Source organism: Hoplias malabaricus, chromosome 18 (genome assembly GCF_029633855.1).
Source record: "Hoplias malabaricus isolate fHopMal1 chromosome 18, fHopMal1.hap1, whole genome shotgun sequence".
Taxonomy (NCBI): Eukaryota; Metazoa; Chordata; class Actinopteri; order Characiformes; family Erythrinidae; genus Hoplias; species Hoplias malabaricus.
The window spans coordinates 16,917,487-17,020,360 of record NC_089817.1 but is presented as its reverse complement, the minus strand read 5'-3'; the positions used below and the strand labels follow the sequence as shown (position 1 = coordinate 17,020,360).

At 38.5% G+C, this 102,874-nt stretch overlaps 4 protein-coding genes across 13 annotated transcripts in view; 3 read left to right on the top strand and 1 right to left on the bottom strand.

Moving 5' to 3' along the window:
- Positions 1-17,116, top strand: part of arfip2b (ADP-ribosylation factor interacting protein 2b) — a 22,176-nt gene extending 5,060 nt beyond the window's left edge. The window contains exons 2-10 of one of the 6 annotated variants that reach the window (XM_066650859.1): positions 834-944; positions 2,732-2,764; positions 5,129-5,237; positions 8,535-8,597; positions 9,873-9,985; positions 13,210-13,431; positions 13,747-13,904; positions 14,335-14,509; positions 15,290-17,116. In XM_066650859.1, coding sequence (XP_066506956.1) covers positions 846-944; positions 2,732-2,764; positions 5,129-5,237; positions 8,535-8,597; positions 9,873-9,985; positions 13,210-13,431; positions 13,747-13,904; positions 14,335-14,509; positions 15,290-15,445 — 1,128 coding nt within the window. In that variant the 5' untranslated portion in view covers positions 834-845 and the 3' untranslated portion in view covers positions 15,446-17,116. Of the gene's footprint in view, positions 1-833; positions 945-2,731; positions 2,789-5,128; positions 5,238-8,534; positions 8,598-9,872; positions 9,986-13,209; positions 13,432-13,746; positions 13,905-14,334; positions 14,510-15,289 lie in introns of all 6 variants that reach the window. The other 5 variants (XM_066650858.1, XM_066650861.1, XM_066650863.1 and 2 more) reach the window with 5 other exon arrangements.
- Positions 17,117-23,360: 6,244 nt separating this feature from the next.
- Positions 23,361-37,662, top strand: fhdc3 (FH2 domain containing 3). The gene is made up of 12 exons (XM_066651136.1): positions 23,361-23,478; positions 25,212-25,753; positions 27,156-27,217; positions 32,109-32,208; positions 32,570-32,655; positions 32,946-33,046; positions 33,804-33,874; positions 34,012-34,119; positions 34,220-34,290; positions 34,383-34,500; positions 35,139-35,303; positions 35,672-37,662. The coding sequence occupies exons 2-12, from the start codon at positions 25,286-25,288 to the stop codon at positions 37,448-37,450; spliced, it is 3,129 nt and encodes a 1,042-aa protein (XP_066507233.1). The 5' UTR covers positions 23,361-23,478; positions 25,212-25,285; the 3' UTR covers positions 37,451-37,662.
- A 5,073-nt stretch (positions 37,663-42,735) lies between these two features.
- On the top strand, positions 42,736-95,233 carry trim3b (tripartite motif containing 3b). 4 transcript variants are annotated; one of them, XM_066650357.1, is made up of 13 exons: positions 42,736-42,808; positions 75,791-75,972; positions 77,515-77,755; positions 80,443-80,594; positions 82,504-82,684; positions 84,718-85,450; positions 87,087-87,190; positions 88,382-88,549; positions 88,851-89,019; positions 91,023-91,082; positions 91,916-91,986; positions 92,173-92,313; positions 93,100-95,233. In XM_066650357.1, exons 2-13 carry the CDS (start codon positions 75,827-75,829, stop codon positions 93,250-93,252), a joined length of 2,319 nt encoding a protein of 772 aa, XP_066506454.1. In that variant the 5' UTR covers positions 42,736-42,808; positions 75,791-75,826; the 3' UTR covers positions 93,253-95,233. The 4 variants fall into 4 exon arrangements, with proteins under 4 accessions (XP_066506454.1, XP_066506453.1, XP_066506451.1 ...); XM_066650356.1 differs by lacking the exon at positions 42,736-42,808 and adding an exon at positions 50,854-51,046; XM_066650354.1 differs by lacking the exon at positions 42,736-42,808 and adding an exon at positions 68,480-68,739.
- A 919-nt stretch (positions 95,234-96,152) lies between these two features.
- Positions 96,153-102,597, bottom strand: trim47 (tripartite motif containing 47). 2 transcript variants are annotated; one of them, XM_066650359.1, is made up of 8 exons: positions 102,376-102,597; positions 101,134-101,351; positions 99,191-99,236; positions 98,826-98,930; positions 98,482-98,706; positions 98,369-98,391; positions 98,149-98,264; positions 96,153-98,056 (listed from the first exon to the last, which is right to left on the bottom strand). In XM_066650359.1, the coding sequence occupies exons 1-8, from the start codon at positions 102,559-102,561 to the stop codon at positions 97,527-97,529; spliced, it is 1,449 nt and encodes a 482-aa protein (XP_066506456.1). In that variant the 5' UTR covers positions 102,562-102,597; the 3' UTR covers positions 96,153-97,526. The 2 variants fall into 2 exon arrangements, with proteins under 2 accessions (XP_066506456.1, XP_066506457.1); XM_066650360.1 differs by having other exon boundaries at positions 98,835-98,930.
- Between the last annotated feature and the right edge of the window lie 277 nt (positions 102,598-102,874).

Here is a 102,874-nt window from a genome sequence, read left to right as displayed (position 1 = left end):
AAATACTAAAAATATAGTATACTTTCTAGTATATTTCTAGAGAATATACTATAGAGCAGTGTTTCTTTGCACTGGTTCTGCAGGCCCATTTTATTGTTTTTCAGCTTTAAGACACCAACTGCAACTGAGTTATGGGAAGTGATATAGTTTATATGTATGCATCTATGTATTTAAGACAAAAAAAAAACAGCTCTAATCCACTGTGACCTTTCTATTTAAAAATGAAACCCTTAGAATTTGGGCTAAAAATCAAATGGAGGGAAAGTAGCTGTAGAAGGTTTTCTGAGTCTGCTGTAGACTAAAGATTACATTTTTGTATTTGAACTTGGTGTCCACCACCCCTTTGATAGATTATGCCTGGGTTGGGCTCCTTTCTGGTCTAAAATTTTTTATATATACACTGACAGGCAGCAAACATTGTGTGTGTCTTTTATGAGGGGGGTGTGGGGGACGACGACATATTGGAGCTTTAAAAATAACAGTGATCTACTGTATTTATGCTTTATTGTGCCCTGAAGGGGACTTTCAAGGCCAGGCTTTTAGCCATGCAGAGAGGTAATCTCTCTTAAATTGCTTGGTTTCTAAAAATGTAGGTTATAGCTTTCTGTACTCCATGAAAAGTCTCTAAACTAGAATAGAAGACTGGCTATGAGACAAACAAAAAGCAAATATTCAAGTGCTATTGGCAGACCTGTGCTAGAACGAAGACATTTAGTATTTTATTTTATTTTATTTTTTGAAAGCGGTACCTTCAGCAGGCCCTGTATAAATCTGTTATCTTCCTCTGTGTGCTTTTGCTCTCTTTCTCTCTCACACTCCTTCCCTGCCTTCAGTGACACTCCAGCATGACGGACAGTATCATGAGTAAAGCAGCCACAATGGAGATCCCCATCAACAGTAATGGGGACACCAGGACTCTTGGGGAAGATGATGGCCTGGAGCAGGTGAGGAAAGCTCCTGTTCTGCATTTAAAATGTTTTGTGTTGAATGAGGATGAAAGGAATTGTGGGTCTTGTTGCATTGCAACGTGGTGTCTTTGTGGTGTGCAGTGACCAAACATTCTTGTCATAGTGGCTTTTTGACACATCTGTGGTTGCACAGAACATGTACATTTCTGGTCTCTGCACCTGTGAGTTTCACAATTTCACCTTTAAGCCCTGAGAAAGAGACTTCCAGGAAGCAGGTGGTTCAAACATTTACCCTTCGTTTAGTTGTTTGTGCAAGTGCTTGTTGTAACACTAAGTGCGGGATATCAGATCTCAGGTGAGGAATTTCTGTACAAGAAACATGAAGAAGGCATAAACCCTTTTAAGAATAGACTTCAGTGTAGTGTGCAGGAAGCATTCATAATTAGATTGCATAGTTTCCTCTCTTGGGTTCATAAATAGCTATATGTTAACAAGAGGTGGTGGTGGGGGGGGGAATGTTCCCAGTGTTGAGCCTTTGGTAAACAGAAGGTGGAGTAGTTCCATTGTCCCAAGACACACCTAGACAAAACAACAGTGCACATCCTCTAGATCCGGGAAAGAAATGCTAAGCAAACATTGCTCTGTTTGCTCACCAAAAGAGGTGATTTACAGTATGTAAAAAGTAATATGTAAAGTAGATTTTTTTTTGTCATTTTGGCCAAGAACATGGCTTAATGTGTAACTATTAAAATAGTTAAAAGAAAAAAAAGAACCTTTTATTTTATAATCTTTTTTTCCTGGTCCATTTTGACAGTGTATTTCATATACATATTACTTAAATATTTAACAGTATTATATGATTTTGGCAATGCTGTCTCTATAAGACACAGTGTGGTCATTTATACTTGTTTTCACACTTTTGGATTAGAAAAACATTGGAATCCAGACACACTTTAACTGGTAGATAAACATTGATAATCACAGTTATTTTAGAAGCTGTTGCCTGATTTATACAATGTGTTCAAAATGCTTGGCTGGTTCAGACAGTGACAGATGGCACTTTGTTGTTCTGAATATTTTGAATTGAAACAATGTGCAATCTGTGGGTTTCTCAATAACCTTCTGCCTGCCTGTGATTAATTGGTCAAAGGCAAATAAAGGCAAACACCCTTTATTTTTTGTTTCAATTTTCTAAACTTGAAGAAGTAGAAAGTGACGCGTGGCATATCCACTCAACACGTTTTCTTTGACGTGTAATGTGATATATTCCAGGATTTTGACAATGCATGTTTGTGTAAAAGTGGTTCTGTGAGTATTTATATTCCAAAAAATTATTCTTTATTTCAGAAATAATTTCAGTATTTATTAAAATAGCTTCTTAAAGTAAAGGCTGGGATATAAACCCCTAGTGTTATTCTCTGACACAGGAAACCTCATTTTTCACTTTTTGTTGTTTTTTGTTTTTTTTGTTTTTTTTTAAGTTTCCATATCAGTGCTGTGCACTTTTCCTGTGTTTGCTGCCCAAAATCAATCAGTGCTAATGATCAAAACATTTTCTTATATGCTTGTAATCGTTTATTTTTAAACAATTAACACATGTTTAGATTTGTTAGAGAAATTTGTTGATGTTATATATATATATATATATATATATGGATTTTATTTTGGTCAACTTCATTTATAAATACACTTAGTGCACATGAGATTTTCATCATCACTTTTTTGTTTGTTTGTTTTAAATCAGCACGTGTCTTTGTTTATGCACTGTTCATTTTTTTTTCTTCATGTCTTTCTGTCATCCTTTTCCACTCATGTCTGTGCAGGCTCGAAAGGTACAGTGGGGATTAGATGAGAAGGTAGGGCACCCCCAAGGCCAAAGGGTGAGAAGAGCACTGGTGGAGGGTTCAGAGCCCACAATGGCTGTGTGTGTGTCTGTGCGTGAGAAAACAAAGTGTATGTGTGTTGGAGGTCTTCAAAGGCATGACATTAAAGCCCTAACTCGACCCGTATGCATGACTGAGATTTCGCCAGACCTGACTGATAAATATTAAAACTCAACCTTTACCTGAACTCATCCACATGCACTAACACAGATTTATTATCAAAGAAACCCATGCTTTTTTTATTAAGCATTTGGGATGAGGACTACAAAAGGTAGGGATGAGCTAATATATTATACATGTACAGTACAATATTTTATTTATTTATTTTATTAAAATTAGCATTTGATGATGACATATAATCATAGCCCTGGAACCTTTTGAATATTCAACCACACAATCTATAAAAATTAGTATGGGTACACTTCACTGAGAGCTCTCTACCGATTTAGCAGTCCTCTCATCATGCACATTGAAATTGCGCACTGTTGACCTTCATCCCTTTTTCATTCAGGGGAACTTTCATCCTGTCCTTAAACTCTGGGACTATTCTGAATGAGTTTGTGTTATAACATCAAGAGAAGGAGCATGAACAAGAAGGAAAGTGCAAATAATTCATGAAACTTACATAGCACAGTGCTTTAAGGACAAACATAAAAATCACAAACCGAATTTGGATTTAAAAATTTGGACCAATAAAAACCTGCTTTAAAAACCTGATGATTTTTTCAGATCTTGTCAGGCTCGTGTCGAGTAGCAGACCTCTGGTGTGTGTATGTGTGTGTGGCATTATCTTATGTCCCTGATTCTTACAGAACTTGCAGGATGTTTTTCAAAAGTATTAATGTATTAATGGTGTTGATCAGGCCTGTTTACTTGGATATCTGCTGAGGTTACATTTCATACTGGAAATTGTGTAATGTGCAATTCTCATTTGCTGTTTACTTTGAGAAACATCCTGCTGTATTCCTACAGAACTATTAACCAGCAATTGAACATTAGAAGCAGTGTTATTTCTTATAAAATAAAAATCCATTTAGAACAATGACTTCAGGACAGTTATGGTTCTAATGGATTTTTTGTTCCTTTTAACCTCTTGTCTGTGGTGTGGTGTTTATACACTGAGTGTACGCCAATATGTAGTGTGTTACTAATCTATCATTAGCATTTGTGACAGTTTGCAGTGAGCGTGCATTTGACGTTTGTTCCAGAAAGAATGCCAAACACAAGCAAAAGTTCATGATTCCACACAGTTATCCCTGTAAGGCATTTAACACCCACCTAAATGCTGAGTCTCAACTTTCACTGCTGTATTTCCCCATCAGTGTTTACATGCCTTTGTTTTATTCGACTGGTTGGAGGAGATGATTGGACTACAGTTTGGGAGAGGACTGTTTAGGCTATCTGGCATCAGATACTACTTACTTCGCTGCTGATGTAATCAGTGCCTTCCTGCTGCACACTCACAAGTGCACCCTGTTTAGTGATGAATAAGACATTACTATTGCACTGAATCTGACTGCCAATGGCCAGTCTTAAAAGAACCCAAAGAAACCAAATTTTTTCTCAGTTTTTAGAACAAACCCTTAAACTTTTATTTCAAAATATTCTGTTCACTCCCTGTCAATACAGTCCAAGTTAATTAAAGCAAGCCATGTCTATAAACATTTAGGCTAAGGTTATACATTGTGTTTAGGACTGGACTGCGCTTTGAATGAAGTAACTATATTTATACAGTTAAAAACGAGTAAAAAAAAAACATTTAAAGGCATAGCAACAACTAATTAAAATCAAAGTAGAATTACTTTAATTATTTAATTGAAAACCATAGCATCGTCCAACACAGATAATTATTAGAGTAAACATCATTATAGTGTCACTTTATCACTTACAGTATTTGAATTATTTTATTTATTTTTCCCTATAAATGCAATCAAACAATTCTTCGACCAAACAGATACTGGTATATTAGTTCTGTGAAATCCTGTATTCTAACTTCTATTCTATGAATAGAAGTTGGAATAAAGTTATACAAAATGAATTATGACTGTTGTTGATACATAAACACCCACAAACATAAGTGGACATTAATAAGAAAAAGTAAGATGCAGCATTAAAAATGCAAAACTAATGTGTGAGCAAATTAAAATGCACATTCATATTTGTATAAGTTAAATTTACTACAAATTATTTCCTAACAACCATCTAACAGATCTATTTGTTCTTGATTTTGTATCTCACTGCATTAAAGGCCAGTTTATCTTTCTTCTTTTTAGCAAGTGTACACAAGGTTTTTGAAAGAAAAGATTAAAACATCTTTCTGTGTGTGTGTGTGTGTAGGATTTGCAGCAGGTAATGGTATCTGGACCCAACCTTAACGAAACCAGCATCGTATCAGGTGGCTATGGTGGCACAGCAGAAGGCATCATTCCTACCAGCTCTATCAAAGGTATCGCTCTCCCTTTCACTCTGTCATTTTTTTCTTCTTCTTTTTTTTGTACCAGGGCTTAAACTTATGTTCCATGTGAGTTTGGTCTGGGCGCAATCAAACTGCACTCAGCCCTTTTTTCTAGAAATTAAATGTATTTCAGATGTAAATCCAGGGTTTTCGTCTAGCAGATGAACATTCTCTGGGGAATATTAGTGACAAATATGGAAAATTATATTCACAACATTTGAGGATAAGGATTTTCGAGTTTAGAGCGTTTTGTCGCTGTCCGGTAAAAACATTTATCTCCAGTTTTGTTAGTTTTTCCTTTCCTTTTCTCTTCCCTCCCCCCCTCTCCCTTCTATAAAATGATACTTTTACAGATTCCTATATTGGAATCTTTCCCCTTTATTCCTTTAATTAAAGTTGCATGGAAATTATGGACTCTCCTTTTTAAGAAAATAAAAATGCTTTTAGGTAGAATCTGTTTAGGGCTTGTGTGTTTTTTTTTTTTTTTTTTTTTTTTTTTTTTTTTTTGATAAATGTGGCAATAAAGGCAACCCTCCACCCTACATGTATTCAGCCTTGTCAACATAAAAGTCTTGAACGAAGCCTAACACGCTACAGCAAACTACTTACAGCCGAGCATGGCAAAGCTACAGTTCATTGTGTCATCTTTACACCTCAAAGAAGCTCTGATTTATTTGTGTACACTCTGTGCCCTTAGTTCATATTTGTTCATTGGTGTATGACTTTGGTTTCTAATTTTGAGATACTTATATTTTTGGCTAAATTTGATTATTAAGGCAATGCTCCACCACATTCAGGCTCCAGCAGGAAAAACAGTGCTCTCCCCACTCCACCCGTATTCAGACTCAGCAAAATAAAAGTCTTTGTGCAAATGAAGCCTAAAACTCAGTCATTTAAAACAGCCTAACACGCTAAAACACCACATTTCAATGAAGCGAGGTGACACCACAATTAATTTTGTCAGCATTGTGCCTGAAATTAGAGCACCTTAGCTCAAACTGGTTTAATTTTGTATAGTCTGTGCCCGTAGTTAGCAGGTTAGTGAGCATAGGTAACGGGCAAAACCGCACTTTGAGCCAGGGTTCAGCCTGGAGAGAGGGATATTAAAGCAGGGGTCAGAAATGGATTTTGTTAATGACAACAATATACACCACCCCACTCATCAAGAATATTCGCCCAAGATCCGAAGCCCAAAAACAAAGGTATCCGGGACAGCCCTACTGCAGGTTTAATGATATGTTTTGTTTTCTCTGACACTGTCTTTTATTGCCACATAATTTGTCAACTGCTCTGGTTGCTGGGTTTTGACAGGAAATAATATGCTTTTATGTTTTCTTTTTTTCCTGGTGATTTAATTTGCATTAGGTGAAGGAAATTACATTGTAAACCAATGTTGTAAAGTGGGAGAAGCATTTAAGCAGTTCTCTTCCCCCACCCACTCTTCACCACCTCCACACACTACTCTGGAGGTTCCATTCAGTACCCTGCATAATTTTCAGCCTCAGTAGCTCTTCTATTGTTTTCAACTCTTGAGTTTCCCATGCTTTCAAATGACTGAAAGTGCAGGGTGGGGGATTAGGGCAACGTATTATGGTTTATTGTAAAGTTCTTTTACTCAGCTGTTTTGAGTTTAATTTGGCTGAATGTGTTGTTAGCCGTGTGAGTGAACCCTGCCCACATGTTTTGAGATAAAATGATTAAATTAAAAATGGAAGCTTTATGTGATAGTTACATTTACCAACACGTTCACTTGAGGTTTAATTTTGAAGTCACAGATTGATCCGGTTTTTGATAGTGTTGGCTCGTAAAATAAATGTTCTCAAATGGCCCCTTAAAAAAATAAATATTAAAAACTCTTTGGCACCTCTTATTAGAAGAGGTATCTACATGTGGATAGTGTTATTTGGTGCAGTTTTGAAATAATTACACCCCTAGTTATTAACTATTCTGGAAATTGTGAAATTTGTGTCTATTACATTAAACGTGATGTAGATGCTGCTGGTGTGTCTTTAAGTCAGTTTACTGTGTCTGATCCAACTAATGCCAGAACAACACACAATAACACTGTCACCAACACTATCACTGTAGATCCACCACCCAAATCATACACGCTCTGCGGGCGTCCTGACCATTGAAGGACAGGGTGGACTGTAATTGTAGAAATACAAAGTGCTCCTGTATGGTCAGTGGAGCTGATAAAATAGACGATGAATATAGATACAATGTAGGTGTTCCTAATTCTGTGATTGTTCAGTGTATGAATAAACATAAAATGTACCATAACTTTCACAGGCTCTGTTACATTTTTGTAAATAAACAGTTTTTTTCAGAACAGCAAAATATATGGTCTGACAATTTGTGTAAATATTTATTTATTTATATATTTCTGTAAATATTTGTTCTCTTTTCCAAAATAATATGTTGTTATTGCAATAATTGCCTCAAACACATTAGGAGCTTTACAACTGAAGAATAATGCTTCTGTGCTGACGCTACACAAACATGACACTATTTTGAGTGTTTATACTTCAGCATTGGTGTGTGTGTTGCGCTGCAATTACACCACCACAATAATCTCAGACTTCTTCCTCTACACTATATCATACGCAGCGTAGTGGTGTAGTAATCTTAGTATTATAAATCTTTAAAGTACACTTTATAGGGAATAGGGCATTGTTTATGACAAAACCTAATTTACAGGAGGTGCTAAAAAAGAAATAATCGTCGCTGTCCAGTCAAAACCTTTTTTTTTTTTTTTTTTTCTCCCCAGCTTAGTACATAATTTAAACACACAAGCTGTCTTTCACACTTTAAAAATGTCATGATGAATGGACCAATAGAAATGCTATGAAATGACTCTGTATAAAATCTTTTTACACTGACTTCACTTGAAAGTTAAGAAGGTTTTTTCCTTTTCTTGTAAAGTTGCTGTTTGTGATTGGACAGCAGTGAAATACAAAGCCGGCCGGTTTTTCCAGGACAGGCTTGCTTCCTGTTGCAAGGTTTATATATATATATATATATATATATATTTCTTTCTCTATGAGAATCCTTATTTATCCTCTGAAATCTCTTGTTTTTTTACAATCAGTATCTCTGTGTCTCAGTGTTTCTGCTGTCATTGTTGCAGAAGCTCGACTGAAACTGCTATCTGTGTTATGCCAGAGTAACAATAGGTTTGTTAATAGGTAATGATCCTGTATTAGGTTTTCTTCAGCATCCTCACTTCTAGCTCTAGCACTCCCTGGTGGGTGACTGAGTGAAAACATTCTGTCTATGTTCTCTCAGGCCCGGCTGTTCGTTACAACGCTGAATTTCTGGGCAACAGGCACATTCCAGTTGATGGACAAGGTTATTCAACCTTCTTAGCTCTCTCTCTCTCTCTCTCTCTCTCTCTCTCTCTCTCTCTCTCTCACTCTCTCACTCTCTCTCTGCTTGCTCAGTGTGGTGTCAGGCGTTACTGCCTCAGCAGTTTTCATTCCTCACTTATTTTTTCTAAGGTCGAGGGTTCTAAAGGACAGATTAAATCACTTCCCTTTATTCCTCTCCTCTAGGCTTGTGGATCGTGTTTCCTCTCAGGCTGTAAATGCTTTACTTTGCTCCATTCTCTCTTCCTTTGCCAGGGAAGAAGGTTGCTTTTGTTAATGTCTTTCAGCTCATGGATTAATCCCTGTTAACAGATTGTCCTGCCTGAATAATTTCATACTGGAGTTAAATTGTGTTTGTTGTGTCTGAAATGTTTGCAAATACCCTTTAATTATTTCAAAACGGTTCCAAAGATATTTAGGTCAAAATTATAAACCAGAGATAAAGAGTAACAACACGTTTAATCTGTGTTAAAGGGCCATTAATATTAGAATTCCTATATTTTGTTGTGTTCATACATTTGTCACTCAAACTTGGTTCTGTTTTAATAGGTAATTATAGAATCTACTTCTGTCTGCTTATTTTCTACCAGCATTATTCAGTGTTGAACTTTCATCTTCATTCATGTTTTCACATCTTATCATCTCAATTTCATTATATTTTTTGTCTCTTTTACCTACCCCAACCTCTATGTTTTCCTATTGTTCCTACATTTGATCCAACTTCCGCTTTCTTCCCCCTCCTTCCTCAACCTCACACACACATACACTACCTTATATTGCCTTCCCATCACCCACTAAACCTTGTTACATTTCTGGCAATGTAACAATTAACCCATTTTATTCATCCTTCAAACCACTACCAATACCTTAAATCCAAATGCCCCTGAATACCCTCCATATCCCATATGTCCCTGGCCACACCCCTCCAGACCTGCGAATGAAGTGTAGGGGCGTTAGTGTTGCCCCCAGCCAATCCGCAGCCAGCCGGATAGCCAGCCAATCAGATGACTTCCCCAGTATCCCAGGTACCCCAAACCCCCCTGGGACAATCCTCCATCACTGACAAAAACATCACACTCTCATTCAGTCTCACTCACTCCATATTCTATTTCACTCCTCTATATTCTGTAGCACACTGTGCAGAGCTGCCTCTCTGCTGTGACAATGGCAGTACTAATTAGAGCTAATGGCTCATTTAATTGTTTGAATTGAGACTTGGCGATTAGATTTAAACCTGCTCTGTCTGGTTGTGTGTCAGGATCTAGCATGCACCATAGCAGCAGTTCGTCCATGATGGCAGAAGAAGCCACAAGAGGGGTTGCTGTGGAGAAGTTTGACATGATGAAGAAATGGGGCTTGAACACCTATAAGGTATGAGCATTCTCATACATGTCATACATGTAGCAGTGTCTTAGGCTGTTTCTTAAAATATGTGTTATTTCTAGTAGTGTTAACATGTTAAAGATGGTAAAGCATTGGATGATAAACTAAGCAGATTTATAGTTGAGCCTTTGAACTATATGTAGTTTCAAGTTGCTCACACACTGTTGATATGTCGAAAAATAAAGTCCTCTAGTCCAAGTGCAGTAAGTTTTTGTTGATTGATGTCTAAATAAAACCAGTTATTTCCACATTCTATATTGTTGGGAAAAAATTTAAGCACGTGGAGTTTTAAGCATCATTCCCAAGCAAAAAAATAAAAAATAAATAAAAAAAGCACCACAAATGTACCAGCAGTTCAGCAAACCTAACAAAACCAATTGCAGAATGGTACGCTTACTCAAATGTAAGTTAATTTAAAATGAACACTGTTTGCAGCTTACCTCAAGTAGATTTGACTAGCCGAGAGCTTTTTGATATCCAGAGATCTTGTCAGCCATTAAAATGTAACAAGGTGACTGTTGTAGTGAAATGATAAATTACTCTTGCCAGTGTTACTACATTTGTGTTAAGGAATGCAAGTTTATTTATAGAGCACCTAGGGGTGGGCAGTTTGGCAAAGATACACTATCACAATTTATTTATTTATTTTAAATTTATTATAATTATTTTATTTTATTTTATTTTATTTTATTGCAGGATCACAATCTTGATTTTATCACGATTCTTTTTCATGCTGGTTTTTAACCTCTTAACACTCCAGATATCCAGCAATCTCCCTCATACACAAAACTAATTCAAAATACTTAACCGAATCAGAAGAAACAGTTAAACCATTCTTTTCTAAATTCTTGCTTTAATGTCTTCTTTGGGTATTAACTGGTGTGCTAAATGTTTGAATATGACTCTTTGCAGAAAGGGAAATTAGTATCAAGTTGTCCTGCAGTTACATGTATTAGTATTTAAATCATTTTCAGAAGCAATGTAGGTAATTAAACAGTGTCTTATTCTTTAATCTATTGCTTCCACAGTTCTTACAAATGAGGCATTGCTTGACAAACAAGTTTACAATTTAGAAGGTTGTTGGATGCTAAGTTTTCCTTTGTCTTTTCCTCTAATGCAATTGTTGTTAATCCCAGTCATACTGTGTGGGTCTTATTTGCCCTCACACACCTTACTTATCTCATGACTATTTTAAGACATGCTTGAGCTGAGAAAATACTAAACTATGCTGCATGGCTCTCCTAGGACTCTGCCTGAAAAATAATGTTATTAACTTTTGACCTCCAGAGGGAGCCAAAGTGCAATAAAATACGAGTCACTAACACCCTCAATGTTGTAAATATGTTGAGTGCTTACATTTCCTTTGACTGTGATCTTTACGACAGCTTAACTTGAAAACAAGATAATTTTGTTTCTTTTCATTTTTACTACTTTGACGAATATGATAAGAGGTGTTTATGTAAGGGGGTTCACGAAGAAAGGCACCATTTTAGGGGAACTATGTAAGTACTCTTGAAATGCACTTGCTCAAACAAACAGATGACAGTTTGCTATGTCTTTGTGTATTTTCATGTGTAATTGATTTTGGTAGATTTCCCATAAAAGCACTAGGTGTTTATACATCAGAAGTGGGTAGAAAACCAAACTCCTATAAAATCGTAGTTGCAGACATTCGTTCATTCATTCATTCTTTATCTGCAACGGCTTATCCAATTCAGGGTCGCGGTGCGTCCAGAGCCTAACTGGAATCATTGAGTGCAAGGCGGGAATACACCCTTGAGGGGGCGCCAGTCCCTCACAGGCCAATACAGACACACACAAATTCACACCACTACGGACATTTTTGAGTCGCCAATCCACCTACCAAACCGTGTGTTTTTGGACTGTGGGAGGAAACCCACGCGGACACGGGGAGAACACACCAACTCCTCACAGACAGTCACCCAGAGCGGGAATCGAACCCACAACCTCCAGGTCCCTGGAGCTGTAATAAAAAGCCACCATCCAGAAATGTATACAGGTTTAAAGTATATTTTTATAATGCCCTCTAAAATATAAAGTACACAAACCTGAATATATTGCGTCTTGTGTAACGAAACAGTTTTGATGAGGCTTCCGGTTTGAAATATTGTCTCCTAGCCAAATGATGCCATTGAATATTCACTACGAGCTGCAATTCTTTTAAGCTATTTGAGTGGTTGCTTCAGGTAATAGACAGCCTACCTACTCTCAATGTAGACTGAAAACGCATTTTCTCATTTAAATGAGACATATAATTCATTCATTATCTGTAACTGCTTATCCAGTTCAGGGTCGCAGTGGGTCCAGAACCTACCTGGAATCATTGGGCACAAGCCGCCCGTCCTTCACAGGGCAACGCATACACTCACACATTCACTCACACACACACGGACATTTTTGAGTCACCAATCCACCTACCAACGTGTGTTTTTGGACTGTGGGAGGAAACCGGAGCACCTGGAGGAAACCCACGCAGACACAGGGAGAACACACCAACTCCTCACAGACAGTCACCTGGATCGGGAATCGAACCCACAACCTCCAGGTCCCTGGAGCTGTGTGACTGCGACACTACCTGCTTACACGTTAAGTCTTCAGGGCAAACCTGGCAGGAAATTGTTAGAAAGGAGAAAACAAGTTACATAAATTTACCTCAGTTTAGTAATAAAATATGTATGGTCATTGTTAGAAAAAATCCCTTATGTTTACTTTGAAACGGAATGGGAAACATCTTTTCTAATAAACAAACAAATATATTTTTATATTTATTACTGTAGTATCTGTTGGTCAATTCCTTGTGAAATGTTTACAAGATGAGGACATCAGGGATTTTCTGATCATGTAAAACAGGGCTGCACACTCCTGGTCCTGGAGATCTAACACCCTGCACAGTGTAGCTCCAACTTTAATGAAGCGCACCTGATCAAGCTAATGAAGGCCTTCTGGGCATTTGAATATTACACCTGTGTGTGTTGGATCTGAGATCTCCAGGGGCAGGTAGATCTCCAGGACCAGCTTTGAGCATCCCTGAGAACAGTAGTTACTCAGCAGAAGTTAGGTACAGTCAGTGTTGGTTATTAAAGAACATGCTTCCTGCGTAGAAGTTTTTCATCATTTTTTTTTTTTGTGTTCTTTAAAAAACTTTTTATCCTCAATTCATTCATGTTGAATTTGTCTCTACCCTGTCTCAGTGCACTAAGCAGCTGATCTCAGAACGGTTTGGACGAGGCTCGAGGACTGTGGACCTGGAGCTGGAAGCTCAGATTGAAGTTCTGCGGGACACAAAGAAGAAATATGAGAATGTTCTCCGCTTGGCCCGTGCTCTCACCAACCACTTCTACAGCATGGTTCAGACACAGCATGCATTGGGAGATACTTTTGCTGACCTCAGCCAGAAATCTCCAGAGCTGCGGGTGAGCTGCTATCCCATCACTACTAGAAACCTAAAAACGAATCTATCTTCTTTTGAGAATCAGTTAAATAGTAAATGTAATATAGAAACATGAATGTCTGTGCCTGATGTTTTTAGATATATTTTACCTAATGCGTCTCTCTCTCTCTCTCATACTATCAACAATAAAGCTATGGACATTCATTTTGTGGATCATTGCTTGCCATAAGCTTAATATGAGTGTGATTTTGGTGAATGGTCTTCTGAAGAACTAAGTAAAACTCTTTTAGTGCAGGGTTTACAGTTCTGACCACTGACTTGTTACTTATAATTTCAGGATGAATTTGGCTACAACGCAGAAACCCAAAAACTGTTATGTAAGAATGGAGAGACCCTGCTGGGTGCCATTAACTTTTTTGTATCCAGCATCAACACACTTGTCAATAAAACAATGGAGGACACACTCATGACCATCAAGATGTATGAGAATGCAAGGTACGAACTCTGGTGATAAATGTAAACTATGTTTATGTTTTGAAAAACATGTTGTTATTTTATTTATTTTTTTTTAACTTTAATGTCCTATCCAGGGTGTGAGGCACCCTGACGATTAATACATTTCAGTAGTATAGGATTAATGTTACTGCCAATTTGATTGCTTTGGTAGTAATAAAGAGAATAGATGCTGAATCATTTTGTTTTTAGATTGTAAAGGACAACATTGAACTCGCTAAGCTAACTATAGTTAAAGCTGTTGTGTTATTTAGTGCCTTCAAGCCAATATATGATACCTTGTCTCTGAATTAGAAATTTCACTTAACTTTAAAATGTGTGTATGTTCACATCTCCATTAAATGTTTTATAAGTCGAGTTTACATTTCTCTAATACAAAGTTGTATGTGTATCTTCTGGTCTCATTCTCTAGACTGGAGTTTGATGCTTACAGATCTGATCTGGAGGAGTTGAACATGGGGCCTCGAGATGCTGTCACCATGGCCCGTATAGATACTGCTCAGCAGCAGTACCAGATCCAGAAGGAAAAATATGAGCGACTCCGCAGTGACGTCACTATCAAGCTCAAGTTTCTCGAGGAAAACAAGGTTTTCACATTTCTCACTTCACTGCATCACATTCTGTGTAACATGCAGAGAGTGGTGTATGGAATGTATAACTGTATAAAACACAATCAGCTTGATCTCAGCTTTTTGTTCAACGTTGAGTCTGATTTTCCTAAACCAAGTTGGGTTGCTGTAAGTGTTTGTGCTGCATACAGGTTGTGAGCAAATATATAAGTTCTGTAGACTTCTGAGCCATGATAAGGTTTTTAAGGGTGTGTTCTTTTGGTTCCTTTGGTCTGGTCCAAATAAGAAAATGATGCATTGTTACATTTTAGTCCTGGTTTGGTTCGAGTTCACACTGACACGTTTACAATTAATCCAAAGTACATTAAAAAATGACATATGATGCATGTAGGACTTTTATTTTGAAGAGGAAAGGAAGTTTCTCTTCTGTTCATTGTTTGTTTTAACTCACTCTGGTCCCTCACGTCAAGATTATTGTAACATCTTGGAACATGGCTAATTTGGTTCGCACCAGAGTTCAAAATGGTGCATTGACTACTTTGATTTGATTACTCCAATGAACCGCACTAGGCTTTGTTATAATCTAACCAAACTGACAAACCTGAACACACCAGAAAACAGAACACCTTACTCACATGCATCATCTCGAATGATAACCATTTCCTGTTTACTTGGTCTTTCCTGAAGTGAGAACACATGGAGTGCAAATGTCATTAGTTAAAGTTGATTGTTCTTAGTTTTTAAAAGGGATGTGTTTGCTCCCACTAGAGTTCTCACCATTTTTTTCCCTTCTTGCAGGTGAAAGTGATGCACAAGCAACTTCTTCTTTTCCACAATGCCATCTCTGCCTATTTCGCTGGAAACCAGCAGCAGTTGGAACAGACCCTCAAGCAGTTCAACATAAAGCTCAAACCTCCAGGAGCTGACAAGCCATCCTGGCTTGAGGAGCAGTGAAAATGCCCATAGCACCATTTGACCCCACCCTCTTTCCTTTTCACCAGTTTATCCAGACAGAGTGAGCACCAGCCCCTTGTAGTCCAGCCTTTACAGCAGAGCAGCAAACGCCTGGCTATTCTAATGTAGAAGACAGGGGCTGCTGCCTTTTCAAACCTTCTCCTCTTCCACACCTCTGCCTCTTACTCTCTGTTTGGCCAGAAATTGTGTTTGATCATGAGAATAAGCAACACTTGTATCTAACACACCCCAAAGGCTGTCATGGTTTAAGTTTGAACACTACAAGGTCAGTGGAATCTGACCGAATTCTCCAGGGAATGACCTGTGGGCATCAATCAGAACTTCTGTGAACTTTAAAATTTTCTCTCACTCTGCCACAAACAAGAAAACCGTTCTCCACTCCCAGTGCCCATATGAAGAACATTTTTTCCAAAAATGTTGTTTCTTTTTTTTTTTTCCTTCAAATGCAAGGTGGAAGTGTAACAGTCCAAAGGACTGTGCATTCCTGTTTATGAATTTTTAAAGAAAGAATTTATAGACGGCTTCTGTGCGACAATAGATCTGTGTAATTTATTTTCATAAATGTCCAGCTAAAATATTCAACATTTACCTTAGAACATCCATGAGTTTACCAGGTCCCGTGAAGCAGAAGGGAATGTTCATAACTGTGGTTATAGTCGATCATATTACTACAAAAACTCTAGTGCAGCTTAGTGCTCTTATTTGCGGCGCATTGATGCAGGTCATAAGTTAACACCTCTGAAATTAGAACCACATGCTCATGTTGAGGTATTCAATTTCATGGAGTCCACAGGTGAGCCCTACTTTCTGATAGGTTCCTAATTATTGGAATGAAATCTGGAAGGTTTTGTTCCAGCTGCTATAATCTTTGCGTTTCACATGTACTCTTCAGCAATCCTGTGTTAAATAATCATCGCAAATATATACTGTACAATATATCTTGGGGTTTAGATGTGTAATAATTCCAGTTTGGGTCCAGGCGCCATTAGTTTAGATGGACAGAATGGGGTGTACACAACATTTCCAGGTCTGGACATTCTCTAAGAAACCGTTAAAAGCTTGTATTTATCTGAATAGCCAGGGCACTTGGCTAAGGGTGTTGTCTGTGTTAGTTGTGGTAAATTTCAGTGTAATGTATTCATTTCTATATGATTTTGTTTGTATATTTGTTATTTTAATTTAACAATCAAACGTTAATCCAAGAACCATAGTCTGGAGTTGTCTATATGATTTATTGTATGTGCTTTGATTAGTCCTTACCTGTGACTTTTTGTCGTCTTGTACCAAAGCGTACACTACATTGTCTAGTGAAACTTCAAAAGCACATTGAAAGCATTATCAATCCATGTCAATGTTTTTCTTGTTTGTTTTGTTTTAAACTTATTTAACAATAATCATATTTAGTTTGAAGAATCTAATTATTTTTATCAATTTTTTCCTCCATTTAATTTGTTTTCTTTTGTTCAGAGCACTGAAGCTAGTCACCACAAAGACCCCACAGACTAACCACAATAATGTTACTCTCATGTTAATTTCAAAGGTTTGCTGGCGAGTAAAATTCTCCCCAAATTAGATCGTTATTGTAATTTCTAACATAAACTTACATTTACATTCCAATCCAGTGGTTGTATTTAATTTTTTTTTTTTTTTTTTTTTTTTGCTGTTAGTGCTTTTTCCAATTTGTCTGAGGTTTGTGGAAAATAATCTTTATATGTTAATAAAACAAAAAAGCAATTTTTACAGAAAATTTAAAAATGAACAGTCATCAACCCTGATAACTGTTATAAATAGGGATGCACAAATGTGAATTTTGGACCCATGCTGATATATATGATATGTTTCATTTAATTGAAGCCACTTGGGTTGAAATGTGATAGTTGTTTACAGGGGGTTTAAAATTGCAATAAAACTTAATATAATGCATTCCATTGAGTTCAAAACAAAAATATTTTTAAGTATTGGAAAGTTTCTGTTATCATGCGTCCCTAGTTATAACAAAAGGCTTCTAAAGTGTTCTTGCCCTTGTGGTGCCCCCCCCCCCCCCTCTAAATTATCTGTAAAAAGATTCATAATGCGTATATTTCAAAAGCTGCACTATATTGAATTTTTGGTTAAGCAAAAAGAAACAGATTGACCGAAGCAGAAGAAAAATGACAGGCTGTGTATGTGAAGATTTGAGAAGTACATCTCAAATTCAAAATCAAATTTACACTGATGACAATAGAAAATAGTTACTTTCTGTCCTGTGATGTCCTTCTCAAAAATTGGATGAAATTATATTTAGAAAACATGCTCACAATACCATCCAACTTCCAGTGAAGTTGGGACATTGTGTAAAACTTAAATAAAAACAGAATACGATGATTTGCAGATCCTTTTCATCCTATATTCAATTGAATACTCTACAGAGACAAGATACTTAATGTTCAAACGGATAAGCTTTATTGTTTTTTTGCAAATATTCACTCATTTTTAATTTGAGGCCTGCAGCACGTTCCAAAAAATTTGGGACAGGGGCATGTTTACTACTGTGTTACATCACCTTTCCTTTTAACAACACTCAGTGAGCATTTGGGAACTGAGGACACTAATTGTCCCTTTCCCATTCTTGCTTGATGTACAACTTCTGTTGGTCTCTAATGTCATATTTTGTGCCTCATAATGCGTAACACATTTTCAATGGGAGACAGGTCTGGACTGCAGGCAGGCCAGTCTAGTACCTGCACTCTTTTACTATGAAGCCATGCTGTTGTAACAAGTGCAGAATGTGGCTTGGCATCGTCTTGCTGAAATAAGCAGGGACGTCCCTGAAAAAGACGTTGCTTGGATGGCAGCCTATGTTGTTCCAAAACCTGTATGCATCTTTCAGCAATAATTGTGCCTTCACAAATGTGCAAGGTATCCATGCCATGAGCACTAACACACACCCGCATACCATCAAAGATGCTGGCTTTTAAACTTCACGCTGATAACAATTGGTCAGTCCATTTCCTCTTTGGCCCAGAGGACACGACATCCATGATTTCCAAAAACAATTTGAAATGTGTACTCATCAGGACACGTTTCCACTTTGTGTCAGTCTATCTCAGATGAGCTAGGGCCTAGAGAAGCCAGCAGTGTTTCTGGGTGTCGTTGATATATGGCTTTCGCTTTGCAAGTTTCAACTTTTACTTGTAAATGGAGCGACTAACTTGTTCACTGACGATGGTTTTCTTAAGTGTTCCTTAGCCCATGCAGTAATATCTGTTACAGAATGATGTCAGTTTTTAATGCAGTGCCACCTAATATCTAAATATCTAAATTCCTTGCAACTGTACGTTGAGAAACGTTGTTCTTAAACTGTTGGACGATTTGCTCACGCAGTTGTTCACAAAGTGGTGAACCTCGCTCCATCCTTGCTTGTGAATAACTGAGGCCTTCAGGATGCTCCCTTTATACCCAATCATCAAATAAAATTTCTTTGTATAGCACTTTATACAACTGATGTTGTCACAAATCAGCTTCACAGAATCATGACATTCACCTGTGTCCAATTAACCTTTTCACCTGTGGAATGCTCCAATCAGGTGTTTTTAGAGCATTCCTCAACTTTCCCAGTCTTTTGTTGCCCCTGTCCCAATTCTTTTGGAACGTGTTGCAGGCCTTACATTCAAAATGAGTGAATATATGCAAAAAAAAAACTAATAAAGTTTATCCGTTTGAACATTAAGTATCTTGTCTTTGTAATGTAATCAATTGAATTTAGGTTGAAAAAGGATTTGCAAATCATCATATTCTGTTTTTATTTATGTTTTACACAATGTCCCAACTTCACTGTAATTGAGGTTGTATTTCACCTCCTCTGGGAAGGGCTCTGAAGCACAGCCTTTGTTAAAAAAAAATAAAATAAAATAAAATAATTCTTCTGCGTGATGCCTGAAACTTTACATTGTCACTAGAGAGGTCTCCAGATCAACAAATGATACATAGTGCAGCTTTAAGAAGTCACTCATGAAATGTACTTTAGGAGGCACAAAGTTATCGTTCACTCCAAATAACACTTTTTTGCACCTTTTATTTGTAAGTGTGTGCAGTACAGTGTGGTTTAAATGTCATATGACTACTGTAAACTCAAGCCCACCTATGATCTTGAAAGAACCTTTAAACACTACCCTTTGTGGACTTTACCCTACAAAGAAGCAATACTTGAGATGTTTAAGACCTTTTTCTCCAGTGCTGGCTGCATCGGCCACTTTTTTTTGTTTTGCATGGCTTTTCCAACACCTTGAGTTATGTCTCCATGGAGTGTGTTCATTTGTTGTGTACACTTTTCCATGATGAACACTATTCTAAAGAGGGTAAAGCAGTGTGGTTAATGAGCAGGGGGTTATTTCTGTGTTTTAGAAATGGGCTCTGGTTGAATGTCATGCATTGGATTTGGTGACAAAGGACAATGCTCAGAACTTCTTTTTTTTCTGCTTTCTTTGGCATGATTTTCATATTTTTTTTTTTAATACACCTTGTATTTTTAGTTAGAAATGTTTGAGCGAATGTTTCTGTATGTCTTTATTTTCCTAGTCCTCAGACACTAGTGTGTGTGATTACTTAAGAGACAGAGAAACCTTTGCCTCTACCAACAAAGTCCCAAAGGAATCCTGAAATGAAGGACTGGTTTGTTATTGAGCATTATGTGCTAAAGTTATGAAAAATCAACCTGAATACACACATATTGTGGTGTATGATCTTGTGCTGAAGCTACAAAGCTGCACCGTCAGAAAAAAATTGTCTCTGTGGTGGTACCCTTAAGGGTATATTTTCTGTAACTTTAATTAGGGAACACAACTGTACCTTATTCTATTATAATTGTAGATTTCAATTTCTATTGATTTCATGTGCCTCATTTTATCTTCAGGACTTGGATTATATTGTTTTATTTTATTTTGTCCTTCGGTAGATGAGAATTGTATGTACCTTTAGGGAGCAAAACTACTACTGTTGTACCCTTTAAAGGTAAATTTACACTGTACCTTTAGTGACCAATAATATACCTGTAAGTTGTTTTCTTTATTGGTCGGAGCACCATCAGAGCAGAGAACTCAATACTCAATACTGGGTGGACTTCTAGTCCAGGCTTGGCATTGGGCGTGGTGACGTTACACTCCTGTCCAGCTGCTCCAGAGCATTCTGCTTCATTTCATGGATTCCTATGGAGAATATACAAGCTGTGTACACACATTTAAACATTTGAGTCCACAGTGCGGCTCCCTTAAAGTAGCTGAATTTACTAATGTGTGTCTATAAACTTTTGGACATGTGGTGAACCTCATTTGTAAAGTAAAAAAAAAACTTGACTAAAAACTCATCAAGCAAAAATACACACCAATCATGTCTTTGCTGACCAACTACATTTGAGATGAGGGGATGTTTTCATTACTTTTTTTTTTCTCCTTTAGTGCCTCTTAGGCCACAGTTGATTGAAGGATTAATGACGTAAAGACAAGCATACAATCAATATTTCAGGCTGATGTACGACAGTGTGTTATACGCAAGACAAGACAGAAACTGGACTTCCATGATGTTTGCCTTTTATTCCTAACTGACCAAACCTGCTAGAATAGGGCAGAGATGTTCTAGAGCCCTCAAAAAATAAATTTAAATTTTTGCAAAAAAACGCCAGCGTTGTCTCTGTAATTTTCCACTGATTTATGTTTCACTGAGTATTTTTAACCCAATGTTTTCACACTGAGTCAGTGCCCCTGGACCATCATACACTGAAGAGGTTGCATATTCATTGCTCCTCATTCATCAAAGCTGCATACTGTCAAATGTGATTGTAAAATGTGTGCAGTTTTCACCAACTCTTTTGATACTCTGTAATTTCATTTTTGGTATATCCCTACAGTCAAATCTAGTAATAGTAATTAGTTAAATAATCCAAATGACCAACATCATATATATAAATTATAATAAAAAGTTCAATCAAAATTCACAAACCCAATGACGGTTTAAGTTATGATTAATCCACAGAAGAAAAAAGAAAAGTTTTAAACAAAGATTCAAAGGACGACAGGGACAAACAGTTACAAAGAGAGGACGGAAGAGAATTCTAAAGTTTGGGGACAGCAGCCCTGAAAGATCTGCCAACCAAAACAGAAAGTCTAGTTGAAGGAACAGTAAGAAGACTGGAGTTAGAGGATCTGAGGATGTGTGAGGGATGATACGGAGAAATGAAATCAGAGAGATAAACAGGTAGCAGACCACGAAGGCCTTGAATGTTAGAAGAAGAAATTTGAACTTAATCCTAGCCTTAACGGGAAGTCAGTAGAGTTGCCTAAGGACAGGAATGAAATGAGCTGTACATTTGGTGGAAGTCAGAACTCTGGCTGCTGAGTTTTGGATGTACTGAAGATGATTAATCAATTTAACAGGAAGACTGTAGAAAAGTGAGTTACTGTAACGAATATGGGAAAAAATAAAAGCATTCATTAACATTGAAGCATCACTGTAACTAAGCATAGGGCGTAAACGTGCAATGTTACTCAGATGGTAAAATGCAGTTTTGGTGATTGACTAAACATGGAGCTGAAATGTAGGTGCTGAGTCGAGGATAAACCCAGGGTTTTTTACAACAGGAGCTGGCTTGATAGCAACACCATCAATATCAACCATAAAATATGGCATACAACGGTGTAGAAGAAAGAGAAGATTTACTTCCAACAAGTTAAACTTCAGTTTTCTCAGTGTTAAGTTTTAAATAGTTATTGTGTAGCCCAAAGATGTACTCTGATAAACTCATGCTACATTTACTCCATTTTCATGCTATATTTCCTCCACATCAATTCCCCCACATCAACCCATAAACTGTGAACTTAAACAACTTTATTTGTGATCTGTGTAAATCTGAATACGGGGTAAAACCAGTCATTCAGCTTTTGTCCTGCGTCTTACGTAGACATAAGTAGACATTTCTTCTGTGTCTCTCCAATCACATCTCCAGCCTCGCAAAGTGAGATTCAATCAAGCTAGACGTGCGTAGAAATATAAGTGTAGTGATTGAATAACATGAAATGAAGAACAATAAAGAGAACCAAGCAAAAACCTGTGTTTCTGCTCTTCGGGCCTTAGTGCTAGGTGTTTTGCGCTTGGTTTACACAGATTCTCGTTCTCAGCATTAACTGAAACCAATCGTTCTGAACAAGGCTCTTTAGGCAGGGTAAGAAATTAGCTGTGGTGTTTGATCCTTATGGTATTTTGAACAAAACAGGCTACAGACGTTCAATTAAGACCCCAGAGTATTGTGTTGTGGAAAAAATTAAATATCCCATTTAAAGACACAACATGCTTTTATTTTATTCATTAAAATATTTAAACAAATATATTTATATATTTATATTATATACTAAATAGTCCACATTAATTTGAAAACTTTAAATTTTAGTAACAAATACCTCTGAATGAGGAAAGTACCCCAGATCAACAGCAATAGTTCTGTTCATATGTGCAGAAAAATGTTGCTTTTCATGTGCTGTGTTTTTATTATGATTTGTTAGCCAGTTTATAACATTTAGCTGGCTGGGACAGGCCTTGAGAAGATGAGTGGCTGTGTGAGAGAAGGGGGTGGGGTCAGCCTTACCGCCCATGGTGAGTGGCTGTGAGCGGAGGGGGAGGTACCAGTGTGAGTACAGGTGAGTGGCCATATCTGAGAAGGGGACGGGGTCAGTCTACTGCCGGTGAGTGGCTGTGCGTGGAGGGGGGGGGGGCGTGACCAGGCTGAGTGGATATGAGTGGCATTGTGAGAAAGATTGAGCAAGGTCAGTTGCTTGTGTGTGGCTGTGTGAGATAAGGGGGCGGGGCCAGGCTGAGTGCAGGTGAGTGGCGGTGTCAGAGGTGAGGGCGGGGCTAGGAGTTTAGATTAAAGCGCCTTCTCTGGGAATGATGGCGTTTATCAGCTGTGACGACTGAATGTGCTGCTGAATATCATTCAAAAGGTTTCACCTTTGTCCCTCTGACAGCTTTTGGGTTTTCCAGTGCAGGTTTGTGTTCTTTCGTTTAATATTTAGCTCAGTTTTTTCCGTTATTTGATAGTGTGCTGATGACTCTCTAATATCCCCTTTTTCGCTATGCAGTGTATTAAACTGTAGCATATGGATATTAAATATATGTTTATAGTGATACTTATGTCTAAAATAAATGTTTTCAGTCATAGGCCTCACGGCTGTCTGTAAAGCTTGAGGTGCTATTAATGTGTAAATCACCACGTTTTCTCGACCTAAGTGCACTACAGAGTAAGGGAGTAGGGCGCCATTAGAGGTCCAGCTGATGTTAGCGTCGTGTCCCTCTTTGACCTGAGGTAAAGCTGTGTTTGAACTGCCCTCTTGACTGAAAACTAAACGTTTTGAAGTCTCTGGTCTGTTTAGTTTTATCGCCAGTAATGTCGACTAGGTCTTAAATTTCTTTCGTCAAGTTTTGTTAAATTTTTAAATTAATTTAAAGTGAAACGGATTAAGCTTTCATTTACAGAAAATATGATTTTCATTCAAGGCCACAGTTGCTGTTTCTTTTTTAAATGTAACATATGAGGTATGCTGCCTGTTTTAAAGCTATGCAAATGTTGTACTTTGTTTTTTATTCCTTCAGTCTGTTAGCCAATGGAAGGAAATAAATAGAATGTTGGCCCTGTAGTCCTAATTAACATGTTCAATGTAGTGGAAAACAAATGTTTTTTTTTTGTTTTTTCATTTAGTTTACTTTTTATATTGTATCAGTTCCAATTTATAATGGCTACACTTTATATTTCTTCAGTTTTAGAATTGACTGTAGCCCATCTGCTCCTCCAGGTTCAGTGTCCTTGCTGATTCCCTCATACTAGTGCTCACTAGTGGTACTGTGAGGATCCTGACCATTGAGGGGCAGGGTGAAAGGGGCCTAACAACGCTTGCAGAACAATAGATTGAATAAAGTCTGTAATTGTACTACTGCAGAGTTCACCAGACTTATTTATTTATTAAAAAAGTATAGCAGCCCACTTGAGGTCCATGGCCAAATGCTTGAGAAACCTAGCCAAATAGGTTATATGCCCATGGTGTTGGTTGGCTTACTGTAGCTTTCAGGGATACCAATTATGTAAAGCAGTCCCAGTTAAATGTAAATGGTTTATGTAACACACAGCTGTAAAAGTGATCCTTGCACAAGTGTGAGGCCTGCAGAAAGCTATCTGGCCTTTGTGGTCTGTTCCCACCAGTATCACTTTCAAACACTTACCTGTTCAGTCATCCTTTTATCAGCAGAAATATTTGTTTGCTGTGAACTGTGGACTGTTGGTGTGTGGATGTAATGTGTTAGCTGATGTTAGGGACCAGTGCTTAGAGGTTGGTATAAGGGACTATTTTTCAGTTTTTCTTTTCTAAAGTTTGTGTATAACTAAGCCTATGTATATGAAACTCAGAAGACATGTGATCACTGGATTTATATTGGATAGTTATAGTCATTAATGTAAGTGCGTTGTACAAGACTTGATTGTATACGGATATTGCAGATGTTTAAAATGCACAAACACATTGCAACCCCTGGTTCCTGTCGACACAACTTTTCTACAATGCACCATTTGTTATCATACCACTTCAGTCTTTACAGTTTGACAATTGAGTCATACAGACATTTTGAATATTGTGTTTCCCTCTTTAAGTCATAAATGTTTAGGCATAATCTTCTGTCATTTTTATGGGAGTCACACTTACATTTCTCTCTACTCTCACTCTTACATCAGTGCTTCTGGATCTTTCTACTCTCCAAGTTGGATCTACAGCCCTTTGGACGTCAATCACATTTATTTTTTTGCTAATGGATGGCTTGGCAGTGAAAGCTTCTCTACAGCTATCCACACATCCTCTTGATCCATCTCCTCAATTCACAAAGGATGCCTCCTCCATCAGACTTTCACCTCCACCTCCAACTCTCCATGCCCCTGCGCCACCACCCCCAGCCCCTGCTCCCCTTCCACCTCCACCCCCTCCACTGCCTCCCCCACCGCCTCCCCCACCCCCCACTTCAGGGAGCAACCCGTTCTCTCGCAGTGTCCGCAGACGCTCCAAGATACGCAACTTCAACTGGGACACCATCCCTCAGCATAGTGTCATTGGCAAACGCAATGTGTGGACGTCCCAAAGGAGGCTGGAGGATTTCCCACTGGACACGGAGCGCATCGAAGAGTTGTTCAGCCACAATGAGCAGCAGCGAGCTCCTCGCAGGGGTGGGACAGTCCAAAAGAATATTTGGGGTCTCCAATCTGTCAATCAGGAAACAGAGAGGGTATGTATTGTGCATTGTCACTGTTTCTCAAGCAGGCGAGGCTCACTGAATATGAACGTGGCAGGTGTACAATCATAAGGGTGTTTCATGGCCATTGTGTTATGAACCATGGATTTGCAAAATGTTATGATATGTGGGACCACCAGTCTTTAGCGTTACCCTAACAGTGCAACGTCTAATAGTCTTTAGTAGGGAGTGTGCCCCTTTCCTTCACTAGCGGCCAGTGCTGTTCTGTTAAGGCTTTACACTATGTTGGGACATTTCTTTAATGCTTTAATTGCGTTCCTGTGTAAGTGGAGTGAAGTGGTCAGGATTTACAGTTCTGGATCAAAAAAACACCATACAGATTGTATTTAATGATGCTCAGTCATTCCAGAGAACACAGCCCAATACTGTGGTGCATCCAGGGATGTAAGCTTTTAAGCATATTTTAAAAAATAATTAAATAAATAAATTTTAAAAATTAAGGCATGGTGTATATACATTTTTTCTTCTGCATTTGTCTATATATATAATATGCAATATAATTTTTTTCTCATAAATATTTCACCCATAAAACTGAATGATCTGATTTACCAGGTCTCTTCCAATTGGCTGATTTATTTATTTTTAAAAGCAAGCACTTGTCTTTAATTGTGGATGTCTGCATTGATCTCACTGTCCAAAGAAAGAGGCATCTGCATTTTTGTACATTTTTAATTTACTACATCGGTTGAACACAGCAGCTGTCCTTCACATTGTGTGAAAATGTCATGAGGAATGGACCAATAAATATCCTCCAAAATGACTAGGAAGTTTTTTGGGTTTTTTTCTAAATAACTTAAGAACTACAGAGGAAAATCTGGCAACCTCAGGCATATTTTGAATAGGCTCCAAATACACCCCAGATGTTCAATATTTTGTGACACCTTTTTCAAACAGATATTACTGCTGCCTTTTGTGGGCCCATTGCTGACACAGTATCTAAACTGTTCAACTATTTTAATCTCCATAGAAAAGAATTGTCAATACAATGGTGCTCTTGAACTCTGAAACTGCTGCACATGAGCCTAAGGTCAACATACACAATTCCAAGTGTTGGCTAGAGGGGTTTAAAGCCCCAGTATTGGGCTGTTTGGCTGGGTATCTGAATTTCCTGGATGTGGGAGCATCCGCATCCAATAATTTGGGATGCGTTGGAGTGGTGTATGTAATACAGAACTAATAATCTACCTTGACCTCACTGATTTTGTGGCAATCAATTCCTTACAACACTTTACCACTGAGCATGTGCCTTGACTGGGAAAATATAGTAAGCAAAAAAAGTAAGTATTTGGCTCTAAAAGCCACTGTGTAATATTTATTTATCATTCAAAGTAAACTACAGCTATTTTTATTTTATCTTACTCTCCATCTCTGTCAGGTCTCAATCGTCAACTCGAAGAAAAGTATGAATATTGGGATTTTCCTGAAGCAGTTTAAAAGGTGAGTTTTTGAAAAGAAGTAACACGCTTACTTTCTAGCCATTAGCTGAGCAAGGTTGGGGTGATGAGGGCTGTAGGCTTAGTGGCATACCTGATCTCTGGTGTGGTCTCTCTGTTAACACAAGAATTATCTGATAACTGCTGATGTTTAATAATAAGACCAATAAATAGATGTGTTTTGGGTTTTTTTTTTTTTTCTTTGTCTTCAAGATAAGTGTTCTTGATGTACTGAAACATTTCTTAAAGCCCTGAACTACAAATATATGGAATGTAGAAGATAGATATTTTAGGGTTAATGTTAGAGTATTCCCTTGAAGGAAGTGGGGTTAAGGAAGAGGATTGCATGGCTATGGACAATGGAACAGCTTTGACTGTGAGAAAGAAGATTAACAGAGGTAACAGTGGTGGTAGGAAATGGAAGGAGGTTGTATGTTTGTCTGATTAGATGGGAAAAGGTGATGTCAGTAAGAGAACTGGGGATTCATGAAGGAAAGAGAACGTAGTTGGAAAAGGGAGTACAGGGAACAGCATTGAACAATACTTGTTACGAGGTTGGTCGAATCAGTCAGCCGAAGTTCAGCAACAGGTTACTCGCCAGAGTTCACAGGATATCAGCACTTCTGCTACTACTGAGGAGAACTCCAGCACAAATGTACAGATCTTGATGTTTTTGTGGAGGCTGATGGTTGTTGTTTGGAAGAAAGGGATCATTCCAAAAGAGTGGAGAAGAGCAGGTGGTATTCTTATCCCTAAAGAGAAAGATGATGTGAGTATAGAACAGTTTTGGCCCATAAGTCTTCTGAATGTGGAGAGTAAGTCTTTAGTGTAATAGTACGGAGATTTGCTGCTTATTTGAAAATAAACAAATTAATTGATACATCAGTACAAAAAGGCAGTGGCTTCTGGTTTTGCAGGATGTTTGGAACAGAGCAGCATGATCTAGTATCAGATTCAGACAGCTAAGAAAGGAACTAGGGATTTTGACATGTTGTTTTCCTAGAGTTAGCTAATGCATTTGGATTCTTCCAGGTGCCAGATAATTTTACTAGGCTGGTTAAAGCATACTTTGAGGATGTTCAGTTTTGCTTTAGTACAGGGGTATTTGTTACATCATGGCAGTGATTAGAAATGGGTATAATACCTGGATGTACGATTTCACCATTAGTGTTTACAATGGCAATGGAAGTAGTAATTAGGGTCTCTAGGTGGGGAAATGTTGCATGACAGTACTTGGCTTTCCCCCCCAATCAGGGCTTACATGGATGATATGACAATGCTAATGTCATATGACAATGCTAATGTTTTTGAGAGAGTGCACAGGCTACAAATATTGGTAGATGGGGTGAAGCACGAGATTGGAAATTGTTGGTGGATGTAGGAAAAAAGCTGCATTGTGTTAACTACACTGAGGCCAGGCATGATGTTCTACTCTGGAAATAAATGAGTGTATTTCATGGAGTTAACTGTTCCATTTGAGGATGCAGTAGATGAAGCATTTGAAAGGAAGAAGCTGAAATATGCAGACTTGACAGCTGAGGTAAGGAACGTGGGTGGCAGGCACATGTAAGACTTGTGGAGCTAGGTGTTAGAGGATTTGTAGCCAAATCGACCACATCTCTGCTTGCACAGTTTTGCATCGGGTGCCGGAAACAAAGGCCGGCTGTAAAGGAGTTATCAGAAACAGCTGAAAGGTCTAGTCCAGAGGGGCTTGCTCTAAGACTGTAAGGGAAGCTCAGCTTCCCCTAAAATGTCAAAAAATAGTGATCAAATATATCCTGTTGTGTGTACATGTCATTGAATAAATATGCACTACAACGCGCTCAACTTTTGTTCAGAATCAGCTTCTTATCACTGGTAACGACGCGGCTTTCCTCTTAATGGTTCCCGCAGCTTCACAGTGTGGACGCTAAGCGTCCACAGAGTTCAATTACGAAGCAGCGAAGTGCAGCGAAACCAGACGAGTCATTGGATAAATGCTGGGCTTTGTCCCGCCCATCGGACACTCAGCGTCTCTGGGAGTCTATGGGGCACTGGGCTGGCCTCGGCTGGCCTGGACACTCAGCTTCTGCATGATGATTAGATGATCTGTCTGAGGCTGAATCCCTTTTTGATTGACAGCGAAATGAGCGAATCAGCGATAATTTGGTGTAAAGATCCGTGGGAGTGTTACATTTTCATTCTGTTTTGAGTTGAACTGGAGACTTTCTTAAACCTCTTAGCAGCATTTTCTTTGTTAAAAACGACTAGTGACAAATCGAGATTCTATTTCTGGTGGGTTTTTTGTAGCTGCTTGTGTTTGGAGACTGACTTCTATTGCAGTTTCTGTCCAGCGGGTGCTGCTGAGCCCCTCCACCGTCACAAAGCACTCACAGGCGGACACACTTCACATGGGCCAAGGCCGTTTAAGCAGCCTAGCTCTGCTGGCCATTGAGAGGACACTAGTCAAGTCCCTGGAAAAGACACCTTGTTGGTACGACAGGGTCACAGATCATTTTCTTGAAAAGTAACCGAAGGTAGAATTTACGTATAAATAAACCAACACATTTTATGATGTAGGCCGAAATTGAGCTTCCCCTCCTTGAAAGACCAGCATCTGCCACTGGTCTAGTCACAGATTTCTCGGGATTGTTGATGTAGCATATAAAGTTCACATGGAACTGGTGGCAGAGAGCTTGCATTAATGGTGCCAGTGGGGCTAGGTACAGCCTTGGTCACCAGGGAGGCCAGTGTGGATTTACAGTTGTTGATGGTAAAGGGCGAGGTAGGACTATAAACCTGGCTTGGAGGGGGTGGGTCTGGGATGCCAGACTTCACTGTTGAGCCTTCTTGGGGTGTTGTGGGATTAATTCAGCGAAACACCAATGAGACGAGGTGCGCCCGCCCTCTCCGTTCCTCAAAGGAGCGCCTACTAACACGACCAACCCTCCGTACAGGTCAGTTGAGGCTATTCTCATCTCTGGTACCACGCTGGTGGAACGAGCTTCCAAGCACTATCAGAGCAACAGAAACCCTCTCTGCATTCAAGAAATCATTGAAAACCCAGCTCTTCCGAGAGTATCTTTTGCACTGAATGTCTTTCTTAATAATGCACTTATTACTTCCTGGAATACTGCACTTAATGTAAGGTATTTTGCATAATTTGTGCTGTAGTTCGAATGTTAGCTCCTCTTTTGTAAGTCGCTTTGGATAAAAGCGTCTGCCAAATGCATAAATGTAAATGTAAATGCCTGATGAACCCTGTGAGGAGCATGTGATACAGTGGCTAGTTTAAGTACTCATGGGCTGGGTTCAATGAGTAACCTCAGTTGTTAAGGATGGCCAGTTGTTGATCGGATCATAAATGGCCTCAGCTTCCTTAGTGATGTGGTGTAGGATTCAACAAGAATTTTGGTGGCTGCAAGTTGGAAGCGTGTGGTGGGCCCTATGTGATGCTCTAATGGATTGGCAAAGGTTATTTTACATTTTATGTTGTGTATGATTTATTGTAGATTTCATACGCCCCACTTCATCTCCAGGACTTTGTGTTCTTTTATTTTACACAGTTCTGTAATGAAAGGACTACTACTGTTGTAGCTTTTTAATAATGTATGTTTGTCCTACCTTGAGTGTAGATCTGGTGCACACTTTTTCAGTTTCTAGATAGCCACATTTTGGATTATATTTGCAATTCATTTTTGTAAAATAAGATCTTCTTCCGGTGTCCGCATGGGTTTCCTCCCACAATTTAAAAACACACGTTGGTAGGTGGATTGGTGACTCAGTGTCCGTAGGTGTGTGTTTTCCTGTAAAGGACTGGCGCCCCCTACAGCATGTATTCCTGCCTTCCGCCCAGTGATTCCAGGTTGGCTCTGGACCCACCACAACCCTGAACTGGATAAGTGGTTACAGACAATGAATGAATTTGTTAAATATACTGTAGCGACCCTGCAATAATGTTCTGTGTTATGGACTGTGTGAAATGCAGGGGTTTAAGGTACGCATGTGATTGGTGGATAAGAGAAGTGGTCAGATTGTGTATGTGTGGGTGAGCGAGTGGAGGTAGAGTTTAGTTTTTGAGCAGCTTAGTGATGTAGCAGCCTTTTTTTGTTTTGTCCTTCTTGAATGTACTTTATGTATATATGTATTAGGTTATTATTTTCTTATTATTCTTTTTTTCCCTCTTCTGTTGACCCAAAACATTTGAGTGATCAGATAGCATTTCTCTCTTCTGAAAAGTGGAATTCACATGTGGAGCACAACATACTCTATGGTAAACTCCATTTTAAAACCATTCCAAATATATCTCATTGCAAACATTACATTTGTACCATGTATCATGCTGTTAGTCTTCAGTATGAACATGGAAGTAGCTGTTTTTATTTTAAATTCCCAAGAAAGCAATCGTCAAGGACTTCTAAAGAAGCATTTAGTGTGTTCTGTTAAGTCAACTGGGTCATTATCAAGATTGTTGTATGTGATCACTTTCCCATAATGTCATCTTGCTACATTGTGCTCAGCGCTGCAGAAACTGTGCCATAACCTCCCTCCCCTTCCCCACTGATTTCAGTACAGTGCTGTAAGAACTTCTCAAATATGTCATTATGAAATTCAAACTTGTAGAATGTTTCATGCTGTTAGTCAATCTGCTTTTACAAGCATCAGAATGAAAGAAAAATTAGCTGCTTTTTATATCTCAAGAATTGGAATTTAAGGAATTGTCAAGGAAGGAATGGCCTTAAACCTTCAGTGGTTTCTTTGCTTAAACAAACATGATTCAACTCTTCAGTTAATTACCAGGCTTTGTAGGAGAGTTTGTTGAACTGGAACTGAACAAACTGAACACTTCTAACTTCATTCCAAAGCTGTGAGGGTGGAGTCTTGTGGTTATGTTCGTGCTTTGGTTCCTCCTGCAGGCCGTTGCGAGACATCATTCAGGATATAAGGCAGGGAAACATGCGCTTTGCTGCTGGAAGACTGAAAGAGCTGTGCAAGCTGCTACCTGATGATTTGGAGGTGTGAACAGGAGCTCTGAATGGTTATCCTTTTCTTAAATATCCTATGTTAAGAAGGTTTTATGCACTTATTTACTAATTTGGAATTATGTAAATGCTTTTAGCACCTTATTGAAAATGAATTGTTTGTTTAATGACTGATATGACCAATATTATTGCTAGATTGTGAATAAGCCCAACTGTAATTAAAGAAGTGTTTTTATTTATTTATTTTTATATATATATATATATATATATATATATATATATATATATATATATATATATATATATATATATATATATATATATATATATATATATATATATATATATATATATATATATATATATATATATATATAATTCTTCCTCCCCCCCAGTTGATGAAGCTAACATCCTTCAGTGGTAATGTGTCCGAACTGGCAGAGGCTGACCGCTTTCTGTTGATGCTGAGCAGAATTCCAGGGTGAGTCTCCCAGCTCTGAAGTCTGCAATGAGCCCTGGATCTGAAGATTCATTTTTAAAACCAGTGAAAACAGCATATGGTCTGCTGATCTATCCTCTCCTCCTGTCTGTCAGTTATGTATTTATCTCATTGATTCTCAACCTACTTCTAAAATAGCCCTGTCCTTAATTTTTTGTTTCATTGATGATTTAAATATAACACACTTTTTTAAAGTGAGGTGCTAAAGAGGCACTATACAAAATATACAATATATTGGTGCATCAATGACACAATGTCCTTTTCCCCCCCAGATATGAAGAACGAATTAAGAGTCTCCTGCTCAGGGAAGAGTTCAGCCCCTTCATAGAGGAGGCAAAACACTCAATTGCTGTCATAACAGCAGCAGCTAATGGTACCTTTCCAGAGTCCACATTCTTGTCTCCTACTACTTTAGTTACCAGATTGCCAAATTGGCTAGCATCATGATGAGTGATCAGGGTGGAGGAGGGGTGCTACTTACTGTGATTCTCTTCAATGTCTGGTGTGTGGGTTTTTTATTTATTTATTTATTCTCTCCCCCCCCCCCCCCTCTTCTTGTTCCCCTTTTGATTCTGAAGCTGAATCTCTTTGGGCTTTCTGCAGGAAGGTTTCGACTCTCAAGTCTAAACCAAGCCTTTTCAGTGTGTTTTAAATACTGAGCAGCTACATGTTTGATTATGTTTAAGTAGTGTAGTTGGTTTTAAAATTACACACACACCCCTTTACAAACCAAGTTAATCTACTCAGTTTTTGATATGTTCACCGGATGCAAAGCAATGAAGCTAGCTTGTAACTCACTCACACATCTCCAAAAAGGATGATGTTTGTTGAATAACATCAGTGGTACTGTGTCCTTGTTCATATGTGGAAATTCTGGTTCATGTAGTCTGTTACTATTTATCAAGTGTTTATTTAAAAAATGTGAAACACATTCATGTGTATTGTGGAAAGGCCACAATATAATTATCTCGAATATTATATCCCAATTCTGCCCAAACCTAATACAAAATATTTTAATATACTGTCTGCATATGGATGTGTAGAAGAATTAACCCTAATTGTGGCCATGGTTGACCTTTAGTTGGAATCATTCTTTCAAACAATCATTTTACATTTTCTTATTCTTCCAGAGCTGCTCGCATGTGATGATCTTCATTCTATAATTCGGCTGGTGCTAAAAGCTGGAAACTACATGAACGCTGTGAGTGTGGGTCCTAAGATTACTTAATAGTAATCCTACTCTATTGCTCCTCTGAAATCTGTCAAGTTTCAGTTTTTAAAGCTTCTGGTCAGTTCTTAATCTCAGAACTTTTAAAATGTTCATGTTCATTTGTGTAGGATGGTTATGCTGGTCATGCTATAGGCTTCAGGATGACTTCTCTGCTGAGGCTAGTGGACACCAAAGCTAACAAACCAGGAATGAACCTAATGCATTACGTGGCTATGGTAAGATTGTTGTTTGTTTATTTATTTAAAATATGGGTTCAAGTTTCACTCTGTTTGAATCTTTTACGTGCCATTCTGTGTCACCTTCTTTCAACCACAGCAAGCTCAGAAGATAGATAGTGCCTTACTAAGCTTTCCAGAACAACTCGCTCACATTAGAGAAGCTTCAAGGTAACCTCTGGTTGGTTTAGTTTCTCTAATACCGCTTTTACAAAAATCTGAAACGTGCTGCAGTCTCCACACATTTTGTGCATCTTTTTCAGGATACAGAAACAGGAAGTGGAGACAGAGTTTCAAAAAGAAAAGGAGAAATTAAAAAAAGCAAAGGACTACACCAGTAAACAGCCTGAACTACAATGCCAAATGGAGGAATTTCTGCAGGTGAGACTGTCATTCAGACTGTTGTCTGCAGTTAGTTTCTACTTCTATTTGGATTAAATATTGGAACATTGCTATGAGGATTTAATGCCACTCATTTGTGATAAATGATTATGAAATAGAAGATGTAGTTAACTTATGATTGCTTTTCCAACTGCATGGAACCTACACAACTGGCCCAATCTGGACCCTGGAACCAGGTACTTTTAGTCCCTGCTCCCGTCGGGTTCCAACAGTGCAGAGTAGGCACTTAATCATGATGTGTAAACCTACAGAGCGCTGATTGGCCAGAGAGACATGTCAATCACCACTAAATGCAGAGCTCATTCAAATCCAGCACAAACTGCCGCATGTACAATGTCTTTAGTTATGGATACAGCAGCTTTCACATTTAATTTGATCAGACTCAAAATGGCAGCTCGTAACATTAACTCAAGGTGTTTTGAAGAGGTTTATATGCTGCAGCGAAAGTCAAACATGCAACAAGGAAAACTGAAAACCGACAAGCTTTAAGTGAGTCGAGTAGAGTCAGACCTATGCAGTGGAAAAGCACTATTGGGCATTACACACATTTAACAAATGCAATACTCGAAATGAAATCAGAAGTGAATACATGATGGCATTATTTGTACTTTGTGCAGATGGCTGAAACTCAGCTTGCAGACATAGAGGCAGCTCTTCAGAAGCTGGATTCAGTCAGTCACACAGTGGCTGAATATTTCTGTGAAGATCCTGCCACATTTAAACTAGAAGAATGCTGTTCCATATTCCATACCTTCTGTGAGAAGTTCGAGAAAGCTGTGCAGGTGAGATCTGTCTGTACATAAACCACCTATTGTGTCATATAACTATTAAATTATTAATGGATATGTTGGAAAATTCTGGGGTTCTCTTATGTGTCCATAAGCAGCCTTAATTCCATAATATACTTCTCACATTAACCAAATTTATTTATTATTACAAAAATAAAATAATAAAATAAGCCAACATAAAATAGCTAGAATAGTTTGTAATAAGAATGTGAGAATAGTTTTGTTACAACATTAAACATTGAATACTTTTAAAAAGGGTATTTATTCTAGGCTAAGGCTTGATCCGGCCTGCAAAACCAGCCAAATGCACCTTACTTAAAATTCATATTTGCAATTGACCTCCACTTGTGTGTTCTGAGCAGGAGAACGGTGAGCGGGAGGCTGCTGAGAAGCGACGCCGGCAGGTGAGGGAGAGAGAGGCTCTCATTAGGGCGGCCAAGCGCCGCTCACTTCCAACCTACTCCAGGGAAGAGTGTGAAGCTGATGTTTCAGCCCTACAGTCTGTTTTGACCAGCTTCCTCTCAGATCGTCCAGCACGCAGGAGACAAAACCTGACAGAACTGACCAGCAGCCAGAACTCTCTGGCAGAGACCTCACAGATAGCTTTAGACAGCCCTGCCAAAGCACATAAAAAGGATTCTGGTAGTTCAGTTAGTGAAGAACTTCCAGAACCTGACCTGAGCTTGCAAAATAAAGAGGACACGCAGGGTGTGTTAGAAAATCAACAGACATCAACTGACCACAATGGAGAGCTGTGCATAGAAGACAAACAGACACCAGCTGGTAAAAAGCAAAGTTCATACATTGACGATAATCTCAAGACATCAACGGACCAAAAAAGACGCCTGTGCACAGACGACAATCAGCAGACACCAGTTGGTCAAAAGAAGGGGTCGTGCATTGACAACAGTTTCCTGACGTCTACTGACCGAAAAGGACGGCTGTGCGTAGACGACAATCAGCAGACACCAGTTCGTCAAAAGGGCTCATGCATTGACAACAGTTTCCTGACGTCTACTGACCGAAAAGGACGTCTGTGCGTAGACGACAATCAGCAGACACCAGTTCGTCATAAGGGCTCATGCATTGACAGCAGTTTCCTGACGTCTACTGACCGAAAAGGACGTCTGTGCGTAGACGACAATCAGCAGACACCAGTTCGTCAAAAGGGCTCATGCATTGACAACAGTTTCCTGACGTCTACTGACCGAAAAGGACGGCTGTGCGTAGACGACAATCAGCAGACACCAGTTCGTCAAAAGGGCTCATGCATTGACAACAGTTTCCTGACGTCTACTGACCGAAAAGGACGGCTGTGCGTAGACGACAATCAGCAGACACCAGTTCGTCAAAAGGGCTCATGCATTGACAGCAGTTTCCTGACGTCTACTGACCGAAAAGGACGGCTGTGCGTAGACGACAATCAGCAGACGCCAGTGGGACAAAAAAGGACATGCGTTGACAATGCTTTGCAGACTCCATCTGGGCTAATGAGAGGGTCATGCATAGATGACAAGGTGACCCCTAAAAGCAGTAACTTCAAAGTAAGCCGGAGAAGGACTATGCTCATTAATCAGGATAGTTTTGTGTCTGAGGTGGAGAATAATACTAAAGACCAGAATGACCAAGAGAAGAAGCTGAAAGGGGTAGTCCCGTTGGACTTGCACAGTGGACTGGATTGCATGGGCTCTCCTTGGACAGTCCTCAGTCCACACGTGTCACCCAGAAACACACCCTGCCGCAGACACTCGTTCTCCCCTTTCTGCAGGGATGAGGAACTGGACGATGGCGTTTGGGCACTTCCGGACACACCTGTGCGAGGAAAGCCTCCTTTACTAGCACATACGTTTAGATCGTATGAGCACAGCGTGTCTACATCAGTGCTGACGGACAAAGGGTTAGGGTCATCTCATTTAACACACTGCCCATCTGGTGCCCTTTTAAGGTCCGCCTCTGTGGGCTCAGAAGCCCCAGACTCTGCCCCTTGTTTCCGTCTAGGGGTTCTCTTTCAGAGACGAAACCACCAAGAGACATCTTTCACTAAAAGGCAGGAGGCTTCCGCCCTGGCTACTTTCTTCAGGCGCTTTGGGGAACGAGGGAGGCCTGCTTCTGAAGGGGACTCCAACAATACAGGCTCTTAAATGCAATTTCACATTTATTTTTAACTCTTTTTACAATTTTATTTGTATGTCCTCACACATACCTCTGTTTCACAATGAACACACTCACCCAAGATAAATGTGAACTTATTTTGGGACGAGATCATGGTGTCATTAGTGAATCTTATTTGCAAAACTTGCATATTATTTATTATTGATGTTTTCTTATTTCTCATTTTCTGAGATTTTTATCTTCATGCCATTTTACATGTTTTATATAATAAAGTGTGGTTATCCACATTATCATATTTGAGTCATGTTTGTAATTCCATGTGCCCTATGAAAGAAATTTTGCTTTTCCACGTATGATGCAGACAATTTCCTGGAATACATAACCATGTTAATTGCACTAAACAATCACTGTGGACACTTTGTCCTCACTCACTCTTACACACACATTATTTATTTATTTATATATATATGATTAGTGCAGTAATTTTCCAGCATGTTCAAGCAAAGGTTGAAGGATCAACACTGGAAGGACTCTTGTCGTGGAGCAATGTCTGTTAATTTCAGAAGTATATTTTCAGTCAGACATAACTCCAGATTCACAGAGTTGATGCCTTTCCTTTAGAAAATATTATAAATGCGTTATCATCCTGAAAGATAACTTCATTAAGGCTGTTTTCTATCAGAGAAATGAGAAAGTGCCCATTGTTTTAATAAACAGTTGTTGAGGTAATGAGTGCCTTCCCAGACATGAGACTGGGACAATTTTCATAGTTAATAATAATGATGCACAATTTTTAGTGGAGGGAAAAAAAGACAATCACACACCTAAAATATAAGATAAATTTGAGAAAAATGAGAAACATAAAATGAGTTAAAACAAAGAGATAAATTTTAATCAAATGTCTTAAATGCATTCTAAAATATTTATTGTAAACACAAATCAGGTAAGATTTTATTTATTTTAATCCAAAACTCTTTTGGTGCCCAGGGCAGTTAATGTTCTCCAAGTGTGTTGAGCTGTCCAATGATATTTTGAGCATAAATTCCAAAAGAATCAGTTGCTATTCTGTGTGATTAGGGGAGACCTAGCAAGTAACCCTTAGAGTGTTAGTTGAATTTTTATGAAGCAGATCGGTTGTTAGATTTGTCTTTTGCTTTGGTTTGAAAAGAGCAGAGAACAGTATAAGACTTTACTCAGTGACTTTTATCCCAGACAGAACTGTGCTGATATATAACCCCATATTTCCACTGTTCATTCTTCCATCTATTATTCCTGTCTAACTTCCTCTCTGCCTTAGATGGATGGATTGGATGGAATCTGGGGCCGTTTACCCTGTAGTCTGGGAAACGGTGTTGTTTACTGCGCACTCTCATTTGGCCTCTGTCTCAGTGAAATTATACTCCCTTGGAAAAAAAGGCCTGTACACAGACTCTTCTTTCATGCAGAACCAGTGCCTGCCCAACTGCCCAACACAGCCACAGGCTGCTGCTATTCTTCTGAAGTGGTTGGATACACAGATAACACCATCCTGCTTTACATTTTTACTTCTGATAGAGACAGGACACATACTAGTTAAACATAACACTGCTAAATTGTGTTGTTATATTATTACTGATGTAAAAGTAATATTGCTTTTTTCTGATGGTCATAACTGCTGTGAAAAAATGACCATAGTTCTAGCAGAGACAGTGACAAATGCAGGATGGGAGTAAATCATACTTATTAAATACATATATATTATATTTCTGGTAGATAGAATAAGTGGCATTATCTTTTAATGCTCTGTGTGTTTGTATTTGTGTGTGTGTGTGTGAAAGAGAGAGAGAGAGAGTGTTTGGGGTGGAGAGAGACACTTGAGCTGGAACAGAGAGGAACGGACTTGAACTTCAGGATCATATGAGAGGGTGACTTAAAGGAGAAGGGCTCCCAGTGGCACTCATACACTTTGTATACGTCACCTGCTGGAATCAAAGGTGAGTGAGTTTTTCTTTGGTGATATTTCTGTCATGGTTTTTGTTAGTTTTTTTTTTTTTTACATTTCTAAATGACTAATTTCCTTATCCTAAAGCTTTGGTGGTGGGTGGATATAAAGTCTGTAGCAGAATCTTAACAGACAAGCTAACATTTTTATTTCCTCTGTGTGTTTAGAATTTAAGGAGGTGGGTCACACTCTTGTTGCTGAAACTTGAAAAGCTTTAGACTCAAAAGAAATCATAAAAATCTTCATTTTAAAGTGCTAAATTATTCATGCCATTGCCACCTGACACCATAGGACATGTTTCCAACAGTGGAGAGAGAAAACAAATCCAGTACCTAAGTGAAAGCGAAAACGGTCTCTGTAAAATATTGTGTAAGTATAATTGCTCTGTATATTTTCAGATGTGAAGCACCTTATGAAACTGGCTACTAACTCACATTTAACAAAATTGTCCAAAAGCTTTTCAGAGCTTCACACAAATGAGTGTCTCCCAGTTTCTTGAATTACAAAACTGCTTTCTTTAAAATGTCCTTAAGGATCAAAATTAAATGTACTGTAAGATATTTTTCCTCTTGTGTCTTCAGTTTAGTAAATCTGTATGATTCGGCTCACCGTACATTCTCCTAGGATATTGGGAAGCTGATTTAAAAATTCTTTTAACAGCATTACAGCATTTGTGTTCATTCTCAAAGCTTGTCAAAGGTGCCTGGCTCAAGTTACATAGTCACATTTCTAAACTTGGAGCTTTCATCCTTCAGGATTTAGTGTTAGGAGCACTAAGATTTGGTTTTGTATATTTGGGAACATGCATCGAATATTTTGGGATAATATAGTTTTTTTTATTTCAAAATATTTTGCTCAAAATACTTAAATCATGAAACATAAGCTTTATTTTATACATATGGCTAAAAGTTGTGGACACCCTGCATTATTAGTAAATACAGATACGTTAGATACTTTAAATTGCACCCATAGGTGTCAAATACATTCAACTCATGTACAGCACATTTTACATAAGCTGTCCTCAAAATACTTTTAGACAGATACTTAAGAAAATGCTTCCATTTGCCATATCAGAAAGCACAAAGTGAGAGAGGACACTGTGGAACAGCTGCACTTCAGCCTAAAGTCTCTATTCCCTATGTTAAGTGCAGGCTACTCATGTTTGAGTAGTGGAACTACTAGTGGAACTTTTTGGAGCGATGGAGCACAATCCTATAGCTTCACAACGGGTTGGGGTGGTGTTGGTGAACCAGATTTAGCCATCCAACATCATTACCAGACTTTACTTATGTTTCTGTGTCTGAATGGCATCAAATCCCCATAGATAATAGAAAGCATCTAGTGTAAAACCTTCCCAGAATAGTAGGTGCTGTTGCTGTAGCCAAGGTGGACAAACTGCCTGTTAAACATTTCAATTTCAGAGGAACCATTGGCCAAGAAAGTACATGCAGTGTTTGTTTATATAGAATTTTTTTAATTGAAATTGCAGTGAATGCTTGTTTATACACCCTAGGCACCATTTGATTTTTACACCTGTAGATGTCACCACAGAAATGCACCTCACAGGAGGTGCTGTGTTTGTGGAAATTGTGAAACATTTATTAGGTAGTATTTAATTCTCACATATCTCACACACTCGCACATATCTCGCACATATCTAACATCCAGGTCTAGTTGACCATACTAAATTTCATTTTCAGGAGAAGATTGCGTTTACTCCAGGCCTTGTCTCTACCACCTCAGTGACAGTATTTCTGACGGTGTACTCTCAATGGTACGTTTTCAGCACATTTTGAAGTTGACTTTTTTTAATATAATTGTAATTATAAACATTTAAATTGCTTTTATTTCATATACACCATTTCATCTCCAGGACTGTAATATGTTGTATTATTTTACCCAGTTCTAAAATAAAAAGGAGATGAGTGTGAAATATACCCTTAGAGTAAAGGAAAAAACGGAACTCTACACTGTTTGTACCTTTAGTGACCAATAATGTATCTGTATGACACCTTTTTTTGGGACGCCAGTTATTCAGGTAAATATCCACTATATTTTTGGATAATATGGCAGAACACCAAAATAGTGCATCATGTAGTGAATAGCGAAGTTTCAGACACAATGTCTAAACAGGATAAAGCGCAGGAATTAATGATATCTTTTGCTAAGACGATTTTTTTTTTCACAGCCAAATGTTACCTGGTCAGTGTCCTGCTGTAGGTGGTTGATGAGGTGCTGTGTGTGTTTAACATCTCAACCTGTGTCCAAATGGCTCCCTATTTACTATTGCGTATATATTTTTCACTATATAATGTACGGTTATAGGGAATTGAATTCAGTGGAGTGCACATGGGTTGCACACTGCTTTTTGGGATTGTTTGTGTGCCCTGAAAATTGTACACTGTTTTCAGACAGTACTACAAAATACAGAACCCCAAAATATGCACAACATAGTGAATGGGGCACAATTCTGGACACGGCATTAATCAAAAAGTCGTGAAAGGTGGGTGTTCTGGAGCTCAATAGTGTGAAAAAGTTATTTTATGTTTTTTGGGTCACTGCTGTCAAATGACCATGCCCAGGGGTTCTAGTGAGACATCACATAAGACATGTATATGGTGTTTCAAAGCTTCAGGCTTATGACTTTATTCCCACAAGGCAAAAAAGTGAAGATCATAGGTGATGATCTATTCACTGAAGCTAAAGTGAATTCTCCAAGTATGTTGAAACTCTTCAGCCTCTTCCTCTGACTTGGATAAAATGCCTTCACTTTGTATTTACTCCAGTGCTGCTGTGCCATGGCTTAATGTGGTTTAAAGACAATGCCTATGATTGTGGGGAACTGCCGTGTCATTTAGAGTGAAATGGTATGTTTGAGGGGAAAAAACGACTGTGTATGTAGCTGAAGTTTAACTCGTCTGTTTAATTACCACAGAAAGTCATTTAGTTTTGTAAAATGCAGTTAGAAGTCTCTAACGTGGGTTCCTACCTAAATAAAGTGGGTTCCGACCTAAATCTGTAAAAATAAGTAAATATTACCAATAATATACCAGGAATAACACAATATCCTCATTATTGGCTTTCAGCAAGATCAGATACTGAGTTGGATGATTAGTTGCACATCTCAACCACCACTCGAGGTGTAGGTCCGCTGCTCTAAAGACAAGTGCCTAGTGGCTTTAGACCCCAAACTGGCACTGGACATGTGCAGTGGCTTCAGAGAAACTCATTTTATTGAATGCTCATCTATAGATATTATATAAGCTGTGCTCACAAAACTGACTGCCTGAAATATTTCTTATTTCCAACCCTGTATCCCTTTTTTGTGCACAGGTTCCCATTAAACACCCACTGAAGTTGACTACATTTTGTCTATTACCCCCAAATCAGCCATCAATATGACTGGGTAAGTTGAAAAAGTAACCATTCCAAGACACTGTGAAATATCTGTGAAAAAGAAATATCTCTGATAATGAACTTAATGCATTATAAGCAGCATGTCAAGATGTGAGATAATAATAATAACTGCTAAAATGATGAAATCCAAATTACAGTTCCACTAAAGAATCTCAGCATCCAGATCTTGAGCATAGCTCTAAAAGGGATTAATTAATGGAGACTTCTGGTCCGGATCATTTTTCCTCAGTCATAATCCCCCTCCACAGTGGAATTCATGAGCTAGCCTACTTGCCTAAATGAATAATAAGAGCAGAAATATATTGTAAATGAAACTAGAAGTATTAGACAATGGAGTATGGGTCAGTGTTGCAGTGTGTGCACTCTTGGTCACAGAGGATAGAGGAAGGGTCATTACCAGACTCCCTCTTTGCCAGGAAGCAATGACGTGTGGAAGTGACTCAGAGAAAGCATGTCCACTCTGGTCATGAGTTATTTAAAAAAAAAAAAAATAAATAAAATATATATATATATATATATATATATATATATATATATCTGCTCCTGGCAAAAAATATATGATGCAATCACCATACTTAGTGGATGATCTCACCAGCTTTTTTTACTATGTAGGAAATAAATCACAAATGACACAATACAAATTTTGTTTAATAGAGCATTTTGGAACTAATTACATATATAAATTCAATATAGAGTGGTGCAATGAGATGAGTATGAACAAAATTATATATAATGAAATATTATAAAAGGATATAAAGGTTATTAAAAAGGAAAACATACAGGTAGTCTAAATGCACAACAAAACAAATGAAAAACAAATGGGTGCAATCAGGAATCAATGTCTGTGTCAGAAATATAAGAAATTGACGGAATTAAATGGGATTAACACACAGAAAAGGCCAAGCAAAAAATAGCATTAACAGCTAAATGGGAGAAAACAAGTTTACAGTGGTCTAAAGCAGACCTTGAGTGTGGACGATTGGATGAAAACTATATTCAGTGATGAATCACAAATATGCTTGAAGATGGTGGTTGTTTGGGCTGTTCTGATAAAAAACAGATAAGGACTAGGGGAAATGACAGTTTTTATTGCAGGTGTTTTATTTGTGAAGATGACTTGAAGAAGCCTGAGTAGATAAATATGTAATAATTGTACTTGTGTGTGTGTGTGTGTGTGTGTGTGTGTGTGTGTGTGTGTGTGTGTGTGTGTGTGTGTGTGTGTGTGTGTGTGTGTGTGTGTGTGTGTGTGTGTGTGTGTGTGTGTGTGTGTGTGTGTGTGTGTGTGTGTGTGTGTGTGTGTGTAGCACCTCATGGAATTGTACTGTACATACTGAACCACAGATAGGGACCGAGCCACATGAGGGTGCTATAGTGCCTGTTATCAGTGGCACTGTGTGACTTTGTTGATGATTCGATTAATATGGCCTTTGCACAAGTGCAGTCCAGATTTTATTTTTCTTTAACTGGATCTGGAAAAATGTGTAGTTACTTCACATCGATTGAACATTCTTGAGTGATTCCATACCTTTTGCTAGGGGTACTAACTGCTTTATTGTGGCCAAGATTATTTCTGTTACTATAAACAACACATAGATTTAATTGCTTCAGAACTTATGTTGGTCCTGCAGACTCTTGTCTGGATTGTTGACTTTAAGAGAACATGGCCACTCTCTTCTTCTCAAGCAACATTAGAATTAGGTATAATGCAGAGTACTGAAATCACATTTTCTGTACAAGGCTTGTAAAATTGCTGTAGCTGAAAATCAGCAAGGATGCCATACCATAGTTTAGCCCAATCCCATTTCTAATTTTTACCCCCAATTCTCAGTTTTGAGTGTCACCTCGCCTCTCTGTACTGAATTAAAAGGTGTGTCCAGACTGCAGTTATATCAGACAAGTGTTACAGTGCTGCAACCTGTAAAAAAATTTACATTTAGTTTAACTTAATGCCTTCAGAAGCATTCAACCATCGTGTTTCAGGAGCTTTTTCTTTGAAACTTTCAGTTCCAGCTTAAATGTTGCAGTACCATCAGGTGTGAGAATATACTTCCTTCACTATTTAAGGTGGAACTGGGAAATGACTGAATTTTATATTGTCTTATATTAAAACTGATAACACAATGGTTGTCATAGATTTTAAAGGAGAGAACACTGACATTTGTTTTTGGTTACTTTCACAGCCATCTTGCAGGTGATTCGCAAAGCATTCATGACCATCCATTCATTTAGAGTGTGCCTCTGAAAAATCTCTTTCAAAGGTCATATAGCCGTAACACTAGACCCTATCCCTCTAGCCCAGAAAGAATTTAGAAACTCAAAATGGAGGGGTAGGGGCAAGGGGTGAAATGGGATTCACCCATATTCTCATACCAGCCCTGCTAAGGCCTTTTATAGATATAAGTTTGTTAGTTGGCAGCACAGGAGATCGAGTCCCGCTCCAGGTGACTGTCTGTGAGGAGTTTGGTGTGTTCTCCCTGTGTCTGTGTGGGTCTCCTCCAGGTGCTCCGTTTTTTTCCCACGGTCCAAAAGCACGCGTTACTAGGTGAATTGGCAACTCAAAATGTCTGTAGGTGTGAGTGAATGTGTGTACATGTGACTGGCGCTCCCTCCTGGGTGTGTTCCTGCCTTAAAGCCAATGATTCTTGGTAGGCTCCAGACCAACCGCAACCCTGAACTGGATAAGTGGTTACGGACTGAATGAATGAATGAAAAGTTTATTAGAGGGTTGTGAAAAAACGAAAGCTGTACTGTAATTGGGCAAGGTATTGGTGCTACAGCTAGTGTCCTGTCACACAGCTGGTGTCATGGGGGAATTTGGTGTGTTCTCCTTGTGTCTGTGTGGATTTCCTCTGGTTGCTCTGGTTTTCTGCCACAGTCCCAAAAAACAAAAATGTTGGTAGGTAGAGTGGCTGTGTGAATTTGTCCACAGGCATGAGTGTGTGATGCCTTGTGATGGACTAGCACCCTGTTCTCTTGATGTGTTCTTGCCTCGCCCCCAATGATTCCAGGTAGGCTTTGGACATGCCACGGCCTTGATCCAGATGAAGTGGTTACAGAATGTGAGTTAATGAATGTACTGTAATGTATTAAGCAGTTTGGTCAATCAGATCCATTGCATGTGAATACAGAGAGAGGCAGGGCTGGTATTGGTTTTACAAATGTGACGACTGAACTTTGATCCCAGAGATGATTAAAAGAGACTTAGCTATAAAATGAGCCTTAATCCTCCAAACGTCTTTGGGATACAATAGACCTGTTCAAGAAAACAAAAACTCATCCAAGCACAAACCTCCACTGATTCAGAACTCTCCTGGTGCTGGTGAAATAAATAAGATTTAAATAATTTCTAAAAAGTGACGTTCACGATTGTAATAAAAAAGATTTCAGGTTTCTTTGCGTACTTTAAAATGTGTTTACGAAGACCCATTTTCGATAAATGGCTAAAAAACAGTGCCTTTTGCAACTGCTTGGTCTGGTATGCTAGGCTTTCATGAATCGAGATGAGGATATTGCTCTATTCCTGCTCCATAGGTGGGTAATATTGACAAATTTTTGCTGTTTCTGATCACTTAAGGTGGAATATCAACTAATTTGGGAGAAGAATAACTACAAGAATAAACAACAAAAGTGCTATAAAACTAAACAACTCGAGTTACAAATAGGTTTCTGTGGTAAATAGTTCAAATAGAGAGTAAAACTTACAGATAAACTTCAGCCACATACCAACAAGCCCTTCTGAACATAAACAAACCAGAGAGAACAGCACTTCTCTACAATTGTAGACGTCCCTTTTAAATATCATGAAACCCTGCGGATGAGTGTTTCTATGAAGTGTTAGCTTGGGTGCCAGACAGTTAGTCATAGCACTTAACTGCTACCTGATAGACAAGCCATATACCCACTCCTACAAAACTGAACTCCCCTGGTTCCTGTTTCTTTATTTCTTCATATTGGTTATATGGCCAGAAGAGTGTGGACACTTGCTTATCCAAAATGAAATCAAGGATAGCAAGATGTTCCTCCTTGCTAAAGTAACAGACTTTACCCTTCACAGTTCCTCCACAGCTTCATCCCCTTAGGACCTAATCAACCTCAAAAAAGAACCTCCTCACCTCCATTTGCTTTGAATAATTAAATTTGCAGTTTATAACACATACTGCAGTGTCCATAATCACTGTATTCACTGTAAATACATCAGTGAACCTTCAGAATAAGACTTTTACCCCACTTTCTTACATGTAGTCACTGCGCATATGTACGTACTGCTGCAGCATATTATATTATGTAAATGTCATATTAGGTAAATATGTATTGACACTGAACATTCACTGGAGTAGGAACACCTACTTTGTGTCCTACCTACACTCATTGTGCATTTTGTGTTAGTATGGCGGTGTGTTAGTATGCTGGTATGAATGGATCAGACACAGCAATGCTGCTGGAGGTTTTAAACACTGTCCACTCAGTTAGACACACTTACCTCATTGGTCCACGTTGTACATATAGAGTAAGACACAGTAATTGTGCAGTTTGTGAAAGTCATCTTCTAGTCTTTCATCAGGCCCACAAGATGCTATTAGCCGGATATTTTTGGTTTTTGGACAATTCTCAGTCCAGCAACGACACAGGGCCTTAAAAACTCTAGCAGCTCTTCTGTGTCTGATCCATTTGTACATCTAACAGCGCAACACAACTTAGGTGTTCCTAATCCAGTGATCATTCAGTGTTCGTTTAATATATATATTACCATACATATATATATACTACCATAATTTAAAATTCTCTACAGCTACATGGGCGTAGCCACGGGTGGGGCCTGGGCCACCAAGTCAGCCATTGCTAATTCCTTGTGTGTGTGGGTTCACGTGCGCAGACACACTCTTCTTCCTAGCTGCTCAATTCACTCGGAGCTGGAGCATAAGGGGAGGTCATAAAGCATGAGGCACACAAGATGCTGCTCCATCTTTTTGTGAACTGCTTAAAGCACATGCCTCCCCCCCAGTGAACAGCATGAACCCATCCACTTTATGGCTTTATGTAATTGTTATTGTAACCTCTTCAATGAGTCTACCAGTTCTCTGCTTTACTTGGATGATGCTGCTGCAGGCTACTGATATATATATACACACTTACACACACACACACACACAAGAGATGGGAGGGGTAAGTGGCAAGCAGCCATCTAGGCTCTGCTGCACTGGATGCAGTCTCCATGGCAACATGGCTCATTCGTACAATCAAATCCAGGCCTTAAGCCTGAGCCCCGCCCCCTCCTCTCCGTCCTCACACAATCTTTCTTTTCACTGGCTGAGACACTCAACACCACCCCCAAAGCCAAAGCCCTGGCTACACCCTCATTCCACTACAACCGGCTTCTTTTTTCTGCCCAGAACTGTGAGTGTAGCAATAGGAGCGTGGCAGGAGATGTAGGTGCAGAGGCCTGCTAGCTATATGGTGTAAACACAGTCCAATCTTTCCACTCTGCTAAACAGGAGGGATATTTATAGCTTGTTTGATAGCACGGTATGTTGCAAATGTCATTTCCAAGCTGCTGTTTGTGTGCGCTCTTTCTCTTATGGTCTACGATTCTTATTGTGTAGGTCTTGATATTATAGGCCGAGGTGAGCATTGCCTACTGCTCAGTGCAGAGGCCATGCAAAGCCAGTGCTGTGAATGGTCCCTCATCTTGGAAAATATTTGCATGCTTGTTTTCCATTTTAACAGAGCTGTTTGGACCAAACTGTGGACAGAGCACCAGGAAAGCAAATTCTTATCCAGCCGCAGACACACACACACACACACACACACGCCACGGTTTCACACATTCAATCCACCTACTAATGTCACATTTTACACTGCATGGTACCTACTCTACTCAACTCTACATGTTTCTACTCCACTGTGCTCATGGTTGATTTTTCACTATAGCCACCCCTCCTCTCTTCCTGAAAATGTAGATAGTATCATCCCAAAACGCTGCCTCTTACAGGAACCGTGGGCTTTGGAAAGCACCAAAACTGCAGCAGTAATTTTAAGCAGTTCATTGTTCATTCACATGGAGTTGTTGTTTGGGACTGAACATGTTCCATGTCCCAGATGAGTGTAGTTTTCATTCCTTGTTGCCGTGTGCAGCTCTTGCGGGAGATTTCGTCGGCCACCAGTCCAAGGAGCATTTTTACCTCTTCAAAAAAACACAGAGTAATTTTACAACCTGCCATTTTGTGTGGGAAATAAACAAATGTGATCGGTACTGAAGCATGAAGATTTTACAAACGCCTCGTTTGTGCTGGATGTCTGTATTTTATTGTATAGCCAAGTCTCTTTGGCCAGTCAGCACTCTGCTGTTTGCATGTCCAGGTTTATTCTCTAATTGGCTCTCTTGGAACCACGAGGAACTAAAAAGTGTCTGGTACGAAATTTACATTTATTTTTAGATTGAAGGAGGGAACCCATGCAGACACAGCCAGCTCAATTGTTTTCAAATTGCTGCCAACATATCACTAGACAATTTGAAACGCTAAGAGGAGAACACTAACTGGCCAGTTCTGATATGTTAGCTATTATATGCTCACACTCATGTGGCATCACCAGGGACTGAAATTTTGATCTCTTAATGATGGAGCCAGTGCATGAAGGAACACTATGTAATATTTTTACCTTAATATTACAGCTTCAAAATCATTGTGACAGTAATTGGTAGAAAATGTCTCTGTCATGTCATTGCTTCTCCACATTCAGCACTGCAGAAACAGCACTATGTATCTTTCAGAAGAGGGTAGGAAACCACCCACTCCCTTCCATTTTCCATTGATTTCCATTTGAATTAGAAAGCCCCAGGAGCAAATTATATATAAATAATTTGTTTTTGTATTTTTTTTGTCATTAAAAAAAAGAATATATATATATATATATATATATATATATATATATATATATATATATATATATATATTTAGTTATATTATGTATATTATATATTTAGTTATATTATGTATATTATATATTTAGTTATATTATGTATATTATATATTTAGTTAGTGCTTCTTTATACCAGCAAGGTCACCACAATCACTGCGACATGACTATTAACATAAAGGTTTATAGTGCTTAACTATTTTTAATTGCTGACCAGTAATTGACTGACTTCTCCACATTCAGCACTGCAGAAACTGCACTATAACTTTTAGAGAATGGTAGAAGTCTCAGGAGCACATAATAAAAGAAACACATTCCTAAATGGCACAAAAAAGTACTTAAAGTTTCTTTAAACCACCACAAAGTTTTATAGTGCTTAACTATTTTTAGTCACTGGCCAGTGTCTTCTACCCCTACTTCTGATTGTAGGTCACTCTTACCTCACCTCACATTTGCTTGTCCAACTGACACTCCCCTCTTCCTTTCATCTCTATTTCTGTCCCATCCGAGATCCATTCCTCCAAGTCTGGCCTTGCATTCTAATAGCCTACCGCCGGTTCTGCTGAAATACAAAAGCCTCTTTCACAATGGGCCTCACATGATCACTGTGTAGATGCCTTCATCATACAAGGGGAGCCATTGATTTATCGGCCAAATGATTTCGCAAAGACATGTCTCTCTAATCTCCACTCGAAGCATTAATCTTTCAGGCAAGATAAGGAGAAGGGGCTAACCTTTTTAGGATAGTGATGACCACCCTGCTTTGCTTTTCTTTTATGTTTGTATTACACACACACACAGAGTGAGAGAGGAAAATCTGGTGGAGCAGACATTCCGCACCATAGAGGAATATCTCTCTCTCTCTCTCTCTCTCTCTCACACACACACACACACACACACACTCTCACTCTCTCGCTCTGTGTGTTTCATTGGCTATCCACACCCCCTCCTCTCCTCCTCAGAGCCAATATGCTCCCACCATCTCTACTCTCCCTCCCTCTTTCTCTCTCTCTCTCTCTCTCTCTCTCTCTCTCTCTCTCCCTCTCTCTTACACACACTCTTGCTCTTGCTCCCTTGCTCACGCCCTGCTGCTTGCTTACCTCCTTGGCTTCTCTTCTTTACTGCCTTTCCTCTCTTCTCTTCCTGATCCTTTTCTATTTTTGTTTTGGTTTGTCTTACTGAGCCATACGTGGATGTGGATGTGTAAGGATGGGTGGATTTCTTTCAGGAAGACTACACTGATGCTGCACTGAGCCTTGTCTTTCTTTTTTCCCCTCTCCCTCCCTCTCTCCCTGCTTCTGCAAAATCTCACGTGAGTACTGCGCTGGGGAGTTCCCACACGTCCTCTCTTTTACCCTCACCTATAGTTTCCATGTAATTATCAATCTCCATTTTGTGTCAGTAGCTCTCACGCTCTCTCTCTCTCTCTCTCTCTCTCTCTCTCTCTCTCTCTCTCTCTCTCTCTCTCTCTCTGTGTGTGTATGTGTGTGTCTCTATCTGTGCTTTCTCTCTACCTGTTTCTCGCTGTGATCCTATGCATTTAGTTTTTTCATATGTGATGTGTATTGCATTGGTATGAATAATGTATGTGTCTGGCCCTACAACACACACGCACACACACACACAGACACACACACACAACCCCTTACATCAACCACAAGCATCTATAGAGCACGCTGCCTCTCCCAGCTTATGTAAAACATCAGAGGTAGCAAAGGTTGTGTGTGTGTGTCTGTGGATGAGTCATTAAACTAATCAATATATTTACAGTTTTTAAAGCTTAGAATAAGGGTAATGATTAAGGATTAGGCAAGAAGGCAATATAAGGGTAAATCTCCATAATATTAAAGGAAATATATATAATAGCACCATAAAGCAGAAAACAAATATATTTGTGTGTGTGTGTGTAGCAGTGTTCATCTTTAGCTCCACCTGTAAACACACTGCTCTCTTCTGGTCACTGTTCTGAGCACATATGTAGAATGTGTTTGTGTGTGTGTAACACCAGTGGGCTGTCATGTTATCACTTCTGGCAAAATAATACCTACTACAATGCCCTGTTAACCTTATTAATATATTTCTGATACATTACCATGTATATAAAATACACAAAGGACTTTTGATATCAGTGACTTAAAAAAATGACTGTACAAATTGTAACTAGTCGAAGATATGTAATATTAAATACTGTATAAAAGTAAAAAATAAATAAATAAATAAATCACCCTTGATTTCCAAGCAAAAGGAGACCTCCAATAATTAGTATATTAACTTCAGGAATATTTCCCACATGTATAAAGTTCAGCTTTAGAAGTTGGTTTCAAGGTCCATTTTTTTTGATCCAAGTGATCCAAAATACATTTAGTGATCTTGTAATCTGGTAATCTGATATGATCAATCCATTGTTGTGAGAACTCAAGAAGCTACAGATTTTGTACAATTTTGTCTGTTTCATTTTTCAGCAATGTTTTAAGAATTTTTTTATACTGTTGAATGTTCTTCTTCCAAAGGAAGTATGGACAAATACTGATGTGGGTTTTCTTTAGGTATGAAATATCTGATGATAACAGTTTTGGTGTTCTGCCAGGTTTCAGGTGGTTGTTAGGAGACCCAAATCCTTTATTCTCCCTCAGGTTTGTAGAGATGCTTCCTTCCTTCCTGATTTATGAAACTGACAATCTAATATCTCATTTCCTCTGAAATATCCCCGGAAAGATGATCAGAAATGGAATGTATTGTTCATCATATTCCCTGTCCTGCCTATAAGTGTAGTGGAGCACATATCTTTGACTGTGTGACTGCATTTGTGTATGTGATTCAGCAGTGTTTGATAAGACAGCACACAGCACTGGAAACAGACTGCCTCTTGCTCTGGCTTATCTTCAAGAATAGAATCAAAGCCACAGTTTGACATATGTGTTGTGGCATCTGTGAACTTTTGGGCAAATCCCATGTGCTCACATTGAGCTGGTTTTGGGTTCTGACTTCACAGAATGCAATGGTGGATTATGTCTTTTTAGGCACGTTTGTCAAAAGTGACAATTTTGTGGACATTTTTCATTGCTTGTCCAACTAAAAATGTGTCAAAGCACTGGTGAATTATTTATTGAAGTCCTTATACAGGCTGTAGAGCGCATGGCAACTTTCACAGATCAGTGGTGGATAATGTACTTGGATCAGGATCAGACTTGATGAATGTTAATAATCCAGCCTGGCCTGAATGGGTGGAGTTCTATCATCATTGACAGAAAGAAGCTTTAAGTCATTTCTATTGCTATGAGAGTTCAGAAGTGTAGGCATATGATATGTGTAGACAATGAACACCTAGTTCTGCTGTTTTTTGGGGTCTAAGACCTGCAGAGTTTTGCGTGTTATGGAATAAATATTGCTTTCAGTTTTTCAGATCTTTGTCAGAGATTGTCATGAAGCTCAGTTCTCTCTGGTCGTTTACATTCTTTTAAGATGGAACAGTGTGTTTGAGGGGGAAAATGAAAATGATGTTTGTACATGGCAAGAGTTTAACTGTTAAAGTTTTTATAACTCATGTTTAACTCCAGTTGTTTAGTTCAATAATGCAGTTAGCCGTCTCATGAATTTGGAGACATTTCCATTTGGAGTGATCAGAAACAGCAGAAAAAAAAGTCAATATTACCTACCAATGGAGTAGGAATAGAACAATATCAACATCTCAGCTTGTGTTTTTTAATGTTTCAGTTCTTGCCGTTGTTTAAAAATGCTGCAGATGTCTCTGCCATGAGCAGAGAGAGACAGAGAGAGCAAGCATACCAGACAGAGACACTGAGGCTTCGTATACACATTAGGTTTCAAACGCACAAAAAGACTAGAGAGCTAATGAATGGTGAGGAAACATCATCTGAATGTTATAAAAAGTGTTTTGATTACGATCATTAATGTCTCCTTTAAGGCTGATTTATGTTTCAGCCCTGACTGTCTTTATATATAAGAAGCATGACTTGACTTTTACAAGTCAGTTGCATTTTCTGCTTCTCACTATTCTGGCAATCCCAAAGACATATTTGATGCTGAGGTCATTTCCAATTCTCGGTAATAGCTTCTGGACCACTACATGCTCCTGCAGACCCACAGTTTTGACTTGCTGTCTCACAGCGAAGGGAGGGACAGAAATGCCTGGGGATATATATATATATTTTTCTTCAGATCTGAAGCAATAGTTTATTTTCCTCCCATCTCTCAACAATGAAAACATTTGTTTATCTGATGGTGACACTTGTGGCAGTCTAGTCCCCACTGTATCTGTCTTTTAATCATTTTTCAAATTCCAGTTTTCACAGACTTTCTATGACCTCCCTCTTCTTTTTATAAGTTGTTTATCTGCAAAAATATCTCCTGGAAAGTATAAAAAAACAGGAAGGGTGGCCTCTGACTTTAGCACAGTACTATATGATAACATTACATTTGAGCTCTTTAAAAACACCCATATTTTCAAATGGGTTATTATATGTTGTAGGGAAATGATCTCTGATACAGTAAACAATATTTAAGAACTGACCATTCTGACAGGCATGGGCGTAACCTTTCTATGACAATGAATAGTGCAGGGGAAAAGAAATGCAGGCCGGGTGTTTCCTTCAATTCACCTGCTTCTCAAATCTACGTTCCCTTAAAAAAAAAAAAAAATCAAGCCCTTAGGCATAAAGGTTCTGTGAAAAGTAATCAGTGCTATGAAAGAATTTAAGAAGTTTATTATAGCTCTTTGTTCATTTTATGGCAGTTTTTTCTTGCAATAATAAATCAGCACTGTTGTTTAAAACATTTGTAATGTAACTTTTCTCATTATTACTTTTTTAGATTAAAAGTAATCTAAAATCTAAATATTCATTGCTGATTAGAGAGACAACTGAGAATTGTAGACCACAATGGTGTTTGATGCTTAACTAAAACCACTGAATTACATTTAATTTTGTGTTCCTATCAGCTGACATTTTCAAATATTGTGTTTCAAATTGCTATTGGCAACACGTTTCTTATTAGTTGGCCCCTAACGATAATCTTCTCATTAAAGTCAGGTGTAAATTCTCAAACTGTGCTGGACTAGTATCCTAGAGGATCAGAAAGACATCCTCCAGTGTGACCATTTGCAATGGTCTGTTGCTTCTGAGTGCGTTTGTGAAGCGATATGGGACCAACAAATATAAGAGGATGGATGTGGGAACTGGCATCTCCCACTGCTATGGACTTGATGCCAGCCAGAGAAAGTGCGAATCTCACATCACCTTGACCATATAACACTTTCAAAATCAGCGAGAGCAGTGTGGTGTTTGTGAGAGTCTGTTTGCTGTGGCTGTACTGAAACAGATATGACAGCCAAGATTAAGAAAGAAATAAAATAAAAATCAGAAGACACTGGACAGCTTAATTAGGCAAATTTTGACTTGTTTTGGAGGGATATTGAATGTAATGATCAGTTTCAGCCACTATGTGACTTCATATGTTTTTTTTTTTTGACTAGTTTGACTAGCAAATTAGGCCTGGGGCTGATCATAGATGTTCAGCAGAACCTACTTTCCAAGCTGTATTATAATATATAAAAGGCTTATATTAATAATAATATTAGAAACAATACACTGTATTATAGCACATTTCAAACATTTAAAATGCAGAATAAAGTTCTCTTCATACAAAGAGACCACAGATGAAAAAACAAACAGAAAAATAATGACCAAAATAAATAAATAAAAAATACTCTACATATATATTCTCTGACTCTTCAAATGCTGTGTTAACCCTCAGCGACCTTGTGTTCATCTAAGCAACTGTCTAAAGATCTGAAAATGACTGTAATCAATGTCCACAAAAAAGTGAAGGCTATAAGAAGCAAGCAAAGTTCTGTTTGCGGTTTCTGCCCTGCAGAATGTTATTGAGAAGTGGTAGTTCAGGGGGATTATGGAGATCAAGACAAGCTCTGAAAGACCTTTTCTGGAAGAAATCTCTGCAAGTGTGCTGGCATTAAAAGGTGGATTGAAACTGAGTCAGGAGTGTGGCTGCACTGTTCCATTGTACAGGTTTATTTGCCCAAACCTCATCTTCATCAGTAGAAACCATTATGGGTGGCCCTTCAAAACTCAGCGTTTGAAGTATGCTACGGAAGACCCAGTCAAACCAGATGAGTTTGGAAACAAGTGCTGGGAACTAAATTAGTTACAAATAGGAGTCTTTGGTGGCTAACAATGAAAGTACACTTGGAGGAAGTAAGGAAATGCTTTTAATTCAAAGAAAACCATGCCAGCCATGAAGCATGGGGGTGGATCTGTCATGCATTCGTGTTGGCATTGCCAATAGTTTTCAAGTTTACCTGGTAGAAACTAAAACAAGCCAGGTTTAAAAAATCACACAGTTTATACACTGCATAAGACAAAAACTCCACCAATGCTAGCAGCCAAAGTCGTTTTGTTTAACCTGTATGACTGGGGTTTTTTTTAGTGGTAGATGTAGATGGCTGTTCTCTTGTTGTCTATTACAGGAACCATCCACAATGTTGATATTTGTGTGACTAGGGATGAGACCTATTTCACTCCTTTCCCCTACCACTTAGCCCCCACTATACCCCTCCCCTATTTTGACTAGTGGTAGGTTGCCTGAAAAGAGGTATAGGGCCATATACCCCTTGAAATGGAGATTACTATTAGTATACAGATGTTTCAGTAGTTACGTAAAATTCATAGATCCAATATAAACACTGAAGCGGTTACATTCTAATGCATATGGCTACTTGCGTGATTTAATGTGGAACTTTCAAACAAAAGCAGATTAAGCTGATAATGCACTGCTCTTGTTGGGTTTGGATGATGTAATCGGCTCTTGGAAGTTTGTTCCATTTTGTAATGGAAAATTTTAAACATACAACTTGCAACTCAACAACAAGGGGTAGTGATAAAATTAAGAAATGGGATTCACCCTATAATTACAACAGTGTGCAAGCACAAAGTGATAGTTGCGGTCAGTAATTATAGTTCCAGTTTTGGCCCAGTAATAGTAAGCAAAAGTGAAATCCATTCTTCAAATGAATAATAAATTGTCTGTTGATTTTCACATGTTTGGCCTGGATGCTATAGTACAGTTCAGCATACAGATGTTGGCAGCCACGCCTCAATCTTTCTCAGGGCATTGTTTGATTGGCAGGTATGAGTAGGTTACTGTCTGAACCTGTCGGAGCTAAGGATTGATCTTCAAGCATCCTCACTGCAGGGAAGCCATTATGACAGGGACATTCTCACCTGTGGATTTTTTTTTTTTTTTTTTTTTTTTTTTTTTGAGGATTTAGTTAAGGGTGAAAAGCAAGGTGTGGCTGACATGTAGCTTCCTCAGGCCTTATACCAGTTTTAGTCTCAAAGACTATATCCTCAAAGACTGAAAGGATAAATGTCAAGGATTACCACAGATTACTAACACATACAGGGTAAATGTAATGCTTTTCCAACTGCACACAACATATCATACATAATAGAAGATTTTACAGTATCATTCTCTGTAATATTTCTCACATACTGTGTGTATGTTATCACTGGCCACTTACTTAGTTCCTACTGCTAGTGGACAGAGAGTGTAGTCTATATAATGTAGTGTATAACCAGCCTCTAAACCTTCATCAGGAGTCTGTTTTTGGCCATAGAACTGCTGCAGACAGGATATATTTTCATGCAAGCTTCTAATGCCACAAGCTCCTTATGGAACTGGTTTGTGTTTGAGGGAAATAGCTGAACCGCTGAAATGCTTGGGTCTGTGTCCCTGTAAAAGTGGTCTGAATGCCGCTGGCACCATTAGAACTTACATGAGTGCTTCATGACGAAAATGCTTCAGACAAATGACAGTGTGTCTCTTTGTTATGTATCTACCATGTCACCAACTACTCAAAGTCACCGCAGTGTTAAAATTGCACCACCAGCCAAATAATAATTGCTAAACAGCAATGCTTTGAATGGATTAGAGAGGGGCTGATGAATTAGAAAAATAAATAGATATGCTATAGTCAGTAACATGTAGTGAGTAGTCAGTAGGGGACACTACATTGACACTGTGATGTAATTTTAATTAATCATTATCTACAGAAATGTAATTTTACTGCAAAAAAGAAAACAATTCTTAAATGTTGTAGTCATTTCCATTTATTATATAAATATTATATAATAAAAAAATAATAATTTCCACAACAGCAATAATATCTATTTCTGTTCCAAATATAAATTTTACATGGAGGCTATTATTCATTCTCTTTACAGATGTTGCAAGAGATATAACAGTATACTGGAACAAATGTTTAACTGCATTTTAAAAAGGATATCCTAAATCTTTTGAACAAATAGTAATTTGACAGCTTTAAAATGCTTGTAGAACTAGTTTTAGAGCAAACTCAAGGACTCAAGGAAGCATGGCAGCTTGCATCACACACTTGCCTCAGACTCTAAGGGAAAATAAGTAAATCCATATATAGTTTTCCTTATGTTTTTTTCTGACACTATATTTAGTTTTTAAAAAAACAAAAAGACAAACACAAATACACTCATGCATTCCGAATTAGTCATTTAAATGTACATTAAGTGAGTCTTTATTACTGCCAGAGAAAAAAGTGTGAGTGACCATTTATGCCATCAAGCATGTGACTCGCTCATACTAGAATATCCTTACACCCACCCTCAGCCAACTGCCCCTTTCTGAGCCCAGGCTCTGTGTTCTCCTGAGTTGCAGGAGGTTTGTTGACTCTGGCTTCTGCTCTTTAGAATTATGCATTTATGCCTGGTCTGCTATAAAGGGTACAATGCAAATGATGATCTTTCCAGGGGTGTTTGCACACACTGTTGACATACCCTAATTGATTGTGTGTGGGATGCTTTTTGCAGACAGGGAGGATTAATGAAAGATCAGGCAAGCTCCATGTACTGCAGTGTAGGCAAAACAGAGAGTTTTGCCTAATGTTTAGCAAAGTTGTACCCAATAAACAAGCTGTTTGCCATGGCTAATTGACTTTATTATCATTTAATCACTATAAAATCCCCGCTAGTGCTATACACAATGTGACCATCTAAATGAGCTTGGCTCGAACCATTCTTTAGCCTTCAGTTCAAATTTTAACAATGATAGTGTGTCGTGGAAAAGCTACTTATGATCCTGAATGGTCTGTAGATATTGCAGATGCTAGGACACATTTATTAACACACAACATATAATGTTAGTTGCAAGTTTGTCCAGAATATTCTTATCTGAATAGTTAAAAGAATAATACTATTCTGGACAAACTTGCAACTAAAGTTATATGTTGTTTGTTAATAAATGTGTCCTAATATAAATTTAACAAAACAAGAAATTGTGTAACCCTTAATGAGTATGAGATGGTATATTAATTACTTTGAACATGACTATAAATATTTAGCACACTTCACTAACATGAGCTTTTTGAAAATTCTAGTGAATTGATGGAGAGAAAACACTGACGTGACGTAAGGAAGAAATATTAGCATGGGCAATATCTACAGATATCTATAGTGTTGCAGTCACGCAGCTCCAGGGACCTGGAGGTTGTGGGTTCAAGTTCCTCTCCGGGTGACTGTCTATGAGGAGTTTGGTGTGTTCTTCTTGTGTCTGCATGGGTTTCCGCCGGGTGCTTCAGTTTCCCCCCCAGGGTCCAAAAACACAAGCTGGTAGTTGGATTGGCGACTCAAAAGTGTTCATAAGATAATGTGCAAATATTTGTCATTGTACAATAAAATGTGTCTTCCACATTTAACCCATCTCTGGCAGTGAACACACACACACACTAGTGCCACACACACTAGTGCACTAGGGGTTTTGAACACACACCCAGAGCGGTGGGCACCCAGGGATCATTTGGGGGTTTAGTGCCTTGCTCAAGGGCACTTCAGATATGGATATTCCTGCCGGTCCTGGGGGTCAACCCAGCAACCTTCTAGTACCAAACGTGGTCATCTACCCATTAGGCCAAGGCTGACCCATAGGCGTGAGTCAATATGTGTATGTGTGTGTCACTCTTCGAATGACTGGAACTTCAAATCTATGTGAACCTTGCAGATATGGATCACAAATTCCTGGCCAATCACAATCTTTTAGAAGCAGCAAGGGAATGACATGGAGGAACGCTGAGTCATATTTTCACCTCAAAATTACAGCTTCAGAATTATTGTGATGATTCACAGACCTGTGATAGGGAGAATAGACTCTGTCTTTGCTACTCTGGGCTGTTTTGGGTAGTAGACCACCCCTCTCTCCCTTGAGTTTGGGACACTTCCAATGTAGGGGGAGCCCAGGAGCAAAAATGTTTCTTTAAAAGTAGGCATCAGGTTTCCTGATTTGTTTTATAGATTTCATGGTCAAACTTGTGAAATGTTATGTAGATTATGTTTTCCATTTTGTGTGATATAGTATCATGCCTCCTGTTTTCTGGCATGACACCTTCATTTTGAGGTGTTCTTTTTGGATCAATGAAGGCGGTCACACTAATTTCATTTGGGGATAATTATATGAATTTTTTGTGTGCTGTTTAAGAAGAGACACAGAAAATTATATCTGCATCTGTTTTTCATATTTGCAGAATGATAATGTAGTTTTCAGTGCCCTGAGCAAGTGTCACTGCTTTTTATTTTCCAATGCTGTGTGAAAGTCAGGGTCCCTCACCTCATTCTCCATTTCTCCTACCTGTGCAAGCGAACAAACAATAGTTCCACCACCCTGTCTCTAAATCAGAATGAGGACCACATGCATAATTCAGGCTTCTAAACATGTAAACATTGCTGTATGCAAGCAAGTTTGTCCCAGTGCACCGGCAGCTGGCCTGCCATCTGCACTCTGACTCAACATGGCCAGCGGTGTATAGATGCCCTGCAGACATGCGCTATATAGGCAAAAGACATTGTTTATATAACACATCCAGGTCTACAATGTGATTCTACAAAAATGCATATATGAGCAAAGCATGGAGACTATTAACAACGTGAAATAGCTTGGCACCACAGGTTATAGTTAATAAGCTAACCGCAGAAATGAGTATTATACTGGTAAAGAAGAATTGTTATTAGTACTGTATTATTATTTTTCAGTTTATAAAAAAACAATTACACCATGTAATGTAGTGGTTTTTCTACTGTGAATGAGTGTTGTTGGGCACAGTAGCTTTGTTTTGTTTCACACATCATAGGACGCTGTGACAGGGCAAGTTGCAAGTTGATGTGTATGTTTTATTGCCTGTGGTGGTGTATTCCCCTCCCCTCACACACAGAGTTATTTAAAGGATCAGATTATTTCTGGCCCATCTCGTTTACCCTGCAACACGCGCCTTTCCTTCAGGAATATTCCCACAGTAAAGAGCAAGGGGGGAGGAAAAGAAAGAGGAGACATGCGGATATGCCACACTGGGCATAGACCACAGTCAGAATCAGGCCCAATTAGAAGCTCAGCGCGCGCGCACACACACACACACACACACACACACACACACACACACACACGCACAGACGCACAGACGCACAGACATCACTCGTGCCTTAGCATTAGAGTAGGGCCACGTGCACTTGGCCTCTCCGTAGGCAGCATGAGTCAAGTCAAAGGTCTTTCTGTCATCTCCAGCCTCAGTGTCTCACTGATACTCTGCATTCATTACTTCACCACCGATGCTAACACTAGAAAGGAAGAGACAGTCATTTTGACCTTTTTGAAATTTTGAGATATAATAATTTTCACATAAAAAACCCTCATGTCCAAAGAGCTGTGACTTTAATTATATTGGAGCATGTTTTAGTCTAGCATTTGTTTTGAAATTATTATTATAAATCATAAAAGTATTCTGAGCACATAAACCTGGAATAACCAGGTCATTTTGACGGTTTACATTATGAACAATCTCTCGTTTTCCCAAGCCCGCTGTCTTTACCGCTCTTCCAGCATGTCAGTCGTTACCTTGACAACACGGCTACAGTTTACCTCAGAAAGCATCCTGTAAAAACTTAGCTAAAAAAGAGTGAATCACTTTGTTCGAATCACATAAAAGCAAAGATTGCTCAAGCAGTGTTCCACGCTACCATTTATGCATTATGTTTATAAAAAAAGTGTTCAACTTGTTGTGTAAACCATATTTACGTGTTATTGTTCTTCATATTTACAAGTAATTTTTAAATGATTTTTATTGTTATAATTGTTAATTCACAGTAAATGTAAAACATTATATATCCATATATTACAATAGTATACTAACCAGTACTGCACATTAAATATGATCAATAAATAGAATCATTAATACAATTTATTATTGTCTTTCTGACATTTCATAACCTATTGTAACAAAATTAACTTATTTATTTAGTTATACTGTTCATAAATACGCATGCAAATATTAGCCAATATTCGTATATTTGAATATACGCAATAGAAAAACATTGTCAATATGAACCCTTGCAAGCTCACTATGCCCAGTGCCATGTCTGAGTGCCAAGTTATGCCACCTGCACTCAGCCAGAAGCAGTGGAACCATGCTCTCAGGAATGGTGAAGCTCTGTCCAGGACATTTCAGAGGCACTGATGTGATTTTAGTGGCATAGCACTCATGAATTGTGAGAAATCCTGCTTCTATTTACTTGAAGCTGTATCGTTGTTAAAGCAAAATGTTTTGGGCATTTTAGTTTTGCAGTTAATTTTTCAGTGAGACCACGAGAAAGTGGTGTTTCTGACTATAGTCTATATGCTGATGACGCATTTACATTTACAGCATTTAGCAGATTACTCTTATCCAGAGCAACACACAAAAGTGATTAGCCTTCATGTCATGAACACCATGTCATATATAAGGGGTCTTTTATGGCAGATGTGGAGGTTTTCTGTTAGAATCATGTTAAAATACAAGAAGAGCTACAAATATGAAGGGTGTAAAGTTGAAATGTTTATGTTTAGAATATGCAATGTCCTTGGTTTGTAATGTGCAGAGTGCAAGTTGCATTTAGCTAGTATTGTCTCAGAGGAAACTGAGGGTTCAGCATGGAATGGAATACACTACAGAATAATGTCAGACAACACACATTCAGATTTATGCTGCATTAAAATATCAGAATAAGTCTGTAATCAGTTGTAAAAAAACAAACAAAAACACATTATACACTGACTATGCTCAAACAAACACAGATATCAAGTTTTCATCGGCTAGAAGAATAACTTGGAACATTACATTCCCTTTTAATGATTCATAAAAATGAAGGCCTGGACCATAGAAGGTAATAGCAAAGATGAATTTTGGCTTAACATACCACCAAGGTCAACCTCCTCCCCCTTCAGGGTGCGCTCTCACTCTCTCTCTCTCTCCCTTGCACTCTCTTGCTTTGTGGTGTCCTGGGACTCTGCTCTGTTGAGTCATTTTTCCCTTGTGATATTCATGACACAGTATTATGTAAGAGGAGAGGCCTGCAGGCTGCATTACAGCAAAGAAGATTGGACTTGTGTCTTAATGACACTTTCTCTAAATTTGACCTAATGCGATTTCATAAACTGCTGTCCCACACAATGATTACATCTCTAGAGATGGTAGGTATATTAGACTTGCCTAGATTCAACCACAATACAAAAGGAGGCTGCTTTTGTGGGTGAAGTCCATAGACTAGGAAGATTGTGTGTTCATGCCTGTGGAGTTTTAGCTTGTGTGACGCCCTGGGCAAACCCACCCTTTAGTACTAACCCCCACCCTACACACACACACACACACACACACACACACACACACACTTGCTCACAACCATTTGCCCCTCAGAAAAAAATGTAGAGGAGGTTGCATTCTGTATACTGTACCTTTTTTTAATGATATTTAGAAAAAAATATACTTATAAATCTAAACAAATATAAGTATGTATAACGTTGTAAGACAACACATACACAGTAGTATATCTAGTATATAAATAAATAATGTATAATTAAAAAAACTATTTTAACAAAAAAATTTGCACACATCCTTTTTCTGACATAAATTATTCATTAGAATAACCTGATTAAAAGGGGTAAGAGGGGTGGCTGCATATCTTTTTACCCTTTGCACATGTCTCTTCTTGTTTGTTACTCTGTTCCCTAAACTGGGGAATTCATGACTAAACCAATTCACCATTAAGGAGTTTGCAGACTTTTTTTTTTACTTAAGTTTTACACACTAATCGAAATAACAGTATCACTGTATTATGAGTGAACTGTGGTTTATTTGGTAGCATTTCGTAGTGTCACTGCCTGTTTTTACTAATTTCTGTAGTACTTTAAAATTTGAAGTGTGCTATTTGACAAATTTCTCTGCTCCCTCCTACATTGGGCTTGTGGGGGACTTCACCTCTCCCTCAGTGTGTGTGTGTGTGTGTGTGTGTGGGGGGGGGGGGGGGTCTGCTCTTGTATGTAAACTAATCAGTGTTTTGTTTCAGTTACAGTGATCAGAGCACTAACACTGCACATGATCACTGGTGAAAGGCATAATTCGTACTCAAAATGAATGGCAGCACGAACAAAGGTAGGGTTCTAAAGTAAACAGTTGTACATGGTAGAACTGACTGGAACACAGACCAGAGGGTAACTACATGAGAAGGGCGCACATTCCAAAAAAAAATCGAGCCACAATACTTAACTGTAATCATTTATTAATGTAATGTGTAAATGTCACAATTCCTTTTTTTTTTTTTTTTTTTTTTTTTTTTTTTTTATATATCCCGTTTTTCTCGTCAATGCCTCTCACCTGCACAATGCCATCCTGGGACTGAAGAAAGACTGGTGAAGAATTAAAAATTCTATTGTTACACACTGGAACATACCCTACTCATAAATAACTTGAGGATATCCAAGTATCCAAGCTTTCAGAATTTTCTGAATACAACTAAGCATGTTGCCACATAAGGAGACCACTTGTAGCATGCTTTACATGTGGATTGTTACCTCGATCTTTTGTGCAGCACCTAACGTATAGAATCTCATTTCATAAAACTTCAGACACACAGTCCTTCCACTGTTCCACTGCAACAGAGCATAGGGCATTCCTTCTCATTATGTGCTTCAGCACTAGGTGGTCTTGCTATGAATTTGCATGGTCTGTTGCTTAATGTTTAAGTTGTTGTTGATCCTAAACAGTTCAGACTTACAATAAGCATGTCTAAGTGGCAATCGCAGATTTGGAAGAGCAGAAATTTCATGACTAGTGGCAAACGTAACATCCGATGATGGTCACTCTCTGTGACCTATGACAGTCACTTCTCTGACCCATGTTTTCCTAGTGGCTTTATACATATTTTAGCAGTGGATGTGGATCTATAATACATAAACACAATAACGTGTAAGCTATATAATTATGTAACTTTTGCCATGTGGTGCATCACTCAATATCTTTCAATTATCCAAAGCACTTATGCCTGGAAATCCATTTGTTTGACAGACAGTATATCATCAGATTTGTGTAAAACTTTTACAGCTTTCAGTTCTATATTCCTGCAGTCTCTTTCACAGCACAATGTCAGTGCATCCTTCTGCTAATGCTAATCTATCAGACTCTTCTAATCATTCTAAAAATTTAACTCTGGGAGGATTATGCAATCTGTCTGGGATGGAGATGTCTGCAGACGTGTGTGATGGCATGTGGAGGCAGGGGGTCAGTGGTGTTGGTGGAAGGTGTGGGCGTTAATCTGGAAGCTGGATGCCACTGCACAGAGTCCAGTGCATCCAATCCTACAGCTTAGGGCAATGATTGATGTTCAGTGCTTAATCCCTCCAGGATCTGTCAGTGCATTTAATATTTTGTCCCCCTAGCAATGACAGAATGACTGCTTTCTTTAATAGAGAGAGAGAGAGAGAGACTGAGACTTAATTTACTATCATAAACTAATGTTTTATTTGGCATTCGGTAATCCACAACCCTTTGACGTGTGTGTTAGTTTGAAACTGGAAAGCAGGCACAGGGTGGATTGTAATCCTCAGATCCGTGGCCGCCTCACCTAAAAGTTGTTTCCGATGACATCATGTGTTATGCAACTTTCATCGCCTGAAATTCAGTTTCAGAAAGCTGTGTATTTTGCGAGTTCTGCTTTTGGAGCTGATGCGAGATTAAAACGTTTGTGACATTGATTTTATATATTTTTTTTGTCTAATACTGAAAATGTGAATTTAGTAATTTCATATTTTAAAGTACACACCACATGACCAATGTCTAAAAAGACACTATATCAGTGGTTAATTAATTCAACGTGGTGGTTATCAAATATGTGCTGAAGCTGACAGGGTTAATGTCGACTGATGGAGAAGACAAAGTTAGGTCAGTGTTCTGCCAGATCTGAGGTTAAAATGTAGATGGATGTAGGTTCAATATTTGGCAAATAAAAGGTCACTGTTACCCTTTCAATCTGTGTTTTATAAATGATTATTAATGAATTTTCTTGTGTTTACAACCTAATTAATAGCCATTAATAAGCAGATGGTAAAACATTTATAAACCTGTATAATGTTAACCTTTTAAATATTAATCTTGAAACATTCTCTAGTATATGTGATAAAGTACATGTCTAAATGTTAGCAGAACTGCACAGCTGTGTTCAACCCCTTCAAATGAGAGAATTGCTGACAGGCATTCAACTGTACATACACACTTCATTCAATTACCATAGAAAAGCATTGCCAGTAGAATGGGATGCAACAATATGTGGACCTGAAGTGATCATGGCCAATGCCAAATATGGGGATAGCACAGTATAAACCCTTCAGCATTGAACTGTGGAAGAGTGCAAATGCATTCTCTTTAGTGATAGAGAACCATTCAATACCTCTAGAATGAGTAGAAGAGTAGAGCCTGTTACTGCAGCAAAGAGGGTTAAACAACTTATCCCTTTCAATTCCAAAAAAGCATTTGGTGAACATGAGTTGGCCATATAATGTGTGTTATTATTCATAAACCATGGCTTTTAAAAGGTTAGTAGTAAGTGATTTTTTGGACAAAATCTTAAAAAGTATTTAGTTGAGAAAACATGCTTCCTCCAAATGCATTTCCCATCTGTTGGACTTCTAGCATTTCAACATGCTTTTTAAAACCAAAAGTATTGGCAAAAGTATTCACTCACCCATCCAAATAATTTAATTCAGATATTCCAATCACTTCCATGGCCATAGGTGCATAAAACCATGCACCTAAGCATGCAGACTGCTTCTACAAACATTTGTGAAGGAATGGGTCGCCCTCAGGAGATCAGTGAATTCCAGCATGGAACCGTGATTAGATGCCACCCGTGTAACAAGGCCAGTCGTGAAATTTCCGCACCACTAAATATTCAACAGTCAACTGTATTATAAAAATTAGAAGCAATGGGAATGACAGCAACTCAGCCACAAAGTGGTAGGCCACATAAAATAACAGAGCGGATTCAGCAAATGAGGAGGCTCATAGTGTGCAGATGTTGCCAACTTTCTGCAGAGTTAGTCAAAGTATAGTTCTTTAGCTTTATAAAGTGAAATAAAACATGTGCTGTTTTGTCACTCTAGTGCTAGTGACACAAAGAATGATATTTTTAACTACAGTTCGTGTTAAAATTATGTTTAAAATATTTATGTTAATGGAGTGTGAGAGCATCACATCTTTGTAGCTGAATAAACTAAACTGAGAGTTAGAACATTAAAATGTTAAAGACTTAAACAAACATGTCAGTTTATCCTCGGAGTGGTTGCCACATATATACTGCAAAGGTGTTAATTTTAACACTTGTGGTGTTAAATTAGAACTCAAATTTGCTGTGTGGTTTGTGGTTAGATGCTATGCAATACGCCCAGAGGAACTTCCCTCTCACTGGGACCTATACATTTTTATTAATTTGTCCTCTTGTCCTGCATCAGATTTGTCCATCAAATTTGTTCAGCACATTATCATTATAAGGCCACAGTATATTATATGGCCAAATAATCTGTAGACCTTAGTGTGCCCACTGTAAGTTCTAAAATAAAAGCAATAAGGGCTTCAACCCCAATCGTCGCAGTAACAATAGTCGCTCAAGTTAGTGAGAGACTGTGTTTTTCAATTTACAGCCTGCATAGGCTCTAAATTTAAAACATTCTGGTCCCACCACAGACCCAGGAGGGCATACATATTTGGGGTCATCCTGTACCGTAGGCAAACCTTGCGTGTAAACAGCTGGGCTGCTGATATGAGCCTCACACAGATGTTGGCTGGGATGCTTTTCTGTGAAGCTATGCGTTCTCTGCGGGCACAGTTGACCATAAGGGTCAACAATGGATGCACCTTAAAATTGCAGAATGCACCTTTTAGGAAAGGTGACAAAACTTGGGACAAATAAAGTTTAAGCTGGACTAGCATTGTTTTCTGAATAACCTTATTTCTTAGAAGAGGAAACCTCATTTTCTAACCAAGGCGCGTTTTTGTTTTGTCAAACTCTGGCTAAACCCTTGTCTCCTCTCCGACTCCCACCCCACCCAGTTCTTGTCCGCTGGGATTGTTGGGCTGTGAGGCAATCCATGCTTTCAGCAGGATCTTCTCAGCAATCCGGCAATTCGGAAAGAGGCACGTGGGAGGGGCGATGAGTGAGGGCGCTCGGTCTTAGCCAATGGAAGCGTCGCGTGGATGTGGCTTAACTCCGTTGCTCCGCCTATATGTGACGTCACTGTATGCTTTGGTCAGCGCTAGTTGCTGAGAGGAATGCTCGCGCGCGCCAGTGGCGGTGACGTACAGGGGGCTGTTTGTAATAACGGGTACTCGGTTAACGGCAGGAGCGCGCGCAGAAATGAGGAGAGGACATGTTTATGGAAATTTACTAAAGGGCTGAGAGACAGAGAATGAGGGAGTAAAGGACGGAGAGAAAGTTTAGACGAGGGGGCGTAGGCTGGGAAAGCAGACTGCGAGGGAGACAGAGAATACGCTCTTTGTCGTTTATTGACGTTAAAATTTGGCTAAGCGCTACAAATCCCAGCGAATAAATAATAAAGATGAAACCCGCCTGAAATCTCCGAGTCGCCGGTGTGAGTGTAAGTGAAGTCTTCTCTTTCTGTGTCGGACTCTCCAGCTCTCGCAGCGTGTGGGTGTTACTTACTGTTGTAGGGAATTTCAGCTAAATTTTAGAAGACCGCCTCCAGTGATAATCAGTGTTTTTGCTTTGTTAAAATGCCTGTATAAGGTTAGTTAGTAAAATAACTAACCTAAGGAACCAATCCTACCAACTTGGTGGGCAGAGCTTTCGAGCTGCAGGCCAGAGGTGGAAGGGTAAGAGGAAATATAGACAGGGAATAATTGCATATTCCTAAATCTGTGATTAATGAATGAAGGGGAAGCTGGAAGGTTTAGTAATATTGAGCCACATTTAAGGTATTAGGGATTTGTTTCTTAACATGTAATACTGATAAACAAGAATGAATTTAGTGTCAAAATCAGTGATCGGAAGAAGAATTTCTGCATAATTCAGTCAGCGAGATTCCAACAACCTCATTCTCAGTGATTTGAGGTTGAATAGTTTGTTACAGAAATACTCAGTTGTCTTTGCAGTGAAAATGGGCAATATCAAAAATATCCGCTTTGTTTAATTTATTATCCAAAAGGACCACTAAAGCAAGATGTGAGTTTTTATTTGTAATGGTGATAATGGTAAAATTGCATTAAATATTTCCCTTTGAGTTAATATTTTGTTTCCAATATTGAAAGCTTTTTAACAGGTGGCCACAGGGTAGGGTCTCATTCCAGGTGAGTAATGGATAAGAGCAGTATTTTCAGATAATTGATTATTAAATTTAGGTGAAACTTATTAAACTAGGAATGATTTATTTTAAGTAATTTAATACTCAAAATATTTGTGTCTTGATATGTTGATAGTTGTTTTGTGAATTAGTGATAAATCTGAAAAGATTTCTTTGGGTACTATATTGTTTACCAACTGCCTGCATTTATTTCCCTACCATGAATAGATTAAACTATGTGAAAGCACTCTGATAGGCTTTGTGTACAAACTAACACATTGTTTATGCAGAATCTTTTAAAGTTGGTGTAATTTTCTTTTAAGAATTTAGAGCTGTGCTTGAAGCTGTGAAGAGTGATTTCAGGCACATCCCAGACACAACTGCTTTACAGTTGGTGTTCAAGCTACTGTTGCGAACAGTACGGGACTGTGAACTTGATATTTTCAAACTGAAATTTGAAGTCACATGAGTTGACTGTGTGTGGGAGGACTCCTTACCTTGTATTTTGTCTCTATTTTGTTTAAGATGTTTGTATGATTTTCTTATCACACAGTTGTTATTTATACACTAGGCAATGGTTCAGATAGTGTGAGTCCTATGTAACCTATCATCTGTATAACGGTGGAACTGGCTTGTAACTCACTCACTTGCTCACACATAGTTCATAATTAATTTATTAATTGTCTGTAACCACTTATCCGGTTCAGGGCCGCAGTGGGTCCACAGCCTACCCAGAATCACTGGGTGTGAGGTAGGGACACACACTGGACTTGGTGCCAGCCAGTCACAAGGCACTCACACACTATCAAACAAAATAGTATTTGATTAAATAATAAAAAGAAAAAAAAATGTTTCTGCCCTTTATGCACTTGAGTTTGTAGGGCACAGTAAGATGTAGAACAGGTCAAATGGCGATTGTTCTTTTTTTAAACAATGACACAGTGTTTTCATTCCGTGTGGGTGGTACTGCTAACTGGGTCATGGCCAGTAGCTGGTGGCTTAACAATCCTTGGCTATTTCATGGGTAAGCAGGTGGATTTAGATACTCTGGGCAGTTTGATTTTTTGATTTGAATTTAAAGTTTGGAAATTTTAGACACTGAAACAGTCAATGATTTTGTTTCAAAAGTTGAGGCCCATAATTACTTTGGTTTGTCGTGTAGCTCTTAAAAAGGAACAACTAATCATATTGCATCTGTTAATCCCAGTGTCTATCAATTTCTACATTATATCTGATTATACCACGGTTAGTTCCGACCCTACAGTGTGATTGGCTGAGAGATGTTCTAGGAGTGCCAATATTGTCACATTAACACGTGACATAGTAACAACACCAGAGTTTACAAGACAGAGTGTGGGGTGTGCATACGTCCTCCGAACACCCGTCTTCAAGTTATGGACAGTCGTCTCATTTATTAGGCTTTTGCTTTACTGTACCCTAAATATTTTAGAAATAAAGATACTGTAGTTATAAGCTAAAGTGATTAAGTTTTTTGGCATGTAATTTAAGTGATTTTCTTTGTTCAAACATGCTTATTAAACTAGTAAATTTGCTGGTCCAGCGGCTTAAATGTTGCGCTAAAAAAGGGGAATAACTTTCACTTATGCTGTTTGCACACGAAGTGCTGCTCACTCACAGTACTGTATTAACTGCTTAATACAATATCCATGTCCTGTTTCTCTTGAAACGGCATCCTGTGAATCCCAGCCATCTGCTGGTGTGTCTGACCCTGTCTAAGCCCCACATAGTGATAGACTGGTCTTATTTTAGGCTCCCTGCATCATCGCATCAGGAGAGATTGATATATAGGGAGGAGGATAGTAAAATAGATAATAGCTGAGGGGCACATAACATCACTTGTGTCTTCATCATATTCATGACGCAATGTCAAAATCCCACCCGAGTATCCGTGTTAAAATGTGCAGCTATATTAACCGTGCTGGTGACTGAGGGGGCCCAGATGCCAATCAAAACACAGAGGGAGATGGGGCCAGTGAACTGTTTGACCAGCCAGCTAGACTCTGGGATTTAGAGCCTTATTTGTACCAGGCTGTGACAGATGTGTTTACAGAGGTTTGCGTGTATGTGCGCAAGTGTGAATGTGAAAAAGCGAGTGGGGTATAAATAATAAATCTGCTTGTGACCCACTGAGAAAGTTTGTAACGCTCCAGACACCAAATACAGATGGGATGTTATAATGAAAATTATAACATAACAGTATTTGAAGACGTGTTTATTATAAATAGTTATAATAGAGAAGTGCAAACAAGTTTGAATGGAAAGCAGTTAATAAATAAAAGATTAATGAGACAGTAGGTTGACCTCTCCAGCTGTTAATATGTTTTGGTTTTTGTTTATATCATTATTTTGTGCCAAATTCCCATACTAGTCAATCCAATTAATAATTTATTTATTTTAATTTGTTCACGGTACACTACTATTAAAATATAATCATTTTCAACACTTATTTATCCAATAATGTTTTAGAAATGAAGCTTAATTCGAAATTTGCCCCTTAACAGCTAATACTTTTCTGCTAAGTCTGTGGTGATGATATTCATTTGCACGGCAGGTAGTGTCTCAGTCACACAGCTCCAGGGACCTGGAGGTTGTGGGTTCAATTCCTGCTCCGGGTGACTGTCTCTGTCTGTCTGAGTTTGGTGTGTTCTCCCCATGTCAATGTGGGTTTCCTCCGGGTGCTCCGGTTTGATGTGAGCGTGTCAGTGTGTGTTTGTGTGTTGCCCTGTGAAGGACTGGAGTCCCCTCCAGGGTGTGTTCCTGCCTGTTCTGGATAGGCTCCAGACCCACCGCGATCCTGAACTGGATAGAGAGAAGGCTGGCGCTGCAGAACCAGAAATACATAGGGAGGAATTGGATGTGATCCAGCTCCTCCCTCATTGTGTTTTCACTGGATTAGACTAAAACTGGCTCCTCCCAGTACAAGCTAACCCTTACCCTAACCCTAACCTCCCATGAAGAAGGAGTTGGATGTGGGCGGAGCTGGATATGATCTGACGCCACCCAGTGGATTTCTCTTTCTGTAGTGAGGAGTACTTGTTGACTGGATAAGCAGTTACAGACAATGAATGAATGAAGGTACTGACGTAAGATTATAAGTTTGGGGTCCAGCTGATTTTCTTTTTTTTTATTATTATTATTTAGAGTGGGTACAACTTAAAGAAGCTGCTTTCCCTCAGTATTAGGAGTCTGCACATCCTTTGGAAATTCATAGATCAGCTGCAGCATTAAAACATGCCTAATATTGTGTAGGTTCTTTTTCGTTCGACGAGAACAATTTAGACCCACCGAAACAGAAGGGGTCTGGTGGGATCAGGCATCAAGCCATATGCTGCTGATCCTTTAAGTCTTGTCATTTTTGAGAGCGGGGTCTTCTTGGAGCTAAACCATAGATACTCAATTAGTTGGAGATGTTTGTTAGATAGGTGGTACATGCCAGAGTAACATTTCAATGCATGTCAGGACTGAAGGTTTCATAGCAGAACTTTGCCCGGGGCATCACACTGACTCTAACTGCTTGCCTCCTCCCATAGAACATCCTGCTACCATCTCATCCCCATGTCAGTGATGAGCAATTACCTGTCTGTGCACATGATTTAAAACAAAATGTGGCTCATGAGGCCAAGCTACCTCTTTCGCTTGCTCAGTTGAGTTTGATTCATACATTCCCAATATTTGCCCTTTTGGCTGTGGCCTGGGTTCAACTTGGCACTCTGACCGATCTGCAGTTATGCAGTCCCAGAGCAAGCTGTGATGTGCTGTAGCTTCTAACATCTTTGTATCCGAGCCAGTAAGCAATTTTTGTTACAGCTGCTCTTCTGTGGGGTCAGGTCAGACAGGCTAACCTTTGCTTTCCACACGCATCATTGAGCTTTGAGCACCCATGACCAGGCCAAATGTTCATTGGTTTTCCTGCTTTTTGACCACTTTTTGGCACATACTTACTACTACATACAAAGAATACCTCACAAAATCTGCCCATTTTGAGATGCCCTGACAAAGTCATCAAGTCATCACAATTTGGTCCCAGTCGTTCAAGACGTTACCTATACACATTTCTCATTTTTTCCAATACATCAAATTCAAGAATGAAGTGTTCACTTGCTGTCTAACATATAGCAGCTCTACAAAGGTACTATTGTAAAGCTGTAATCAATGTGAGCTATTCATTTCACAACTCCAGTAGTTAATTTTTTTGTGGTATAGTGTAATTTATCATGATTTTGACAGCTCATCAATATGTTTCCCAAATACAGACACATTATATATAGCAGGAAATGTGGACCAAAGTGGTCAAAGAAGCTGTTTGAAATTCATTATGTTGTTTTAATATGGTGTTGTCTTGTGGCCTTATGTCAGGGTCCCATCAGTTTCATCTCTTTATTTTGTGCATGCCATGAGCAGCAAACAGATTTACCTGCTGGCCATTCTAGAAATGCTGCTGTGTACAGGAGTCTAACATTCACACCCTGTCCAATGCCCCAGCCATGCTCCTGTCAAAGGGGGAGGAGGGCTAGGTCAAGAAGGCTGGCTAAATTACATTAAGTTTGAGCTGCAGGAATGTGTGAAACAGAGTGGGAGAAAAAGAAAGAGACATAATACGCTCCAGTTCTAACCCATCAGGTAAAATTAAGGTGTACACTAAAGCACTCAAGACAGTTCACTTCATTATTTGAATGTAATAACCCAGTGATGTAACTAGAATCGTTTGTACCCCATATTATATATATTATATATATACCCCGTACACTATTTTCAGTAAAATAAAAATACCATGATTTTTGCTGTGCTTACTCAGTATTATGTTTCAGCATTGTTATATGTTGAACTGTGTGAGACATAACCTAAAGAACAACTGTTACTGCACCAAATTACAGATTAATACCCTTCGTTTCAGAAGAAATATAGTGTGGCCATATAGTATAAATTGATGGCAGGGCCATCTGTGTAGTGTTGATGTGAACTGACTGATGAGGTTGGAATATTGATAAGAAATCTGATATTTCTTCTCAAAAGCCAGGGTTACATTCTGCAAAGATTATATGGTCAAACAAAATGGAACAAATGGGGCAAAAACTACATGCTACAATACATTCTGATCAATAAAACATCCTCTCGTTTCTAACTAGAAACACAACAGTGGTATTGGTTGAAATTATAGAATCCAAAAATATATTTGCTTCTTTCAGTGAGCTGTAAATAAGAGTTGCTGTGGCTTTTAGGATTAAACCATGCTCTGCTGAGAGGTCTGAATGACAGAGGATTAGAAATAAAAGTGAATAATAATGCCTATGAGCACTCTGTAGTTATGTGTCCTTAAATCTAAAGCCTCCAACCTACATATTGTGTTCCTCCTTGTTTAATTCCATGTTTGTTTTTGTGCTCAGGGAGTGACAGCAAAGTTGAAAAGACTCAGATGTGGGTTGTTCCATCTTTGTCTCTGCTCATAAAGCACTCCGTTATCTGAGCCCACTCTTTCATTCTCTTCAGCTTAGTTTATGGAGTCACTTTGTGTTTATTGAAACATAAACCGAAGCCTGAGTAGAAGTTGTTGTGCAAAAGCGAGAGAAGGTGAGAGTAATCCGAGTTTATTCCTAGACAGTGAAGGCTTAAGGATTGCATCAAAGCACATAAACCTGAAACTGCCATATTATTGTTAAGGAAATTAATGTAATATTTTTTTTTCTGCAGAATAATTGTTTGTGTTAAACAGTTCATCTGTATTGCTGGAGTTCTTCTAAGTTCTTAAGTTATTTGTGAGTGGTTATTATGGTGTGTGTGTATATATATATATATATATATATATATATATATATATATATATAAATTTTGCTCTCCTTCTGGTTCATAAGGATTTAACTAAAATTGGGTACCATTTTAGATCAATTGTATTAGTATGACCATGGATATGGTATTTTAAGCTTTACAGTGCAAGTCTGGCTGTTGTTGGTTACATGGTTATTATATGACTGTATAGTTAAATCTATATAATGGAGTAACATCACTCTAATTATACTTTTTTACCCAGCCCTAGAAAAGGGCTTTAGGACATGCTGCATAGGCGGCTGTGGGTATCTATTAGCAGTGGTTCAACAGCATTCATTAAAAGTCTGCATGTAATGACATAGAAGGAAAGCAGCAATAGTCAATAGCAGAGTTCTGTATAGTGATTTCTCATAGTTAAAATATGCCATGTATCAGATGGTTCCTCCCAAGCAGTAAGTCATTCCCTAAGCCTTCAGGGGTCAAAATCCATTTTGTTCTGCAAGTGATGTTAATTCTATGGGTGATTAACCAGGCTCGTCTTTGTCCTTGTGTGTGTGTGTTATAGGTTAGGGTGTGTGCTGGCCCTTGGCCCCCTCCGTGGATGTCTGTCACCATGGCTAAGCGAGAGACGGGGAGCACAAGTCCAGTGGTGCGGCAAATAGACAAGCAGTTTCTGGTCTGCAGCATCTGCCTGGATCACTACCACAATCCCAAAGTCCTGCCCTGCTTGCACACATTCTGCGAAAGGTACGGCTTCCTCACACACTTCCTGCTCTCACTCATGCTGTGGAAAAGTATATTTTGTTTTCTACTGTCAATATGTTAAGGATGCTAACACCACCAAGTGTTAATATAGACTTTGTGAAAACACCTTATAATTACGTAGTTTAGTTTCATTCCTCACTATTTTAGAAATAGAGTTTTGTTAGCTGTGCCAAGTGGGTTTGGTCAGAAACTAAATGGGAGGGCTTGTGAAAAGACTAAATTAACTTTGTGATATTTGCGTTTTCCAGTTATAACCACTGCCATAATTGTTAGCTTGTATAATCTTGTTTCTGCACAAGAATTAGTGTAAGACAATAGGTTTTAGCAGGCTTTAGGCTGCAGTGCTAATGTGAGACTTCTGAATAAGTCTACTGAGTTATAATACTATTTTTAGCAACCCCCACTGTTTTTTTAATGACAACTTTAAAAGTTATGGCTTATCAAAAATTTTACTGAAAGGTTTCCCACTAATAACCACAACATTAAAAGCTTCATATGCACACACCTTGTAAATAAAATATTTCAGACGCTATTTGAAACCAGAAAAGATATAGACCAAATATAACTCTGGAAGCCTTATTATTCAGTGCTGTTTAATGCCAGTTCTAGGCAGAATGCACTCTGTTTTGGGTCAGCTCACATGTAATCGTGCGAATGTGCCCACTGTCTGTATGTTCTATTTTGAGTCATGCTTGAGGAGTCTCATGACTCATTATTAAAAATAATAGAGTTCTATTTGCGATCCAAATGGGAGGGTTCAAGTTTACTTCTACCGTCCAGTCCAGTCATGCCAGCCAGTCCCATTTCTTTGGCACAAACACATAAAACACATTCAAAGTGTTAACGTAATGACACAATTGCAGAAAATGTATGTATGGTCTCTCCCTGCCAAAGAACTTTTCACTCTGATTACATACAGGAGTTTGACAGAGAGGATGTTGTCCCCCACCTGTATCTTAGTGAATTGGCCCCAGTGGTCTGTGCCCATTAGTTGTGTAGATATGTTATGCCACTCCTTGTTTTGACAGCCGTCATGCGGAATATTGAGTGAAATTAATTTCTGATCACCATCCAAACTCATCTCTCATACACATTCTGATTCTTCCTTCCTTTCTTGCTCTTTATTTTTAATCATGTCCTTCCTCATGGTACGTCCTGCTAATTTATTCATTTGTACTTTATTTCTCACACTCATAAAATAATTGGAGACAGTGGACAAAACACTTTTGTTTTTTTTTGAATGATATTAGAAATATACTTTTAAAATACAAGCAACTCATATTGTAACTCATGTGACTCTATCTCCTACATTTAGCACCATTTGTTATAAAAGCTCAGTCAGCAGATGTCTTGTGCTATTTTAATTACTGGCAAAGGCATTAAAATTATACTCTGTGGGATATACAACACCGAAAATAGAAGCACTCTTTTAAAATAGTTTTTAAAATAGGAAAATTATGTTTAAGAATCCTGTAGCATTGGCTAATCTCTGTCTTCCTTTTTTCTACCCTCTTTGGCCTTCAGGTGCTTACAGAACTATATCCCACCCCAGTCTCTTACACTGTCCTGCCCGGTGTGCAGACAGACATCCATCCTGCCTGAAAAGGGTGTTGCAGCTCTGCAGAACAACTTCTTCATCACCAATCTGATGGAGGTGCTGCAGAGAGATCCAGAGTGTTCCCGTCCTGAGGCCTGCAGCGTGCTGGAGTCAGTCAGTGCTGCAGCCGCTGGGAAACCTCTTTCCTGCCCAAATCACGAGGGCAAGGTAAGCTTCTATCTGGCAAAACTCTGACAAGTGGAAAGATTAAGGAATGATGTTTTTAAAAACTAGCACATTGTGTTGAGTTAGAAACTGTAGTATTGTAGTAACTGTAGTATTGTAATATATATATATATATATATTACAATACTACAGTTATTTACATTATCCACACAAGGGTGCAGGTCTCATGGCATAGGCTGATCTGGTAAAATATTTGTTCCTTTTCAAAGAATTAGTGTTTAAATTCATGGTCCACTCTAAATATGAAACCTTGAGTGCCATGAGGCTGAAGCGCTAATATTAGAAAACAGGCGCTAAGTGACTTTAAAAATTAGCTATCTAAACATTCACGAAATGTACATTTTTTGTATATAAATATATATGGCAACCCAGGCATTGGCCCAGTGTTCTCCCCGTGTCCGCGTGGGTTTCCTCCCATGGTCAAAAAACACATGCTGGTAGGTGAATTTGTGACTCAAATGTGTCCATTGGTGTGAGTGTGTGTTGCCCTGTGAAGGCCTTGGCGCCCAGTGATTCCGGGTAGACTCCGGACCCACCGTGACCCTGAACTGGACATCGGTTACAGATAATGAATGAATGAAAAAAAAAAAAAAAGAAAATGAATGAGTGATTAGTTTGGCCTATTAGTTTCTCCACACCACTATTAACAACATTCAGAATTAAGGTGAATCCAATTTCTTAGTTTGGCCTAGAGGCCAAGCTCTCTAGGCCAAGTCTAAGCTCTTGTTTGGAAAAAAAAATATCCACAAATATCAGTATTTTCCCTTTTAAAAACTATTAAATTTCTATTATATTATTTTAATGTAGATTTAGTGTATTATGACCCTTTTCTTCATAACAAGCATCACTTGTAGTACGCTGATGTCTTGGTAGGTAGCTAGTTAAATTCCAGTTTCAACTTCCAACTTCCAATGGTGAATCAATTCTAACACCTGATGTTACTACTGCAGCATTTAAGGCGGAACTGAAGGCTTTGAAAAAAAAAACTGAAATAAGAAACTGAATTCAGTCTCATAATTACAGAACAGTAAGGAGCTGGTGATTATATGATTGCTGAACATTTCTGAAGGCGTATAATGCCTTAAGTTTTTGTAGATTTTAACTACTATACCATACAACTTCTTTCGAATGATGGCACTTGATATACTCTTAATTTTGGAGCAGCAGCTGGGCTAATTACAGTCAGTGTTGCAGCATAACATTACAAAACTTGCACATGGGGCCATCATATACATGTTCATTTTGTATTTGAGCAACTTTTAAATGTATTTATTTCATTTTTATTATTATTTTCCTCTGTATCAGTGTCCATGGCAGGGATGATCTACATATATGTGAAGGTTCCATTTATACAGAGGGTTTTACTGTTATTTTGAAGAGACATATGTTGCTGTCAAGTTGATGTCTTTTCCTGGGAACTCCATGTCTATAGCTGCAGGACAATGCCAGGTCTTCTTTCTTGCATGAGTAACAACAGTGTGGCTTTGTAGATATAGTGGGCATCCAGATTTTTATCCCTATAGGAAATGGATGATGAATCATGAAGCTTAAATGTTGTATACAGCATGAATGGGCATAAAAAATCCTCTTGCAAAACTGCAACCATTAGTACCATCAAAATGATTAAAAAATATAATTAAAAGGAAGAGTTATGTGACCCAGTAGTAAACATGCCTCTGTCCCAGCTTCCGAGTGTGTTACATGGATCAATTTCAAAATATTCATGGTCCTTTTGTCTGTGAAATAAAGATTCACACGGTTTAACAGATTTCAGTGACATTGAAAGTTTCCGAACATTTCTGAAAATGAGGTTTGTGTAGATGTAGGACAGAATAAGACAAATGGTGTATTCAGACTAAAATACTTGAAATACACTGATCATATTACTTTTTGGCTCAGGTAAAATCTTTAATTATGATTTTGAAATGTGTTTTTCATAACTGTATGAAGGCTTGCTTGTCTTGACTGCAGGAACTGGAAATTAAATTAATGCAGTGTGTTATTTGATTTTGATCACAATACAATATGTTTTGGGTGCAATCCTATAAAAAGCCATATGTTGTGGGTTCAAGTCATGCTTCAGGTGACTGTCTGTGAAGAGTTTGGTGTGTTCTCCCCGTGTCTGCGTGGGTTTCCTCCGGGTGCTCTGGTTTCCTCCCACAGTCCAAAAACAGACGTTGGTAGGTGAATTAGTGACTAAGAAGTGTTTGTAGGTGTGAGTGAATGTGGTGTGAGTGTGTGTCACTCTGTGAAGGACTGGTGCCCCCTCCAGAGTGTGTTCCTGCCTTGAGCCCAGTGATTCCCAGTTACCTCTGGACCCAAAAAGGCACCAAAATGCCTCTCACTCCAGACTCCAAAGTTTGAGAATATCTCAACCCAAACATGAGCATCACACTGCACATCAGGACATTGTTTTAATCCGCTTACCTTTCCTTTCCAGCCAAAAATCCTATATTTTCTCCAAACAAAATATAGATAAGCCCCTCATGTGCCATTTCAAATACAAGGGTGTATGGGCCCCAATGCTCTGTGAACATCTGTTGGGTCCCTACTGTTGGGCAAATCTAAATGTTTCTGATTGTTCAGCTATCTCTTTATTTAGCTATCCCTTTTTCATATTATTAAGCTTAATGGAATGTAATGGGGATGTTGATTTGTGCCCTGTGTAGGTGATGGAGTATTACTGTGAGTCATGTGAAACGGCTATGTGTTTGGACTGTACGGAGGGTGAACACAGAGAGCATGTGACCGTCCCACTAAGGGATGTCCTGGAACAGCACAAAGCAGCACTGAAGAACCAGCTAGATGCCATACGCAACAGGTACCACTCAATTCAACAGCAGTGTTTTACAAATCACTGTGGTGGACAGCTCTTTATTTTTGGGAAATATTAAAGTGTTTTCTCCCAAAGGATCACTGATGCACAATCGTATATACCGATCAACCATAATATTATGATCACCTAGTTTCTACACGCACTCACCGTCCATTCTCTCAGCTTCGTTGTCCACAGGAGCGCTTTGTAGTTCTACAATTACAGACTGGAGTCCATCTGTTGCTCCATATACTTTGTTAGCCCTCTTTCTCCCTTTTCTTCAATGGTCAGGACCCTCACAGGACCTCCACGGAGCAGGTATGCTTTGGGTGGTGGATCATTCTCAGCACTGATAGTGACACTGGTGTGCTGATGTGTTAGCGCGTGTTGTGTTGGTACGAGTGGATCAGACGCAGCAGTGCTGCTGGAGTTTCTAAAGCCCTCAGTGACCGACAATAGTCCTACAACCAAAAATATCCATCGTCAGTGGGCAGTGTTCTCTATCCACTGATGAAGGACTAGAGGACAGCCAACACAAACTGTGCAGCAACAGATAAGCTACTGTCTCTGATTTTACATCTGGAAGGTGGACAAATGTGGTAGGTGCATCTAACAGAGTAGACAGTAAGTGGACACAGTGTTTAAAAACTCCAGGAGCACTGCTGTTTCTGATTCACTTGTACCTGCACGCAACACATTAACACCATTATCACCATCACATCAGTGTCACTGCAGTGCTGAGAATAATCCACCTCCCAAATCATGCCTGCTCTGTGGTGGTCCTGTGGGGACCCTGCTCATTGAAGAACAGGGTGAAAGGGGGAAATGGACTAATGGTCTGTAATTAAACTACATAGTGCTCATGTCTGGTCAATGGAACTCAGAAAATGGACAGTGAGTGTAGAAATAAGGAGGTGATTTTGAGGAATATAATGTTACAGTTCATCAGTGTAAATATTTGATAAATTACATTTAGTATCATTTTTCATTATGAAACCTTTTTTTTTATTCATCATCAAAAACTTACAAAGATCTTTTTTCTGTCTAAAAGGGCTAAAGTGAAGGCATATTTTATTGGATTGTCAATATATTAAGTGAAATCATATGCCAATCTGTTCTCAAGGCAGTTTTACATCACGCTTCTCTACTTGGACAACAAATGTAGAGGTGGCATAAATTGAAACTGAGCGTGTTTTGTTATTGTAATATGTATTTTTTCTTATACAGGGGTGTACATATTCTATACTCTACACAGACATGCCAAAGTGATCAGATAGCAGTATGTAAATTGATTATAAAGTGGTGTTACATCAAGGGATGGCTTGGGAATGCCCACACCTGGATGTGAGGTGTTATCTTGTGTGTGTGGTTGAACATTGGCTAGTGTGCTCATGGCAAGGCAATGTGAATGTTCTGAGGTTTTAATATTCCCTGATCTTTAATGTCACTTGTGTACCAGGAAATGTCACAGTGGACAGTGCCATGTCCGCCCACAAGTGCTGAATGATTCTGACTGGTAGAGTCTGGGTCGAAGTTTTCCATGTGAAAAGACAAGCAGAAATCACATCCACATTGAATGCAGTAGAGCCCATACGCATATTCTACAGGTCAATGCCACATTCTTTAGCTTCCGGGTGCTCACTGTCATGCCTCGTTCAAACTATAAATAATTCACATCAACCTCAGTCACAAAATACCACCTCACAACCTACACAGGTATGAGCATTCCCAAGCCGTCCCCTGAGATAATGCTACTTCATAATTTGCATACTGCTGTTCCATGACCTTTGACATGTCAGTGTACTATACTATTTTACAAAACTACCATGTGAACAACAACACTCATAACTTGGCTTATTCTTAGCATTTGTTTAAAATTTAAAACCTACAAATTCCTTATTCTTTCCATTGGCAGGCTGCCTCAGCTCACTGTGGCTATTGACCTGGTGAATGAAATTTCCAGGCAGCTAATAGAGCGAAAGAATGAAGCGGTAAATGAGATCAGTGGCACATTTGAGGAGCTGGAGCGAGTGTTGCACCAGCGCAAGGCGGCCCTCATCGCTGACCTGGAGAACATCTGCAGCGCCAAACAGAAGGTCAGAATACATTAGGAAAATGAGTCACTGTTAATTTCAGATATCTTAGTATCAGACTTTTACAACTGTGTCCACTGCTCTAGTGAGAAAGTGTCATAAAAATGCCTTAAGATCTTAAGGAATAAATACAGATAGTTTTACATATATACATACATTTTCTTTTCCGCTTCTCCATTTCAGGGTCGCGGTGCAGATAGTTTTAGAAACTCAAAAAATTACTAATAAAGGGAAACAAAAGAGAATTTTGAATAGTGCCTAAATGTTATACAGAAACCAAAGTAGAGACTGATGTTAGAATTCAATAAAAGGCATCTAAAAAAAAAGCTAGTAATTAAACCCAGTGGACTATCAACTGAGATTGATGACCACATATGAAAGTGTCACAAAAATAGACTCAATGACTTGATTTTTGCAGCATTGTTAGATTATAGAATCTGTTTATTTGAGAATAGCTTTAGGGTTGAGTTATGAATATTGGCTTCTGTAGTTACAATGACATACTTCCATTTTGAATTAATGTTAACTGAATCAAATTGAACAAGCTATTAGGGAGCCATCTTGTGGATTGTTTGAGAAAATGCATCATGCTTGTGCATTCATGTCAGTACATGCATTTAGTACATACATGGTTCCAGCCCTTCCTATCAGAGGTTCCCTGTCATGGTCCTGGATTACCCTTCCTTACACAATATAGTGATTTGATGCTCTCCAGAGAGTTCTGAAATGTTCAAAACCTAAATTATTGTATCATGTGGCTGAATAAGTAACAATCATGACTTCTTTTTTATGAGAGTTGATCTATCTATATTTTTTAAATCTTGCTTTATCCTTTGAGTGGTAATAAATGTGTGATTCATTATTATTATAATCATTATCAGCTGTTACAAAGCTTGATAATTAGCTGATGAACTTCTGCAAATCTTCTTGCCCCCATTACTGTAGGATTGCAGTCAAAGACCCCCCTGGACATCAGTTAAGCCCCTAAAATTCATATCTACTTTAATATTATTTATTATATTTAATATTATTTAGAAATTCTTAAAGACCTTTTTCCACCTGTTTTAAAAGGGGTTTACATATAACTCTACACCACCCCCTTCATTCAGTATGTGTGTATTTATGAATATGAAATTTGTTCATTTGTTCCTTCCATCTCCATTTAATCTCCACCATTCGCCTGCAAATCAGAAGCTCTCCCTGAGAGTTGATGGGCTTGGTTTTTTAGGTTTATGATGTAAGAAAGCCTGGCTTTATCATTTATGTAACATGCATTACTAATGTTATACACTATTTTTATATGCATTACATTTAAATTCCCATTATATTTTGGTTAGTTTGTGCTTACAGTGCAAGAAGCCCTCAGACATGAAGTGTCATCTGATTCTGTTAACATGAAAGTAAAGAATAGGCTTTTTAAATGCTTTTTGCTGTGTTTGTGTAATTCTTTCTAAATAAATTACTGCAGAGCAGTACTGGATTTGTCCTTGTACTGTTCAGGTGGTACAAATATGTGTAACCATCTCATCATTTCAGTTTCAGTTTAATGTGAATGCTACAAAACCTGAGCTTATTTATTTTTCTTTCTTTAACTTTCTTTTAATCTATTTTCATGTAGTTTGTTAGAGATATAAAAATGTAAAAATCTTAACCATACCATCACACAGATACACAATTTCTGTATTTTGAAAACATGTTCCTAATACTCACATTCCAACCTTGATCATGATACAATCACTTTCCACAGAAAAACATAATGTTTTGTTTATTTACTGCTTTTTTCTGCATTCTTTGAACTCATTTAACTGTGCTTTTTACCATATAAATGTGTACAATACATTAACTTTAATTAAGATTTAAGAACTGCCTTTTGCTTCAAAGACATTTTGAAGATGCATGACGTTTTTTGAACAGCAGATACATATTTGTTCTTGTTCAAATTTTTGTATTTTTCTAATGTACACTTCTTATTTATCCAAATTTGTAGGGTCTTTTTGAAATCCTTTCTCTTCTTGTCTGCGTGATTTTGTGCGTAGGTGCTGCAGACGCAGTTGTCGTTGCTGCAGCAAGGCAAAGAGAACATCCAAAGCAGCTGCAGCTTCACAGAGCAGGCTCTGAACCATGGTAGTGCCACCGAGGTGCTGCTGGTGCAGAAGCAGATGAGTGAACGTGTCAGCGCACTCGCCCGTCATGACTTCCCTGAACGGCCGCATGAGAATGCACACTTGGAGTGTCAAGTGGAGACTGATGGTCTCCGGCGCTCCATCCAGAATCTTGGCGTGTTGCTAACGACCAGTGCAGTGGGACACACCAGTGTGGCCACAGGGGAGGGTCTCAGACATGCCGTCGTTGGACAACACGTCACTGTCACTGTTACCACTAAAGATAAAGATGGAGAACTGGTGAGGACTGGAAATGCGGCTTTAAAAGCAGAAATAACGGGGCATGATGGTGCACGGGCTGCTGAGCCAGACGTGGTGGACAATAAGAACGGCACATATGAGGTCGGATACACAATACGGAGCGAGGGGGAGTACTCCATATCTCTGCTGCTCTATGGCCAGCCCATAAGGGGAAGCCCCTTCAGGCTCCGTGCTGTTAAACCCTCTGATGTGCCTCAGTCTCCAGATGACGTAAAGAGGAGGGTGAAGTCACCCAGTGGAACTGGAGGCCATATAAGACAGAAAGCAGTACGCAGACCCTCCAGCATGTACAGCACAACCAAGAAGAAGGAGAACCCTATTGAGGATGAGCTCATCTACAGAGTAGGTAAGACCACTGAAGGTCAATTGAATGAAGCTCAGATTAATACATGTAGCTATTAATAATTAACAATTAATACATGCCTCTATTGGGGCAACTTGTGGGTCAAAAAACTGCACAATATAACAATTCTTTGGTTACATTGTAAAAAGTAGGATTAGACACGAGTCCTTTATGAGTCTGAAATTTTCTGTCAAAATTCACTGGTGGGTCTGACTTATTTGCAGGTTTTTGCACCGTGTCTTGAGTCTTCATGTTTTAACGTCACACAAACACACTGTTCGAAAAGATAGCCAGGCTCCATGGGTGGGATACTTGAGGATGAATCAGAATCAACATTAAACTGATGAAGATATAATTAGATAGATAGATAGATAGATAGATAGATAGATAGATAGATAGATAGATTTAAAAAATGTTCTTCCAACATGCTTGCAGTATTGCATGTGGAAGAGCACAGTGTGAATTACAAAATATTCTTCCTCATTTTCCTTCATATTTTCAAACTCTAAACCATGCAGCTTTATATATTAATGCTTTTTGGCAAATGTATATAAAGTCTGATAGAATGACTGAGAAATGTATTCCATCTGTTTAACCCCTAGTGATGTGGGCTCTCAAATTTTACAGCTGTTGAAGCCACCTCTGGTTGATAGTTCAGTATGTTCTTTTGGAAAAGAAAGCTACAAATCATAACCCATGAGAGCCCATGGTGACTGGTGTTCACAAACCCTTTATAAGGTCCCGAAAGTTATCCTTCACTTTAAATCATGGTCCCCCTAAATGATGATGTGCTTGGTGAGTACATATAAATGCTTATGTTAAAAGCACATTTTTGTTTCTAAAAATCAGGCAAATGATTTAGTGACACCTCTTGTGTTACATATGACCAATTCTGATTTCATTTCAAGAACCAAATATTAAAATACAAGTTACAAAACTATTGTTGGGATATTTTTGTGACATTGGGGCTTAAACTCAAAATTAATTACAGACTATTGTAAGAAATGGGAAAAAAATTGTTCCACATTGTTTCTTTGGTCTGTTTTAAATTTCTCATAATTGGGCTTTATAGTAAGTCTGGGCTTTTATGGGTTAATGTAGGCAATAATTAATCTTCATAAGAAGGGAAAAGTTTAAATGTAGTTTTTGTAATATTAAATAATATACTAAATGTATTAATAAAATGCTAAATTAGGCTAAAGGAGCAATCTGTTTGCTTAAATGATTCTTCTTCCAATTAAAAAAACAACAACAAAAAAAAAAAACAACATTGAACTCCCTTGCTAAATTTTTTTTAAACATGGCTGCAACCCCTTTTTGGAGTATGCCCCTAGATAATTGCACCTGTTCTTTCAGTGCAATTATCCATTTATTTGTGATATTCCAATGTTTGTTTTTATAAAAGTATTCCTCTGAAAGTGTTCTCAACAAGTGGACATGTCTGACAATAACTCATTTCAAGTACATTTTGCTATTATGTTCTTCACCATTTGACATGAGATCTGTAGGGTGTGTGACTAACTGTTAATCCTTCCTGCGTTTTGCTCCCAGCACAAAGGAAATTTTTATATATTTCATATTTACTGGTGTCACTTGTCTTGAAATGATTTTAGTGTTTTTCTCTGTTTTTGCATCCCAGGCACAAGAGGCAGGGAAAAGGGTGAGTTTACTAACCTCCAAGGCATTTCCACTTCCAACAGTGGCAGAGTCGTAGTGGCTGACAGCAACAACCAGTGTATACAGGTGAGTCAAGTTTATGGAGTAATTTGATCCCGGTCAAATGTGAAATGCTTTTTTGTCGGTCATGCAATATGGAACGGATATGGGAAATTAAAGCAACACTATGTGACATTTTTACTTCAACGTTACAGCTTCAAATTTACTGTGATACACCGACATATAATAATGAGAATAGCCCTTATGTTGTCGCTACTCTGAGCTCAGAATAGTAGAAATTGCATTATTTAACATTAGTAGGCAAGTAGGAAACCTCCCACGAGAACTACATAACGTTTTATGTCACGTCTCACACAGACAAATGAATTTGGAGGAAAGGAGAAACAAAATAGGCTATATCATGAAAAAGCAACATACTTCTTATATTGTGCACTTCATAGATAACAACCTAGGTTTACTACACCCAGACCATACGCTAGTTTTACAGGGAGACGAGAAGCTTATATCTCAATATAATTTTTTTAAAATAATTCGACATACAATGCACTACGTGAGTACAAAAACGGTTATTTCATGACCTACACTATGCACTATATATGGTGCAGGGAAACATTCAGACAGAGAGCATGACCGGACAAGAGTAAATCTAGGATTGGCTTTTAGTCATTATCATGAGATGAGAGATATAAGGTTGCAAGACCGATGCAGAGTTGGCTACATGTTTGTTGGACTAGTAAGTAATAACTTATATTGTTGCACTTGCTTGATATTTTGCTTTGGTAGAGTTATTGACCATAAGCTAAGTCAGCCCATTTCCCCAGAGCTTTAGCTGCTAGCCAGACAGTGCCATCTAAATAGGTTTAAAACTCAAAAAGTATTTCAGCAAATGTAAAAGTTTGTCATTGTTATATTCATATAGTATAACAAATAAAGCTGTGTCTAATATCCAGTCATACTTCTCTACCTTATCAGACATCATGCTTCTTTTGTGTCCAAAGTTGTCTGTGTTGGCTCTGTATCCTTCTATTTATCAACAAATTTACGTACCGAGTTGTCTGGTGGGTGGGTGTGAGAGTGGTAATGTGTCTTGTTTTCATGACAGTAATAAGAAAGCGAATTACAATCTGTGACTGTAGTGGGAGACCAGGATCAAAAATACCTAGTCTAACATAGTGTTGCTTTAAAAAGGTAGAAAGGGTAGAACATTTTCATTGCCTGCTAGGACCTGATTTTGTTGTACTTTTTTTTTCGTTGCAGGTGTTCACTAATGATGGACAGTTCAAGCTGAGGTTCGGAGTGCGTGGCCGTTCTCCTGGACAGCTGCAAAGGCCTACAGGAGTTACTGTAGACATGAATGGAGACATCATAGTGGCGGACTATGACAACCGATGGATAAGCATCTTCTCCTCAGACGGGAAGTTTAAGGTGAGGTGGAATATGATTTTTATATAATGTTTTGTGGTAGGTGTTAAGTGATAGAGTTAGTTTAATTAATGGACAATAAAGCGTCAGCATATGAACTTAAAAATGTTTGCTTAGTGTGACATGCCCTTTGAAGAAATTTGTAATTGTTTATACAGTTTAAGTGTTGTGATGTTAAAATTGCTTCATGTACAAAACATGAACTGAACTTAGGTGTGTATGCTGAATACATTTGGATAGTTTTCTTTTTTCTCCTCGTTTGTATTATATCTTTTCCAATTGCCTGGGCTACTGATCTGCATAGAATAAGATTGGAGCTGGGAGGCTGATGGGGCCAAAGGGTGTGGCTGTGGACCGGAATGGCCACATCATCGCAGTGGACAACAAGGCCTGCTGTGTCTTTATCTTCCAGTCGAATGGAAAACTGGTCACCAAGTTTGGGGCCAGGGGAACCACAGACAGACAGTTTGCAGGTACTGGGGAATGACTAACAGCTTGTTAAGATATTTTTAGATTTTTGTAAAATGAAGTTCACTGTTGCAGTTCTGAGTTTGTTTGAATGGATAAAAGTATAATTTTTGCCAGTGTGTGGGTTTGTGCTTAGGTTGTTCATGCCACACAAAATCCCCCTGCTTTGTACTATAACAACTGCGTGTTCTCTAACAATCAACCTAATGAATGGCAGACTAGTTTCAGTGTTTTGATATGCTTATGACCTTAAATGCCTGCTTCACATAAAACAAACACTTGCAGCTGAAAAATCCCTGTAAAAGAGAATTCTGATATTTCAGATGTTAAAAACACAGTTAGAGAAGATATATCGACCAAACAATAGCATTTATCTGTTTATCAGTGGTGCACTCTTGACCATGAAATCTCTTTATGCTTCAGCATTGGTGTACAAATCAGTGTTCCTCGGTTATTGATTGATGTCCTGGAAATCAGTGGAGTCAATCATGAACTGTTGATTTTCAACAGACGATGCCATATTTTGTCAGAATTTACTGTAAGATGAACAGTAATATGTGTTTGAAAGACTGTATATTTAATTTACAGACACAAAGATCGAACTATAAATGACCTCCGATGTCTTGACATGGGAAATGTGGGCCTATGCCAATTTCCAATATATTTTGTATCCATATCTGTCATTGTGTTAAATATATTGAAATGGTCACCTACATTGCATTTATTTCGTATGATTACAAAAAGTTAATTAAAAGACCTTTTGAATAATAACCCAGTGCTGCCTAACAAACTTCTCTTCTAGCATGGAATAAATACAGCAAATATCAGTCTAAACATATGTCCAATGCATATATTTTTTGTCTAATAATATACGATTCTGACATCAGCGTGCACTGTTTTAAGACACTGAATATGCTAATGTTGAATTGACTGATACAATATGTTTCAATGGCCAGATTTACCCAGGCTTCAGTTCCAGTGTGTAAAGGAATGTTGCTACTTTTCTCGCTTTCCCTAAAATATTTGTTTCCATGTTTTGTTAATAGTGTTGATTGTAAGTTTATGAATCTTAGTTTTTAAGCCAGGCAGACATGAATCATCCACTCACACTGCATGAAAGTAATTAGTCCAAATCACAAGACAATATTGTGATGTCAGTAACTGCTTGTGTGATGCTCAAACTGCAAAAACAGCCACCAACATTTCTGACGTGTTACAAATCCATCCCTGTTGTCAGCTCACTCAGTCTTTACTCATTTTGTGCAGTTAATTTAATATTGCTCCACACACTGCATATCACATGACACATGATTAGTTGGCTACTACCAAAACGGGCTTAAAACATGATTAAATCAGTGTTTGCCTGGCTTGGGTGCTGGTATGAGGAAAAAGCTGTTAGAGCAGTGGTTCTTGTGGACCAGCTAGTAATGTAATAGAATTTTTGAAAATTATAATTACATTATGATGAAGAATGCTTGTCCATACCTATAACAAACACCTATAAAAATGCACTTCATTTGAAATCAGAACAAAATATTCCTATATAGTTGAATTTGGGCAAATAAATGAATTTATTTCTGTTTGATTATTGTAAAAATTTCACAGCTCTAGTTGCAAATTAGGTTGGTGAAAACCTTTGCACTCTACAGAACCAATATGAGAAACCACTGTTTTAGCCTACAATAAGATATGTAGAGGATTATAGATATGAATAGCTCAGGTATTCCTCACCTTTATTTTTAAGGCCTGTTCTCCCAGCTTATCACTATTTATTCATTGCCATTTCCTGCTTACTTCACGTTCTAACCTGGATTGTTCATGATTGAGCAAGTGCATGTGGTGTGCTGCCCTCTTAATCCCTCTGAAGTCTTTTTTTTCTGACATGGATTTGTTATGCAGTCCATGTCCTTGCTCTGCCTTTTGTGATAAGGTGGAGGAAGGCATTCTGTTCTCTTGGTTTGTCTCTCATCTCTGACCTTGTTTGTTTTTGTCCCCTATTTCCTTTTAGAAAAATGTGGTGCAAACTTTGCACTGGAGCAAAAGCTTAGTAAATCTGGCCCTGGGTTCAGTAAGTATGGAGCACAACGCTCACTGTTATGTTGTGCTTAACATTCGTGCCTGAATTTTATAAAATTAACATCGCATTTTTTGATCTAGGTAAAATCACATTGGTCTTGATTACAATCAGTCCATAGATGTTATTTATGTTGTTTTATTCTATCATAAGAAAACCTTTTTTTTTTTATGTTTTTCGAAATGTCATGTATACTGTAGGGTGGCACGGTCATGCAGCAGGTAGTGTCGCTTTCACACAGCTTCAGGGTCCTGGGGTTGTGGGTTCATGTCCCACCCCAGGTGACTGTCTGTGAGGTGTTTGGTGTGTTCTCCCTGTGTCTGCGTAGGTTTCCTTCAGATGCTCTGGTTTACTCCCACAGTCCAAAAACACACATTGGTAGGTGGATTGGAGACTCAAAAGTGTCCCACCGGACCCTGAACTGGATAAGCGGTTACAGACAATGAATGAATGAATGAAAGATATTCTGTATATAGTGTGACTTAGTAATGGTTTAAAATGATTATTTTTTATTCTTACTGGAAATCATGTTTTATATTTCTTTTTCCTATAAACCTACTTTTTCAGAGATACCAGGTTTTCTTTGGACAGTGACAGTTCTTCTATATGCACATTTCAGAATCAGTCGTTTTGAAAGGTTGCAAGCCATTGAATGGTTGATTTTGAACCCACGATTTAGTGTTCCCAAAGATTGTTGATAAGTGAAATATGTTTACTGACTGGTCTTAATCACCCAGAAGACCCTCTTTCTGTTGGATCATATGGCATCAGCACTCATACTCATTTGTCTTTTCCTTTCCCTGCCCTAACTGCGTTTTTTTGTTCAGGTCCTCATTTTGTGGCTGTCAACAACAAGAATGAGATTATAGTGACAGACTTCCATAACCACTCTGTTAAAGTAAGCATATTATAAGTTGAATATTCACTGAGATTTACAGAACTTCATTTATATAAATATTATTTAAAGTTTTTTTTTTTTTTTTAAAAGCCAACTCACTTTTCTATGTGTATCAGCGCTCATGATTTGATGTGTTTATTCTCTGATCAGTCAGGTGTTCACTCAGTTAATTCTCTGTTCGCTCAGGTGTTCAGTGCAGATGGGGAGTTCCTCTTTAAGTTCGGCTCTCATGGTGAAGGAAATGGCCAGTTTAATGCTCCAACAGGAGTAGCTGTGGATGCTAATGGCAACATCATTGTAGCAGATTGGGGCAACAGCAGGATACAGGTAACAAAATACATATAACCATGCACACCATACAGAGTCTCACAAAGGTTGCAGTAAAGAGTCACAAGTAGAATTGTATTAAAAATTATAAAAACTTTCAGTTTGTTGCATGTGACTGCATTAAGAGAACATACAGAAATTTACATTATTCAAAGCAGATTTGTGAGACTTTATGAGCTCTAAGTTACATCGGATTCATGGCCATGCCATACATCTCTCATGTAATAATAGATGTCTGATCTGCCTTTTTTTTTTAAACATAAGTTGCAATGTTTACCACCATTATAAAATGTTAGCTTGTGATTATTACAATATTTATAAATATGATTTGACAATGCATAAAAATAATCAACATACGGCCACAATAACTAATGATAAAGCTTCACTAGAAACTTTATTTGCTTGTTTTAGTTGTTGACCACAATCTAGAGGAATTTGGGGGTGGGTTTTAGAAGCTTATTCTCTAGTTCCTTATTACAAGGTCACATGTGATTCTGCAAGACTAATTTTGAAATGTAAACCTTGCCCTCTAGCTATCGTTCTTACTAACTCCTAAGTAAAGAAAGCTTGAGCTAAAATAAACAACTGTTCTCCTCCAAGGGTGCAATTGCATCCATTATAAGTAACAGCTTTTTATTACTTTATGACCAGTGACGTGTCTCAAGTGTGTTTATGTTTTAATTACCTTTTGCTTTAAAACTAATTTACATTGTTTGTTGCGACATAAGCCTGTGATTATGAACTCTAATAACGGTGCAGAAAAATAATTGGGCTTTTTTTTCTAAGGTGTTTGATAGTGCAGGGTCCTTCCTGTCCTACATCAACACAAGCGCAGACCCTCTGTATGGGCCGCAGGGGCTGGCCCTCACCTCTGACGGCCATGTGGTGGTGGCTGACTCAGGGAACCACTGCTTCAAAGTATACCGTTACCTGCAGTAGCACTGGAACTGGCACGCAGGAGCCGTCACAGGGTGCCACCATCTCTCCTGCTTTCCCTCTCGTTCCCTCTTGTTTTGCACATTCAGTTCGGCTACAGTCCTCCCAAAACCAAACCCGCAGAGGATGAATGGAAAGCACGAGAGCACTTTTTTCACATTCTACTGATACTGTGCCCCCCCCACCCTTCCCCCCATTCCCCAAAGAAAATATAATCTACCAGAGTGAACTGTTCTTATTTGTAATAGTGAACGAGACCTTATGATTGTTTAAGAGGGGGTGGCAGATAATCATATCAAAAAAGCACAGATGTTTTACAGTAATCACTAACCTAAAACTCATGGGGTCAAATGATGTTAAGTATTAAGTTGTAATTTTCACAAACCTTTTTTTCCATTATTTTTTAATCTAGTGTCTTAACCTTGCTGAAGAGCCACTAGTAGGTCAGTGTGGGCTTACAATAAAAGCCTCTATACCAGCTTCTTCCCCATTAACTCTCCTTCAGAAGAGAGTCATACTGTCAGTCTTTCAACTGCAACACTACTTGTGGAATTTCTGCGTGTGTAATTTGTATTAATACGCATAGACGTGTACTTGTAAATATGCACTGAGAATATATATGTAATCTGTAAATGTATCACATTGGCTTTTTCTCATATCTGTTTACCGCTGGTCTTTCAGAGCCCTTCAGTTGTATAGACCTAGTGTTTTTAGTAGCTTTCTTCAATCTGGACACCTGGGAAGTACTGCTGTATTTTCAGCGAATGTCCCTGCACCCCCGGGCTCTGTTTAAAAGCTCAAAATGCGGAGCCAAAAAAATAGGCTTTTATTTTTCTGTTCCATTTTCCAAATTTTTATTTTTCTAATTTGTCAGGCTATTTTCTGTGTGATGTTCTCCTAACGGGAAAAAAAAAAAACTTCAGATATTCACATTGTGTTGACCACTTCATCGTGGGTTTTCAAAACGTAGCCCTTGTATTGATTTCCACATATAGAATTGTATTTTTCCCTGTATATAATCATTTTAATTTATAATATCAGTGCATCATTGTGATATTATTGTGGCAAAGAGAAAAGCCACCTCTTTAACAGTATTTTTTTAATTTATTTGATGTTTTGTACAAAAGTCTCAACTCTCTTATTTTGTGCATTTTTAAAAAGTGCTCTGCACAATCCCCACCAGCCAAAGCTTTCAAAAATGTTATTTTCTTTTCCGTTTTTCTCTTCAAGACCTCACGTGTGTCGTCATATATGTTGCTTAATTACCTAATTGTGTCTGTTACAGTCTGAGAGGTTAATGAAGGTTGGCATTTATTTGGAATGGAGAAAAATCCATCTTTGTTTCCGTGCGAAAGTAGTTTTGCATGTTGATGCGAATTTACCAGCAGTTTGGACATATCTACTGCGACAGTGAAGTACTTGTAATGCTGTATCATCTTTGGCCAGTGATTAAAATATTTTTCTTTTTGGTTTGGTGACATCTGCTCAGTGTACATGAATATTTATCGCTAGTCACATTTGTTCCTGTTGAGTTGAGTGTACTGATGTTTCAGAGCAGTGGTTCCCTGTTTCACAGCCGAGCAAAGAAGGCTCTAAATTTTCAAGTTTTTCTTGAACTTCAGGGCATGCTGTATTTTTAACAAAAATATATGTAAATGACCACTGGTCTGATTGGCTGCTCTGTCAAAAAGCAGTCCACGCTGCAACACCAATCACTTTCACAACAGGGAAAAAAAAACCCAAATAGTCAAAATGATCCAGATGTGGACTAAATGGAAAGGAGTTGTACAACTTTGTGTTTATGTTCTATATATCAAAAAAGGGGGCATTTAATCTGACCTGTTAATCCAAATTAGGTTACAACAGTCTATTTTGAAAATTACTTAAAGCAATGCTAGGTAAAATTTGGTATTTTTGATTATTAGCTCCACCTACAGTTGCAGAGTGTAAATCACTTTTACAGCACTGTCCTGATATCAAGGTGATAAGGGGAGGGGTAGATTCCTACACTCCTCCAAAAGTTACAATAAAAAGTATATTTTTATTTGACTATCCCTAGAGAGTTGAACCTGAATTAGTGAACACTGTGCACACACTTGAGTAAGATTTGGGTTACACACTGTGCAGCTAACTGGGAAACACATTCATCTAATATCAGCTGATCCAGCTTCCTTTTCTAACTTTCATATTCCTACCTCAGATACACCAAGCAGCTACTCCTGGGTCAGAACTAATCTGAGATAGAATCTGATACATGTCGCCCTGAAACAAACTCTTATCAAATGCAAGAGCTCTGGAAGTTTAAACACCACAGGACAAAACTCTTTTAGTAATTAATTGTATAAGATATTTTTGTAAACCAGTTCTCCAAAATTCTTTCCAGTGGGATTTAAGTCCGCAGATTGGCAGGGCTATGACAACACCTTGAATTATTTTTGCATTCTTCTCAATGATACTCAATCTCTCTTTAATATGTCATTTATGCCTCAGCTGAGTTTGCAAAGAAGCAGTTCCTTATAACAATGATCCCACCTCCATATTTCACTGAGAATATGGTGTTCTTAGCATCATATTACAAACCCATTCCCACCACACCCAATAACAGGTTAAAGTCATTGGTCACAGTGTAATTCACTGCTTTTTGTAACAAGTTCCTGCTGCTTTTGGGTCTAGTTGATGTTCCACAAACATTTCAATTACATATTTTTCAACAAAATTTCAATTAGTGTTATGTAAATGTTCACCCTCATAACATTAGTTTCACCATGAAAACTAAAATTAATACAAAATCTTCTGAACGTTCCCCTGAATGTAAATAATCACAAAAACTCTTCTGATTTAGTTTCATGAGGCAACATTTCTGGTGTCACTATGAAGAAAAAGAAAAAAAAAATATTCATCAATCAAATTTTATTTTCCAAACGTATTACTGTGGAAAATAAACATACTGTAGCAGTTATTACAGTAATGAACCACACATGTTAATCTGTTCACATGATCCCTTGTTGCCAGCCAACCTCTTACATTAGTCAGGACATTAAAAACCTCATTACATAAAACACCCCCAAGAGCTTGGAGATGCAGAAACGATTCTGATCTAACAAAGCCCAGTCAACAGTCCAACTCGGAGCTCATTAGAACAGAAGTATTACTAGAAACACTATGTGAGTTACATTTATTACATACAACATGTAAGAGAAGTCAACTATGTCAGGACAAAATTGAGTTAGGCATTAGAGAAAAAACAAACCTGGAACTGATGAAAGATCAACAGTCTTAAAAAGATGACAAAGACTGAAACGTCTAAAAATCATAGCATAAGACAATATTAAAAAAAACAATGATGACAGTTTTTTTTTCCCTCCAAGCAATGGCAAAAATGGCACACAATCTTTAGTCTGAAAAGTTTTTTGAGCTTAACATGATGAATGAATTAATGATAAATTATTAGTGTACAAAAAGCAATGTGCACTCGGAGCTAGTATTCTGGACCCATATATGTCAGCAATTCTAGACTTAAAGAAACATAATAAAGTGGAACTATGTAACTTATGTTATTGATAATTGAACTGTCCCAACATAAATGCTTGAAGCCTGTCCAAAACTTGTAGGTTCTACAAAGTGTAATATGGAGTATTAGGTTTATACACTTGTTACTGATATATCAAAATACAAATATATTTAACACAATTTAAGGGCCAAAATGTAAAATATCAAAGGGGTGAAAAAGCATTATAGTGTTTGAAATAGTAAAGTTCACAGTATGTTGGAATGCGTAATGATTTTCAAAAGGTGAAATGCCTATAAAGCTATTCGCAAAAACTGAAATCTTATTACCATTAAAACCATGACCTATATTCCACTGCCATGAAGCAGAATTAAAATGTACAAATTCTTATGAGTCTTCTGCAGTCTTTTATTACTTTTACCTGAAAAGTGAAAAACACAAGACAACACTGAGGTGAAAAAAGACGTTATGAGCAGCTTTGAGTTGCTATTTGCTATTTGCTTGAAACCTGCAACGTATCTCTACCTGAATTTCAGTAGGGCTACATTGTAAATCCAACAGTAACAAGTAGAACCACCTGATTCATTCAGATTTGGGTGAAGCTGAGCATTGTGCTCTCTTAAAATCATATAAACAGAAGCTGAGGAACCTCACAGTCTGAGCCACACCACGGCAAAAAACCTCCAGACAGGAGAATGCCAAGGAATGGAAATGTTTAATAATAGAATCAAAACATTTTTTGACCTCAAGCCACTAAATGACAAGCTTATCAGTAAAAGTGGCAGATTTGCAGCCGACTGCCTGGGTCGTTCTTGCCTGGGCTAAAGAAGGGTGACACAGGCTCATCAAAGTAGGCAATAAAGTTATAGATGCGCTTCATAGTGACTGCGTCAAAGAATGTTACGTGTCCCCTGTCATAGTCCAGGAAAACGCCAACACGCGGCGAGTTCCAGTAGTCGGCCACAGGCACACGGGAGTCCTCCTCGTTGGCATACAGTCGGTCCTGCAGGCACAGGCTCCAGTACCCAGCCGAAGGAGACAAGTTAACGAAGCCCTTGCGGTTGCTGCACTCTGTGGTGACGCCCAGATACCACACACCTTTGTCCCGCACGTCCACCTCCCAATAGTGCTGGCCACTCGAGTATCGAGCTGTGGCTAATACCCCAAAGAAGCGTGTGAATCGCTGGGGCAAGTCAGGCTCCTGTGAGCGCACACGGCCCTCTTCCACCTTAGTATCAAAGTCACTTATGGCCAGGGATGGGTGGGCAGTGTCGAGATCAAGCGTCAGATTCTGGGGCACTGAGAGAAAAACGTCAACAGGATTTAGCTTTTTAGAGACCACTGATAATAGAACATTTACGACTGACTCATGAAAAATAATCTGCACATACTTGTATGCAGTACATGCATCATCTTTTTCCACAGTATAAGTTGAAAGGGGCCAGTGAACTCTGTGAAATCAGGAGGACAGTTCACTGCCTGGACAGTAAGGCTCACGTGGCTTGGGCTGAGAGCAAGACAACAGTAAATTTACTATTACATTTAAATTATAAACAAGGTCAGTACAAAATTTTAAAGAAAAAAAAATGTGTAAAAATTATTCAGACTTACCTTGAATATGCTTTGCTGATATTCTATATAAATATAAAAAAAGAGGTCAGAATGACTTTAAGAACATCAACAATAACAAGCTTTTGTATGTAAAAACAGACTGAATAAACCACCTCAAAATTGGCAGATTCACTGAGCTGATTCTGAATGTCAGCAATAGCCTTGTCCACTTTAGCTGCTTCACTTTCTACCAACTTAAGGTTCTCATCTATTAGGGCTATCGTGGATGCCTCCTCGTCTTCCAGTCTCTCCAAGAGCCCTTCCTTCTCATCCAGCAAGAACTGGACCAGTGCTCCCACGTCATCTTCTATCTTCTCTTTCAAGGCTTGCTTCTTCAGCTGTGTGAAAGTCAACACAATGTTAGCTGCCTGGGTTTAGATCAAATCATGAACAAACAGCTATTATAATTCATTCAAAATAATTTGATCTTTGTTTAGTTTAGAAGCGTGGTCCAAACCTCACATACTTTCACATCCGTTTTAGCTTGCTCATCTATAGCTTTGACTCTGGCACACATCGACTTCTGCCAGTTCAGTTTGATAAGCCTTAGCTTTAGCTCGCCCTGAGGAAGAAAAACAAAAGGAATGTTCAGCCATATCCTGGTTACACATATGAGCAAAGGTCTGCGATTTGAAATTTCTATTTTACACCAGCCTCTTTTTAGCAGTTTATTATTTAAACCACTGCTTCAGTATTAAACTTTACACAATAACTACCGAACAGTGTCTACTAGGATAAGCATCTTGGTCATCAAGTTACTGTTTACTAAAAACGGATACAACAATTTTTAGACAAATGGTCAAGCAAATTATTTGACTTTACCTTCATATCCTCAACAACCTCTGGCACAGGAGCAACATCATGGTGTCTGTAAACATGCAGAGTGTCCATGAGATTATAGGCATATATATTTTTTAAATGGACTAAACTTTAGTAAGATTCAGAATGTAAGTAACTGTTGATTTACTTGTAACAGATTAAAAATAACACAAAGGACACAGTTGAGTGCATCTAAAATATTTTCAGAATGCCTGAGAACTGATAAATGCATGTAGGCCAATTTTAAAAGGGAGCAAAAGATGATTATGGAAACTAACACTGATCAAACCCAGGAAATAATTTAGAAACTTGGCGTAAAGCAGTAGGTTTTTGTGTCCAAATAGGAGGTTTTATAAAGAGAAACTACACCTTTGCATTTATCCTAAAACTAATAATAGAACTAGTCACAGCAACAGTTCCCCTTTTACCCAAGCTCTTTCAGCAAACATAACAACAACTTAAAGTATTCTGTGTACAAGCGTGACAATTTCTGTAGTGTTTACATTTTGTTTATTTACAAATATAATCACTGCAGTTGTTTGTCTTTTTAAAAATGCACACTGTCAGCAGCCAAAATAGGAAAAGCTAAATATACAACTGATCTTACCACTTTTCTGTAATGTTACTTTTATATCATAATAAAAAAGATTTTCAGCAAGTCCAGATACATTTTACAGGATGGCCACAAAAAAAAAAGCCCTGAAATACCATGCACACACACACACACACACTTTTAGAATATCACCAGTTGAACAGTATGAGACTGTATTAAATTCAAATAGAAGGGTTCTTAAATGTTTTCAGTCATGGCACCATAAAAATGAATTTATTCAGGGAGAAAATTGGATTTTAAATGTTTTTGTATTTTCACTTTTCATATGTGACTTTTCTCAAATTGAACCACCCTGGTTAACTTGACTTAGAGACATGAGGCCATTCTGTTCACAGTTTAATCCAGAGTCCAAAACCATCAGTATAGTTCATGTCAGAAAATGTCTTATTATATATTACGTTAATAAAAACACTTGTCCCCAATTTCTTAGTCTTAACTGACTAACTTATGTTCTTACTAGTGAAGGGCAAATCTATACCTAAATATTGATATTTATAACTTTGCACTTATTTTAAGAAGCAACTCTGGTTCTATTCATTCATTCATTAATTCATTCAGTGTCTGTAACCGCTTATCCAGTTCAGGGTTGTGGTATATCCTAAGCCTACCTGTGATCACAGGGCAGGAACACACTCTGGAGGGGGCACTGGGCCTTCACAGGGCGACACACACTCACTCACATCTAGGGACACTTTTGAGTCTCCAATCCACCTACCAACCTGTGTTTTTGAACCGTAAGAGGAAACCGGAGCACCCGGAGAACACACCAAACTCCTCACGACAGTCACCCAGAGTGGGATTGGAACCCACAACCCCAGGGTCCTGGAGCTGTGTGACTGTGACACTACCTGCTGCACCACCATCTTATAAAAATTCATGGCATATAAATATAAAATATATATCTTATAAAAATAATGTCACAGTATATGAATTTGTTTTTTTCTGCCTTCTCCCTCTGCTGCCCCACACAGGTATGCTGAAAACGTAGCACACACTTTTCTTGACATTGTTTTGCTTTATCCAGGTAGTTTATAACTGATAAGGCAATGTTTATAACTGACTGAGGACGCGTAATTCACATCTTTTCAGGCTCAGGTCTTGTGTACATATCTTGTCATTCCTTGAATAAAAATGACACGTTAATTCAAATAGTTATATGTAAATATATTTAATATGTGGTATGGCACTCACTATTTCTCACAGCAGGTTTGTTTTGATTTCCTTTGCCAGATAGAGGCGGGAACATTCAAAGAATACTGTGATTGAGGGAAAATTTTGTTGCCAGTCTGAAAAAAGAGTAATGAAAAATTATTGAAATGAAATGGACGCTTACCTGTGAGCCCTAGATTCCCTGCACACCACACAAATGGGCTTTCTGTCTGTGTGACAGTACAGCTTCAACTCCTCGTGGTGCCGCTCACATTTACCCTCCATTTTGACTGGCTTTACTGGAGCAGGAGGCCTGCAGGTCTTCAAACAGTCAAAGTCGCTCAATTTATCCACCAGGTTCTTCACCAGGTAGTTCTTCGTAAAGCTCATTTTGCCAAACACCTATAAACAAGCGTCAAAACCACGAGGATATTAATGACCACCACAACAGCATCGAGTCATTTCACTCACATAGGGTTCGAGTATTATTCTGAGTTATAACTGACCAAAAACAGCAAGCTTAACAACAAAAGGGTTAAACATTGTCCAGAATATAGCTAATGTACTTGAACATTAGCTTAACAACAAATGGCTTGAGAATGAGATAAGAGCCGACCAAAACATTAGCCAGCTAGCTGAACGCCATAGTTTTGTTGTGCTACGAGAATTAGCTGGCGGTAGATCCGCAGAAAACATTTCCCAAAGTAACGTTAGTACAGAACTCAGGCCCAGTGCACATTAGTACGGTTTGTAGTGTTTTTTTAATGCTTCAACACGCCTGAAAACCTCAGTTAAGAATTATACAGAAACAGGTTTACGAATGCTGTTAATGGGAAGGAGGAAAAAATAGCACTTATCCAGTACAACAACAGGACCTGGGAACCACGGCTATTATCATTTCACTCAAGTGTTTCTGAAATAAAAGTATGATCTTTTCACTGCACAGTTTGACAACCATGAAAAAGGGCAAGCTGCTGTGGGTCTGATTCACGTTTTATTTCGATGCGAACCCCAACTGCTGTAATTCGAGAAAACCACAACAGTGAACGGAACAGTATGATTCCAGAGCCGGGGACGGGGTTATTACCAATATTATAATAGTATACGATAGAGGACAACATCGATAGTATAAAAGTACAGAATAACGTCGTGTCGATGTGACTGTTTGATGATTTGCGTGGAAATCGGGTACCAATCAGCATTGAACATCTCCATCAAACATAAACAACCTCCAAACCGTGTAACGTTACATTACATTAACACGATCCTCAGCAACAAACCCCTGCCATTCCTAGCTTCACTGCACTGTATACGACCATTAACGCGAGTGTTCGCCCACTTCTCCAATCTGCTGCATTACAGAGGTCTGTCTGTCTCTCCCTCTCTTTCTTTCTTTCGGTCTGTTCGAAGATGGAAAACAGCGCACCATCCGACACTCTGGACACTGGTAACCGATGTCGTCTCCGCCGTTCTCCTCCCAGTGCATCAAGATACACATGCGGCAGAAGTTGTGGCCACATTTTAAGATCACGGGGTCGTCGAAGTAGTCGAGGCAAATGGCACAAATGAGCTCCTTCTGTAGCTCTCCTCTCGTATCTCCGGCGGCGGCCATGATCTCCACGGACGGCTCTGCGGAACAGCAGAAAGGACATATGGGCCGATGACGTAGCCCAGAGAGCGCTGTTTCTATGGATACCGCGACCGTGTCCTCGCTCTGAAAGACCGTTACTGCCACCATTGGTTAAAGACCCCTCCAGTGAAAATCAAAACCAAGTTGTCTACGTCGTGGACTCTGCGGAATAAGAAGTTAACGCCACTTTACATGTTGACAGTGCTGTGTTCCAAAGTCTTAAATTAGCGAATTCACACCTCTTGTGGAGCCGGGCTTTGGAGCAGTAGCGGTAATAACATGGAATAGAATAGAA

Excerpts from the sequence above, each read along its gene's own strand:
- trim3b (XM_066650357.1), top strand. The coding sequence starts at position 75,827 with ATGTCTGTCACCATGGCTAAGCGAGAGACGGGGAGCACAAGTCCAGTG. Across the intron at positions 89,020-91,022 it reads CACAGACAGACAGTTTGCAG|AAAAATGTGGTGCAAACTTT; the intron begins GTACTGGGGAAT and ends ATTTCCTTTTAG. Across the intron at positions 91,987-92,172 it reads TCCATAACCACTCTGTTAAA|GTGTTCAGTGCAGATGGGGA; the intron begins GTAAGCATATTA and ends CTGTTCGCTCAG.
- trim47 (XM_066650359.1), bottom strand. The coding sequence starts at position 102,561 with ATGGCCGCCGCCGGAGATACGAGAGGAGAGCTACAGAAGGAGCTCATT. Across the intron at positions 98,392-98,481 it reads GTGAATCTGCCAATTTTGAG|AATATCAGCAAAGCATATTC; the intron begins GTGGTTTATTCA and ends ATATTTATATAG. Across the intron at positions 98,057-98,148 it reads GATGCATGTACTGCATACAA|TGCCCCAGAATCTGACGCTT; the intron begins GTATGTGCAGAT and ends TTTTTCTCTCAG.
- fhdc3 (XM_066651136.1), top strand. The coding sequence starts at position 25,286 with ATGGATGGCTTGGCAGTGAAAGCTTCTCTACAGCTATCCACACATCCT. Across the intron at positions 25,754-27,155 it reads TCAATCAGGAAACAGAGAGG|GTCTCAATCGTCAACTCGAA; the intron begins GTATGTATTGTG and ends CATCTCTGTCAG. Across the intron at positions 34,501-35,138 it reads AAATGGAGGAATTTCTGCAG|ATGGCTGAAACTCAGCTTGC; the intron begins GTGAGACTGTCA and ends TACTTTGTGCAG.